Genomic DNA, 144,179 nt, shown 5'->3' with positions numbered 1-144,179 from the left:
ACTCGGGTCTTGTACAAGTTCTTTGAGTATGTTATCTCATTATTATTCCTTTTTTGAGGATGGAGAAAGATTCTGAAAGGTTGAGTTACTTGCCCCAGGTCACACAGCTATAGGTGACAGAGCTGGGAATGGCCCCCCATCTGTCCAACCTTAGGGCCTTTTGCTCTTTCCTCTACACCAGATACATGGCCCAAAGTCTGGCAGTCAGAGTAGGATGTGTCCAAATGAAGCAGGCTGTCTCTCACTCTGATTTGTCCTGAATTCATCCCTGTAGACTCACAGCTTGTCACCACAGAGGGGCAGAGCTGTCACTAAAACTGAAGGAGCTGATTCACTCTGGGAACCCTTTGGGGGACAGCAACATGGTGGTGGTCCCCGTGAGGTGCTGAGTTTGATGCATAAAAGGGAAAGCAGCTTACCCCTCACATCACAAAAGCACAACACCCAGTCTGGAGACCAAGGTAGTCCCCAGGCCTGACTGCAGAGAAGGAAAGAGACAGCTGCAGAGACAGCACCGCTGGGCCTAGCAAAGACCACAGGCCCTCATGGGTGCACTGAAACCGAGCAGGACTCCGTGGGGCTCCTGGGCATGGAAGCCTTTCCGTGTCCCCCATTCCTGGTTCGTAGGGAACAGGCCCCCAGCCTCCATGAGCTTCCCTGAGGTCCAAAGGGCAGATTCCAACAGCTGCTAATCAGGGAAGGGAGGGGATGCAGAGGCAAGGGAAGAGCAGCCAGGAAACAATGGTGCAGCCTTGGGGCAGGGTCCTGGTTCCAATCAAAAGATACACATAATATCTTTGAGCTCCTCTGCAAAACTACAACCCCCAACAAATGGACGATGTCAGCACTCTTCATTCCAGAGAAGGTCACAGTTTGATAACCTTGAAAAGCTCATCAGGAGACCACGGTGAGGGGTGGGAAGGGGGCAGATTAAAGGCGAGTAGGCCCTGCACACATGCTCATTCTCATCAGCAACCCTGCCCTTGAACCACTGCAATAAAGCCCCTCACCAAATCCTCCCGGGTTGGGACACGGTTTCTCAGGGCACGAGCCCACTGTGCCCCCCTTTACCTGGCAAAGCGATAAAGCTATTCTTTTCTATTAATACTTCACCCCCGACTCTGTCTCCGAGATTCAGTTCGGCACCGGCTGGGTTTTCGGCATGACAGTCAGCAACCGCAGCAGAAGACGAAAGACAGAGAAAGTTCCAGAAGTCCCTGGACTGAATGGATTTGCTCACAAGTACACGAAAATTCCTTGCCAAGACCCTACAAGATGCTTGGGGGTTACTTTTAAGGCACAGAAGAGACAACAGCCAGTCCAGTTAGGGCTCCACTGGGTCCCACAGGCACATAGATATTGGGCTAAGATAAAATCCAACCTCAGATTCGACTCCAGAAAGACAACATTTCATGCATTCTCCTCTTATTTATGTAAAATTTGAGAGCCAAGTGATACGTGATTAATGCAATTTTTTTTTGCATTCAAGTCAAGCCCTCCAAAAACGTGTCTCATTAGACCCAGACAATCGGTCCGTATGTAAAGATAGCATCTGATGGTGGGATCTGAATGACCAAGATCAATTTTAATTGCAATATGACCATAAGTGGACCTTCCCAGCTCACTGTCAAGGCGGCCATGAAAATCTTCATCCAGGTAAATCGGACCATTTTCGCACTGAAACCCGTAATAACGATAATTAAAATGCTGCTCCAGATGAAACAATAAAACAGTGAGAGGTTTACGAGTGCTCCCCCTGACATCCAAACTGGAAACTCTGCCTATGCTGACAGATCAGTTAGGGACCAAAAGAGCTGCTCATTTAACAGGATCCATTTTGGAGTCTCAGCACATCAAAAGGGTGCTAAAAAAATAAAAATAAAAATAGTCACCTGGGGGAATATGTGAGGATGGTGAAAGTAAACCCTGTTGACATTTTTTTCAGGTTCAGTTTTTACCTTGACTTAGCAGCCACCATCATTAAGCAAACATTTTTAGGTTCAATTGCAACTTGTATGAAGCCAGCTGCCATCACAAGGCAAACACTGGATGTGGGCACGTGTCAATACAAAAATGATTTGCTCTATTGATTGCCACGTCGATGTAGAACAAACTCTGGGCCAGCTGAGTCTATGAGAATCAGCTTGTTTTATCCTCACCTCACCGCCCCCTCGCCCCACAAATCCCCTGTCCATCAGAGAAAATTCTCAGTTCCTGCGGGTCTCTCTCCTTCTCTCCAAGGGCTGCTGTGGTCCAGAAATACAGGGCCTCACCTCCCTTTGCTTCGGAAAAGGACTCTAACTCCAACGGGCTCAATTATCTTTCTTAAGAGGACAAACCTGAAAAAATCAGTCTCCTGGCTACTGACCAGTGTTTCGTGGACTATTTCAAGGTCCGACACTGTAATCATGTGCTGCCTTTGCTCCTATTCCTCTAAGATTATCCCAGAACTATTCTGCAAAGGAAAATTCCTACACAGAAGCTAGCATCTTGCTTTGCGTTTTCCATCCCAACCACCATATTCAGAGTTTCCTAATCAAGACTTAAGAAACCTCCTAGACACTTAGGTTAGTGCTGAAGACGATGCTTGTGGTGGACAACGGGCAGAGTGGATTCTGTTCGGCACAGACTTTCCTGGTTATGGGTCTGGACCCCAAGGAGAGCTCCTCAGTGCTGTTAGCTGATCTGCAGGCTACAGAGGGACCAGATTCGTCGTGCTGGGCTGTGGAAAGCTGGCTCCCACACAGTTACAGGGAATTTCTGTTAACTCTGTAAGGATCTGTTTCAACTGAAGGTGGCCACAGATTCTTCACCACTCCTTCCAGTCCATTAGGCTAAGTGCTTGAACGCATCATGCTAAGTGAAGTAAGTCAAGACAGAGAAAGACAAATACCATATGATCTCAATTATATATACTCGTAGAATCGTAAAAGATAAATAAAACCTCAAAACAATAATAACAAAAATACATGCACCCCACTGTTCACAGCAGTACTTTTTAAAATACCTAAGACATGGAAGCAACCTAAGTGTCCACTGACAGATAAATGGATAAAGAAGACATGGTATATGTATACAATGGAATGTTCCTCGGGTATAAAAAAAAAAGAATGAAATGATACCATTTGTAGCAACATGGATGGACCTAGAGATTATCGCACTAAGTGATCAGACAGAAACAAATACCATATGATATCACTTACGTGTGGAATCTTAAAAAATGACACAAATGAACTTATTTACAGAAAATAAATAGATTCACAGACATAGAAAACGAACTTACAGTTACCAAAGAGGGAAAGGGAGGGAGGGATAAATTAGGGATTTGGGATTAACAGATTCACACTACTATATACAAAACAGATAAATAACAAGAACCTCTGTACAGCACAGGGACCTGTATTCAATATCTTGTAATAACCTATAATGGAAAAGAATCTGAAAAAGAATATGTGTGTGTGTGTATACATAATGTGTATATATAAAATGTACATATATATGCATGGATAACTGAATCACTTTGTTGTACACTTGAAACTAACACAATATTGTAGATTAACTATACTTCAATTAAAAAAAAAAAAATCCCAAACTCATAGAAACAGAGATCAGATTGGTGGTTGCCAGTGGCAGGAGGTGAGGGTGGGTGAAATGAATGAATCAGGTCAAAAGGTACAAACTTCAAGTTATAAAATAAACAAGTCCTAGGGAGGTAATGTGACTATATAGGTGACTATAGTTAATAATACTGGATTGTATATTTGAAAGTTGTTAAAAGAATAGTTCTTAGGAGTTCTCATCACAAGAAAATAAAAACTAACTATGCGTGATAATGGGTGTTAACTAGACATTGTGGTGTTTCACTATACACACACACAAAAATATACTGAATCATTACATTGTACACCTGAAACTAGTATAATATTCTAGGTCAATTACAGTTCAATTAAAAAGTAATTATTTAAGAAGTAGGGGGAAATAAATAGCAATTTTACAATGTAAAAAAACAAAACAAGGAAGTGGGGTCCCTTTATTCTCACCTTGAAGAAAGAGGACTGACTTCTTTGACTAGTAGAAGTGGGCAAAAGGGATGCCATCAGAGGTAACTTCCGGGCCTAGGCTTTTAGAAGACTGGCAGCGTCTGCCCTGGTCTCCGGGGAGCCAACAGCCAAGCGAGACGCACTAATGCTCTGAGAGCATCCTGCCCCACACGCAGCGGCTCTGAGGATGAGACGCCACGTCGAGGACGGAGGCCAGGCAGCATCAACGCGTCTGTGAGTCTATCCTACGTGTGAGTAAAGAACCGCCTTGGAGGCAGGTCCTCCAGCCACAGCTGTCTCTGCTGGTCATGCCCAGTGGATGAAAACAAACCTCCCAGGTGAGCCTTTCCCAAGTTCCTAGTACCCACAAAACTGTCAGCAAAATACACAGGTCACTGAAAACGATTAAGGTTGGGGAGAGCTGGCGATCAGCAATAGATCACTGGAATAGAACTCATTTACCAACGATGATCATCTTAAACATGGCAAGCTTGTTCCCACATCAGGGCCTTTGCCCTGTTTTTCCCTTCTGCCTGGGATGCCGTTCTCCTAATCGCTTCTGCCTGGGATGTTCGTCTGACCAGGTCTTCCCAGTCTCTCAGGCTGTAGATCAAACATCTCCAGCTTAGAAAGGCCTTCCCTGACCACCCTTTCAGAAGCGTGTGCCCTCGACGCACACATCCAAGTCTCCCTTTATCCCAACACCCAGCTGAAATACCTTTCTTCCTTGGCTCATTTTTTTTACGAGTTAATAATGGGTGTCCCTATCCCCTTAAGCATAGGGAGCTTTGTCTTCTCTGTTCATGGCCATGATTTCAATCACCAAGAACAACACATGGCACATATGAGCACGCAAGAAATATTTGCCACCAAGCTAAACATTCCTTCAAAAAATAATTTAAAAATATATGTTAACAGAATACTTGAGGAAACAAAAAGAATCCCCAAGAGGAAAAAGTTGTATTGTGATAAAAAACTATGTTGTAATAAAGCAAATAAAAACTTTTATCTCTCACTTAACCCAGTTCTTGTGGTTCTTGTGTTTCCAAATTAAGAATCTAAAGGAACGTTTTAAAATTTTCCTTCCTGATCCTCCAGAGTAAGACCCTGGACATTAAAATATCATTTACAACAGACATTACTCCATTAACGAGCAATGCTTCCCTCTTAAAGGCAACCCATTTTTCTCACCTCAAGATTTCAATTTAAAAGGTACACGAAGGTGCTATTTTGTTAAGCAAAAGCCGTGAAATCAAAGGTATTGCCACAGTGCCACCTGGTGGCCAATGCTTATTCTGCACATTTTTCTTCTGACGCAGGGTGGGAAGGAGGAGGAACGTGAACCTTGCACCTCAGGTTACAAAGTGTATAATGTATGCAATCTTATTCGAGATGCAATGGTCTGACATGAGTGATGTTATTCCAGAGTTACGGAGGCTGAGCGAGGGGAAAGGACAAGCATTTATTGATACCTAACACGGGCTGTATTAGGCAAGGCCTTTTTTTGAATCATTTTTCTCGTTTAATACTTGAAACAATCTTGGGATACTGGTACTACCCTCAGTTTTGTAAATACACAGACGTGCACACGCGCATCGTGATGTGAAGTGTCTTGTCAGACACGTAGTCAGTGGAGGTTTGGATCCAGGAAACCAGCCTCTGAGCCTGCTTCCACTGTATTGTACGGCAGGGCTAAACATCTTCACCAAGTTTGAGGAGATGGTAAATTTTAGAGACAAAATTCAAGCCCCAGACTTCTGGCTTCAAAGTTAACTCATTCTATAAACACTTACTGAGCTCCTACTGTATGCCAGAGATTGTGCTGGATACTGGGGACGTCCCAGGGATGAGTATCTATCACTGTGTTCTTTCTACAGCCCCAGAAAGCCAAGCACTGCCTTTTCTTTCAAAATGTGACCAACACACCAAAACCCAGCAGGCTCTAGTCAACTCTGGATAATACGTTCACTCATTCATTCACCCATTCATTCATCCAACAAACAGTCATCGAACAGCTACCGAAAACGTCACGGTGGACAAAAGCAGATGTGGTCCCTGCCATCATGGAGCTTATTGCCTAGTTGGGGAGACAGACATCGATCAAATAATCACAATAAAATATAAAATACCCATCACGGTAGAGATGTGGGTAAGAGAGACGTGGTACATAAGGGCATATAACAGGCAGAGTTGACGGTTCAGGGCATCAGGAAGTGATGAGGAAGCCAATGGGATAAGCAGGAGTCACGGAGGCGAAGAGGAGAGGAAAGAATTCCAGGCAGAGGAACCTCCATGTGCGATGGTCCTGAGGTACCTGATGGATACGTACCATCCTAAACACAACAATCCTTTCCACCTGGTTTCTGCCTTATGTTAGAAAACAGAAGTACATTCTCAGCGCCTCAGATGCACTTAGAATCTCCTAAAAACCTAAGAAAATCCAAACAATCCTAAAATGCTCACTTTGCAACTATGAACTAATTAGAAGAGCCTTGAATTTGTGTACTACTTTCAATTTCCAAAACACCTTTATGCCCAGATTATGTTTACCCTTCTCCATAGGGAAATATACGGTTATTCTTACACACACAGAGGAGAGGGAGGCCCGAAAGGCTGAATGAGCAGAGAGACCATGCAAAACTTCACAATCCCAGTCCAATTATCTTCTCACCACACTTCCTGGTGTTACAATACAGTGGAGATTAATCCCTGATCACAACTAACTTAACCACACTGCAATCCACCAGTAACCATTTGACAACCAGGTCAAAATTAATTCTGATTTTCACATTAATATTTTTAAGCCTTCTGGACAACAATTTTGCTGGACTTAATTCACTGGTCAGCAGTACTTTGGTTAATATTCTGGTCTAAAGAACAGATACCAGTCTCGTGTTTTCTTGGCTAGTTGACCAACACTCAACTGGGGAATTTAATCAACTGATCAATTATTCAAACTAATTTAATTAATTTTTTCCACTAAATTGCTCTATTGTTTAATGGATTTTTAGCAAATTGATCAGCTACATGAGAGTTGGGAAGATACAACAGGATAAATCAATTAACTTTAAATTCAGTACGAGAGTGGGATAGGAGGAAATAAAAGCTGCCATTTGTAGTCCATAGATAAAATTCAAACCGTGGTAAACTGCATTCTCCAAAATAGCTACCAGAAAAAAGAACCCTGTCATTCATTTATTTCTGCATGCACCCAATGCAATCACACCTTCTTTCAATCGTTCAGTTCTCACTAATTTTATATCTACTAAGTGCCAGACCTGTGCCAAGTAGAATGGTATAGAAATGGTTAAGAGGAGGGTACAAGCATATGCCAACTATGAATTTATTGCCTTTCAGCTCGAAATCCATCTTTCACTGCCAGCTCTGTGAAAATACATCCTTTGAAGATGACATGATGCTAAATTTTGTCAGTAGAGGGCGCTGGAGAGACACTGCAAGAAGAAGGGGCTTCTCTTTCGGCTCCCACGCTTTTCCATGTGCTTCTTTTGGTTTCTACCAAGAGCTGTTGCCAGCAGTGTTGGGTTTTCATGGTTTTTTTTTTTTCCTTTTGGGGGGGGGGGGGCGGGACACAGCTGGTGATGCTCATTCCCGTCAAGTTTCAGTGACACCCCCAGGATGAGTGAGTCACAGGCACCCCGGCCTCAGCCCACCTGTACCCAGAGGGGTCTTTCCTGTTTGCTGGTCTGCAGACATCCACCCACCCCTGACCCAGAGAACATCCCCACGCAATGGGCTGCAGGGTTGAAGTTCAACCCAGCCTGAATCCCTCCTTGGAAAGAGGGTCCCCCTTCTCAGGGTGTCTCTTCCTCCATACTGTCCCTTGGCCCTAACGTATTCTTTGGGGTTCTCTTTACTCCTCTCTTGAGAGTCTCTGATATAAGTAATAATTCTTTTACTAGTGGTGATCAAGCAGGGGTCACTTTCAGACCAAGGGACATTGGTGACCGTCTAGACATGTTTTCAGCTGTTACAACTGGGGGAGGAGGAAGGCGTGTTCCTGGCAACCAGTGTGCAGAGGCCAGGGACACTGCTAAACACCCTCAGGGCAAGAATACTCCCCTGATCTCAGAACTACCCGGCCCCAAATGTCAGCGGTTGCTGAAGCTGAGAAACCCTGCTTCATGATCAGCTTTCCTTGCTGAGATGACTGCATGGTTTCTTTCTCCTCCTTGGACTGTGACTGATGCAGAGGTTGAGAAAGAAATGCAGGCAGATAAATGAAATCAGACCCTGGGAAGCTTCCGCGCCAGGCTTTTGTCTTAGCAGCTCTGGCTTGTCTAAAGCACCCTGCTACATTTTTAATTCTTATTATTTGAGCTGTTCTTGCTGATGGAGTCAGAAAAAACACAAGTGCTGGAGGATGAGAAGAGGAATCCTGGGAAACTGTCTTTTCCTTCAGCTTGGCGTGGCATTTCCTTATTGATGAACGGGGGATACACACCCCACACACTGCAACTGCTATTCCCTGCCGAAAACACATGGTGGGAAGAGTGAGTAAGGACACCATGAGACGGCAGCTCATGTGGTCATTAACAAAGAGAATTTTACCATGAAACACTGGGGACTTCCCTCGTGGTCCAGTGGGTAAGACTCCACGATCCCAACACAGGCAGCCTGGGTTCGATCCCTGATCGGGGAACGAGACCCTGCACGCATGCTGCAACTAAGAAGTCCATATGCTGCAACTAAAAGATCCCGCATGCCACAGCAAAGATCCCGTGTGCCACAACTAAGACCCAAGGCGGCCTAAATAAATATATATTTTTTAAAACAAATAAATCAATAATTTTAAAAGCATTAAAAATAAATAAAAAATAAACATGAAATACTAAAATATAAGATGTAATGCAAAGATCACCTCCTATTAGAGCGCAAAGGGCCTTAAAAGACTACCAATCCAATGGTACCCAAATCAGGAGGAAAATCTGAATCATCTGGGGATTTTCTGAAGAATACCGCTTCTGGGCACCCAGCCCATATTGATTAAATCAGAGTCTCTGGAGGCAAGAGAGTCTAACATCTTTATTCTAAACAGAGCCACCGCTGGCCTATATGGTGCCTTTATGAAAAACAGAAAAGGCACTGTTCTTTGCGTCAGGTACATGACTTGGCAGGCAGAGAATCTGGGTTTTAGTCCCCTCCCATCCTCTCAGGCAAGTTCACTTGTGCAGTGCACAACCTGCACAGCTCTACATGGGAGCCCTGATGTGCAAAACGAAGAAACTGAGGCCCACAAGTTTCAACTTCATTCTTTTGCTAATTTATTCTCTGGCCCATTCATTCACTCAACCACTGAGCACTTGATACAGGCCAAACTCTGTGGAAAAGAGATGAAAAAGACATGGCCTCCACCCTCAGGGAATGTGCAGTCCATCTGGAAAATAACCTGAACAAAATGATTTTATTTATGTTATTGCATTTGATTGTTCAACAGCATGGAGAGGTGGGAAGCAGTATTACTCTCTCTGTTGGACAGGCTGAGAAACAGAGAGTGTGAGACATCCAAAATCACACACAAAATCCAGTCCTGAGATGGAATCAGAGCCTAGACCCTCAAATCTCAGGGGAGTTCTTGTCCCTTCATTCAATATCGCCTGCTCTGGGAAGCCACAGTGTTGCCCCAGACCCCAGCCTCCCACGCAGCCTATCCCCCAAAGTCAGGCTGTCAAGAGTCATTTTCTTTCCCTGTCTTACATCCTGGGGTTTTCTCCCTGATTAGGGAGACCTGTCAGATGGGCCTCAGTGAACACGGATGCCCTCTCAGTTCCAATGGCTGGATCTGAGAATGAATGAGGAAATGCAGGGGAAGGTGGCATCATGTGAAGGTAGTAAAACGGATCTCCTCTTCCTGGAAAATGTACCCAGGGTTCACCTCTCCTCTAACAATTAAGTTTTTTCTTCATAGCGTTAATTGCTAGATGACACATGCTAAACTGTGGATTTGCTTCTATCATAGAAATGTCAGGGCTTGGAGGGTTGGGATTTGCCTGTCTTATTCGGCTGCATCTCCCAGAAGGGGACAGTGTCTGGCTCATAGAAAACACTGGGTGAATAAATGCATGAAGGGAGGAAGGAAAGAACACATTTTATAGAGCTCATGAAGCCGGGCCAACCAAACTTTTATCTGCCTTTAGAAGAAGAGCCAAAAGCAATGTGATTTTGTAAATTTCAATGAGAAGCCCTAAACCCCTCTGTCTTTAATAATGCGGAGTCTTCTTTGTCAGGAAACTTGAGTATTTCCTTTCCAAACCCATGCTTTTATAGCTAAGACATTTTTTGCCTCACTGTCAGTAAAGGAATTTTTTTAGAGTGGCACTAGCCAGTTTATGGTCTGTTTCTTTTTATGTGAATGGTTAAAAAAAAAAAAATCCATCTCGTCATTTTGTGCCACTCCAGTGGTCCAGAATAAACCATCCAAATCAAATGTGGAGAGGATGAACACCACGCTAGTGATGTATCACAGAGCCACAAAATACTAGAGCTGGGAGAAACCTTACAGGGTAAGTGTGTCAGTCTCATATTCTTAAGTATGCAAGGAACTGAAGCCCAGACTGGTTAAAGGAGTCACTGGATACCATGTGGCAAGGTGGAGTCAGGGCTGGGGCCAGGTCACCGCTGTCACTGATGGTTCATTTCTTCTGTTAAGGTGATCAGGTCAACTTTACTTCAATAAAAATGCTTAAAAGATAAAGAAAAATTGCTTTAAAAATACATTTTTTAAAAAGATGATTAGAAATAGAATCACAGCATTCAGCATCTGTGACACAAACCCGCACTTTCACGGAGCAATGAGAAAGGAAAAACGTGGCTCTAAATCAGCTGCCCCAGCTTCCGCCTCTAGTCTCACCACCCGGTTCTGAAATGAATGGGCGTGACTTGAAGCTGAGTGTGGTCAGGTAGATTGTGGGGCCTAACAAACGGCAAACTCAAAGCCTCGTGGCTTAAAATAATGACCATGAATACAGCTCCCGGCTCTAAGGGTTGGCAACTTGGGCTGGGCTCCGCTGGGGGATTTTTCTGGCCTCAGTTCACTCCCGAATCAGCCCTCCGTGGCTGGGGCCTCTCGAGGCCTAGGCTGGAGCTGGCCACCCTTCCTCCCAGCACTGTACTCAGAGGTCAGGCCACAGGCAGCCCACCTGCCGGGGCGAAGACACAGACTCCAGCTCCAGCTCCAGGTGCAGCTTAAAGTCACATCGCAAAGGCACGGGAGCAGGGCAGGGATGAAACGCGGACCCCTTCTGCAATCTCCCAAGTCAATCAACACGGTGAGCACACCCTGCCCCATTGCCCTAGAGTCGGGCACACCCTGTTTTACAAGAATCTCCCAGCCAGTCAGGACATCCACTCACGTCTTTATTGGGTATAAGCTCACATCATTATGAAGAGACAGTAAGAGGACACGATAGTTGAAATGGAGAAAGTCACCAACCCCTTCGGGGAAGCTGGGCGCGCAGAGCCACCTTAAATAGGTATGTTACACACAGGACGTTTACTGACACAGTCGTTAAATGTGCGGGTCCTGGCGTCACCAGCCTGGGTTTGAACCTCAGGGTGACCATTTACCAGCTGTGTGACCCCACAGAAATTACCAAACCTCTCTAGACGGCAGTTTCCCTGTGTGCAAAACAGGACGACTGTCACCGTGTGGCTTCACAGGCCTGGAGGGAAGGTCAGGTGGGATGATGCACAGGCCTCGCACACAGGAAGGTGACCATCAGCTCTTCTACGATTATAAGAAAAGAAGGAGAGACAAGCCTCCTCTTCTGCACCCCCTGCATTTGTGTCTCCCAGGTGCAGGCAGAATTTGGTGCCTTGTGGCTGTATCGTCCACAAAGGGAAGAGGCCTCAGGGCAGCAGGAGAGGGCAGGGGCTCAGCCCAGGAGAGACGTCAGATACCCCAGCACGAGGATGGAGGAGAAGACAGCACCGGCCTCTCTCCAGTGCAGCATCCTTGGACGGGACAGGGCCACCCAAGAGATATACAAGTAGAGATGCGGCCTCAACACTGAGCTCTGTGGCATTCAGACCTGCAGAAAAGGTCCCAGGAGAAACCAGCCCCCGAGAGGCCCAGGGACCACGACAGCCAGAAGCAAGGCCACAGGGGCCTTCACATGTCCTCTGGACCACGCGAGTCCCATGGGTTCCTCACATGACCCTGGGGATGGGGAAAGCTGCCTGAAATATAAACCAGGCTGAATGTCTTGCCTTTTATGACAAGTGAGGGAAGAGTCAAGCCAGACTGATTTGGTTTTGAAACACAGAGAAGGAGGATTGTTTCTGGCACCCATTTCTTGTTCTGATATTGGCGCATGCGTCCATTTCACCCGCTCACAGAGCACAAGCTCAGCTAGCAAACGCTCCAGCTAGGGCACGGGCTGAGGACCACAGCAAGGCTCCGAGACATCACTGGGCATCCTCTACAAGGCCCACAGCCAGGCCATACCCGACACAGCACGAGAAAGCCAGGGCCGCACACCCAACAGTCCTGCTTCATGGGGGAGCCCCCTTAGGCCAGCACAGGAACAGGAAAGCCTGGGAGGCAACTGCGAGGTTCCGTGGAAGACCTGGGCTTGGGGGTCAGTGAGTCCAAACCTCAGCTCTGCCCCTTGCACACATCAGCCTCCTCTGGGCTCAGTTTCCCTTCTGGTCAGTTGACACTGGTCCTTCCAGGTAGATTCATAGAGAGGACTCAATAAGAGAATAGGTATCAAGAAGCTGGCACATCTGGGTTTGTGACAAACATCACTTTTGTTAGTAGTTTACAGGGCCTCTAAGTAGAAGTGACGTCCCAGTGCCGGTGTGAGCAGAGCTCTCTCCTCTGCGCTCCCCCTGCCGGGAAGCAGACTCACCCCCATCACAGCCTTCACTCCTCGGCTTTCAGACCCACCTTCCCAACAAACTGCACTCGTATCCTGAGGCCCTGCTACACTACCTGATCAGTAATTGCTTAGAAAAAAAAAAAAAAAGCCAAGGAACGAACGCTCATCTGTCAGTCCAGGATTTCAAGTTCATCGTCCCACAAACAGAAAATGTTTATTTTGGGATCATCCCCTCCCACTTCACAGTGTTGATGTGATGGTCAAAAAAGACGACATCCAGAATAAGTCTGGCACTGACCTTGGGGCCCTGGAATTTCCCAATAAATGGTAGCTACTATTATGAACATTTTTAATGTCATTATCAATATTGTTATGAATTAACATTGTCACTATGAATACTCCTTGCCCCCTCCCTTTCTCACCTCACCCCCACCCCTCTGGTGAACAATATCAACCTCAGGTCCCGGTGTTCAGGACATAAAGACGCACCCTAGGTACACAGAGGTCAAGTGAGATTGACCCTTAGCTTCTGCTACCTTAGTTTTTTTAATCTACAAAATAGAGACAATAACATGTTGGAAGGCTTCGTCCTAAACCATGGGAGTACCCAGAACAGCGCTCCAGACGTGTTCACCCTCAGCATTCAAGGAGCCTTTTTTTTTTTTATGACTTTGACTCATCCATCAGGTACCACTTTCCATGTCCTCATGTCTCACTCGTGGGCAAGCCCTCTCTCTGGACAGTGGCTCTGTGACTCCCTGTCCTACCTCTTCTCGCTTTTCCACGACTAAAACAAGCTGTGCTCGGTCACCCAATAGGACCCTAGCGTCCCCCACAAACTCTCGCAGGCCTGGCAGCATCCGGGGCAGCCATGGGCACAAGTGGAGCAGGAGGAGAAGTGCCGAGATTGTGAGGTGGGATGGGGAGGTGGGGATGGCCGGCAGGGACCAGTTCCAGGAGTCCCAGAGTGAGTGGGGCTGGGAGCCACCTGGGAGAGTGTGCAACCAAAGAAAGGAAAACAGAGGCCCTGCCTTGGAAATAGCCATTCTCTGGAAAAGTCTCAGGCTGATCTGCCTCTTTAATTTTTGCCAGAAGCATCTTTCTGGCCTGGCGCAGTTTTCAAAGCCCTTGAAGGCATGTCTCAGCTTTCTTTTGCTGACTGGTTCCTAAGAGGACTTCACCCAATCTTCTCAAGATCACCAGCGCGATTTTCCTTGACTCCAGCTCTGATTTTCATTTTTCAGGCGTGGGTAGGAGCTGCTGCTTCCTCCCAGGCCTGCACACGTCAGCCCCTTGAGCCCCTCCCCGAAGCAGCTGGCTGTCACCCTGAAGGACCCATCTTCATAAACCCACCAAGGGCCCTCTGCCAAGGGGGAGCAGCTTTTCACAAGAAGGAAATTAAGGCACTACATTCTGCTTCAAGATGAGAAAATTCTCATTAACAAAAAGCATACCCTATGTTTTAATTTTCACTCTTAACTGTGAGTTTGTTCTTGTTAATTGCCAAATAAAACGCAACGCAAAGGGTCGCGGGATGCAGACTCTCCCTGCCTTCTTTCGCAGTCCTGCAACACCTAATTATTCCATTTGGTATTAAAATCACAGCCTCTGCACTCAAGGTTACGAGGCCACAAAAACCCACCAGTCTAAGCTAACATGAGACATCGACATCTCCTAGCTTCCGTTCTTGGAGCTGTATGTTTATTTATGAGGGATGATTACATATTTTAACAAACACGTCACGTGTTCTATGTGCAAGGCATTGCTCACAACACTTATGAGCACTAATTCCTGTAACCCCTGTAATAACCCTATGAGGTCAGTATTATTTTCCAGATGATGAAAGCAAAGCACAGAGAGGTCGAGTTACGGACCCAAGGTCACACAGATGGTCAGTAGTAGAACAGGATTAAAACGCAGGCAGCCTGGCTGGCTACAACGTTTGTGCACGTCGCCACTACACTACACTGCAGATATTATAACCAGAACTTTCCACCACACCTGGGAAAAGTGAATGGCCCCCAGGTCAAATGGTGAAATCCACCGTCCCATGATACCAAGTCTGAGCGACCCCTAGTGGCCACTCTGAGGTAGCACAATCTCAAAGTTGGGCTTAGCCTTGAACCTGGGGTAGACCCCTATTCTCCATCTCGGCTGAGTGACTTCACCCCTCTAAGCCTCAGCTGCTGCTGCTGCTACTGTGAGGATTTAAAAGGGTAAAACTTGCAAAGCATTTAGAGCAGTGCCTGGCACAACTTAAAAAAGAGTTCAATAAACACTGCCCCCCCCCCCCCCCCCCCGTTATCACTATCATAATAACACTGAAAGAAGCAGAGGACTCCGCCAAACCAGAGCCACACTCATGCACTGGGGATCAGATCAGAGCCACGTGTCTAGCAGAATCTCCTAGAGTCGCTTTGGATTCATTTTACCACGTGCCCTTCCTGCCCTGCCAGCTGGGGTACCCGCCTGTTCTAATGACACATCAGGGCTCTTCCCTGAAGGCACCCTGGAAACTCATCAGAGAGGAAAGAGATTTGGAATTCCAGCCTCAGCCCACACGCCCGTCCTCTGGCGGCTTCTTATGAAAACAGACAGGTTTGCAGTCCCCTTCATGCACCAGTGCGCTGATCCGCGTTGGTTTATTTCAAGGCAGAGCTGCGGCCAGCGCTGTGATGGCTGGAGAAAGCAAATGGGAACCAGCAAGGGAGAGCTGGCCACGAAGGCAAATACACAGCCAGCGATCAATAGAATTAATCTGTCCGCAAGCCGGACACCAAACTCAAGTGGGTCAGCTGCCCGTCTGAAGCATTTATCTTAAAGGCTGAGATGCAGTGGGTCTGCTGAGAGAACAAGTTTGCATTTCAAAGATGCCTTGAGGAGAAGTGGTACCCGGACTGCCAACAAGTTCTTTGAAGGTTTGTAATTCCTTGGCATCCAACAAAACAATCACTCCATAAAGGCGGCTTAACTCTGCCAGAGGCTCAGCTTCCTGACACGGGGCACCTTCTCAGGCTGCCCACCAGAAACCCCGCGAGTTTCTCCACCCACATGTGTGAGGCCGATGGATCATCCCAGAAGGAAATCAGATTAGGAAGAAAAGCTGATCAGTGACCCTCCCCTCCTGAGTTCATTTCTCCAGGGCCAACTTACCCATTAGGCACAAGAGTCAACACTTTTAGAGGACCTTGAACATGTTTTAATTTTTTTTAAAGAAAAAATGAATTTCTGGGTGAATAAAATATTGTACTACAGGATGTTAATATGTTTGTCTTTATAACAACATCTTTTTTTTTTCCTTAATAGAGGAAGGGACCAGTGGAGGTGAAAGTGCCTGGGTCCCATGACCTGGGTTTCTCCAAAGGCCAAATGGACATAAAAAATGATGCCTGAAAAGGACAAAGCCTTCACTTTGAAATGTGAAAGTGTCCCAGGAAGCAGCAAGCTGATGGAGAAATGGTCCTCGGCTACTCAGGGTCAGGGCCCCTGCTCCCAATTCTCTGATTTTCTTGAGCTGGGCTGGTGTCACGTGGTGCCCGCGACTCAGGCTTCGGGGCAGGGGGTCTCCAGCTCCAGTCAGCATCATGATTCCCTGGGGAGCTTGCTTATAAAGGTTCCGCCTCCAAGAGGCGCTACTCAGACTGAACCATAAGTAAGTTCACAAACAGACATTTCATAAGGTTCAGTCTAACAATTCAGCAGGTCTGAGGCAGGACCAGGTAATGTTCTTCTCCCAGGTGCCCCAAGTGATCCTGATGCAGGGCATCGCGGAACCTTTTTCTTTGGAGTCTGACACCTCTGAGTTTGGTTTCCACTGTCATCTCTTACCAGGTCGGTCTTGCCTGAGTCACCAGGTGCAGCAACGACTTTCATGCTGAAATGTCCGTGTGCTCCTCTGCAAGGCCAGTGGCCTCCTCCACCTCTCTTACCCTTGGCCTTCACCTTCAGGGCCCCATCTCCCCAGTGGCAAGGGCACAAGCTGGGAGAGGACCACCCAACCTACCTCCCATCTTTGCTGTGTTAAACAGCGGAGATCTCGAGGCTTCCTTGTGGCTGCTGCCTGGCCTAACCCCGCTCGCCTCACACACGATCCGCCTCTGCCCTGCACTCCGGGTAGAGTGTGAGTATGCTGGGAGAAAGGGCTGCGAGGAGGTAAAGAAGGTGCTAGGATTAGTGCCCATAAGAAGACACGCCAGGAGAAAGCTCACGTTCTCTCCTTCCGTGCCGCACGAGGACACACAGCCCTCACCAGGACCCGAATCAGCAGGCGCCCGGATCCAGATTTCCAGCCTCCAGAACGGTGGGAGATAAACGTCTGCTGTTCCAGTCATTCGGTCCAGGGCATTCTGATATGACAGCCGAGCAGACCGAGGCTGGGGGACTACCCTGGCGGACTCGGTGTAACCACAAGAGTCCTCGCAGGTGAGAGAGGAGGCGGGACGGTCAGACTCGAAGCTGGAAGCAGAGGTCAGAGAGAGGCGATGGCTGGCTTTGCCGGGGGACAGGGGTCCGTCAGCCAAGGAACGGGGGCCGCGCCAGACGCTGCAAAAGGCAAGGCTTGGAATCCTCTCCCAGAGTCCCCAGAAAGCACCGCGGCCCAGCCGACACCTTCATTTTAGCCCCGTCAGCTCCATTTTGGACCTCTGACCTCAAGGACTGTAAGATAATATGTTTGGCTTGCTTCAAGCCATAAAGTTTATGGTAATTTGTTGTAAGAGCCGCAGGAAACTACAGCAGGGACCAACCTGAAAGAGATCCCAGTGGCTAAAACGGGGGCCACTGGGACCAGAAAAATCCCTAGCACAGTACTGGATTACAACTCAAAGTGTAAGAGAAATACCCAAGTTACCTGCACCCACACTGACACAAACAACTGACTGATGAGTAAATGGGAAGAAGGGATAAATCTCCGTTCATGCAATAATTCAAACAATGGGAGTAGGTGTTTCATATAACTGAATCACTCTGCTGTACACCAGAAACAAACACAACATTGTTAATCAACAACACTCTAATATAAAATAAAAATTTTAAAAAAAGAAGAGCTTAACCATTCCACTCGCCCAGGTTAAGCACAGGCTCCACCTAGGGGCTTGCATCCAGAATAGGGGTACGGAAAGCCGTGGGGGGGGGGAGGATAGAGACCCAGCAAACCTACACTCCCCACAGGCTCAGCGGTGACTCAGGAGCGGTCACTCTTGCTGCTACCACGGGCCCCCCATCTCATCACGAGAAATATCAGACCCCAGTGGAGGGAAATTGGACAGGAGGTCTGACCACTACTCTCCAGAACCGTCAGAATCATGAAAACAAGGAAAGCCTAGAAACACAGCTCAGAGGACACTGCTGAGTGCTGTGTGGGGTCCTGGATGGGATCCTAGAACAGGAGGGGGCACTGGTGTGGAAACTGACGACACTGGAATAAAGTCTGGAGCGTGATTCACGGGGAAGAGTGAGGAGGGGAGGGGAGAGACACAGAAGGGAAACATGGTATTTCTTACAAACCCGAGTTTGTGGTTACAAAGCCCCACAAACAACACGGATGAGGATGAGGTGAGTATTATCATTTACTTCATAGTGCTGGTTAGAAACACTGACACAGAGACAGCCCCACAGGCAAAGATATGTCAGCGTGCGAGTTACCTTTAGTCTACACCCGAGGAGCAGTTCACAAACCCTGGAAACCCCTTTATCAGGAATTCATGTAGAAGTTGGAGGGGTAGCATCTAATGGACTCTCAGCACGGGGTCCAAACCCCAGAAGCCACCACCTCAAGCATTTCAGATCTATCTAAATCTGCTCTGGAGGGTCACTAATTGGCAGAGGAGATGTTAGAAGTAATTTTTCCCAGATGAAATGAGTGGAGTTCAGGGTGTGTGGGAGGCTGGAAATATGATGGTACACGTGCCCCATCCTAGTCAGCACAGGACAAGCCCCAGCTGCGCTGAACGGGCCGCAAGTCTGGAATCCCAGGGTCCTGTCTCCTTTCCCACCTTGTCTTCTGGCGTTCTCGTCTGTCACCTGAGCTGATTAGAAAGCTTAGCTGCCGTCTCACTGATCCTTTCAGACAAAGGGCTTGTTGAAGCTTCTAAAAGCACCCCAGGTCTGTTTCTCTTTTGTAAATAAGTTCATTTGTGTCATCTTTGTAGATTCCATATATGTGATATCATACAATATTTGTCCTTCTCTGACTTATTGCACGTAGCAGGATCATCTCTAGGTCCATCCATGTTGCTGCAAATGACATTGTTTCATTCTTTTTTATGGCTGAGTAATATTCCATTATATATATGTACCACATCTTCTTTATCCATTCATCTGCCAATGGACATTTAGGTTGTTTTCATGATTTGGCTATTGTAAATAGTACTGCAGTGAACACTGTGGTACATGAATCTTCTCAAATTACAGTTTTCTCTGAATATATGCCCAGGAGTGGGATTGCTGGATCACATGGTAGTTCTGTTTTTAGTTTTGAGGAACCTCCATACTCTTCTCCAGAGTGGTTTTACCAATTTACATTCCCACCAACAGTGCAGGAGGGTTCCCTTTTCTCTACACCCTCTCCAGCATTCATTGTCTGTAGACTTTATGATGATGGCCATTCTGACCACTGTGAGGTGATACCTCATTGTAGTTTTGATTTGCACTTCTCTAATAGTTAGTGATGTTGAGCAGCTTTTCATGTTCTTTTTGGCCATCAACTTATTTGCAGAATAGAAACTGACTCACAGACTTCGAAACAAACTTACAGTTGCCAAAGGGGAAAGGTAGGTGGGGAGGATAAATTAGGAATTTGGGAGTAACATATACAGGCTACTATATATGGAATAGATAATCATCAAGGACCTGCCAGATAGCACAGGGAATTTTACTCAAAGTTCTGTAATAATCTATATGGGAAAAGAATCTTAAAAGACTGGATATATGTACATGTATAACTGAACCACTTTGCTGTACATCTGAAAATAATACATTGTAAATCAACTATACCCCAATATAAAATAAAAATTAAGTTAAAAATATACAAAATAAAATAAAAGCACCACAGGCTGCCAGTTCATGAGCCCACAGGACAGTGTGGGCTGTTCCCATGGCCACTTGCTCAGTAACATGTGCGTGTGTGGCACAGCTCAGAGGCCACAGGCTACACCACCCAGATGCGAAGTGGTGAGGGGACACCCAGGGCCCCAACTCGCCTCCCATAAGTGCACACTCCCTACAGTCGCCAAAAAGAACTGCATGACACACAGCCACATCAACATGTGCCGCAGCGGGAACGGGGCGGGGGGTGGGGGGGAGAAAAGAAGGGAAGAGGAAGAGATGCACGAAAGGGAGTAAAGGTGGAGATGGAGACAGGAGAGAGAAGGCGGGAGGGGACGCCGAGCGGGGGCTGGGCCTGGGGATGGGGAGGGGACCACGGACAGGGGCAGGGTAAGAAGGACGCTGACGCGGCTATAGGGGACCCAGATTCTTGGCCAGCAAGTGAGAATGCGTCCTGTTTGCTGAGCAGCTTTTGCGGCCCCCGTGGTCCCTGCCACTGCCACCAGCTGTCTGTTTCCCACACAGAATTGGCTGCAGGAGGAAAAATTCCAGCCCATGACTAAATAAACACAGGCAGGATTGCTGAGAGGGACCAACATGAACTGAGGTCCAGGGTAGAGAGGGAGATGGAAGCCCCGGCAACGGCACAAGCGGGTCCAGAGTCCCAGGGAGCTGAATAAAGTGAGATGTTAGACCAACCAGGGTCCCTTCCTGCCTCAGCAATTGGGCACCAGGAACCCTAACAGCAGAGAGGAGACCAGCCGCCTCCTTCTGGTTTTTCTAGAAAACAGCAGCTGGATTCTCTCCTCCTCCAGGAAGCCATCTCTGAATGCCTCATGCTTATTAATATTTTCCTCCACCATTTGCCTTCTACGTTGCTAACATATAACACTTTAAGGCACTGAGAACAGCACAGGGATTTGGAGACACAGAACAACAGTAAAATACAAATAATAACAATAATAATTACAGGTGATCCGATATGTAGGAAGCACCACCTCTGTAGCATGCTCCTCAACAAGGCCCGTACACACAGTCTCAGCCCGCTTTCATCACATATGATACAGGGACTCTGAAAACCCCCATCTTAATAGTGGGAAGATAAGGAAACTGAGGCACCAAGGAGCCAAGCATCTTTTGCAAGGTCACAACCAACGGATGAGGAAGCCAGGATTCAAACTCTGAATCAGACCCTAGCACGAGACACAGTAAAAAAAAGAAAGGAGAGGACACGGCTGTGGGTCAGCTAAAGCCAGGAACACATGTGGCCACAGGCATGTGCCTCATGATGAGAATTGTGCCGAGCAGATATTCTCTTCCCAATTTTTCGGAGAATAAAACCGAGGCACCAACAACGTGTTCACTGCTGTGACCGTAACAATCTCTATCGCTGGCCAAGCGCCTGCCATGTGGCCGGTGTGGTTCCAAATGCTCATAGATGTTAATTCACTGTATTTCACTGATTCTAACGCGCCGTCACTGATAAGGTGAATCACTAATTTCAAAGAAAAAATACTGCCAATTATAACAGTAAGACTTGTTATGGGTGGAACAGTGTGCTCTCAAAATTCCTAAATTGAAATCCTAACACCCAGGACCTCAGAAGGTGACCTATATTTGGAAGTAGGGTCATTCCAGATGGAATCCGTTAACATGAGGTCACACTGAAGGCCAGGGGGGCCCCCTGATCCGATATGACTGGTGTCCACAGGAAAAGAACACCATGTGAGGAGACAGACGTGTGCACAGGGAGAACATGATGTGGAAATTGGACTTACGCTGCTACAAGCCAAGGAACGACCAGGAGCTGGAGAACCGCCTGGAACAGATTCTCCCCTCCGGGCTTCGGAGGGAGCGTGGCCCTGCCAACACCTTGATCTAGGACTTCAAGCCTCCAGAAAAGGGAGAGAATACGTTCCTGTGGTTTAAGCCAGTTAATCTGTTGCAGCAACCCTAACAGACATACAACACTGTTGCTTAGAAGATGTGCTTGAATTACGGGAGGTTGAAATGTCAGTTGTTCAAACATAAAATAAGGGAGCTTGGTTTTCACAACAAACCCACAAGTTATCCCCAATTTATGGATGGAGAAATCCAGGTACTAAGTATCTTAAGATTCTTGTTATGCATTGGTGAAGCCAGGACGGAATTCAATGCTAGGTTCTTAGAGTGTCCTTGCTGCCACCCAGAAGCCCCACAGCCACCCACTCACACACCCCTCTCTAGATTTATACTCAAGTCCTCAAATTTCAGACCATTTAAAACGACTGACAAAGTTCCGTCTCCAAGGGGACTGTTCACTGACTATTCCTTTTCTAACCTCTGCAGCTAAAACCAAACCAAACTTGGTGCTCAGGCTAGATCTGTGCCTGCAGCTCAAGCCCTTCATCGAGTCGTGAAGATTCTCCAGCTGCATGTCAGTATACTTCTAACCAGCACAGATCAGATGGGGACAGAGGCCTCCTCGAGGGACCCAGCAGGAATGCTGACGGAGGCCACAGCTCACCCCCTCTGCACAACGAGTGGGACACAAAGTCGCCAGAGGGTTTCTGAAGTCTCCCAGATGACTTGGGGGACATCTGTGTAATGGTCTGGCAACCCTGCTAAATTCCAGGCATGCCTTTTGGCCCCTTCATCACTGTTCCTACGTGCTTTTAGTTCTGAAAAGCATCTTGAGAAAAGGGTATCTGTAACACCCCTCAGAGATACTCCATTCTGGTGAAAAATGAGGAAAATGTAAGGACAAATAATTCCAGGGCTTTTTGTTAAGAGTTCATGATGAAGTGCCACAGCTCCATGCACACACACGGGGCAGAAACTGGCATTCACCCATATGCCCGCAGGCAAGTGGGCTGCCTCTGTGCCCTGCAGGATCCCTGGTGCCTGGCCCAGCACCTCACATGCAGCAAACACACAATAAACCTCACAGAATTAATGAAAGGGGAAAGACTCTGTCTCAGAGGTTTTCCACATCCCCCTGCTGTGTCTAAAATTTTGTTATTATAAATTCATTCCTTTGGACTTAAAAAGTCACCTAGTAAAATGCACAGTTCCCAGGAAAAGACAACTCTTCAGCTGAGGAGTAACCCTCTCAGCCAGCATCAAGTCAAACATCTTACAAGGAGACAGAGGGAAGAAAGAAGAATCAAGGGTGCAAGAAAAGAGAAGCCTAAACAGAGAAGCAGGAGATGGAAACAGCATTTATGGGGCACCTATTATGTGACAGGGCCTCTCCAGGCAGCTTCCCTGCATTTAAGGTGACCAACCATTCCCTGGACTGATTGGGTTTCTAGGATGTAGGACCTTCAGGGCTAAAATCTGGAATGTCCCAGGCTAACAGGGGCAAGCTGGTCATCCCACTTACATCACCTCCTTTAATCCACACAGTGGTTCTACGAGGTAGATGCTAGGAGCCCGAATTTACAGATAAAGAAACTGAGGCTCAGAAAGGTAAGTCTTGACTAAAATCATATGGAAAGACAGTCATTTGGGCAAAATTTAAATCAAGACTCATCTGATTACAGAGACCAAGCTTACCCAGTCAGACCATGCCATGAAATCCAACGGACCCCATAGTTTATTCAAATATCTTTGCAGCCTCCAAATACTTCAAGGGCAACAGAAGCCCAGCTCACCAACCTTGGAGAACCTGCTAGAACAGCATGGAGGCAGGTTCCATGCCTGACATGGTGCAAGTCTGTCGCATGAATGAATAAAGCATCAGTTGGGACACCTGGTCCACCCGCTTCCTCCCCACACTCCAGCTGGCACAGTGACCTGCTCTCTTCGGTCTCAGTTTCCGGGGAGTTGTCTGAAATGGAAGGATCCGGAGCCAGACCTTCAAAGGTGGCAGATTTTGATGGGGCAAGGAGGCAAGGGGAAGGAGGGTTCCAGGAGGATGGGATGGCGTGAACCAGGGCAGGGAGGCGGGACAGGAGGTGTGAGTCAACCAGATGGACTCAGGAAGAGAGTCTACGGCACAGTGATGGGCCCAGATGACAGAAGGCTCTCCATGTCAGGGCGGGTGGAGATACGGGAAGGCGGTAGATTCCTACTTATGTTCACTTTTTCTCATTACTTTCACATTTCTCTTTTTGTATGCTTTTTAATAAAACAGCACCATTACTGAACTAGGACCCATAAATTTCTAAGTACCATCCACATACTGGGGGTTTTAGGCTTATTCACAGCTGAGACACGGTCACAAAAACTGGAAATCAGTGCCTTTGGCAAAGGGGAGCTTAATTTTTTTAAAGTAGGGAAATGAAGCGATTCAAGTCTCTACTATAACTTCCTGCTTCCCTGGGTTTTACACTCCCTGAAAATCCACTGTACTTTCCCTCTAACTATCTGGTTACTTATTTTGCTATACTGTCTTAAGCTGAACGACCCATAGATTTGTCCATTCTGATTACTGGTCAAATACCTACCAGCTGGGGGATAATCTGGAGGCCAGTTCCAACTGGATGAAAATGTTACCCATCTCAAGTGCCAAGGGGACTGACATTTTCTGCATTGATGACTCTTGCGTCTAATACTGTAAAAAGGTATTAAAAAATAAATTGTTACCTAGAACAGGCTGTGTGCCCCTTCTATGTTGGCACCAGGAACATAAAAGAGAAAGACAGTGAGAGTGAGGAGAAAGAAAAGGGGGGGCAGGGGAGGAGGGTCTCGCTGTTTGATGGCAGACACAGGCATCTGAATTGATTTCTGCAATTCCACGTAATGAGGGCCTGATAGGTCGTCAGTTTTCAGTAGATAGTTTCAACTAAATGCGAAAACAAAAGAAGAGTTAAAATAAAGAGAAATATGTCTGGAAACCCCAGAGGAGCAAGTGCCTGGTGTGGCCGGGGCAGAGCAGGGGTGACTGACGCAGTTGGTGGCTGTGAGTAGTGAGGTGTGAAGAATGATTCTGCACGTCAGAGAGGATGATCAGGGGGCTCCAGGCAGAGGGGACATTCAACTGACCGGCACTGAAACCTTAGCCCTGGTCCTCCCGGCAGTGCCCTTCCAGAGGAGAGGGGATGGGATGGACCAGCTCGATTTGACCGCTGAGGGATGTTACAAGAAAGATGCTGCCTGACTCCAGAGAGATGGAGGAACAGAGACAGGAAGGTGGCAGACAGAAGGATGGAGGGGCAGGTTGGGGAAAGCAGAAGGGGGGAGGGAAAAACAAACCTGAGGCTTTGCACCCGGCTTTGACAACTACCTCATCCAACCACTAGGTGTCACCAAATGCAAAATCCGCCAGAAACAAGGCTAAGGAAGCCAGGGAATCTGGATCCTAAAAAAATTCCTGGACCGGGTCCCAGAAGAGTCTTAAAGCTAAGAAATGCTACACCCAGATCACTCGAGGTCAAGAAGGGCTGATTTTCCTAATAACACCAAAGGAGATGCCACAACTCTGGGGTCTGGCATCTGCATCTCAGACACACACTGTCTCAGTGAAGCCTCAGAACACCTCAAGGGGCAGCACCACTGCTGGCCCATTTTACAGGTGAGAACACTGAGGGGCTGAAAGGCTCTTACTGACTCAAATTCACACAGCTAGGAAGTGCCTCAACTAGGACTGAACCCAGGTCTGTCTGACTTTGCATCTGGGCTCTTTCACCTGTACGATGACATCCATTCCACGTGACACGCTGTCACCAGCACAGTGAGTCACCAGGCACGAGGCTCAAAAGGCAGACTCGAGAACTTCTTCAATTCATTATCTCCATTTTTCTCATAAGACCTCTCCTTGATTTTATAACAGCTAATCAGTACAGCTGGCAGGGGAGAATGGGAGCCTGCATGATCCCAGACAGCAGAACTTTATTTTTTTAACTTTTGACATATGTGTATATGTTGCATTTTGTTTGGGACAATGAGGGGGGTCTTGCATCAGTTTTTTAAATCAACCTATTTATCTTTCCCATGCTGTTTGGCGTGGGATAACGTTCATCTGAGCAGATACACTCTCTGATACAGGAAGTGGATGAGAATACAGATAGAAAGAGAGAAACAGCATGGAAGAGGCCTAGGAAGCTCTGCAAGGTTCACACTTTGCCCCTCACATATCTCAGGTCGAGGGACAACACGAGTTTGGAGGGCAGCGGGATCCTGCACGTACGAGAAGAGGAGCTGGAAAATCCCAACAAGGTACTCACGCCCTGTTTTGAACATTTCCTGGGAGCCACAGAAGTGGCCAAGGCACACCCGTGTCCCTTCAGGACTGTCCCCCGGGGTGAAAGACCTCTGAGTAATCACAATACAACACACCCAGTGCTACATCTGAGATACAAAGTGGAGGGGACAACGAGAGCAGGGAGGAGAGAAGAGGCCTGCAGGGAATGACGTTAGAAGCCACGGGATCTGGGTTGAAAAGATGAGCAGCAGCACAGAAGGGGATGGCCATCAACAGGAAGGGCAGGTGCAAAGGCACAGAGGGTCAAGGGCGTGACAAGTTCACACATGGCAGAAGTCTGGGGGGGCTTGGGGGCCTGGGAATGTGTGGAAATTGGGAAGGTGGACCAGGAGGAGACTGGAGGAGGAGGCAGAGGCTAGGTTTGGTGCCACTAGCCACTGAGGACCCGAAAAGTGGCTGGTCCGAATTAAGATGTGCTGCGTGTGTCAGCTCCAGAGCAGATTGAGAAGACTCAGTGGAAACAAAGGAAGCAAGAGACCTCATTAATATTCTTATATTGTTTGCCTGCTGAAATGATACTATCTGGGATGTACTGAGTTAAATAAATGAAACATATTATGGAAATTAATTTTGCCTGCTTGTTTTTACTATTTTAATGTGGCTACTAGAAAATCCGAGATGGCAAATGCAGCCTGCCTTGTACCTCCCCTGGACAGGGACGGGCTCGCTCAAGCCTGAGGGCAGCCAATGCCACCATGAGGGCTCACCCTGTAGCAAGAGGGCGTCACCAGGGTTTTGCAGCAGAGGACCAATTCAATACGCTGAGGCTTTAGAAACACTTTGGGAGGGTGTAGACGGGAGGGGGAAAGCTGTGGTCTGGGAGGGCTCTCTGGGGGCCGTTACAATTTCCTAAATCAGAAATGTTTAGGTCTGAACAAAGCAGAGAAGGGACACTTGGGAGAGCCATTTGGGAGACGAGAAAACCCCTGGCAGGTGAAATTCAGATGATTGTGCTGTGAAAAGACACACGACCCAATTACAGTTCTCCGGAGGGAAATCCCTGCTAGTCACCCAATCACATCGTCAAACCTCCCTGGCTGATGCAGAACACAAAGCTGAGAAGATAGTTTTCAGGGCACAGGAAAATACAGCCAGAATGCTTAAGAGCAGAACTTAATCCACTTTCCTTGTTAAGGATCCAAGAGAAAAATCCGACCCCATTAGGCCCCAGACAGCCACGCCTAACAGTGTGCTCTTTCATACCTCCCTTCAAGGCTGCGGACAGGAAAGGCCATTACCATGGAAACAGGCCCAGCCAGGAAACCAAGTGGGGCAAACACAGACAGTCTCACGGCCTGCTGTGTCCACAGAGCCGACCAGTTGGTAAATATTACACCAGGCACATACCAGAGACGCAAAGCAAACAGTAAGTCATCCCAACACCGTGCTGGAAGAGTTCCGGGAGGAAATGTTGAACTTGGAAACCGTATGGCTTGGTTCCCAGGCTACAGAGGACCATCTTCCAATACAACAGGGCTGATGATGGGGCATCTCGACAATTTGCTATAGTTATAGTGAGTATCTTGTAGCGTGTAGCCTTCCCAGACTAGAGGTACTGGTGGCAAGAGAGATGTCCAGTTGTTCTGCACAGAAGTAGGAAATCAGTGGGCAAGTGACTTCCCCTTTCTGGTAGCCTCAGTTATGCTTACCTTTAAAATGGGTATAATCTACATATCACAGGGTCACTGGGAACATTCAATGGGGTAAAATAGGCTAATAAATGAGAAAAATGTATATACAGTAGGCACTTAATAAATGCTAGCTTCACTTCCCACTCCAGTGTATCCATATAATGTAGGGCATCTACAACTAAAGCTAGTCTCTGTATGGTCTGCACCCTATATTAAGTACGGGATTATCACCTCCCTCATATTAGAAACAATATTTCTGTTAAGGAAGCCTCAAGCTGCCTTAGCTTTCTCAGTACCTACCACTGAAAAAAAGCACAGATTGTTTTTTCCTTTTTATTTTTTTATATCAACTGCAGACTCGGCTACACATCCTGCATTTTTCACTGATGTAACTGATGATCCAGATTCAATTCCTAGACTTGTCAACCATGCCAGTTAATCCCATTTATTAGACTGAGGCCAAAGCTCTAGCCCAAGAAGATCATTTAAAAGCTGTCATCTGTCCTCAAAGAGCTGTCGGGAGCAGTGATTTTCAAAATGCAGTCTCCTAACCCCTTGAATCAGAATTAACAGAGGTGATTGTTTAAAATGCAGTCTCCTAACCCCCCATCCTAGATTTATTTAATCAGGACACCTGGAAGTGGGACCTGCGTTTTCAGCAAACTTCCCAGGTGATATTCGTGCCCAGTAAAGGGTGCAAATCAATTCTCCCTCCATTATTTGGACAATGGGTTCTTGGACCACCTGCATTGGAACCCCCTGGATGCTGGTTAGAAACGGGTTTCTGAGTATAGCCCGGGTCTAAGGAATCTTCCTCTCCAGACTCAGAACACAGCACAGGTAGCAAGAGCTCCAGGTGATTCTTACCCACACTGAAACGGAGCGCCACGGGCCTCATGAACTGTAAAGCTCCTGGAACGTGCCTGCAGGAGAGCCGCCCGGAGAGGGCAAGGCAGCAATGCCTGCGCCCACCTCCAGAAAACCGGAGGCAGCGGGTCTGGGGAGGGACCCGGCAACCTCTACTTCTAACAAGCTCCCAGGTGATGCAGACGTCGACCACCTGCAGATCACACTTGGAGTAACATTGGTGTACAATAGATATTATTCTATATTTTTCCAATGTACCTCTACATAAAGAAACCATACAAATCCTATTGAAACAAAAATGGCCAAACCCTTTTTTTCTTCCCTTTTTTTTTTTTTTGGTTGTTACAGCTTTTAAATCTTTTCTCTAGCAAACTGGTCACCATGGATATTTTGGGGTTGTGTGTTAAACACACGACATAAAATTTTACCGTTTTTATCCCTTTAAAGTATACAATTTGGTGGGTATTTCGTACATTCACAGTGTTGTGGACCAATCACCACTGTCTAGTTCCAGAACTTTTTTCCACAACAAAAGGAAACCCCATAGTTTTAAAGCAATCCCTTGCCACTCCTGGTCTCCCTGAACCCCCGGCAACCACTCATCTTCTCTCTCTCTATGGATTTGCCTGTTCTGGACAATTCATATAAATGGTCATACAATATGTGACCTTGTGCTTCTTTCACTGAGCAGAATATTTTCAAGATCTATCCATGGCGTAGCGCTGTCAGTGTTCCATTCCTTTTCATGGCTGAATGATATTCCACTGTGTGGATGGACCACATTTTGTTTACCCACTCATCAGTTGGTGGATATTTAGGTTGTTCCTACCTTTTGACTGTTGTGACGACTGCTGCTATAAACACTCACGTACAAGTTTTCGTTTATGCATCTGTTATCAATTCTTCTGGGCATACAGTAAGAGTGAAGTTGCTGGGTCGTGATAATTCGGTTTCACTTACTGAGGAACTGCCATGTTGTCTTGCACAGGGTGTGCCTGCCATGTTCCATTCCAATCAGCAAAATCAAAGAGTCCCAATCCCTCCACATCCTCACCAACACTTGTTTTCGGTTTTTGGTGGTGGTGGTGGTGTGGCTACTATGGCCAGCCCCGGGGGTGTGAGCTGTATCTCATTCTGGGTTTGATTTGGTGTTTCCCTAACGGCTGATGACACGAGCATCTTCTCATGTGCTTGCCGACCATTCATACATCTTCTCTGCAGAAACAGTCAAGACCTCTGCCCATGTTTTAATCGGGTTGTCTTGTGGTTGAGGTGTAAGAGTTATTTATATATTCTTGATACTAGATCAGTATCAGATACAAGATTATTAAACATTTCATCCTATTTTGTGAGTTATCTTTTTACCCTCTTGATAGGCCGTACCACTTTGCAGATCCAAGGCGCTGGCAGTACTACAGAAGTTCGTAAGAGACAGCGGCTTAGAAAGCAGCCACTCAAAAGCTCTCAAAGAAATTGAGGCCCAGAGGGCTACAGTCGCTGTTCCAAGGTCATGTGTGAACTCACCAGTATTGGGAGGGACTGAGGGAACATTGAGTCCACTCCCCCAAACCCAATATGCTCGTGCAAACACACACACACACACGATGCCATTTTATGTGTGGAATATTAAGCACACTGAAATACACCCACGCAAAGTTACCCCTTCTCAGAAGTCAAGATGTAACACATCTACAGAGTTTAATGCATTCAAAGTTAGACTTTCAGCGCTGGACAATTTTCCATTAAAATTCCAGGGTCAGAGCTTGCAAAGAGAAAGTAAAATAGGTACCGATTCAACAGGAATCTGAAATGACTTTGATATTGGGTATTTCTTATAATCTAGGACCTACTTCTGTTTTTATACATGTTACCAACCAGTAAAATGGGTTCACAACCATAAAGCAGACATCTCAAATGCAAATAACCACGAGGGCCAGACAGGTAACATAAAATGTTGACCCCAAAGGAGGGCAAGGCGACAGAGCTGAGCTGCTTATTGTACAACCAAATGAAACTCCAGCCTTGTTACACTGACTCGTAAAACAATAAGCAGACGGAACAAAATGGCAGATGAAACACTTCCGTGGGCTGTGGTGGCGCTCACCCAAGCTACCAGTTAATGGTTCCTATGCCCCTTGCCACATTTTGAAATAAACTAAGCATCTCGGTACACCATCCTCTCCAATCCAAAGAACCAAAGATGAACAAAACAAAGGAAAAATAACCAAGTGTTGACTATGTCTGTTATATATCTAGGACTGGTCCATTCACTAAATGCGAAGATGGAGAAAGGATAGAGAATCAGAGAGTACAGCACTAAGGTGCTTAGCACAGTATCATCAATCTCACAGCAGCAACAACTGGCTTAAAATTACTCATTTATCCAGACCCTACTTCTTGAGAGTTTTAGGGATGCGTACAAATAAAGACTATAACAAGCTTAATAAAATAAATACAGGAATAGTAAATCTAGACAAAGGAAAAGGGAAGCAGGGAAATATGAGACATGGTAGCATAGATAACATAGAACCTATGAGTAGCATCAAATCTGGCTGTGAGCTTCCTGGCAGACAGAGGAAAAGGGGAAACACTACATAATTCTTAGTATCAGAACCAGTGATTCTTAACAAAAACTTAAGAAAGAAAAGGTTTTTCCTAATGGCAAATTCCCAAAGAACATTCCCAAATGATTAAAATGTCTCTTAAAGATTTAAACATAAGGTCTGATAAGTTCTAAAAACTGCCATCCTACATTAATGTTTTTCCATAATATTTTATAGAAGCACAGCCTCATGCAAAGACAGAAAGCTACCTGCCAGGAGTAAGAGAAGATGGCATACTGGGAGTCTTCAGCCCCACAGAACAACCCTTAAACATCAAGAATACTCAACACTACACATCTCTGGGAGGGGAAAAATTCTAGTGCCTTAGATAACTTTCCAGTAAAACAGAAGGGATAGTCTCCAAACAAACAAACAAACAAACAAAAAACAAAGACCACCTCTATTTTTTGGAGAGAAAGAACTGTATCTGAGGTATGGAAAAGACAAACCTTGGGAAAAAATCCAGATCTACGTCTCCTAGGAAGAGGATGTCTCCAGAAGCAATAGATTGTTCTGTAGACAACGCCTGGTGAAGTAACAAAGAAAGAGGCTCTCTTCAAGGAGAATGCTGACTCTTTTAGTGAACAAATCCAAGAAACCCTGGAATGACAGGAAAATTGTCAAATGAAAGTATGTGAAGGTGGGAAAGAGGGAGAAACTGGAGGTTTAGAAACAAGGAGAAGTGATCTTGGTCTAGCGGAGTTTTCCACTCCATTCTGAGTCTACAGATACTTTCTAGTTCTTGATTTAGAGTTATCATGTCATAAAACAGATTTAATTTAATAGATTAATGTAATAGAGTAATTACCATGTCCATTACGAGTCTTTCATCAGAAGCAACAGAGACTGATTCTGGTTAACTGAAGCAGAGAAGAAATTTATTGATGGATATGGGCTAACTCATAGGATCAGAAAAAAACTGGGAGGGAAAAAAAGAGTTCTCAAAAAACCAGCAACCAGGACATCTGTGAGCATCTAGGCAGCAAGCAAGAAGCCAGGCCCAGTCTCTTCAGGAGACAGCATTCTTGATTAATCAACCCCAAACACGTACGCCTTTGCCTCACTCAGCAAGAGCAAAACTCCTGGGAGGGAGCGTCTGGGTCACACATCCATCCTCCAACCAGGAGAAGGCAGAGCATCCTGATCAGCGGTTCTCAATGGTGGGGGGGGCGGATTCTGTCCCCCTCTCCCCGCGTACATCTGACACAGTCTGGACACGTTCCAGGGTATCCGTGGCTGTCACAACTAGGGATCTGCTAAATATCCTACAAGGCACAGGGCAGGCCCTACAGCTAAGAACCCTCCTCCCCAAATACCAGTAGTGTCCAGGATGAGAAACCCTCCTCTTGACCGACTGGCTCAACAAGAATGCAAAAGGGACACTTCCTTAATGGAACGTTGAGGGTGTCGAGGCCACGTCCGCTGTCTGCTCTGCCCAGAGTCCTTGAGTCCCTTCGGCCATTTCTCTTTTCCCCTCCCCCAGCTCGGCTGCTTCCACCTCCCCCCACCCTGCAACTTTCTGCAAACAACAGTCCTTGTGCTGTTGGAGCCACTTGTAGGCTCAGAGAGCAGAGAGAGCCTGGGAATTTCCATCTTCCACGGACCACCCTCAGCTGGAGTGGGAGGGGGCGGAAAACCCAGCTCTCTCGCCTCAAGTCAGGTGCAATTTACACTCCAGGGTGCCCATGGGCTCAGGCCGAGGCTTGGACTTTATCTGCTCAGCCTTGCTACTGCCCCACTTTCTTCTGAGGTCTCCTGGGAACACTTTCTTTACAATTCATTTGTACTCAAATCCCACCTTGGGGTTTGCTTTCAGGGAACCTGACCTAAGACAAGATGTGTTACCAAAAGAAAGGGAAGGAAAGACTGCCGGATGGTCAAAAACACCAGTGATCCACCGTGATGACAGGAGCCCTTCTGCCGAGGTTTCCAGCTCTCCCCTCACTACGTGACAGGTTACTGCATGGCCAGGGGTCAAGCGCGTGAGTTTTGCAGTCCAACCTGGGTGCAAACCCCGATTTTCTCAATGTATGGCTTGAGATGAGTCATTTCCTCAGTTTTTCCCTTTTCCTCTGTAAAATGGGCATAATGTTAGTACCTACTCCCAGGGTGGTCTTGAGGATTAAAAGGAAGAATAAGAAGTGTTTATTGTGACGTGGAATCCTTTATGAATACTCATTAAAGGCAGCAGCTATGGTTACTAATAATCAGATCAAGAATCTTTAATTCACAAAGCAATAAAAGCTATTCCTTTACATTAATTACAGCTAAAGGAATTCATCTTTTCATGGGAATCCAGAAAGTGGGGATTTGTAGGAAGGTAAGCAAGGCCCTTAAAATTTATGAAGTAATGAGTGCCTTCATCTTATTGGTTTTATTTACAAAGTACATGGTAACTTTTTCAGTCAATAATAGTTGAGAGAGAGAGAGAGGAAAAAACGAAGGAAGGGAGGGAGGGAGGAAAGGAGGAAGGAAGGAAGGAAGGAAGGAAGGAAAGGTTTCAGAACCTAAATTAGCTAAGAAGCAGTGCCCAGAAACTGACCCAACCTCAGTGGAATTCCGATGGGTGGGTTGCAGGCCATCTGTTCCCTAGAATTACATCTTCATCTTTATGAGCAGAACCAGAAACTTAAGGCTCCAAGGCACTTTCTAATCATGAAGAGCAGGTTGCCGCTTCCTGGTGATTACTGGTACACACAGCAACATCACCGCTGCCACAAGGCACCAGGCATCATCCCTGCAGACGGCAGGACAGACAGCCAGTGCATCCAGGCAGGGAGAGCAGATGATGTAGAGGGAGAATGAGGGTGCTGAATCACAGAAACGAGACGGGAGAAGGCGCAGGAGAAACCCAAGTGTGGGCCCCCGGGGAGCGGAACTGCAAGTTCCTGGTATAAATTAGGGCACCTGAGGGGCAAGGTTGCAATGGCTGCCTTATGAATGGAATACAAGAGATTACCATCTGCAGGTAAGAAAACTAGATATTTGCAAGCAGCAGAGGCGAGCAAAAGAGAGTAAGCAATCTTCACGACCGGCAAAGTCTTTCAAGGGGACTGAAATCAAAGCGTATTGAGAGAGACTGAGAAGGGGGGCAGAAACCCGGTCTCAGTGTGGGAAGGGAAGAGCTCACAAAACTCTTGTGTCTCTGCCTTCTCTGCAGCCTGTCCCGTAATGACACTGAGGGGTCTCAGGGAGATGAACAGGATGCCTTCTGCTAAGGCTACAGCACTACCGGACACAGCAGCCACTCACCACATGCGGCTATTCAATATACATTATTCAAAATTAAGTAAAATCTAAAAGGCAGGTCTTTGGTTCCACTGGCTTCTAATCCAGCTCAGGCACTTGGCTGAGCCCCACCCCCACCGCAGAGTCCCCATCAGAAAATCACGGGGAGCTGATGAGAAGGCCGCAGGACCTCCTCCAGCTGCAGCGCTCTCTGCTCCAGGGTCTGCCTTGGACAAACTCACCAGGAGCCCTGTATTAAGTGATCAACAGATCGCGGAAACCTGCAAATCCAACCAGCACGTGGCTGCGCAGACCCAGAGCTGTGTTTCCCAGATCCGCCTCCGGGAGGAATTTGCTGTCCATGGCTCCTGGCGTTACGGGGTCTGCTTCAGCTGCAGAGGACCGTCCCCCCAAGCTCCAGCCTCCTGGGAGCAACCCACGACTAAGTGAGGCGAAGGATGACGGCCCGGCCCTTTCTGCATCACCGGCGACACCTACTGAGCCCCCACGGAGTCGCAGGGGCTTGGGGGGCCTGCAGAGCCCTTCAGCGTTCCCTCTGCCCATTCCTACTTCCTGCCCATCCTTTCACTGGTGTCAGCACCCAAAAAAGGTCATATTTCCATGTCTGCAGCCAGAAAACCCACCCCGTGTCAAGTGGAAGAGCAGGGGTGGTGAGGGGAAGCCGGGCCAGTCGAAGGAACGGATTCGGTGAGATAATGATATCAATGAACAGCTGTAAAAGCTAGCAGTCACCAGGCACCGACTAGGCACCAGGCGATATTCCATGGGCTTCACGCGTATTCACACATTTAACGCTCATCACCACCCAGTGAGTCAGGTGCCATCGGGACCGACAGACGGACAGGTGGAGAGACAGACAATGGAGAGACAGACAGGGAGGGAGAGACAGACAGACGACTGGAGTTGTCAGCCAGCTGCGCCCACAAGGAAGGAACTACATCATTTGGTTTTCTGCTCTGACACCTGCCCAGGCAATGGCTGAGTTATGCCTTCCTTTTGCAGAGAAGAGAGAGAACTGAAGAGAGACGCAGTGGGCAGAAGGCTGTGGCTGGAGGACAGGATAAATGAGCTTCCTGCTGGTTAGGAGTGTGCCAGGCCCTGGTATATGCACTTCCGACTTGTAGTGACTCATTCAACCCTGACAATGGCCCCTTGATATAGATGCTTTATAGTCCCCATTTCACAGGTGAGAAAAGTGAGGCACAGAAGGGTTAACTGATTCCCCAACGGTCACAGCGTCAGTAAATGTCCCCTTGAGTCTCATCTCTAATTAGTTAACCATCTTCAGTTTCCATGACCATGAATTTCCATATAGCATGGAGTCCGGCAGCGCTGGTCCATGGAGGGATGAAAGGAACATGGCCCTGGGTGTCAGGAGGCCTGGTTTTTGTCCCATTTATGCCCCGAGCAAATTCGTATCTTGGGCAGATTCCTTCCTCCCTCTCAGCCTGTGTGTCCCCATTTATAAAATGAAATGATTGACTTAAATGATGAGCCATTGTGGTAGCAGTAAGAGAAGTAGTACAAGTATCGCTAGTAGTAATATTAAAAGTACATAGTAGTAACAGAGCACTGTAAATCAACTATACTTCAATTTTTTAAAAGTGCACAGCAGTGCAAGTAGTAGGTGTAGTAATAGAAGAAGTAATAGTAAATGCACTAGTACTAGAAGTAATAGAAGCAATAGTATAATTAGTAAAATAAGTAGCAGTAATAGAAGTGGTAGTAGAAGTCATAGCAGTAACAGAAGGAGGAGGAGAAAAAGATAAAGTAGTAGTAGTGATAAAGGAAGTAGTACTAACAGAAGAAATCACAGTCATAGTAGTAGTCATGGTAACAGAGGTTGTAGTAGTAATGGTAGATTAGTATTAAGAAGCGGTGGAAGTAACAGAAGACGTCATGGTAGTAGTAACAGCAATGAAAGAAGTAACAGTAGCAACAGAAGAAGGAACAGTAGTAGTAGAAGCAGTCATTGAGGAAGAGGAGGAGGAGTAAAGTTGCAGACATTGGCAAGCGACCTCCTACGCACCAGGCACTGTGTGTCTCATATACTCACTCCGAACATCTCTCGCTAGGTAGCTACCTATCCTTATGCCCATTTTACAGATTGGAAAACTGAAACATGGAGGTGTCAGCCTGTGCAAGGAGGTGGCAGAGTTTGGACTGTGCCGTCTGATGTGTCTCCAGTCACCCGAGCGCCCCCGCCAGGCCAGGCTGCCTCTCTAAGGCCCCCCACACGGTGCTCTAGAGGGGTGGCTGGATCCTTCCGGCTGTTACGATGCTCATCCCAAGAGTCTTGCTCTGTCTCATGATCTGACCCCCTCGGTCCTCTGACTTAGGGGGGAACTCAGAACCAACTTCCCTCGAGTTGGCCCTTTAGAACTAGTTTCCATGGAATGCCCTCTTCACGTTGTTGGAAGGATCTGCATGAGACTGGTTGTCACCCAACACTCTGTTGACATTTCCTTTTTAAAGAACATAACATACATTCTTGGGCTGGACTCAAACATTCTTACATTTTGTTTTCAAAAAAAACTATTTATAGACAGACATAATCATTGGAAATGCTTGGTGGAAGCCCCGCGTTCTGTCTCCCTCTGTGATGAAGGGCAGAGAACGTCGGCCGTCGATAATCCCAGGAGAAACACTCCCTCTCCAGCCCCAGTTTGAAGGAGGGGCACACAGCTTCATAATAATAATTGAGCATTTGGTGTAATTTAGATGCTGTGGAAAACATTTCACAGGCTTTTTTTTTTTTTCATTTAATTCTCACTATAACTTATGAGACAGGATATTGCCATCAGTCCCCCTTTACAGATGGTGAAACTAAAGTTCTCAAGCATTAAGAACATCTCCCAAGGTCACAAGTAAGTGACAGAGGAGGGCTCTTAAAACACAGGTCTGTTTGAATCCAAAGCAAGACTCCCAGACTGACTGGGAGTAGCTGAAATTAACCAGTTAGGGGAATTTAAGTAACTACAGAAGGGCTGACCCACCAAAAAACAAGTCATGAGAGGCCCCTGCCAGTACCCACCAAGTAAGAGTGGGGATGAGGGAGCCTCTGGGAATACCTTCACAGTTACTCACTCGTTCACTATTTATTCAACAACCATGTACTGATCACCTGGAGGGCCAAGCAAAGCCCTAGGAACTGGGGACCCAGTGGGAACCAAGATGGGCACGGTCTGTGCCCTCCCAGGAGCTCACACTTGAATGGGAGACAGCAAGTCAACAGACAATTACAACTCAACAGGAGAAATGAAACACTTAGGTTAACACAAAGGAACCATAACAATCTGTGAAGGGACCTGATACGCAGACTAGGGGAAGGGAGAGTACAGTCAAGGAAGGCTTCCTGGAGGAGGTGACACTAAACTGCTACTTGAAGGACAAACAGAAGTCTGCCAGGTGAGTGAGGCCAGCTATGGAAACAGTGTCCTAGGCAGAGCGAATGGCACGCTTGGAGGAAACAGGGAGGTGAGAACGGGGAACTGCAGACTAGGATGAATGGATGGTGGCAATGGAGGCCTCAGTCTTGGCAGCTGGGTGATAAGAGCCAGTACGAGCATGTACCCAAGAACTAGGTCTCCTAGTGCGGCTCCAATTCCAAGCTTAGCCAGCTACTCTCTAGTTATCATTGGCTTCCCATGAAGTTGTTTGTTTACAGGGAGAGAATGTCCAGACAGGAGTTACATTTCAAATGCAAATTAATAAAGTAACTCTCCAATTCTTACTTACAGGTCTCAAGCAAATCTGCTTATCACCAGGAAGTCAGTCCCCTAAGCCCAGTCACCTGAGTATCTAAGCTCATATAATGAAAAACCAGATATAGAATATGGTGCCCTCCAGAAGATCTAATTAGACAATTCTCCAAAGAAGACAAACATGGCCAACAGGCACATGAAAAGATGCTCAACATCGGGACTTCCTAGGTGGCGCAGTGGTTAAGGATCCGCCTGCCGATGCAGGGGACACGGGTTTGATCCCTGCTCCAGGAAGACAGATCCCACATGCCACGGAGCAACTAAGCCCATATGCCACAACTACTGAGCCTGTGTGCTAGAGCCCATGAGCCACAACTACTGAAGCCTGTGCTCTGCAACAAGAGAAGCCACTGCAATGAGAAGCCCACACACCACAGTGAAGAGCAGCCCCCACTCGCCACAACTAGACAAAGTCCATGTGCAGCAACAAAGACCCAATGCAGCCAATAAATAAAACCAATTAATAAATAAATTTATAAAAAAAAAGATGCTCAACATCACTAATTACTAGAGAAATGCAAATCAAAACTACAATGAGGTATCACCTCACACTGGTCAGAATGGGCATCATCAGAAAATCTACAAATAATAAATGCTAGAGAGGTGTGGGAAAAAAGGAACCCTCCTACACTGTTGGTGGGAATGTAAAATTGGTGAAGCCACCATGGAGAATGGTATGAAGGTTCCTTAAAAAACTAGAGTTCCCATATGATCCAGCAATCCCACTCCTGAGTATATATCTGGAGAAAACGCTAATTCAAAAAGATACATGCACCCCTATGTTCAGAGCAGCACTATTTACGATAGCCAAGACATGGAAGCAACCTAAGTGTCCATCAACAGAGGAATGGATGAAGAAGATGTGGCACGTGTATGCAATGGAATACTACTCAGCCATAAAAAAGAATGAAATAATGCCATTTGCAGCAACATGGTGGACCTAGAGATTAGCATACTATGTGAAGAAAGCCAGACAGAGAAATACAAATATCATATGATATCACTTATGTATGGAATCTAAAAAAAAAAATGATACAAGTGAAATTATTTATGAAACAGACTCACAGACATAGAAAAAAAACTTATGGTACCAAAGGGGGAAGGGGTGGGGGAAGGATAAATTGGGAGTTTGGGATTAAAATATACACATTACTGTATATAGGATAGATAACCAACAAGGACCTACTGTATAGCGCAGGGAACTATACTCAATATTCTGTAATAGCTTACAAGGGAAACACATCTAAAAAAGAATATATATATTCACTGAGTCATTTTGCTGTAGGCCTGAAACTAACTCAACCTTGTAAGTCAACTATATTTCAATAAAAAATTTTTTTAAAAAAGAGCATGGTGCCCTCACTGTCCATGGGCCCACCCGGTGAGGCTGATAACCTCTCCAGGAGGCACACTGCTGTCGACTCAGGCACCACTGTTTACGAGCATCTGCACCTGTTGGAATCCTTTTGATTGTGAGCAAGAGAAAACCCAATCCAACGTCTTCAACAATAAGGTCACTTACTTTTTTTTTTAGGCTCTTTATGGGAATATAATTGCTTTCCAGTATTGTGCTAGTTTTTGCTGTACAACAAAGTGAATCCGCTGTATTTATACATATATCCCCACATCCCCTCCCTCCCGCGATTCCTTCCCACCCTCCCTGACCCGGCCCTCTAAGAAGGCCACTTATTATTTCACCTGTCAGGAAGTTCAGAGGACCCAGAGTTAATTCAGTAGCTCAGTGATGCCATCCCGTGCCAGATTTTCACCCCCACGTTTTTGCTCTGCCATTGTCTCACTATAGCTCTTCCGTCTCACATGGAAATAATATTCGTCAGAAGAAAAGGGGCTTTTTCTGCCCTACTGTTACTCCCCAACGTGCCCCCTCCCCAGATGACATCCCTTCATACTTCACTGACCAGAAATTGGCTGCATGCCCCCTTATAATTAAGCAAAATTTGGGAAAGAAAGAGAAAGAGGGTGGGGAGGGAGAGAGAGAGAGGGAGGGAGGGAGGGAGGGAGGGACAGAGGGAGGGGGAGGGGGGAAGAGAGTGGGGAAGAGAGAAAGAGAGAAAGACAGATTCGCTTCGACTAGATCCTCCACGGGCAATGGAGAAAGTGTCACCATGTCTGGCACGCAGCTCTATGCAGACGGCAGGAGTGAATCACTAGGGACTCTGCCAGCCAGGAAAGGTGGGGGCCTGCTGACAAACGGGTATGGGTCATTGTCTCCTGCAGTGGCCATGCTCCTGGTATACAGCAGGAGCTCCATAAATGCTTGCTGAAGGAGGAAAAGGAACAAGCAAATCAGGATGGGTAGTGGAGGTGGTGCAGCGGAGCAGCTGCAGACGTCTTCAACACACCCCCTTTGAGTTGAAAGCAACAGGCACCCAATTCAAAAGAGTCTCAGAGCACATCAGTTATATTTATCAGCTCATATAACTGAGAAGTCTGAGACTGTACTGGCTTCAAGACATGGCTGGATCCAGGTATTCAAATAATATTTTTAGGAATCTGCCTCAGTTCATCTCTGGACTCTGCTTTCCACAAGATGGTCAAAGGCACCTGCAGCCCCAAGGGCTCCCAGTTCAACAACCCCAAGAGAAAGGGGACCATCTTCCCCAGTCTTGCAGCCCAAGTCCGTGATCAGACAATGGCCTGGCTCAGACCATACACCGTCCCTGACGCAACCCTGCGGCCAGAGGAGGCTGATTGGTCAGCTCTGGTCACATGTCCATCAGGTCTGGGTCACATGACTGGCTCTCAATGGTCCTTTCCAACGTTCCTCACAGCTTCCACCTAAATTATCTCTAGCAGGTAGGAAACAAGTAAGCAGTCTGTGCATTTCAGTAGTCTCCTCTCCCGGCTGAACAACAAAACTTACTTCCAAGAATCATTCCAAACCAAGAGTGGGGTACGTGGTTAGGAAAAGAAGTTCATGTTTAGTTAATGGAAACTGACAGTCTTCAAATGATCTCAGTGGTGAAAACCTCATGTCGCCTAGGTTTAGAAAGGGAACACTTGGGAGATCATAGATGAGGTTTGTTTTTCATGGCCGGAGAGAAAACAGAGGGGGAAGTGTAACTGGTGCCATTTGGTTAAAATGTGGCAATGTAATCACTGGCAGATTTGTTGGGGGGGGGGGGAGGGTGGGGACAGGCCAGCACAGAACAAACCCAGCAGGCACGTTTGGACAGCCTGAGGCCTAAGGAATAATCCAAGCTGCCCATCCCTTTGGAAAAGGAGTTGGGTTGAACACATAACATGTGAGTAGGTGTTATGCAACTCAGAACCGACAGTCAATGCACCAATTTCAGGACAATTTCCAAAATGGGGCCATCCAGCACGAGCCTATAAGAGGCATCAAACATCAGGGTGATCACATGACAAGCACACAGGGCAGTGTAGGTTCAGTCGGGACGTATTCTTTGGCCCAATTTTCCCGCTGAGGGGCCCTTGCCCTTGCAGACCTCCTCCCCACCAGATGCCCTTCTCTGTGGATCTATGCATGGCTGGCTCGTGCTTGGTCTTCAGATCTCAACTTTAATGTCACTTCGTCACAGAGGCCTGACCACAGGACCGATTTCCTCTGATGCTATGTGACTTCCCAGCATCTCAGCAGCTGCTGTGTACGTGTTGGCACGTTCACAGACTTGTATCCTGGCTTAAGGATGGTCCCGTACGGACAGAGCCCTGTCCAGCCTCGATCGTCATTACATGGTCAGTGCCTCCACCAGCGGCTGGCACTCAAATATTTGTTGAAAAGATGACTCGATTATCTCTGGCCCTGAGGCCCCGACACTTAACCCAGACAGGGGCCGTGGCTGACTCCTTGCTCCTCTGTCCTCTCGGCCTCCACAGCCTCGACTGGGCTGTTCCCTACTGGGTGGGCACGTCCTGTCCACTCTCACGCCCTTGGGCGACCTCATGGATCTTGGCTCCCATGCTTTCCCAGCTATAGATACTCAGGAAAACAGTTCATTTTTCTGGGCCTCAGTTTCCTCATCTGAACAATGGCGGTCAGCATAGCATCCACTAACGGAATTTCTGGGAGGGCTAAATGGGGCCCAGTGCTTAGAGAATGAGAGGTCCAGCCCCAGCACCTCACCCCACTGTTTCGGGATTCTAGCATTAACCACAGCTATCTGTGGATGTGTGTGTACTGACAGGCCGTGAATGCTTCAGGAGGGAAAGACATGCAGTTTCTCTTTGTATTCTCAAGTCTTGCATTTTGCCTCAAACATATTATAGTAGGTGCTCAATAAATGTTTTCTGAATTAAACTGGTGGCATTCCGGGCTTCCTAGCTGGCGCAGTGGTTAAGAATCCGCCTGCCAATGCAGGGGACACGGGTTCGATCCCAGCTCCAGGAAGATCCCACATGCCGCGGAGCAACTAAGCCTGTGAGCCACAGCTACGGAGCCTGCGCTTTAGAGCCCGTGAGCCACAACGATTGAGCCCATGTGCTGAAACTACTGAAGCCCACACGCCTTAGAGCCTGTGCTCTGAAACAACAGAAGCCACGGCAATGAGGAGCCCGCACACTACAATGAAGAGCAGCCCCCACTCACTGCAACTAAAGAAAGCCCGCGCACAGCAAAAAAAAAGACCCAACACAGCCAATAAAATAAATAAATAAATAAATTGGTGGCATTCCAACGTGACCCAGGCATTCAAGTAGCTTCTGGACTCCTTGACCTTCAGCTCTCCAGAGAAGGCAAACCCGTGTGGCTCACATCTGTAGAAAAACTTTAAGAAAAAAGGCTGCCAGCCACGAGAAAGTAAGTTTGCCCCACATTCATTCCCTACACCAAACAGAACGGTTTTCAGTGAAGTGTCTAGTCTGTGCACTCTGCCCTCCTAAGCCATGTTTATTAGGGTAATCACGCAGAACGAGCACGAAATAATACTTGGTTAGTATCTGGGCCTCTCGAGTCTCTCTGAAGTGGTGCATCTTCACATCCACTTCTCAAGCAGAGGTCTCTTTCCCCGCCATAATTGTCCAGAAAATACAAGACCTACTGTCCTAGCCTTTTACTGCCTCAAGTTGCAAACCCTCCTCTTCTCCAGCCTCACGGGTTGTGTCAACTTTAAGATCCTGAATACAGGGCCACAGAGGAGCCAGACATGCTAATAAAATACTATTTGCTTCCCTGGTTTCTGGTGTATCCGACAGAAGCCTTCAATTTCCAGAGTCCCAAGACTCTGAAAGTTCCTGTCCCAGCCCCTAACTCCACCACTCACCCGGGCACCGATCATTCCTGCAGACACCTAAGGTGGCTCCAGCATCTCATTCCAAGTTCTGACTCTGCTTTCTTTTTTTTCCCAACATTATGAATGTGCTTCTTTTTTAAAACATATTTTTCTTGGAAAGGTCTGTCTGTCCTCATTACAGTCTTCCAGATTTCACCAAAGCATAATACACCCCTTAAAAAGTCAACCACCACTGACTAAACAGCTTCAATGCATACACTTAACAGGGAGGCAACAAGATACGCTACATCATTCCAAGTTGGTACCCGGAGGGGAAGTGTTGGGAGGGGAAGGTGGTGACGGATGTGAGATCGCAGACGTGCCATCCGGAAACCATTCTTCATTCCGCAAGTCATCATTTATCTGGAATATCTTTTCCATGGATTTTAGGCATGTTTTCTCATTCAATGCGAAAATGGAAAGAATAGGTCATTGAGACCTTTCATTTTTCTCATTCCTGTCATATAAACATGAAGAAACTGCCCTCTCTAAAAATGCTGCTAAGTTAGGACAGCCCAGGGATATTTCAAGCCTGCATTCTGGCCACTTCTCTCTGTTTTATGTGGCTTCCTGCTCTCACATCCCATGAAAATAGCTCTTTCCATGGCAACACTACATAGAGATATGGTAGGTTTGGGCCTTTTTTTAAACAATACTGTTTATCTTGAAACTGAACTGAATTCTCCCCCTTTTTCTCTCACTCCATGATCACACCAGCCTTGGCAGACTCTCTTGAGGGCATGTGAGGACACATCTTTACCAAGAGATCGCAGTATTTTCTCTACTCCCCTGTACAACATTAATCCTGTGTACCTGCAAGTAGGTTTCAATTCTGAGTGCTAGGGTCAAGACCTTAGCTTGATATTCAAGACCGTTTACAATTGGCCCTGCCTGCTTCTATATTTTCATATCCTAACAGTGCCTGCATTTTACTTTACATGCTAACAATACCAAGCTGTTTCTCTGGGATCCAAATGCACCTGGACTTTCATGGCCAGCTCACCATTGCAATACAGTCAAGTTCAACACATCACCTTCTCCCACACATACACATGCTTACACACACATACACACAAATACATAGACACACAAATCCATTCCCTATAGCATTCAGACCATAAAGTGTAATTTTACTGAAGGTCTGTGGAGAGAAGACTGAAGAAGGGGATTAGACTGTGCATCATTTGGCCAAATGAACCTTCACAATTCCTTCTAAAATATTTTCTCACAATTCCTTTCCCTATGACAACTGTTCACTGTCTCTCTCCCCTCCTGATGCAGAAACTGTTCTCAACTGAAGTTAACTCCTTCTCCTCATCCCTCAAAATAAGAGCTGAGGGGCTTCCTAGGTGGCGCAGTGGTTAAGAATCCACCTGCCAATGCAGGGGACATGGGTTTGATCCCTGCTCCAGGAAGATCCCACATGCCACAGAGCAACTAAGCCTGTGTGCCAAAAAAAAATAATAATAATAAGAGCTTAGAGGCTGAAACCAGATAATTAGGCACACACAGCCTGATGACCGGGCGCTCCTGGGGAGTCCCAGGTGGGGGACAGATGGGTGCAGACGCGGCATTCTCTCACCGTGTAAAGTGTACAAACACACCAGGCAGCTCTGGCTCTGTGAGTGCATGCAGCATTCCCTCTTCCCGGCATGCCTGTCCCACCCTGCCTATCCGATGAACCATTCCAGGCTCCAGCACCCAGGTCAAGAATCACCACTTCTGAGACACCTTGGGAAATTCAGACATGTTTCCTCATCCAAAGGAGAAAGATGGAAGTCCAGAGCTGACCACTCCGACTTAGCACTGTTACACAATCCCTGGGCTTTACACGTGTTGGCACACCCTTTTGCCCTATCATGCCATGAATTTCTTCAAGGAGAAGGATTCCTATCTGAATCTAGCTCAACACAGTGCCTGGTACTTAGTATGTGCTCAGTAAATGTTTCTCAGGTGGAATTTTACTTTTACCACGTAGCTGAGAGTTAGGTGGGCTTGGTGTATATGAAAACAGGAATCCTAGGCAGATCCCTTCTCCTTCCTGAGCCACAGGGTATGCTGTGTGCATTCGACCATCACAATCATCCTACGAAGTAAATGCTACCATCACCCATATTTTACAGATGGTAAAGATGAAATTTAAGTTTCCCTTTCACAGGCTTTCATAGTGTTCAAAATACGTGCTGTCCACCCCTTCCTGTAAGAGGATTATATACTCACGCGTGGCTATGTGACCTGCTTTGTCCTATGAAAACTAAGACATGAGGTGTGTCACCTCCAAAGCTTTAAGAACCAGCACATGGTTTCCCCTCTTTTCCATTGGTCCCATGAGCAGCCTCTGTCCTGTCACTTTGTGTCCCAGAGGATGTGGAACAGAAACGCAGCTGACCACTGTGGCCCAATAGGACAAGCAAGAAATAAACCTCCGGTTTTGTAAGCCACTGAGATTTGGGGGTCATCTGTCACCTCAGCGTAACTTAGCCTAAACTGACTAATGAATTCCACAAACCTGGAAAAAGGTTTCCATGTTCCCATGTCAGTAAGGCAGATTAACATTCACCTAGCCACATAAACTATAAATCTGGAATTTATTTCTGGTACCGCCTCCCCTTCCCCTCCCCCCCCCCAAAAAAAAATGTCAGGTACTATCAACACGCTTCCTAAATCTCCCTGGAATGAAATGTCTTCATTTCCCCCTTCATCTGCAATTCCACCATCTCAGGTCAAGCCACCATCATTCTCTCCCCTTGACTGTTGAAAAGGTGTATCTGAACTCCCCAGCCCCACACTCCCTCCACTCACCTGTCCCTCCCTCCACACTATCCTCCACAGATGCTCTGCTATCAGGACAGCATCAATCACGTCACCACGGTGCTTGGAAACCTCCAGCGCCTCCCCCTTGTTCTCGGGAGATGGAGCAATACCCTTAGCCTGGAGACAAGTCCCTCCATGACCTGGCTCCTGCCCCCTCCCCCGTCTCAGCTTATCCCTCCCCCCCAGCTAATCTCAATGGTCCAGCCACACTGCCCTTCCTTCCTCTCTTAGACAAGCCTGTTCTCTTCACCCTTCAGGCTTTGCATATGCTGTTCCTTCCACCCGGGGTTCTCTCTCCACTTCAGCCATCATTTTGCATCTCGCTACTCAAATGTCACTTCCCTGGGGAAGCCTCCCACGGCCCCCATCGTTTGGGAAATAGCCCTTCATTAAGTGTTTTCACTGGACCGTGTACTTTCCTTTCATAATATTTTTCACGGTTGCAATTTTAGATATATTTATAGGATTGTTTTCTGAAGCTGCCTCCCCAACTACACCATAAGCTTTTTGTTAACGAGAATCATGCCTAATTCACCTTTTAATCTGGACACCCAACAATTTCTGAAACACAGAAGATGCTCAAATAACATCTGATGAGTGAAGGAATGAATAAATACGGGAGATGGAGACCCTTTCCATTTGGACATGCTAGGGCCCCCTTGCAGTGCTTGAAAAATACACAGGTTGCCACCCCTCTTAAGCTGGACAAAGACAACACTTGCCATTCAATTTGTTGGGTCATAACATCCCAGATACCATAGTAGTAATATTTTTGTCCATGTTTCCAATGGTACTTTCTCACGTACTCTCATCCACTTAGCCCTCCGGCCATGTAGATAAGAAGTTAAATTCAGGATTGCTCTGGACATTGGCTCCGGACCTAAAGCAAACAGATGAATGTGAAGAGTGACAAGTAGGGCTGTGTCTCTGCAGTCTTGAAATCTGCTTGGTCATGAGCTAAAATGGACCACTTGTTTCTGGAATGGATACAGATGGTGACCAGAAATGGAGCACTCACTGATATGTTCCCTCAACAGGCAGCCAGAGCTCGGGGCATCCCAGGGGCACGGGCTGAGCAGTTTCATATAAACAGTATCAGAGGCCCGCAGCGGGGCCCTGTGTTTTTCCAGCCACCGATGGTGACACTGGCTGAGCCACTGCTCTTACGGATGGCGGCCAGAGGGAGGAGGGCTGGGCCAGCTGCCAAAAGATGCTCTGTAGTTGGCAAGGCTCTATTTGTGTCACAGAGTTCCAACCTGAGTGCTAGAAAACAGCCTCATTGAAGTTCACACAACAGGCGAGGCCCAGCATGGGCAGCATGGTACGAGCAAAAGAAGCAAGTTTTATGGGGAAATTTGTATAAAAATAGATGATTGAACTTGGTGTACCCCCCAAAAAATAAATAAAAAATAAAAAATAAAAAAAAAGAAGCAAGTTTTGCCCCTGTTCTTAGGTTCAAATCCCAGCATAGCCACTTATCATGATGTAAAACTGGGCAGGTCACTGCATTTCTCTGAGCCTTAGTATCTTCATCTGTTGACTGGGAAACAGGGCAAGGATGATTCTTTCTACCTCTGGGACAACTAAATGCATGTGAAGCACCTAGCAGGTAGTAGGTACTCAATAAACATCCACATCTTCTCTCCAACCCTAATCCTTCTGCCAAGTATGTAGCAAAGTCACATCTTCAGCTTTTATCTAAATAATTAAGAGAGTAATTCTTTAAACTTCATACTCTCATCTTTAATGGAAAGAAGGAAAATTTTTAGTTCCTTTAGAAGTATGAGAATTGGGGATGACTTTATGAAAACCAATGAAACACTACAGAAATGACTGCATATTAAGAAGTATCTCTCCTTCGGTCACAGAAGCAGGAACATCAACGTTTCCCTCTTCCTGAGTGTCTCCGAGGGGCCAGGCACGAACTGAATGATTTGCATCCCTGCTGGAGGCATGACCTTGGGCAAGTTACCCATCTCTGCCTCTAAGGCATGTATTGTATCGACTGAATAAGGATCATAGTGATACCTTCATCATCAGGTTGCTCTGAAGATTAACTGAAATATTCTCTTTCACTGAGATCAGCTTAGAATTGCACGCACGTTAAGCATTCAGTAAATGGCATCTATTTCTTCCATTCGGAAGCACACAGGAGCAAATATGCTGGTCCAAGAGCAGACAGTGTACCTCTCTTACCAGCTTTGTGCTCAGTACCATCACGTAGAGAGCTTGAGGTCAGCTACAGTGGATGTATTTACTCCACGGAAATCAGCAAGCTACAAATAAGGGCTTGTAGTTTGAGAGATCTCGTCATCAACCATTTACCAGCACCCCACTCGAATTATCCTTTCTGTTTTACCAGTGAAGAAAACAATGCTTCCGGAGAAGTTAAGTGACTTACCCAAGGTCACACAGCCAGTAAACAGCAGAGCTGGGGATTAAATCAATTTCATTTGACAGCAAATCTCACCTTTTTTTCAGCATAATAAATATGCTGACATTTAAAGTAAAGGAAGAGGCATCAACTTGTGTTTTTAACATGTTCCTTATACATCCTGAGGATCTTAAAGATAATTACAATATCTGACATTGTTTTTAATGTAGCAAACACCTTTATAGCATTTACTTTTATTCTGCAACAGTGCTTCACAAGTGTGAATTCATTAAAATCAATGAGATTGGTTTTATTATTGTCCCACTCTACAGATAAGATAACTGAGGCAGAGGGAAGCTAAGCAATTTGTTCAGAGTGATGTAGCAGAACAGGGATTCAACCCAGATACTCTAACTCTAGAATCTGTGTCCTTAGCCATGATGGAGATTTGCTTCTATGCTAACAGGAAGCACTGGCTTCAAGCTGCAGCACAAAATCTCCGCCATTCCTTTGCCCTGGGAACTTAACAGCCCTTTCTTTTTTCCTCCTTGAAGCAAAGAGGAAATATTTATAGATGCCCCACAGCTGCACCATGGGGGCAGAAGTCAGTTCGCCCAAGGGCCTAGCATGTGGAACTCATCAGTTAGCAGAGGTCTACTTATTCCGCAAGCCTCCACTTTGGAGCAGGCCCGCGTGCTGCTGAGAGCGGATGGCTGGAGCCTCTGAGCAGGCAGCCAGGAGGTGGTGCATGGAAAAGATCTCCATCACTTACTTAAATTTTTTAATATTTATTTATTTGGCTGCGCCAGGTCTTAACTGTAGCACATGGGATCTTCGTTGCCGCTGGCGGGATCTTTACTTGAGGCATGTGTGTGGGATCTAGTTCCCCGACCAGGGATTGAACCTGGGGCCCCTGCATTGGGAGCGTGCAGTCTTAACCGCTGGACCACCAGGGAAGTCCCTCCCTAACTTTTTATTGTAGAACATTTCAAACAAAGGGCAAAGGTGGGGAGAGGCATAAACTAGAAGTTTGGGATTAACACATACGCACTACTACCTATAAAATAATAAATAAGGACTTACTGTATAGCACAGGGAACTCTGCTCAATACTCTATAATAACCTATAATGGAAAAGAATCTGAAAAAGAATGGATATATGTATATGCATAATTGAACCACTCTGCTGTACACCTGAAACTAACACAACCTTGTAAATCAACTATACTCTAATATAAAATAAACACTAAGTTAAAAGAAAGAAATTTTCAAACATTCACAAAGCTAAAGAAATCGATCATTTTCAATTTGAGGACTGATATCTTTACCGACTGAACAACTAGAGCGTGTTCGACTCACATGTTTCAAAAGTAAATGAGGCAAGCCCAAACATATTCTGACTGCCATCGCTTCTCCCCAGGTTCGCTGCTGTGACCTGGGCCCAAGCTGAAGGTCTCAATGCCTGGAAAACTGCGGTAGAGTCCCAACGGGTCTATAGTCTCACATGCCTGCTGCCCTGAACTCTGTTCTCTTTAAAGTAACCACAGAGAGCTTCACAAAATATAAAATACATTATGTGGGCTCCCCTGGTGACACAGTGGTTAAGAATCTGCCTGCGAATACAGCGTACACGAGTTCAAGCCCTGGTCCGGGAAGATCCCACATGCCACAGAGTAACTAAGCCTGTGCACACAACCACTGAGCCTGTGCACCTGCGCCACACCTGTTGAGCCCACATGCTGCAACCATTGAAGCCCATGCGCCTAGAGCCCTGCTCCACAACAAGAGAAGGCACCACAATGAGAAGCCCATGAACTGCAATGAAGAGTAGCCCCCGCTCTCCGCAACTACAGAAAGCCCACATGCAGCAACAAAGACCCAATGCAGCCAAGAAATAAAAAATAAAATAAATTAATTAAAAAAATAAAACACATTACGTGACATCCCTACTGAAGCCCTCCAGTGGCTGCCCGTAAGAATCAAATCCAAACTTTTGTCATGGCCCTTAAGACCCCACAACGTCAGCCCACAGCCAATATCCTCAACCCCATCTCAGACCAGGTCCAGCCAACGGGCTTTCTTTCAGTTCCTCAAACAGGTCAAGTTCCTTGGAACCACAGGGCCTTTGCACTTGCTCTTTCCCTACCAAATGGTGATATGGCTGGTTCCTTGTCATCATTCAAGGCTCAACTCAAGCACCACTTCCTCAGAGCACCTTGATCACCCCCACTTAAAGCACTCAGCTCTGGCATGCTCTAGCCATATTTTATTTCCTTCACAGCACTTGTCACTTGTTTATGCATTTCTTGTTTAATTGTTTATTGTTTCTCTCCCCTAGCTGGAATGCAAACTGCATGAGAGCAGGGACTTTGTCAAGTTCACAACTGTCTCCCCAGTGCTTGAAACAGTGCCCAGGACCTGACAGGTGTTCAGTCAATATTTGTTGAATGAACTAATGATATATGATGAAAATGAAATATGCAAGGGTGACGGGCTCCCACCCCTATGATTACACAGCATCACGTAAGACTCCTCCACAGCTGACCAGAGTGAGAGAAGCTCCCTCTCTGCTGCTGGCTGCAATGTTGTGAGAAGGAAAATGGAGAGGGCCGTGTGGCAAGGGGTCCTCCAGGAGCTGCGACTGGTCCCCCAATGACAGCTGGAGAGAAAACGGGCACCTCAGTCCTACAACCACAGCAGATGGATACTGCCAACCACCCAAGGGAGCTCAGAGGTGATTCTTTCCACAGTTGAGCCTCTGACAGCCCTAGCTGACACCTAGATTGCTGGCTGACAAGACTGAGTAGGAGATCCAACTAAGCTCTGTCAGGACTCCAAACCCACAGAAACTTTGAGGTAATGAACAGTCGCATTGTTCTAAGTCATTAAATTTGTGGCAAATGGTTTCACAGCAGCAGGAAACTAATACAAGGGAGATTCAAGGCATTCAGTCACTTGAAAAACTAAGGCGCCTTCACTAACGGTGCCTTCTGCACTCAGGCCACATCAGAAGCAACTAGAATTTACAGAATCTGCAATCAAGAAAATAAAAAGCGTGATGTTTTTATCGACTATTTCAGACACAAAGTTTGTAAACCAATGGCCAATACGGCTGTGATGTCCTCTGGGAGTTAGCATTAAATGAAGCAAAATGTCCCTACGGGCTAGTGTTCTGGAGCTGCAGGAAAAAAAGAGAGACTTGTTCCACTCCTCAGCCAGGCCTGGGGGGCAAGAAAATCCCAAGGGATGATGTGTGTTGTGGCCAAGAATGTAGCAGACTGAGACCCTGAGGTCTATGAGAAAACGCAGGAAGAAACCTTTTTCATTTGCACAACATGGGCCCCAATGACAAAGGGGTGCTTCGCTGTAAAGGAGCCACTGGTGGGCCCCAGGGTAGGAGCTGCCTCCTCTCTCATCTCTCTGTCTCTCTGGGAAGCAGCTATAGACATCCTCAGATCGCTGACTTGCTCGGGGAGGAGCTTAAGGGCATGCCGGGACACCCATCGTCTTGGTCCCCGTGCACTCCAGCCCAGGAGGCTGAGCCGGGCTCCCTGGGAGTTAAATGACGGTGCTGGTCAGCGCTGGCACGGGGTTAATTCCGAGCGTGAGGTGGGTCTGAGGTCCAACCACTGCCCAAACTCCTGGGTAGGTCTCAGGACACACGGGTTACGGTCCCATGGGGACCACCTTCCTCCCTCAGGAGTCATCACCGTCAGCGCCTTGTGATGGCTGACACCAGGCACCAAACGTGTTTTTGAAGAGAAAGTACAAATATGCGACGTAGCACAGATGCAAAACACAAACCACCACCACTAGAACTGAGGGACCTTCCTGCGACGTTGTCTTCATATTGACTAGTGACCTGCATCCAGAACATGGAGTGTTCTCCTCCAGGAGGTTGGGATCCAGCTGCCAGGCTGTGACTAGCGTGTGTGCCAAACTCCAGCCTGGGTTCTAGTATCCTCCAGGGACACAGAGAAAGGGAACACGTGTCAAGGTGTCAGGGAGCAGGAGAGAGACTGAGCAGCTCTCTGGGAAGCAAAGGGGGTGCAGAATCAAGAGGGAGGTGAATGGGAATGAAGGGCCAAGGTGCTGAAGCAGGACTGGCATGAAATCAAAGCGGAGAGGAGAGCTCAGCAGTAATGACTATCTCCTGCCTTTGGTCGTAACCATGTCCCTCAGCAAGTGGTCCCCACAGTGTCGTTCCTGCACGAAGAGCATCAGCGTTACCTGGAAACATGTTGAAAGCACAAACTCTCCATGCCAGAAATTCTGGGAGTAGAGCGTAGCAGTCTGTGTTAACAAGCGCTCCAGGTGATCCTGATAAATGCTGAGGCTTGGCAACCACTTCTCTTAGTCATCCAACACCCTCCCATTGTCTTCTGGTTCCAAATCTCTGCCACATCTAGAGGTTAGATGGGCTTTATGTTCTTCTCACCTCCCCTCATGTAATTGTATGAGCCCTGCCAAGCCTTCCCATCACTACTCTCCCTGGAAATAAGCCACCTAATTCATACTCAGCTGTTAATGGTTGCCATAGATTGAATTATCGGCCCCCGTTCTTCACCCCTCCCTGCATTTGGTGCCCTTTGCCATGAAGCCATGCGGTTCTTCCACAAGAGGCACATTATATGACCCCTTCCCTTTTCTTTGGGCTTGGTCATGTGACTTGCTCTGGCCAAAAGGATGTTAGCAGATGTGATACGATTAGGGGCTTGAAAAGTGCTTGTGCAGTTGAGCTTACCCTCTGACATGTCTGCCATCCCCATGAGATGGGCTCCCCCAGGGAAACATGATCCCCTCAGCCTGGTCCCAGAATGAAGCCACGTGGAGCAGAGCCAACCCAGCACAACCTAAGCCAATGCACAGACCATGATCAAAACACTTCTTGTACTAAGATTCTGAGTTATTTGTTATTTGTAATAGCTGACCAGTACATTGGGCATCAGTGGATTTTGGTGCTAGTCTCCTGGCTGATCTATTTTGCCTACGACATGAGCCTCCTGAAATCCCAGTGTCTTATGGCAGAGGAGGACTTCCAGGCCCTTGAAAGAAGAGAGTGGGGAATAAATTTTAAGAGGACCAGTTTTGTCAATGCGAGCTCACCACTTTTCTCAAGCAGACTGTGAACAGGGCTGCCCTGCAAGACACTATTGGGTCAGACGATGAGAAAGACACAGAAGGCAGAGTGGGAAACAAGACTGGAAGGAAAGACAGGAAGGAGTTTGAATGGAAAAACAGCAGGTTAGGGTGAGAAGAAATTGACCAGCAACCAGCATCATTTTATAGCCTCACTATGTCCCACGGCTGAGGGCCCCCAAAGGGAATTTGCATGTCTCTCAGCTCCAGGCAAACCCATCTTCATTTATTCCTGCTTCTGCTCAGGCTTCCCTGTCATCTGGCTCTTGCTCAGCAAGCCTGGGTGCGGCAGTGCCAGGATGAGAAGCAGCGTCCTCTCGGTGGGAGGCAGCCGGGGACTGTTTGTATCGAGAGAATTATTCACTCTGGAAGCCAAGCTCTCCCACTCAGATTCTTACACCGCAATTAATTGTTCCTGAAGTGCTCTCTTGGTTGGAGTCACGGCAGTAAAATTCCACAGGGTTCTCTGCACTCAGAGCTGCCTGGGAACTCAGACAGCGAGGGTGGCAGCACGTGTAACATGCTAGCTGCCACGGGACAACCCTGGCCAGGCGGGGAAAGGTGAGGTTCCTCCTGGTCATCGGCACACGCTTCCCTACTTTGAGAAGGATGCTTGCCATGCACTTAGCAATGGCATTTGTCCTATAAGTCAAATCTTGTCACAAGGGGAAATAATCTAACGAGTATTCCCTGGCTACCCACAGGCAGGGATCTGGTGCTTGTCCACACTGGACTGCCAGTGTCTGAGACAGGTCGTGAGTACTCTCTCTCCTTAACCCCAGTGAATTCAGCTGTTTTGTGCAGTAACAACCTCAGCCCCCCAACCCCCAGCACAGGGATGCAGGCTGGCCCCAGCTTCTCAGGAAGAAAGGGAGGGGAAGGGTAACACCGCTGGCTGAGCACATGCTTTGTGCCAGGCTGCACGGCAAGTGGTCTACCTAGATTGCTTTCAGTCACATCTTCCCTCTGCGAGGTGGTATCCTCACCCCCACTTTACAGACAGGAACGGTAAAGCTCAGGGAGGTAAGGTCTCATAGCTGTTAAGTGGACAGCCAGGGCTGGAATCCACACTGAGCTAGAAGCCAGCATTGGCATTCTTGCTGTAACATGCTATGGGGGCTTGTCCATTGTGTTAATAATCATTTTATTATTAACTTCCTGGGGACAGAAACTGGGTCTGTCCTCTCCCTGGGCCAAGTTTTATACACACTGTCTCATCTAGTCTTCTGAACTCTAGTGTTATCCCCATTTTACAGATGAGAAAAGAATAAAGCTCAGAGAGGTTAAGCAACTTGCCTAAGATCACACAGCTAATAAGTGGTAGAGCCAGGATTTGAACACAAGACTGATTCCAGAGCCTGGATCCCTAATCAGGCAGGCATTCCTTAGGCTGTGGGTGTCTGTGTGTTATGGCCCAATCCTGCCTATTGAGAAGTGGTTACCAGTTAGGAAAAGAACTCTCTAAATGATGTAGATTTCTCAAAGCCATGGACACCCCAGGCCGCTTAGAGACATGTGACCTTGCTAACATCTGCATCTATGGCAACCTTGAAGCTTCCAAAATATTTTGGGAACGAACTCTACCCCCTCACGCCAATGCCCTGACCCAGGCTTTGGAACTCACCTTTGGTAACAGCAAGAATGAAAACACTGACAGCAGTAGGTCTGAATGAGTGGCTATAAAAGCAAAGTACTTCTTGGATGAGAAACAATATTAAAATTATATTCCAAAGGGTCACATTTCCCCAGCCTGAAAATATCCAAAAATGGAGACGAGAGATAAATTGGAAGACACAGAAAGAGCCATGTTCTAGGATAGTTTTCCCCTCATTAACCCCGGTCTCCATGAGCTTGGAGAGAGACACACAGGAGTTTCCACGTGGACACATCAGGGACTCCCTACCTGAGCTCAGACCATAATACATGGAACCATTTTTACTTCTCAAAACATGCCTTCTCGGTTTGGTTTGGTTTGAGCTGCCTGACGTCTCTCCTCTCTTCCGGGAGCTCATTTTCCTGGACGGGAACTACCAACTCGCACCTAGGTTCCTGTGGTTTGGGAGGGGAGAATTTCGCTCTCAGTCCCAAGGACACCTAACGTGACCTCGTCTCACCAGTTGGCATATTCCACGGTCCCGACTACAAGGATTGGTTCAGGACCTGCAGCTCAGTCTGGGCCACTCAGAGGGAGTGCGAGGCTTGCGGGAAAGCTTCCGGAAGAGCATCCCTCCTCCCCTGCAAGTGCCGGTAGCTGCAGGAGGGGATGACACAGCGGGGAGATGTCATGGGGACCCTGCCTGGGAGGGAAGCTGCGAGACTGGGGGAGACTGACTCCTGACTACGTGAACCCCTTTTGCTAAATGAGAGGTAACCTCAAGTTCTCCCTGCGTGGCCAGATCTGTACGTGAGAAACACACAGCTTGGTTCTTTGTCAATAGCTACCCAAAATCCTAGGTCATAGAATCATAACGAGTAGAATCCAGGAGAGAGATGCAAGCAGCCACCCGTTATATCCTGGGGCACTGGCTGGGGATCCAGGACTAATTGCGTATGTCCTGTGTCCCACGCCCTAGGCCAATGCTGGTCTTACTTTGAGGGTAACTATACTTGCTTCTACCCAAGTGGTCTTTCCTCCTGGAATAATCTCTGCTCATCTCCAGTCAGTGCACTCCTATTCATCCTGCAAAACCCTCCATCACCTCCTCCTCTGGGCTCCCATGGCACTGGCCCACTTCTCTGTTGTCACCTCTGTCATACTGCCTTGTTTCGTATCTGCCCACATGGCGATTTTTTTAATTAGCAGTAGAAAAATATTCAATGTGAAAATAAATAAAAATCCTAACAATACACAAGGGAAGGAGATAAAAAGCAAGATAAATTCCCTCTCAACCCAACGTCTCTCCCCGGAGGCAAATATCATCGACACTTAGTGTGAACCCATCCAGATGCTTCTGATGGCACCACGGTGAAATGTCCCAGGACCTGTAACTCTCCAAGGACAGGGATTTGGCTTCGCGCGTCTTGTAACGATACCATGGTGCCACTCAGCCTGGATTCCAACGCTGGCCCACACACTGACTATAACTTGTGAACTGGAACAAGTAAACTCTCTGTGCCTCAGCTTCCTCATCTGTAAAATGGGCTTTGGCCCCTGTCTCATCGGGTTCTTGTGAGCATTAAATGAGTTGATATGTTAAAGCACAAAGAACAGGGTCTGGCGCATGTATGAACGTTTACTGCTATTAGTCTCTCTCCCCACTGCCTAACCCTCAACAAAAAGTTCTGACTGGGTGGAGATGCATTTCTCTCAATCTGCGTGACTTCAAGTGTGCAGGCAGCTGGGTGACCTCCAAGACTCTAGCTCGTCCCTCACGCAGTCTTCTGGAACTTTCTCACCTACACTTCCTCCTCTTAGTAAGGTCCACCTTCATCACCACGACTACGTAGGGAGTTCTTATTATGTGCGTACCTCATCTCATTTCACCCTCCCGACGCTCTTGTCTTTAAGTACTGGCCCTTGTTCATCGCAGCATTACTCACCAGAGCGAAACTGCGGAAGCCACCCAAAACGTGGGAGAACTTGGTCACGGTTCTTACAGCTAGTAAAAGGCATTCAACTCCAGTCTGTCTCACCCTAAGTACACAATCTTCCCCGTATGCCTGGTCCATTGCCGGTGTTTAATAAGTACTGGTTGGATGGACAAGAGAAACGGAAGCAATCATGATGATAAGCCTTAATTTTGCCTCCTGCTGTGTGTAACCGATGGCTTCCTGGACACAGGGAGACGGCAAATGAAATCAAGGAAGGATAAGAAAGATGTTAGTACTATCCTTGTTCACCCCAGGATCCCCAAACCCCAAAGCAAGGAAAATCCTTGGTGCTGCCAATCCAGACACAATTTTCCTAGCCCACACATACCACGCTGTGGACCGGGCAAGATGGAGTGTGGGCTGGCAGGGGACAGTCCGTCCCCAATGCATCAGCTACAGCAGTGCTTAAAGGCAGAAGAATCAAAGAAGCTGGAGTTAGGTACCAAAGCTTTGCTGGAAGAAGAGTTGTCATTGTTCAGATGGGAAACTGAAGCCCAAAGATGTAGAGGCCCATCCAACACCCTCCAGCCCACAGGTGATCTCACAGGGGCCAGAGCCAGACCTTGCATTCCAGGCCCACGAACTTTGCAGTAGGAAGACAGGGTAGCCCTGAGATGGTGGATCTATACCAGGTCAAACAGGTCCTCTGTGGATCGCTACGTGACCTCAAGCAAGTCACTTCACCTCTTGGACACTCAGTTTCTCCATCGATGAAATGCAGATGTTAATTCTTCCATGTGGATTAGTAATGAAATGCCCCCAAGATCAATAGTAAAATACAACCAATGCGATAGAAAAAGCAGGGAAAAGAAACAGACAGTTCACAGAAAAGGAAAGAGGCCAAAAATAGATAAATTGGTATTCAATATCATTAGCGATCAGGAAATGCAAACCGGTTCCACAACAGGAGACCAACATTTTTATGTCTATTAGCCTGGAAAATAAATTTAAACGTGACAATTCCAAACACTGAATTGGATGCAATCTGAAGGCTCTCTTATAAGTTGCTAGTAAGTGTATAAATTGGTGCAACCGCTTTGGAAAACTGAGACACAGAAGAATGCTCAAAGGCCACACTGTTAACAAGAGCAAAAGTCTGGCAACCACCCAAAACCCACGAGCATAACACTGAATGAATCAACTGTGGGCTACTCCCCTGGTGGAATCTTCTACGGCCATCTCTACAGATATGGTCATCTCTACAGATACACCACGAGAAGGGCGCAACACACATCACACCACAAGAAGGGCACAACACACATGATCTCAGCCAGGTACCACATGGAAACACCCAGTTCCTCAAATTATGTACACAAGTCCCTTGAAACAAAGTTAAAAAAACTAAAATGTAACATATACATATGTACATATGAATGTACACAGATGTAATACAACTGTATAAAGAGGAAAGCCTGAGGATGGTGAGAATGGGGTTCAGGACAATGGTCACCTCGGAGGGGATGGCAGGGATGAGATGGAGGAGGGACCCCGATGCTGAGATGTGAGTTAGCGTCTGCGCTTCTTTCAGTCCAGGCCATGAGTGGTCACTGCATTATTAAAATACGTAAATTTTCACGTGTCATGAGTTCACAGGCATTATTAATTTAATCCTGCGAGGCTGAGGACCAATGACAATGCCAACAACGATTCCTTCTGGCAGGGATGCTGCAAGGACCCAGCTCCCGGCCACTGGCGGCGGGGTGGTGCTTGGCACACGCCCACGATGTGCTTGTGGCTGGAAGACAGCGTCAAGTGAGCTCAAGAAAATAAAATTCCTTTCACTCTGACTCCCTCTGCCTCACAGCTCCAGCAGTTTTGTGAATCCATACAATCGTTCCGTTCTCTTGGGCCTGGTGCTTTTAAAGATCACCCAGCTCTTGTCCCGTAGATGACAAGACCCAGTTACTTCCAAAATCTTCAGCTGACATTTTTTTGGATAGTCACCTCTTTAAAATGCTGTGATGCGCCTGCACTACTTTCCCTTCAGAAAGAACTTTCAAAGTTGAGTCTCTGGCCCTGTCCTTTTGACGGATTTCACCGGGCCTGGACTTCAGGTTGAAAGAAAACTGGCTTTCAGCAGGAAAGGGGCAGGGGCGGGGGAAGGGGGAAGTGGGTGGTTGTTGACATCCCTCTCCCAGAGGTGCAGGTAAGAGTTTTTCCTCCCACACAACACAAGGAAGAGAGAAGTCATTTACACTTTATAAATACCGGCAGGCTCGAAAAGCAAGTCGCCGGCCTTAAAAACATGTCTCTGTTTCCTTTGGCTAATTTGCAAATCCAGTCATATTTTCAGATAAGAAGGAAAGCAGAGGGTGGAGGAGATTAATGAGGCCTATCTCAGGCCAGTATCTTTATCGCGAGACTAGCAGAAGAAATGTTCCTGGAGTCTTTCCCTTTCAGGGAAAAGGGTAGCAGCCAAGTCCATAATAGCCCCCAAACCCTGGAGGGTAGTAGAAGTAGGCATTTCTGTCCGTCCCTTCAAGAAAAAAATCAGGACACCAGAGAACAGGGTGGCAGATATGTTGATATTTGTGCCAGACCCTAGTCCCGGGGCTTAGAGGTAGGGAACGGGGTCAAAGCAGAAACTGGTCTACAGTCTGCAGAGTTCTAGAATGGAATGGGCTGCCTGGAGAGGCAGCAAGTACCCGACTGTTTAAAAAAAAAAAATGCATACCTTGTGGTGAGTCCTTCTTAGCAAGGATGCTGAGGAATTTTCTGGTAGAACCAGATCAGAAGCTGGAAGCTGGGGAGGCAGAGAGGATGAAATAAAAACCTAAAACTGAAGGCAGAAGTTTGCAGAACTGGAACACAGGTTTGCAGCTTCTATAATATTCTCAAAGAAGCGAGTGACCCAAGATGGCTGTCCTCTTGCTCTCTGCACATCCCCTGCTGGACCAGTGCCTACGTCACCCACACCCGTCTCACCTGACTGACCTTCCTACGTACTTGCCTGAGGCCCCAGCTAACGACTGGTCTAGCTTTAGCCACCGTGATAGCTTATTAAAAGGGCGGTGAGGGGCGTGCCCCTTGCTGGTCTCCCTGGTAACCAACCAGCCAACCTGACATCAATTCCCCCCATAACCGGTAACCTCCCTATCCCCACCCCCAGAGCGAAGACTGCCGCCACGTCCTGCCCTCTCTCCACCGCGTACGGCGGGGCGCCGCTCCAGGACCTTGCTTCAGACATGTAAGCTCCCCGCCTATTAAACCATGGATGTCCCTGTTGCTGACTCTGGGCTCTTTCTTTGGTCTTGAAGCTGGGCAAGCATAGGGCCTGTATGCCTGTGGGGTGCAGCCCAAGAGACCCTAAGAAAGATAATGAACCGACAGACGAGACAGTCTTTAAGGTTCCTCCCCCAACCAAACCCCAGGTCCTGGAATCCTCTATGTCTCTGAATTCAGGCTGAAGCAAACAGGTATTTTCTGAGACTTAAACATGTACCCTAACTAGAACGGAGGCTCCACGGAGCCAAGGATTTCTGCATTTCCTTCGCGGCTGCACCATCAGCACCTGCACCCATGGCTGACATGTACTAGGTACTTGGGAAACACCTGTTGGCGAATGCAGGCGAATGAACCCCAGTCAAAGCCTCTATTTCTTCCCCCTGGGCGACCCACGGACAACCATATCTCCTCTGGCTCGCTGCGGAGGAGAGGCAGGGCCCCAGCCAATGCTCATCTTGGGACCTCATCTGCACAGATTCAAAGAGTCTCCTCCAAACATCTAGGAAAGACCACATCTGGAACCTAATGTCAGCTCCTGATTATTTAACCTGATGGGGTAACCCTGAAATGCGTCCTCCTCCACCCTCTAGAAAGGAAGGGGCGTGCACTGTGGCCCCGGACACCAGATACATACAAGGCTTCCGCTGCCCTGGACTTTGAACCTTTCCACGTTGCCGATATTGAACCCTAATTGTGTTGCTGTTGGTCTCCAAGGTAAACAAAGTTTTACAGGGGAAATGTTTGGACCTTGAGATTCCTGTTTGCTCCAAGTCTGGACTAATGGCCGGAACTGTGGGCATTTCCCTTCATTTCCTTTTAAAGGGCTGTGGTTAGCCCAGGGGGTGGACAGCCCCAAACCATGCCTACAGGGCAACTTTCAAAAACAGCCTCTGGGATACAATCAAGTCTCCCCACCCCTGTGGAATTTCACCTGGAGGACATGCCAAGGATTTTACCTCAAGGAAGGCCCCAGGATCGCAAGATAAGAGCCAGGAGAGGAGGGGAGAGAACAAACAGCAGCGGCTAATATCAACTGCTCATCTCCACCCTTCACGTGCTCCTTGCAAAATAAAGCCTTTTAATTTTAAAGGTGCATTGGCTCATCGACCCTTTTCAACAACCCTGAGAAAAAGGTTTTATTTTCCCCATCTTATTGACAGGAAAACTCAGGTCTCAACACCTGCTCAAGGTCACACAGCTGAGGTATGACCAAGCTAGGATTTATACTGAGATAAATCGCACTCTTAGCCACCAGCTTGCACTGTCTCTCTTTATGCCCAAATCCTGCTCCTCTCTCTCATCACCATAGATATCTTTCCCCCTTGTATGAGGATGGTGTCTGAGTTACACTGTGACTCCCCAGGCCATGAGAGAAGAGAGAGTGAACATAGGCAGAAAGGAACTAATATATGGGTGGGTTGTAGAGGCTGGAGATGGGGAGTGGAGCTTGGTGGGGAGACCAGGGAGCTTGACCCTGGCCAAGTCTGGGCCAGGGCAGAGTTTGAATTGGGGAAGGAGCGCGGCCAGGACTGTATATTAGAAACAACAAGCTGATGGTGGTGAGCCAGCCCTCATGAGGCCCCAAGCAACACAGACTCCACTGGGCCGAGGAAGTTGTCTGGCCCGCGGCTCTCCCGGAAGGGGTGAGCCTGGCAGACCTCAGCCTCGTAACCCAGTCTGGGAAGCTGGCCCCTATTAGGTTTGGCATGGAGGCATCTATGAGCTCAGCAGGAGAGAATGCCGAGTGTCCCCGGTTTAGAGAAGAAAAGGATCTGCTACCTCCCCATCACAGCTGGGCCCTCGCACAGGAGGGTCTGGCAGTGTGTCCGGCTACCTTTGTTTCTGATACACGCAGCATCGCATCCAAATGGGAGCTAGGCTGACCCTTGGCCCACGGGGCTTAAAAATCTGAAAATGATCCCTACATGGTGCTACTCCAAGTGCGGTCCAGAGACCAGAAGCATCAGCATCACCTGGGAACTCAGCAGAGATGCAGAAATCTCAGGCTGTACCCAGATCCGCTGAATCAGCATCTTTAAAGTGTGAGACGCCCTGCCTTAGACGCTGCTGCAGCCTATGATCAGAATCTCTGCAGCTACACTTTTCGAATCTGCTTGATGTGCAAACTTCCCAGGTGAATCAGACACATGCTGAAGGCTGAAAACCAGAAGAGCAGAGCCTTGAGATGTCATAAGGACATTATTACTGTGGCATTCAAACCACATCTTTCAGATGCGTCTCCCACCCAGGGAGCATCACAGAAATTTCCTTTGAGATGGCAAGAAATGTTTCATCAGTCGATTTGTAGCCCATCTGCTTCTGAAAAAGGACTGGTGACAGCTTATCAACAGAGCAGGTCAGCTACGCAGCGTGACACGGTGGACTGCGGGGCAACTCCCCAAGTCCACAACCCACTCTGCACCTTTCTCCACACATGGGCTATTACAGAGCCTAAGAGCACATCACTGGGTTATCCTTGTGCTTGTTTTTAAAATTATAAGTTTTCCTCAGAGGAAAAGGCACTTCTACACTCAGACTCAGTTGTTGATGTGCCTTTTCAGAGCCTGCTTCTCCCCATGGCAATCTGTCAGCAAGTCTTGCCGTTCGACCTCCAGGGGAAAAAGATCTCGAAAGTTCCACTTCTCTCCACCTCCACTGCTGCATCACAGCTCGTGTGTGCCTGTCAAGAACTTCCCAGCTGGTCTCTCTGCTTCTACTTCTGCCTGCCCCTGCTCTCTACTCCACAAAGCACTCAGAGTGGTCCATGAAAGATGCAAATCCCTTCGTGCCACATCCCAGCCTAAAGTTAAAAACTGCCTGCATCTGTTTCCTTTGGCTGCTGTAACAAATTACCATAAACATGGTGGCTTATAACAAAAATTTCCTGTCCCACAGTTCTGCAGGCCAGAAGTCCAAATCAGTGTCACTGGTTGAAATCAGTGTGTTGGCAGGGCTATGCTCCCTTTGGAGGCTCTAGAGGAGAAACGGTTCCTTGCCTCTTCCAGCTTCTGGAGGCTGCCGGCATCCCTCAGCTTGCGGCTGCATCACTCCAATCTCTGACCCCCTGGTCACACTGCCTGCTCTTCTTCAGTGACAACTCTCCCTCTGCCTCCTTCTGCATAGGGATACATGTGGTGACACTTAGGGCCCACCCAGATAATCAAGGGTCATCTCCCCATCTAAAGGTCCTTAGCTTCATCACATCTGCAAGGCCTGTTTCTGTTTTATCAGATGATGTTTACGGATTCCAGGAACTAGGACGTGGATATCTTTGGGGGATCATTATCCAGCCTGCCACGCTGTGTTTCCATTGCCCTTGTTAAAATCCAAAATCTTTACCGTGGCTCTGAGGTCCTTTGTGATCTGGCTGCTACTCACCTCTCAGACCCCATCTGTTCCACGTTCCCCTTCTCCCAGCCCACCCCTAGCCCAGCTATTAGATTTTCAAGTAAGTATGTCCCTGCCAAAGGGTCTTGGCTCTTGCAGTTCCTTTTGCTTGGAAAGCTACTGCTCTTGGCCTCATTTGATGAGTGAATGGATGTCTTATTCCCAAGAACTCAGGAAAAGGAGAAGCAGGAACAAGAGTAGAAACAAACTTCACTTACCTCCCAATATTGCCTGGTTAAAGATGTTCCCACCTAGTCTTTTTTCAGGTGCCAAATACTCCAAAATACCCACTGCCCTTGGTTACCTGTAGGTTCTCTCTGGAATGGAGTCTCTTTGGACAGCAAAGTCAGGACTGGGACAGGAATAATGCCTGGGGAAGCAGCCCAGTCTCCTTGTTGTTGGACAAAATAAGACCACGCAAGATATAAAAACCTATTCTGACTTCCTTTTTAAGGTGTTTCTTAAGTGGTCAAGGAACACTCGCTGTTGATTTTGGTGGCGATTTTACAAAGGCCACTGCTAATGGTAGCATCCTGCCCTGGAGACAGGAGGCCTGCCCATGGTTACATAAGCTTTAATTTTCTTCTGACTCTGAGAACAGATCTATCATTAAATGGAATTTCTAGTGTGCTATTATGATGAAAATGTAAACAGAAGCTTTTTCTTGCCCCAAAAAGGAGTCTGAGTTTTGCATAATTATACAAATCAACAGGAGTCAGTATACTACAGAAAGTGGGTGGTCTCAAGTGATCAATTCACCTTGTTCTAACTGGCCTGGGTCTCTCTCCATTAGCAGTGTCACTCCGGCATCCTGGGAAACCCGAGTCCCAGGTAAACCAGGACAACTTGCCACCTTAGAGGAAGCTAAAGGCCTATCCCTAATACTTGAGGGACCCGGGGAAAAGGGTACACACAGAGGCCTATACACTGTATGTCTAAATATTCAGAATTTATAAATCAAGCTGACACACTGCTCAGTAAAAATATGGTCTATCTTCCTATCATGAGAAATGTCTTTAAAACTACCTGGAAGGCTAGGTGTGAATTCCAAGCTCCTGGATTTTCCTCTGGCTCCTGTTTCCACCTTCTTTTTCCACTCTGAGCTCTCTCCCACACTCTAAAGGGTCTTGATCACACACATGCAGATTCTCAAACTCCATCCACATCCCATAAGCAGCCTCCTCCCGGTTCCCCATCAGGCCTGTGGGTAAACTGTGCCAAGGTCCATCCTCGGAAGAGAATGGTCCCAGAGAAGAGGTCCTCTCTGCTCTGGAAGTGGGATTAGGGCCCTTCAAGCAAGAAATTCTGGAGTCCAAGGAACCCAAGCCTTGTCTGGAAGGAGTGGGTGACCAGGGGGCCAGGGTGGGGTCCCCAGGACAGGAGCTATTCTTGCCTGTGGGAGTCACCCCTCCCTGGAGGCTCCCTGAAACTGAAACCATGGAATGCTTTCTAACAACCAAACACACCATCAGGTCCTCCTGGGTGGAGGTCAGAGTTGACAAACCCAGGGAAATAAAGTTTGCACAAAACCTTTTAGATGCCCTTAGACGATTCCTAGAAAGAAGGAACTAAGGTCCTCTAGAGAGGAAACAAAACTGTAGTGTGATGAGGGGGGAAAGTCATGAGGCAAAAAGGAAGTACTCAGAGCGAATGGCTCTCTTGCCTGGCGACTGATAAGGAAAGTAGTGGTGACAGAGAGGAGACTGGGAACTTGACAAGCTCTTCCTGCAGCGTCCATGCTAACCCAGGTTTCTGTTTTCCTTCGTGGGATTTGCTTTAATGGGTGATGCAGTCTGTAGTCGAAATATCAGTGTACGAAAAGCCGTGCACCCTGGAGACGACGCCGCTGCTCTTGCAGCCTTGTTCTCTGAGTGCGGCGGGTGCCCGGTCACCACTATTACATCAACAACAGCACAGGGGTGATTTGATATGAGGTGGAGGAAAAGATCGTGAAGGTAGAAAGCACTGATGTGCTGGTTAAAGCACAGTGTCAAAAAAGTTGGGTGCAGATTATGCCATTTCCTCACGGTGAGACCTGAGGTGGGTCCCTTTGCTTATCTGAGCCTTGGCTTTGCTTCTTCAGCAAAAGAGGGATCCAGATAGCGCCTACCATATGTGACTGGTACAAGGACGAAATGAGGTACAGCTTGTAAAGAACTCAACCAGTGGCTGCAACACAGTGTTACCGAAGACCACCTGCTGGTGGTGGTGACAGGTGCGGTGCTGCCCTGGCGAGCGGGACAAGTTGTCCAGAGGAGACAGCACCACTGGAGTTATATGGGACATAGGCAGACTGGCTGGATTCTGAGGCTCACTGTTCGTGAGTGTGGAAATGAAGGAGCCGTATTTTTGGTTGTTTGTTTTGTTGTTGTTTGAAGTACAGTTGATTTATAATGTTGTGTTAGTTTCAAGTGTATAGCAAAGAGATTCACATACTGAATATATATATATACACACACACATATATACACATGTATATATGTATATATATAATGTAGTCTTTTTCAGATTCTTTTGCATTATAGGCTATTACAAGATATTGTATATAGTTCCCTGTGCTATACAGTAGGTCCTTGTCGTTTATCTCTTTTATATACTGTAGTGTGTATCTGCTAATCCCAAACTCCTGATTCATTCCTCTCTAATGATGGAGCCGCCTTTAATGATAATGAGATATCGGGTAAAAGAATCCCTTTGGGGAAGGGATGATGGATGAACTAAGCCTGTGGGAACTGCAGATACCAAACTGAAAGGCCAGGCAGACACGCGGAAACATGACTCACTCACACCTCCATTGAGAATATGCACCCGTGAGCACAGAATCGACTCAAACCACGTGGGGGACACCAAGAGAAGCTGCTGAGTGGCGCACCATGAGATTCTCAGCTGTACAGACTCAAGCTGAGTCATCCCAGCAATTCTGTCACATCTCGAGTGACAAAAGGCTGACTGTTCACTGGCAAGCCCGCATCACCACACCGCTTCAACCATCGCCATCCCTGGCCAAACTTAGGTACTACTCCGTGTGTACATGAATCACTTCTAAATTAAGCATGGAGACGTCCAAATTAGCTCACAGTGATCTAACATCTGGACAGGAGATATTTATTACTGAATTGGAGGAGGGGACATAAGCAGAGAGGAAAAAATAGAAAGAAGGCTATGTTCTCTAAGAAAACTATTTTCTTTAGAAATATAAGACCCATTTTTGCAAAAATGACTGACTCATTTTCTCTTCCTGATCATCGAAAAGGAAAGCAAGTATGTGTAATGGAGTGCTTTACAACCAAATAAAGATATCATGTGGGCAGTAATTTCTTAATTCAGTTTGTATTACTCTAGCTAAGTTTAAAATGCACATTTGAGCGTAAGACTGATTTATTTCTGGGTTGGATTGCCTAAGGTCTTTTTACTGTTACATATAGCTTCCCGCAAAGATTTCTCATGCCTTCTTGGATGCAGCAACACAACTCACCCCAAGATGCTCTCTGACCTGGTCACCCCAAGTTCCTGCTCTTGTTCCCATGGGCTGCCAGCCTCACTGCAGAGCACCTGGCTCTTTGGAAGTAAGCTAGGAAGGTCCAGAGGCTTTCTTTGCCTTGAGTTCTCTCGTGTCTGTGTCACAGGTTTCCCAGTTCCTGGGCACGGGAAGGAAAAAAGCATCCATGGTTATCATCGTGAGCACTGGAAGCAGATGGAACAGGGTTCGATCCTGGCTCTGTCACTTCACTCTGTGCGACTACAGACAAGTTGCTAATCCTCTTTGAGCCTCAGCTTCCTCATCTGTGAAATGGGGATACTTAGAGTCCCTACCTCAGAGTTACTGCGAGGATTAAGTATGACCATCTTTGTAAAAGACTTGGCTCAAGTGCCTGGCCACATACCAAGAGTTTCACAAATATGAGCTCTAATTCTTTCTAATGGAGGACTGTCTGGAGTTATTTATTTAGACACCCTGGAAATTAAGCCACTGGAATCGGCTGTTTTAGGTAATAGAGAACTGTAATATCCAGCCAAACTGATCTTCTTTCCCCTCAGGACCCATGTTTTTCCTATCTCAATGCTGCCCATTCATCATCTTTTGCTGTAATTGCTTGTTTAACATCTGTCTTCCCCAGGAGAGTAGATCCTGTGAATTTTTTTATCACTGCTGCATGCCCCACACCCAGCAGAGCTCTTGGTACAGAAAAAGATGTGCAATGGTTGTTTGCTGAATGACTGCAAGACTGAAAAATCAATGGACCAGTAGAATGAGACCAAATGACCAACAGAACCACAGAACAAATAACCAAATGACCCACGGAATAATTGAATGAATGAACTAACAGATGAATGATTGAAACTCATCATCTACATTCAGCTGGATGATCTGAAAATACTTCCCAGCATGACAAAAGATAAGACTACTAAATACAGCATTTTAACTTGGAAAAGTAGATCCTTTGGGGGGATACAGAATAGTTGGTTTTGAGTATTTCAAGGAGTTCAATTCTGTCTCCCCCACTATCAGTGATGGGCCAGGTGATACTACCCTATTGGAAAACATTACTCACTCCACACTCATGTAGCCCTCACATTGCACATCCCTCCCACCCTCCATCATAACCCAGGATCTGCCTGACAGCTTCTGGCCTCGGCATGTCTATCCATGTCGGATGACATCATGGCCAAACCATGTGTCTTGGGCTGTGAGAACAACTGGAAGAATCAACAGAAAGCCCCAGATCTTTCACTGCCTAATTTCTGAAAACAAAGAATCTTCCCTGAAATCTCCCACTCCTTTCTTCTGGGTGAACTCATGCAGTCTTCCCAGAAAGGCTGGTCAGGGGCAAGGCCTTGCTGGACTCCATCAGGGGGATTTGGTGTCTTCATACCTTGTTCATCAGCCACAGGACACACTCATCTTTCAGAAGCTCTGGAATTCTGCCCACGGACATCGGGACACTGTGCTGCATTCCCAGAGGGCCTCTTAGGACGTACGCAGTTAGCCAGACAAGATGCAGACTATCTGTAAATGATAACCTGCCTCAAACAGACTTAAAATGACCATCAGATGGTATTCTGACTATCCTATCTTCCTGAGAATCTGTGATTGTAATGAAATAACTGAAACACTTATTTAAGGTCATTTTCCTGTTGTGATGGAGGAAAGGACTCCCACATCCAGGCTGAGCAAAATCTTAAGGGTCCCTGGGAAGATTTTCTAAGAGAACCAAGCATGAAGACTACCTACCTGAAATTGAGCCAACAATAACTACATAATAATAAAATAATAATTATACAGCCACCAGGTATCAAACACCTTCTCCATGCCAGGCACTAGACTGCACACTTTCTAACATCAGCACATTTAACCTGCATAGCAGTACTACACGACTGGTATTACTGTTTCCATTTTACAGGTAGGTAAACTGAGGCTCCCAGTAGGTGCCCAAGCAGGGATTTGAACTGAACCTGTCTAATATCAAAGCTGATGCTCCTACCCCTCTAGAGGCTGCACCACAGCCCGCTGAGATAGGAGGGAAGGGTGACCACCAACGAAGTGGAACAGAGGGTAGGATGTAACTTAGGCAGGATAAAGTGGTGCCTAAAACCTGGAGTGGAGAAGGGGGAGAAGATGGTGAACACATGACCACAGTTTTCTAGTAGATCAACCATCATCATGTGAGCAAAAGAAAGCCCTACATATAGATTCAAAAGGCTGGGAACAGATAAGTGACAGTCCGGAAGGCAGAGGTCAGCCCAAAGTAACGAAGCACCTCGTAACAATGAGTGCCGTCCACAACTGCAGGAACCGTCTGGTCAGAGAATGAGCTCTTGGACACGGAAAGCATCCAAGCAGATGGCAGGAAACATCCTGGTGGGTGCCACAGAGGCGGGGATGGGATACCCTGGAGGTCCCGTCCAACTCCCAGTCCCTCCTTTTGCTTTGGGAAGATGCTCACCAACCATCTGATAGTTACCCCTGCCGGCACCCAACCAGCATCTGCCACAGGCACGCAGAACAGTCTTCGCAGAACCAGCCCAAAGCAACAGTTTCATCTCCCGCAGGATAGAGGAAGCAATAATGAGGAACTGGTATTCTGAACCTGTTTGCAATAAACAAGGAAGAAGTGGGTGGACATTAAAAGGGACAGGAATCTTGGGAGAGGAAGGAAATTATGGGTATTCCTGTATTGCTTGCAACGGATTGGGTATATTCTCTTACTAAAGCTGCGTACCACCCTCCTGAAGTAGGGCTCACCGTTTCCATCTTACAGCTGGAACAATCTAAGAGAGAAGCTCATTTGCCCATGCCACATCGCTAACAGTTGGTTCAAACTCAGATTTGCCTGATTTCAAAACCATCCCTCTTTTCTCCAAAGTACATGATGAACCCGGGGACGGGGAGACTGGGCAGAGCCCTGAAAGTACGGTACTTAAGACAGGTAGGATGTGATGGGCAGAAAAGGAATGATAAATCTGCAGTGCAGAATAAGACACAGGGAGTAGGTCAGAATGGGCTGCTCAGACAGACCAATGTAATCACTAAGGAAAGACAAAAAACAGGAAACTGATAAAACCACACATCACCTTCTTCACAATTCAGTCTGATTCTGGCCTTGAGTCCAAGCTAAAGAACTGGTTCCAAATTGCCAATAACGTGGGTTCATAAACGGAATCTCACACATTTCAATCTGAACAAAACCCACATATGTCAACTCTGCCCTCAAAAGTAACATATAAAAGCACCACTATTTTTTTTTTTTTTTTTGCAGAGTACAGAATGATTTCAACATCCCATGAGGAGATGTTACCAGGTAACACAGGTTCACCAAAGCTTTGGAAAATTAAAATGCCAATGTGGCAAACAGAATGGAAAACTTGATGAGAAAGGTGTTAATGACAGCATTAACTGTACTGATTTTTACCTCCTTTCTGTTTTCCTGGGAAACTGGGGTGCTACAAGGCTCCCCAGAACCTCTCGCTTATTAGAGATTTCCTGATGGGACTGATTTCCCCCATTATCTGGTGTGTAAAAGTTATTCAAAAATAGATTTTATTCTAAATAGTTGCTATAATTAGGTTGTTGAGGGTTACCTACAATTAGACCACAGATGTTAAGTGTGTGTTGTGGAGGCAGGTGACTGAAATGCTTTTTATGTCTCTGCTAGGGATGCTGACCCTACACTGTAGGAATTAAACGTGATGAACTTAGCGTGACATGGGTAACAGCCCAGGAAATGGTTGCTGGGGCTTTAGTTGTTGTTTTGTAGCTTTTGTTCCTACTATCTTGGGCGTTTGATACAAGTGGGTCCAATTTCAGGCTCTGCAACCAGCTATGTGACCTTGGGAAAATCACATAACTTCCTCAGGGCTCAGGATGCTCTTCTGTAAAAGGGGGGCAAGACCACCACCTCAGGAAGGTGTTGGGAGGTTGCAGTGAAATCGCTCGGGGACAGAGTCTGGCAGAGTCACCCTGATGGGAGCTCAGAAAGGGCACGTGGACCCAGTCACCCTGAGCACGTCCCTTGAAGGTGGGAATTCCCCCTTGGATCGGCCCCTGTAAACCCTCCAGCCCGCCCCCTCCAAGCCAGTCCACCCCTCCCACAACCCCCCTCCCCGCAAAATCAAAATCATTCTCAGGCTAGGAACACAGAGCTGCAGGTCTGCCCCTGAATCCCATTCCATAGCCTTTCTCCTTAGTGAGTCACACCGAGAACTCGCTCCAGGGGGCCACGCCAAACACGACAAGTAGCAATAATTTGCTACCACTTGGGTGCTAACTCCACGCGGGTCAGCAAATTACAGTGATTCCAGTTCAGGAAGAGGGTCCAGCTCAGCCAATTGTTTCGGGTTCCCCAGCATCTCATGCACAAGCCTCATCCCCAATCCCTCGAGGGCAGAACCATGTGAGCTGGAGCCTGGCGTGGAAACGCTTCACCTCTGGAAGGGCTGTGGGGGCCCAGGCCCAGCTGCTGCACACAACCCTGCATTCACTCCTCACAGCCATTTTCACAAACCAAGGGATCGAGGCACAAGGGAATGAGAGACCTCAAGTTGCTGTCACGCTCCCCCTTGAGACGCAAGAGCAGCTGGCAGACCCGCCCAGGGGAAGGCGGCCAAGTCTCTGCCTTGCTTTTCCCAGCACCTCTACCTGGTTTTGCTATTCTAACGAACTGCTAAGTCTCAGATTGTGTCAACTAACTCACATGCCAAGAGCCAAAAAGACAAGGTGAGAAACCACAGGGCAACCATACCTCCGCGACCTAGGGATTGGGGTCCTCTCTAAAGCCTACTATGCTTCTGGATGGGTCAGGGCCCTGGCTGGCGTTACTTGGAGGGGTAACAGAAGGGAGTTTAATGAAGGGACAATCGACAAAAGGGAAAACAGCACCGTTCCATGAGCCCACTCGGGAGGAGGAAGCACCGCTGGGCCTGCGACCGCAGGAGGCAGGGACCCCGCCTGGCCTGAAGGGGCCGAGGGAGAGAGCTGTCCCCAGGCTGACAGGGGCTGTGACCGCAGGTGGAGGACCACGACCGCCTCCAAAACCCAGGCCAACAGGGAAGAAGCGGGGATATTAAAGACACCCACCTCTAACCTCGCACCGCAGCCTTCTGCACCGGCTGAGCTGTGTGCATGGGAGAGCGCGGGTCAGCCTCCCAGGCCCACGGCTGGAGGGGTCACAGGGAACATCCAGAATGACCTCCAACGGCCGGGAGTCCCGTTGCTCCGCCGTCGTCCAGGCTGAGCCCTTCCTCCGAAGCCAAGCATCTCCCGAGTGATCCCTGTTGGGTTTGGATCCCAACTAGCTCTGAGGCTTGAGCAGCCCACGTAACAGCAGAGCTCCATTTTCTCATCTGCAAATAGGATGAACGACACCTGCCACCTGCCGTGGTCTTACGGCCTAACCACGTGAGATGCTGACGACACAGAGAAAATACCCGGCACCCGCGCACTCCCTTCCAGCCACCGGGACACTTGCGCGCGTGCGCACACAGGCGCACCTGAGCACACATGCGCACGTGCACGATCACAGGCGCACGCGCACACACGCGTACACGCCGAAGATGGGTAGGCCGCAGGCAGCAGTAAACACTACACCTATGGAAATTAAATGTGGGTATGGTTCAGTCCTCCAGCACCGTAACTAGAAAGTTCTCCTTGGTAAGAGTAAATGCTGCTTTAAAAAGGACACGCTCAAGTCGTGTAACTTATTGCCCCAGGAAGCATTAAGAATTGGGGGGAGCAGATGTATTTCTTTTAAAAAGGGGTACCAAACATCTCCCCCAGAAGTAGCAGAGAAGTAAATCTTTTAACCAGATCCAAGAATGAGGAGGATGATAGTATGTTGGTTTTCAATACACTGTGTGATAAATTACCACGAACTTAGCAACTTAGAAAGATACTCATTTATCATCCTGCTGCGCGGTTGCTGGCAGAATTCACTTTCTTTTTCTTACAGATGTGGAACTCATGGCAGCTAACTTCTTTAAGGCCAGCAGGGCAGAGGTAGCGATTTACTCGGTCTCTGACTTCTGGCTCCTCCTGTGAACAGCTCACCTGGTTAGGTCAGGCCCACCCAGGATACTCTACCTATTAGGGACCTTAATTACATCTGCAAAACCCCTTCACTTTGGCCATGAGACTCAACATAACCACGGGAGTGGAATCCCACCACTTTTGCCACGTACTGTTGGTTAGAAGCAAGGTACAAGTATAGCACAGGGAAGTCTACCTAATGCACTCAGGTAACCTAAATGGGAGGAAAGTCCAGAAGGGAGCAGATATATCTGTATGCGTATGGCTGATTCACTTTGTTGTGCAGTGGAGGCTAACGCAACACTGTAAAGCAACCATACTCCAATAAAAATTAATAAAAAATAAATAATAAATAAAATAACAGATGGTGGGAAAAAAAAGGCTGCAAGTTACAAGTACTATCCACACTCACGGGAAGGGGATTACTCAAGGGCCTAGGCCACTGGGTGGCATCTTAGAATTCTGCCCACTACAGACACTTATACATGAAGGTGTGGATATGCTTTGTAAGGCAAGAGGAATAAAGATCCTTATCCTCATTTTTTCAGGGACTCAGAGATTCTTAAACACACTGCCCAAATCACTGAGCTCGCACCCATGATGAAGCTGAAACACACACAGAGATTTTCTGGGTCTAAATCTTGTGCTTTTCCCACTCGCTTGTCAACCCGGCAAAGAAGGAAATGGCTCCATCGCACCATCAGGTGGGATAGGTGTCTGATGTTCACAGCAAACTGATCACTTGCTCCCAGTAAATAATGATAAATCTGAATTGCAAGTGGCCTTGTGGATGATGGCAACCACGCCGCTTTTAATAGAGCTAGAATCAAACGTGGGACTCTGGACTCCTGACCCAGTGCTCCTTCACAATGAACAGATCTTCCTGGGTCTTTCACCATCCCTGTCAAAGACAGGCTCTAAGGCAGGAGAAGAGTTGGGTCCAAGAATCATGTTTTGTTTTCATCCAGATGTTTCGCCGTACAGGCAAAGCCTTTCTTGATCTAGGAGTCCATCCAAAAATCTGGAGAAAATCAGATAGTTATTCTAAAATTAAAGTTACTGTAAGAATGGCAGGAAAGAAACCAAAAAATTCAAGTTGTGAACAACTCACATATATATGGTACAAATGATGGTCCAAGCTGATACAAATTAAAATATGTGATGTGGTTCATGGTATATTTATATGAATTAAACACATTAAAATATATTCTGTGGCTCAGGGATTATTTATACCTACCTACTCTTAAATATTGGGTGTTTTTAATGTATACGATATGTTGAGAAAAATCATAACCAAATAAAAGCCATCACTCAATCTGTGTGTATTAAAACAACCAAGCCATGCTTGCTACATTGTAACAGCAAAAACATCCTCTCTGTGAGCCATGATGATTGGGGATTTTCTAAATTGGCATGAAACTAAAAGATCTGGGTTCCAGGTTTTGCTTGGCCTCTTTCTAGTTTGGTGACTTTGAGGAAATCACTTTTCCCTGCCAGCTCAGTGCCTGAAACACACAGAGGAGACCAGACACTCAGTTACAGGCTCCCAGCCCCTCTGCCTCAGGCTCTGATATGGGGGGTTGTTAGTTACCATGTGAGTTTCCATTAGAACCTCCTGGGTGTCCTTGCTGTGAGTTAACTGGCAAATCAGATACCATCACTCCCCTGCTGAAAGCTCTATAACACCCTGTCCAGTATGGTAGCTACTGGCCACGCATGGCTATTAAGCATGGCTGACCTTAGATGAGATGCCCTGTCAGTATAAAACACACACCAGGTTTCAAAGATGTAGCATGAAAAAAAGAATATAAAACATCTCAATAATGTTTTCTATCATTCACAGGTGGATATGACACCATTTCAGATATATGGGGTTAAATAAAATATAGAGTTTACCTTTTAAAAGAATTTTTTTAATGTGGCTATTAGAAATTTTTAATCACATATGTGGCTCACATTATAGCTCAGTGGGGAAACACTGATCTAGATTTCCTGCTGTCCTCAGAAAAACATTTAAACTCCACATCAGGATCCAAAGTGATCCAGTCCCCACCAGGTCTCCTCACAAATTTCGTCCCTCGTTACTCTCCAACCATAATTACCCTCCGATCCCTCAGACACATCAAGCTCATGCTCACCTTGGGGTCTTTGCACTCATGATCCCATCCTTCTGGAATGTTCTTTTCATGACAACCCTACTTATCACCATGTTGACTCAAACTCTCTCTTTAGGTTTCATCTCACACATCACCTCCTCAGTCAGGCCTTCCTGGACCACCTGATCTCAAGGGACCACACATCCAGTGACTCACTCCTCCATCTATCTCCTCCAAGGCCCTCGTTGCCATTCTTAGTCCCCTCATCTAATGAGTTGTTCGCCTGTTCCATGCCTGTCTCCCCCCACTGGAATAGAAACTGTGTGAGGGCAGAATCTTTCTGGTCTCATTCAATCTATGTCATACCTTCAGCTCAGGGCCTCACCCTTTATAGTTCTCAGCTCAATGCTTGTTAAAAGCATTGAGCCGTGAAAAGAGCATGAAATGCAGAGTCAAAGCTCCCAGTTGGGACAAATCCAATGACAGGGATGACAACACCACCACCTTGCTCCGAGTGCTGACTCTTGTCCTGTAATCAGCCCTTGACAGTCCCTATGGGAGGCAGTGGGATAACTGAAAGGACCCCGTCTGGAGCTAAAAGCCCTGAGTTTGAATTTCAGCTCTGCCCCTTGCTGGAGTATGACCTTGGATGGAGCCCCTGACTGTCCCAAATCTCCATTTTCTCCCAGAGATATGATTAGAATTATTATGGAATAATTAGACTTATACCATGGTACAGGACTTCCCTGGTGGCACAGTGGTTAAGAATCCACCTGTCAATGCAGGGGACACAGGTTCAAGCCCTGGTCCAGGAAGAAGATCCCACATGCCACGGAGCAACTAAGCCCACACACCACAACTACTGAGCCCACGTGCCACAACTACTGAAGCCTGCACACCTAGAGCCCATGCTGTGCAACAAGCCACTGCAGTGAGAAGCCCGCACACCACAATGAAGAGTAGCCCCCGCTCGTCACAACTAGAGAAAGCCCATGTGCAGCAACAAAGACCTAACAGCCAAAAAAATAATAAATAAAATAAAGTTCTCTTTAAAAAAAAAAGAATTATACCATGGTTGTCTTGAAGTTCAAGTAAGATAAGAATTTTGTCAATCAAAGAGCCCCAGTGATTTTTATCAGACCAAGACATTCTTGAAGGGAAAGGATTCTTTTCTTTACCTGGATGTCTCCAGCACCTAAAACAGGGCCTGGCTTAAGGCAGGTGCCCCCAAAACTACTTGATGGATGAATGAAGCTTCTAATAAACCCCAGCACCACCAAGCAATGAACCTTGGGGAAATCATATCTCTCTACTGTTCCAACCTGGAAAAGATGCCCCATTTTCCTCCAAAGAGAAGCAAAAGAACCCCAGAGATGGAGTGAGGCTGAGCTGTAATGGACCCTATTTCCTCCATTTGCCAGAACAGTCCCGATTATGAGTCTACCCAAGTGTCCAGTCAAAACTGTGACTGTAGGTCGCCTGGAACATTTGGCTTGAGAGTAGGATTTAAAGAGTCAGAACCAACATCCTCAGCTGAGGACAGAGCGAGCTCTACAGGAAGCCAGGAGCAGCTTTCTGCCCAAGACAGGTTCTTTTCCAGAAAGGAGAGACGAGACCATCCAAGCAGTAGCTTCTGATTCTCACATTCTGAGAAACAACCACAATACCTGCCTCCTTCATTGAAACTGGAGCCAAGGGTGAAAATAAGAAAGGAAGAGGGTCTTGTTCAGAGCTAAACGGTGTTAAAGTTCATAAAAATCAAATTATTCCACGGAACAATAATTGCTCAAGATGGGGCAAGGAGGGTGGCTGGGAAGAGAGTGGGAAATGACTTCACTGGGCAGGCTTCTGCCTAGCTTGCAAGGGATAAAGCTTGCCATTGTTATCCTCCTGGCTTCTGTTCCCATAGCTCTGAAGTATAAAGGCTTCTGGCAGGACATCCCAGGTCAACACCATTGTTTCTAGGATTTGCTACTGAAAGGGCTATTCACGTGGAAACCTCTCCCAGGCCAGGCTTCCGCTGGCCGGGGTTTATGGACACCCTGGTTTAATCATGCAGCCCACCTAGGAAGTTTGGACAAACCAGACCAGGGGTGGCATGGAGCCATCTCTCCCAGGCCCACCTTGCCAGCTCACTGCTGATTAAAAGCCAGAATTCAACCTCCATTCATCCCACAAATGTATTCTGAGCATCAATCATGTGCTCAGGTGTCGGGGCTACAGGCGTGGGCAAGCGAGACAAACACTGATTATAGTGGAAATCCATGAAAGAAGAAAAAGATCATTCCCTTGTCTTTGAAGAGTCACAAATAGAAAGCCCTTTCCAGGAACGTGAAAAAGGAATCACAACTTGGGATCATGGGTCAAGATTTGGGATCGCTGGAGATGATAAAGAGGCGTTAAGAAGGAAAGTGTCTCCAATAAGAGAAAAAGCCCCAGAATGTGACCTGCAGCTCCCCTGCCCCCTCACATCAGCCCCACACCATGTCCTCTGAAACCACCCTGCATTCTCCTTGCAATTATATTAACCCACCGGAGCCCTGGTTTCCGGCTGAGGGCACTGCCAATGTGGATTATAGGACTAAAACCTGAGGACAAAAAGGGCATTCTCCTGTCTGTGAAAAGGGGCTGTGTTTAATCCTCTGTCCAGGCTGGGAAAATGGCTCTGGGAACCCAGGTCCGTGGAACTGGCTTAAGAGATGTGGATTTATAGGCAGACAGCATTGTACAGTGAAACCTGGCCGATTTTGTCTTTTAGGACTCGTGATGTTAGGTGCTGCAAAAGACTTCCTCCCAAGGATGTGAGAAATCCACCGATGGTATCTTGCTTGTCCAGACCTGCAGGACCCAATTAATCTAAAAAAATATATGAATTTCCTAGCTTATGGCTTGCTGTCCTGTGTCCCTTCTCCCCAGGTGAGTCCTGAAGCTCCTTCTCTCAGGCTAAAGCCTTGCTGAAGGGTTCAGCTTTGGACCAGTGACCCTCTCTGACCCTGCTCCCTCATCTATCAAATGGGAGTGACAACCATCGTTATCCTGGTAATAATATTACCTGAGATAATCAAGAGATTACGATGAGAAAACATGACTACAGGAAGGAAGATGCACATGATGGCATTTATAAAATCAGAACAGTGTTCTCTTCCTCCCTGAAGGGCGAGGATTTACACGAAAGCAAGTCACGAAAGGCAGATTAATACTTTACAAACGTTACGTTTAAAAACCATCACAACTCCCTGGAATCTCACCACGTCTCCGGTGATTGGAAAACTCGCCCAGGTTTGGGAAAAGCTAGCCAGCTGACTCAAAGCTGCTGCATACCACCTGCCCACCCCCTCCCCTCGCACCCGCAACGACAAGGCAGAAAGGATGCGCAGGGGAACGCAGCTCAGCATTTATTTTTGGACCCAGCTCACTAAAAATACCCGAGCCTTCCTGTTTGATCACTCTCCCTTTTGACCTGAATGGATTGCAGGGCCCGGCGGCCCGCCCCACCCTCTGTCCGTTGTCCTTTAAAGGAGAAGGGCGTGGGGACGGATTCCTGCCGCGCAGGGACAGATGTGCGCCGCCCGGGCGGGCAGGGCCCGCGGCCGCACTGACGTCAGGGCGGCGCTCACTCCGCCGCAGCCCCGCTGCCCGGCCACCCGACGGGAGGGGGGGAGCCGCGCGCTGGGATTGGCTGGCCACGTGCGAGCGCCCGCGGCGATTGGCTGGCGAGGTTTTAGAGGGAGTCCTGCCCTCCAATTAAAGGGCCCCGCCGCGCGGGGCTGCGCGCAGAGCTCGCCCCGGGCCCGCGATCCTGGCCATTCAGCCACCGCTGTCCCCGCTGCCCGCCCTCGCGCCTCTGCCTGAGAAGCCAGGCGCTGCCTGTCCGCCCCGGAGGAGGATGGCAAAGGTGGTGAAGGACCTCAACCCAGGAGTTCAGAAGGTGAGCTGAGATCTGTCTCTACTTACCCAGATTCCTCCTGTTCCCGTTTCCCTCTCCTGTGTTGTTTGAGGCGCCTTACCTAGAAGGAAGCCGCAGGAAATTCATTAAATTCCAAGACTTCACGGAAAATAGAAACGTTGGGAATACATGTTTGAGCTAACGGCACGCACCCCAAATGTTACTCTTCAAGGCCGTTGTGTAAAGTTTTTGCAAAGGATCTTAATTGTTTGGTGATGCTAATTAAAACGTAAATAAGGTAACACTTTTTCTTAACTGGTAATTTTCTGGTCTGTAGGGGGGAAAAAAAAACCCTACCTTTCCCCTCCTGTGATTGAGGTGAAGGTTTGGGGCAGCGGGTTTAATATTTACTCACAAGAAATCTCCCTTTTTTGCTGTCATCCTAGCGTTTTGTGTTTTTTAGACACACACACACAAACACACAAAGAAACCAGTTTCTGCAGTTGGTGATGTCGGCAGTGGCAGTAATTCAAGCACACGGGAACTAATTTCTGTCCCCAGGGTCTGCACGTTTCCCTCTCAAGAAGGGCTGGCGGGGAGCCCAGAAGGTCACGGGTGAATTACTGCCGGAGGGGCCTTAGCACCAACGCCCGCCGGTTACTTACCTGCTTACAGTTGGGAGGGGGCATGGGCCAGAGACTTAGAGGACCTGAGAGGTGCAGGGAAGCCTAGAGACAGCCTAGACCAGTGGAGAAACCGAGGCCCGGGGCACAGAGTGTTGGTTCCAGCACGCAGCAGAGCCTGAGGAAAGCCTGAGGCATCGAAACCCCAGCCCTGCCATTTTTTAGCTTCATCTCAATGACCAAGTCACTTTTCTGAGGCTCAATTCCCTTGTTTCTCACGAGGGGTTGATAGGTCGCATCTCCCTCACAGCAGCAGTAACAGCGATGGTACCCTATAGGGTCATCTCCCAAAGAGAACTTGGTCTCGCAGGACAGAGTCCTCTCTAGATATTTGCCATTACTGGAAGGGGGTGGGGGGAGGCTGGAGAGGTAGAATGAAAGGGGGGAAGAAAAAAAAACTACAGCAGAATCAAAATGCAAGCCAGCCACTTAGAGGTACAGGAGTCACGCATCTGATTTACAGCTGCACCACTGCACGGCTGACCTGCCCCAGACTCCCACACACTGAGTCCATCAGAGGCTTCTGACTGTGTACACCAGGGCAGACTTCATCAGGACATCTCTCAGGAATGTACCTGCCCCTTGCATTTGCCAGACTATTTGCAGAATACAGTCATCTGTTCTCCTTTGGAAGTCTCACAGCATGTTAGACATTGGTAAGATCCCTATTCATTTCTACCTAGTGGAGTGTCAGGCACGCACTGCTCTTGCCTACCCATCTTTGTAAAGTCCTTGAGGACAAACCTTTCTTGCTCATCTATGTTCTGACGCAACATGCCCTGCACAGCAGGACTCAATCAACTAAGAGTGAACCAGCTGAGACCACAGCGTTCGCGGACACTTCAGTTTGTGTATTGTTGTTTTCTGACTTGTGGTAGCACTGAGATATTTGTGTGTCTGAACTGCCTCCCCAAATTCGGCCGAGGTAAAAGAGTTCAGAGCTAAAGGGGCGGCGTCTCACTGTCCACTAGAAAGTCAGATGATTCGGGGTGGTTTTACTACAAGCTGGTAGACAGTTCATGTGGGAAGGGAGACAGGATACACGGAACCCCCCTCCTCAGCACAGCCCAGGCCACAACTCGGAGGAAGCCTTGTTTTTATTTTCCTTTGCATTGGAGAGTGTGATTATCCGGATTAGAGGTGGAACACAGTCTCCTCCTTGTCACCCTCCAGTGCCAACTTCCTTGGCCTGCAAAGGGTTTATTTTCCATTTAGATCCAATTACAGGCTTAGCGAAAGAATGCGGTGGGTAGAGATGAAAGGGTGGATATTTTCTCCCCTTTGGGACTGTGACAGTCAGGAGGAGGATCACCACTTGGTTGATTAACCCATGTCGTGGACTCCGAAAGTCGAGGGGAGGGAGGGGAATGGGGGCAAAGCTCTCCTTGCTGAGCTGTACAGCGGTGATTAAACACTGGGTCATATCAACAGCATGTTGCAAAGCTTTTATTGCATAATTTACTTTTTAAATCTGCAACAGTGGGGGTTTTTCTAACATTTGGCTTCAGGAGCCATAATCACACTTAGGCATTTTGAAGCCATTTCATAGACTCTTAGAGCTGCAAGGAACCTATTTACAAAATGAGCAATGGTTTCAAATGGCCCGCAAGCTGACTCCACTGCCCTGCCCCCAAAGGGAGGGGGCTGCAGGGAATCCTTAGCAGCTGGAAAGTCAGGGAGAAAGTCTTCAGGAGACAGAACATAAAATCCCAAAACTGGAGTAGGCTCTGTGATCATCTCCCCAATTCCAGGCAGACAGAGGGACCGGTCACAAGTCACATCCACAGTTCGTGGCAGGGCATAGAAACAGTTCCCTACCTCTTCCCATCTGTGCTGAGTCGAATGCTCCCACTGGCTGCTCTTGAGTCACAATTTATTTTTTGACTGGTAAAGAGGCTTCCTAGCATGCAGAGTTCCCTGAGAATCAGGAACTAGACAACATTCCCTGGTAACAAAAAGCCTAGAAGGCCAAATGCCATTTCTCTTGGTGGAATCAACCACTATTGTGGATGTGTTCTTCCCTTGTTTACTAAGTTGTTAGTATTCTTGTAACCAGACCTGGGTTCAAATTCCAGCTCTACCACTTACTAGCTGTGTACTCTTGGGCAAGCTGATTAACGTCTGAGTCTGTGTCCTCATCTGAAAATGGGAGAGACAGTAAAAGCATCTCCCTCCCAAGGGGTCTGTGATCATTAAATGAGCTGATGTACACACACACACACACACACACACAAAAGGGCTGAGCACATAAGCTCAAACAGACTTCAACATTGTTATTGTTGGTGGTGGTTGTATATTTCAGTGGATGTGTGACTGCTGAAAAGGAGTCTTTACATGAATGAAGGACACACTTTTCTTCTTCAGATGACTGGCCCATCTGAAGAACAACTAATTTTCATTCGGCTGAACAAAAGCTAGCTGCTCAGTCTTAGTAACCTAGAACCATGACTGATGACCTTGTCTTCATTCTAGCCCAACAGACACAAAATCTGCTTACATAACAGAGATCACCAGTCACTAAGCATTTCACTCTGGAGTCCTGGAATGGTAGGCCTGGAAGGAGACATGGAGCTCTTTTCACTTAATAGATAAGGAAACTGAGACCCAGAGGGGCCAAGCCCCTTCCGTGAGATTGCTAAGAAGGTGGGCCGGGGTCCACTATGCTCTGCAGGAATACAGGCCCCTTGGCTGCCAAAGAGCCATTTGCAGGAATTTAGAAAGGACTAGAACAAAGAGATCTGAGAGCATGTTCACTGCTGACTGTGTGTCTGCCAGTGGACCGGCTCCAGAGGGTTCTGTTTCTCACCCCTCAGCACAATGCCAGAGGAGCATGAAAGGATGGTTCGTCCAAGTGCATTGCCAGGTTCAGCCGGGCATCTCCCTCCACCCTCTTCCACATCCCTCTTGGCTTTCCTGTCCTCCAGCTCCACCCTCTGCTGCGTACTCAGCCCTTCCTGCTTTCACCTCCAGTTCCTGCCTCATGCAAAACTGCTGGCACACCGCCTGAGCGAGCCGATCCAACATCAACACGGCTCCTCGAGAATTGTCCTTGGCTCCCTCCACCTTAGAAATATATTAAGCTGTCACTTAAAGACTTTAATAGCTAAGCCACTGGAGACATGCCCGTAGGTGTATAAGCAACTTGGCCCAGAGAGAGCCATTTAAAAAAGAAAGAAAGAAAGAAAGAAATTATCCAAGTCCTTCTTAAAGATCTCCCAAAACAGATGCTGAAGCTATTACTTGTCAATTGTAGATGCTGCTCATACTGTGCAGACACGTCTGAATATGTGGGGTTGGGGTTGACGACTGACTTTCACCAATGCATCTGCCCCCTGAGGTGGTGGGAGGTGGGGAAAGGTATCTTGCAGGTCATCTCTAGGCTTTATTCTAAGCCATGTCCGCTCCAAGACCTTCTCCTGGCCCAGGGCTTACCAACAGTTCTACAGGCAGAACAGTGGAAAAATGATTTTGGTATCCCCCTCTGAAGATCCCATAGTTTGATCTTCTCTCCATGTTAACTGACCAAAGGTGACAAGGGAGAAAAGGAATGGGCTGGATTCAGCAAAGGCTGGGGACCGGGAAGGAGGGACAGGTGCACAGACTCACGTGTATATCTTCCTTTCCCACCCCTGCTCCCGTCACTTCTGGTGAGGATAAGGTCAGCAGCAGAGACGTCAGCGAATAGCTCCTGTTGTAACCCACCCACTAGGGTCAGCTGGGCTCCACAAGAGGTATTCCCTTTGACTCCGGGAAGGAGAATCTTTCTCTCCAACTTGCACATTCAAAAGAGTGTGTGTATGATGAAGTGGAAATCTGTCCTAATAAGCTCAGAGCTCGGGAATTCTTACCTCCCCAGCATTCATCCAATGCCATTTAAACATGTATCATATACCCCCCAAAAAATAATAAATAAATAAATAAAATGAGAAAAAAAAATATGTATCATAAGAAAAGTTTTCTAGCGAGGGGTTGAGTCATTACAGGAACTGCAAGCACTTACTGGTGATGTTGGATAGGTCACTTTTCCTAAGAAGTGGCTGACCTTGAAAGAGAACTGGACTTCGTTCCCCCTGCAGCCCACTGACCTTTCTTGGACACCAGACTGTCTCCCAAATAACAAATGATTATGGGTAAACAGGACTAAAACTCCATTCCACCAAAAGCAGAATTGGGGAACAGCTTTATGGGACCTCCAAAAGGAAGGGACAGCTGCCATTCTCTAAGTGCCTTCCTTTGGAAATATCCCCCTCTTCCCTTGCATTTGCTAATAGGAAGAGGATCTGGCTGGCAGCTGCCATGGCCTCACCAGGTGCAGGGCCACCAGCGACTTCTAACAGGAGACCCTCAAGATTGAACCATTTCCTTAACTTCACATGCAACATTCAGGCTATCCTGAACCCGTTCTCAGAGCTGAGCACGTATCCATGGCACAGATCTGCAGGTGCTCCAGAAATGCTTTCTAGGAAGCTTTTCTAAAAGAGTGAAACAAGAAGTCCCCTATATGGACCAAGACTCTTTTAGTGTCCGATACTTGTATTTGGTATCTAAGCCTAAATATTTGATGTGGAAATTCAATTGGGTTTTCACAAAAACAGAGGCAATAATACAATTACAAAGTTTTGTAAAAACTCCCAAATCAACCCTTTGCTCACTGTCCACTCTTTTATATGAGAAGTGTTTGCATGTTTTCTCGGAAAGGATGTGCTGGTCTTACTTTCATCATCCATTTGGACTCTTTTCCCCTAAGGAGCTGCCGGAAAACTCATCTGTTCTCTGTTAGGATGGACAAGTTTGGGGAAAGGCACAAGAAAGGAAGGAAAGATATCTTTTGAGTATACTCAAGATGTTTGATGTTTTCTCATATCCTATCTCATTTAGCCTTTAGGACTACTGTGCAAAAATATTAATGTCCTCTTTTTTTTTTTTTTTTTTTTTTTTTTATAGTTGTGGCACATGGGCTTAGTTGCTCCATGGCATGTGGAATCTTCCCAGGGCAGGGCTCGAACCCGTGTCCCCTGCATTGGCAGGCGGATTCTTTACCACTGCGCCACCTAGGAAGTCCTGTCCTCTTTTTTTTAATGTCCTCTTTATATATGAGTAAATTAAGACTAAGAGTTTAAACGACTTGCCTAGGATCATATGATGACAAGTTAAGAACTCACCCAGTCTTCTCCAAAACTGAAGCTCTCTCCACTACGGGAAAAAACCAGAAGGCTTTCATCAGAAGCAGAAGTCTGGTGGAGAAGGTCTAGGATTACTACACAGGTTTCACATGAGATCAAGGTCTTCCTACACACTGATAGTGTGATTCAGGAGTGGCCCAGCATTTGCCAAAGGTTACCAGGCATCAGTACCTCTGATGTTTCTTGGCCATGACCAGGTGTATACTGTCATCCATGCCAAGTCAAAGCCATTTCCCAGATAGAGAAGAAGGACTTCCTGGATTTCTCCCTTGCTGTATTTCTAGAACTGTCTAGAGAGAAGGCTGGTAGAGAGACAATCTAAAGAATCATACAATATCATCCAGAAATTACTGAAGAAGCAATGATACTTAACAACAACAAAAAAAAATCCTAGAGATCCAAGTTCCAGAGCTTCCAGGAAATTCTATCCTGGGGACAAGCTTGGCCTCTGGAATGTATATCTTTACATGCCTGGTCAGCCTGACTCATGGTCTACCAATAACATGGGAATCAGGACCAAGCAAAACACAGCCCGAGCCCCCACCAGGACATGCTTTAAAAGGAAATAAGACTGCTGAAGGAGAAGAAACCAAAGGTTGTATTTGGCAAGTCTATCTTGAAGGATAAAGTTAGCACCAGCATCCAGCCCATGGCGGCTGTTTCAAATCCAGATGATAGATTGGTTTTTTTTTCCTCCTCCTGTTTTAAAACATGGGGTTCTTTGTAAAAATTAATCTTTGGAGAAAATGTGAAGGAATCATTATTTAAAAGAGCTGAAAAGAATCTAGTGGTCTGCTTGGTCAGTTCCTTCATTTAACAGATGGGACATGGGGGGAAGATGTCACATCCAAAATTTCATGTGACATAGCACAGATGCACTGACTCACAGCACCTTTTAAGAATGAAGGAGAAAAGGGTATCTTTTCTATTCCATCACTTCCATGCCCAGGGCACCCTTCCATTTCATGTCACCCTCATACCTTCAAAGCTCAGAAGGTCAGGTGAACAATTTGGTTGTGAGCATAGCTTTGGCCGCACGGTTTAGAGGCCACTTTTGAGAAGTGGTTAAACATGCACCCTTTGCAAGCATGGGGATCTAGATGTGACTCACAGTTCTGCCATTTTCTAGGTCTGCAACTACGTTGCTTATCCTCTTTGGACCTCTAGTTCCTTATTTGAGAAAGAGAGTTAATAACAGTTGTATATTTAAGCAATAGTCTAATGAGATAAAGCACATAAAGTGCCTGGATGCATAGTACATTCTCAAAATAATATTTCCTCCTGCTCTTACTGGTATGCCCTCTTCTCAGCCCAGAGCAGAAACCCCATAGGTAGTTACGTGCTAGAACGTGGAAGACCAAGTTCAGCTTACTGACGTCACAGGTGGCTTCTAAGATATCAGATTGCAGGACCTTCTCTTTGTAGCTAAACTTAGATCTAGCCATAAATAGACTCAGGTCACATCATCTGCAAAAATCACGACAATGGCAACAATTTGTCTTGGGTGTCCAGTTGCCACACTTCTAAAAAGCTGCCCTCCCCTGCGTTGAGACCATTTGTTGGCCCTAGCTGGGTGATCTGACCCAGGCACTTACTCTCGCCAAGGCCTCGGATGCCTTGCTTATAAGACAGGGTAATAGTCACCCATTTCTTCATTTAGCAGATATTTATTTAGTACATATTACATGCCAGGCAACATGCTGAGCACTCAGTACAAGGCAATGAATAAGAAAATTTTAGACCCTGCCATGTACACTTGAGTCCAGTAGAACGCGTTTTACATGAAGTTAAGAGAAGGGCCAAATAATGTCGGTGTTCTGTCATTCTGTGTGTTCCTTGACCTCCCACACCACACACACATATACGTGCATGCACGCACACACACACACACACACACACACACACACACACACCCCTTCCTTTTCCTTTGCTCTCTGCCCTCAGATTTCAACACTGCACACATCTGAGCCACCCCCAACCCCAGTTATCTCTACCGTGTAATAGTGAAATACGTATGACAATTCTGCTCCCAGCTATTGCATTTTAAACAGGGCATTGAATGAAGAGACGTCTGAGGCAAGGGGGCTACTGGCAGCCCTCAGGTACCACCGGTAAGCAGTGATCCCTTCAGCTCCCTTGCAGACACGTGTGGTAGACCAGCTGTCTGTGCTCAGCCCATTGTCCTCAGATGCAGTTCAACAGCCCAGGCTCTGTCCTTCGTGGTGTTGGTGTCAGGGGCACCAAAGGGCAGCAGCATGGGGTGAGAGCTCTTGGCTGACTAATGCCCCCATAAGAAACCTGCCTTAAGAAGGTAGCATCTATTTGGGCAGTATGACTAAGAGGCATTTCCACTTACTGATCCACGAGGCTGACCACCAAGGTGACTGACCCGGCTAATCCTCTGGCTGGAAGAGGTAGCGGGGAAAGTGGAGCCCAGCCCCACCCTCATCCTGGAGGAGAGCCACCCACCTGATGAGGCACACCTGTGCTCCCCACCCCAGCTTTGGCCTTGTGGTCACCAGTGTCCTTGTTAAGGGGTCTGGCTCTGATGCGGCAAGGAGTCAGCATTTGAGGCTTTTTTCAGAGGAAGTCTGGGAGGGAGATTTTGTTTTTCATCTTGTTAGTAGATAGAGGAGAAGTTTCTAGCCAGGGATCTGTGAACAGGAGAGGTTTTTAACCGGGGATCTGTGAATAGAATTGAGGGTCTCGAGGAACATAAATGAAGAAAAACATTGCATCCTTGTATACCTAACTTCTAACTAAAATATAACCTCTCCTTCCATTGTAAATGAAGGCAAAAGCCCTGGCAGTTTAGCATCCCCTGTGCTTTTTTTTTTTTTTTTTTTTTTCAAATCAAATAAAGCTATTGTACATGACATTTAAAGTTAGAAAAAGATAACTGGATACAGGCCCTGTGCCCTTCATATCAATGGAAATCTGATAGTCTCATATCCTCTTACAGCCAAGAGAGATGCCAGGCATACCACTCAGATTCATCCCCTTTCTGAAATAACAGTAATTAAATCCACAGCTGGATCTTGTTAACTAATTTAACAAAGGCACATACGTTACTAAATTACAGATTTGTTTTTATATATTGATATTATTTCAGTAATATTCATCTCCTTTGTAATACTACATATTTTAATTTGTGCATTTAAAACATGGTTCTGAGAAGGGACACTTTCATGTCAGACAGTCAGAAGGGCTCGAATACGTTAAGACCTCTGTCAAAATAAAGCTATACACACATACACAAATATACACATATATGCATATATAAATACACATGCACACGCACAACCATAGTGGACTAAGGTCTGAGATTCTTGGAGCAGACAAACTGGGTTCAAACCCCAGCTCTGCCACATGTTTCCTATTCGGATAAATCACATTACCTTTGAGCCTCAGTTTTTTTCATCTATAAAATGGGCCTTAAAGTTGTCCTCACAACAAGTATTTGACAAGTAATGAATGTGTGTTACACGTGAGTTATCATCACTATTGAAAGAGCCAGTGAGAGTGAAATGGCAAAGAGAATAAAAACGTTATTTTGATGAAACTTATTACCCACCTCTGATTTGACCGACTTTAAGAATTTATTCTGTGAAAACACATATTCCATGTAATTATTATAAGCCAGGGACTGAGCTGGGAAGCAGAGAAGTAAAAAGGAAAGGAATCCCAGAGACCGATGGTTTGAGAGACAGAACAGCCAGGCTGGCCATCAAAGAATCAAAGCAGTGCCAGAGGCCTTGATCAGATGTACAGTCGAGGGAGTGAGGGAGATCAGAAGAGGAAGTACTTAACCTCACCTGGGGAGGTCAGGGAAAGCTTACCAAGGAGGCGACGTCTGAGCTGAGTGTTGAAAGACAAGGATGAATGAGTATTAGGATCGGGTTGCAGGCCAGTTTTATGCATTCCAAGCCTGACATGCACATTCTGCATTTTATCTGACTTCTAATTTGGGGAATATCATCCACCTTGAACTACAGAGAAATGCATTCCTATGTATCCATCCATCCATCCATCCATCCATCCATCCATCCATCCATCCATCCATCCATCAGGCATGTCGAATAAATTCCTCATCTGAGAACCTGTTCCTCTTGCCTCTCAACCAAAACCCTTGGGGGTGCTAGGAGAGCAGAGCCTGGCGACTGGCATGCTTGACACTCCCAAACTCATCAAAGCAGTTCCAGCAAGCTCACCCCCAGTCAGCTTGAATTTTTGCAGGAAGGTATAGATTTGTGTTGTGTTCAAAGGGAAAAAAAAGTTGACAGAATATGCAACATATATGGAAAAAAGGAACATCCAGAGACACAGACACACCCACACACCCTCTGCAAAACTCAGCACGCTGTCCTTGTGAGCAGAATGTGAAAACACAATTCTGAGGACCGTAGGATGGTGTGTCCACCCCAAGTTTTATTCACCCTCCAATTCCCAAGTCATTTAAATGGTAATTAGAGGAAAAGCAACCCCACAGAGGATTCCTTGATGAACTGTGAAGATGAAAATCAGCCCTCTGAAATATGGGAACTTGAATAACAAGATCCAGAATCTTGCATCAAAGCAGTTCCTTTTGCACTGTTCTTCAGATTTCTGACTTGATCTGAGACTGTGGGTCCCTTCTTGCCATGTTTTTCAGCAGGTGATGCATCAAAGTGAAAACCACATGGTCTGGATATCAAAATGCCACTGGGATGATTGTTGTTAGCAGATTTTTGTCAGTTGCATATGGTAGGTTAAATGTTGCCAGGGGGCGGGGGGAATCCCAGATGATTCCCAGACAATTATCTGGAAAATAAAATCCTGGGTACCATCCCTGTGTTTGCAAGGATCTGACAAAGAGGTGAGGTTTGATGGAAAAGCTGTGTTTCCTCAAGTCTGTCCTCCTACACAGTCAATAGGCCCAAACAGCCCGTGGGGAAAACACACCATACACTAAGATTCACACTAATTAGAACAGCTGTTGCCACCCACCCGGTACCTTTTCCTTGGACTCAGCCCAGGGCTAATACCATCACAAGGGAAATCATCATATTCTTATTTGAATAATGATTATACGGTATATTTCAGCAATTAGAATTAAACTTTAAGAGGTGGAACAGGCCTTACAGGTTCCCTGGGTCAACTTCCTTATTTAACAGACAAGGAAAGAGATCCAGCAGGTTAGGTGATGTGCTCACGGTCACAGAGCTAGTTAACAGAAGAGCTAGGATTCGAATTCAGGGTGTCTTCGCATTTCCAGTTTAGAAAGATTTAAAAACTATTTTGTCCAAGTACTCCATCCAAAACCTTAAACAGGCGATGAACTGGGTGGCCAGATGCTATAAGAACCACTCACAAGCACTGAGACCTCTTCAAGAGATCTGGTTTTTTTGAACTCCTTTAATTATTAGACAGCTCTGTCTTATATTCAGCTAAAATCCCTGACCCGCTCTCTCTCTCTCTCTTTATCTCTCTCTCTCTCTGCAACTTCCCCCCGCCCCTCCTTGATTCTGTTTCCTTAGTTCCTTAGTTCAAGGATGCAATGGCCACTTTTTTTGAATGTTCTGGTTCTGGTTCACCAACCAAGTCCTACATATAGGTCAGGATTGAAGGCAGAGCATCTATTTATTGGGTTACTAGCTACCTGCTGGGAGACCCAGTGTCTGCTTTTCGCTGAGTGACATGGCCAACAGTCAGCCCCCCGTTTTTGTTTTGGCATCAGTTTTAGGACGTGTATCACCTCCTCCATGTGGCTAGGATGTCTCCCCCTCCTTCCATCTTCACCCACTTGTGTGCCACAAAACTATCCTGTTTCTGGGAAGACAGTTTTTTTTTTTTTTTTTTTTTTAAGTGGAAAGACGTGTCAAGTGAGAGGAAATAGGAAATTTTAAAGCATTAAGGGAGGAACTCCAAACCCATATAATAAACACTCATGAAAAATCAGCACTTCCACGTGTGAAGCATCTGATTAATAAAAAGGATTCAGGGGGCGGGGAGGGATAGGAAATCAGAGGCAGCTATGAAGGAAAAGAAAAAAACCTAGGTGAATAGGGTAATATCTTTCTGAAAAGCTTTTAAAGATGATTTGCAAAGTTATAGCTTATTATTATATGGAATGCTAGAACAGTAAGAAAATAATCTAACTTTTATAGCCTTATGACTCTTTCATCTGGAGGGAATGCTCAACAAAGAAATATAAAATTTGGTCATCAAAATTAACACGATTTCATTAAAAGACACCACTAAGAAAGTGAGAGACAACCCACAGAGAGAAAATATTTATAGTATATGAATATATATATATATGTCTGACAAAGGATTATAATCCAAAACATATAAATAACTTCTATATAATGTTTAAAAAGTAACCTAATTTTTAAAAGGTGAAGACTTGAACAGGCATGTCACAAAAGATGTCTAAAATGGCTAAAAAGTGTAGGGAAGGTGCTCAACCGCATTACTCATGAGAGAAATACAAATTAAAGGCACAATGAGATAGCATTATACATCCTACAAAATGAAAAAATTATATACTGACAATAGCAAGCGTTGATAAGATGTGGAGCAACTGGAACTCACGTGCATTGCCAGGGGGAATGTAAAATGACACAACCACTTTGGAAAACTGTTTGGTAGCTTCCAATAAGGTTGAATGTACGCCTACCCTGTGACCCAGTAGGGTCTATATCCACGAGAAAGGAGCACAGATATCTACCAAAAAACTTGGGTAAGAATAGTTTGAGAAGTTTTATTCTATTATAATAGCCAAGCTCTGGAAATAATTCAAACCTTCATCAACAGGAGAATGGATAAACAAGTTATTTTACATTTATATGACAGAAAAAAAACTACTTCATATTTTAAAATCTACTAATATATGGGTAATCTTAAATAAGCTGGACAGAAGAAATCACACACAAAAGATGACATATGGTATAATTCCATTTATGTGAGATTCAAAAACAGGCAAAACCAATCAACAGTGATGGAAGTCAGAACACTGGCTACCTTTATAAGAAGAGGTTGTTACTGACTAGAAGGGGGCATGAGGGAACTTTCTGGAGCACAGGAAGTATTCTATATCTTTATCTGGATGGTGGTCACAGGGGATATATATGTAAAGTAATCAAGTGAACACTTGAGATTTGTGAATTTTTACTGCATGTAAATTTTACCTTGAAGCACTGTTGGACAATAATCAAGACAATATTTGATAAATAGTGGGAAAGGGTTGCATATTCAAGCAGAAAGATGTGTAGACAAAGAGGTTGGGGGCTGAGTTCTTGCTGCAACCCCATGGAGGTACCACTTTAGCAGACAGCTCTGTCCCAGGGACCTGCCACTAAGACACTTTAGGATCTTTCCATTGACTTTAGTCGGGCATTAAAGTTTCTCTGTGATGGGGCCCTGTTCATCCTTATCCATCACTACAACATTTCCCTGAAAATGCTTGTTCTTCCTCACTTGCATACTAAAAGGCCTTCCTCTCCATGGGCCAAAGTTCCATCCATTCCTCAGTGCCCTCCTCCATGAAGTCTGCAATGCAGACGCAGTTCTCTCTCCTCCGAACTCCTAGCATGGATTTACTCTCCTACTGAATAAACATTTAGGTTCCTAAATGGCCCTGGGACACATACTATCGCAGCCCTGCCTGCTTAACTCCTGTCCTGTAACACCTTTTTTGTCCCTACATCCTCCATTCGTAAGCTCCTTGAGGGCAGGGACCATGCCTTCATTCCCCTTTGTGTCACCCTGGAAAGGCTGGCATAGAGTAAGGGCTCAGTAATATTAATAGACAGAAAGGGAAACGGGATGGAATCAGGATACGAGAGAGAAGGAAAGGTATCAAAAAAGAGTAGGAGCAAGTTGGTTCTCCTTCCTGACAGAGGCAAGGAATCCTGAGGGGATAGAAAGGGAGAGAGAGGGGATGGGGGTGGAGGACTCAGACAGATGTGGAATAGAGTGGGTGAGACCACTGACCTCTTGCACAGCCCCATACACATTGCTTAACCTAAAACCTTCTGATTTGTGGACCACTATCACAACTGGCAAATGGGAACAGGGCCAGAGGAGTGGGAAAAAGACTCCTTGGGAGTATTTAGGAAGGATCTTAGGATGAAAAGGAAATAAGAGTGAGGGGGATGGGGAAGGCACCATTCCAAAGCAGATTCTGAACTTCTGAAGTCTGGCCCCAAGTTCTATTATCCTCCTTCAAACTTATCTATAAAAGGATGGACTTTAAGATGGCCGATGGGCCAAGCCTTCATTTGTTTCAGACAACAAACTCAAACCTTCATCTGAACCCTGAGGCCCCTGTTTCTGGCTGGAAGTATCTTCAGAACAAACTCCAGTGATTTCCCTGGTCTGGGGAGGTAGTTGGCTGGGATCTGTAAACAACAGCAGCCACATCTCAGGAGTGCTGGCCCTCCTGAGAGACAGGATCCAGCGGGACGACTGAAAATTGGCTGAAATTGAGTCCAAACCACTCAGAGCTCAGACCGATATCTACTTTAAGTTTCTAGTCCTTGATGAATATTTATACCAAAATAGGGCCAGTGGAAAAGTTCCATCTGTGTGGATTTCAAGAGTTTTGCCTTCCCTCAGCCACGTTGACCAAACCCAGGAAAGTGGCGGAATCACTGCCAAGGACGTGCTCTTTGAAGTGCAAGAAAGTCTGAGGAGGCCCTGGACCCATCATATTTCTTCTTATCCTGAAAGCTCAGGGTCGGCACTCCCTTCTTTTAAAATGCTTCATATCAGCACCTCTTGGTGCTTGCCAGTTTTAGCCCGGCCTTTGAAACCACGCTGACCGTGAACACTTTTTTGAAAGAGTGGATAAGCCTATTCGAAGCCCTGCTGGGTGAAATTGCTTTGTTGCTTGCTGTTTTTCCCATCTTTTGAAAATCTGAATGGTCCAGTTAATCACTTTAATTCTCCTCTACTTTGCTAGTAGGAAAGTGGCCCCAAATTGTCTCCTCAGTTGTATTAGCCATTCCATACTCCTCGGAACCAAAACACCAGAAACTTGAAGCAGTCCTGTTCTTCGTATGAGGGGCAAAAACAGAAGCCTTGCCCTTGCACTTGGCATATTAACTGCCCTTATCAAGCACAGGCTATTGTGCTACATAGTTTTTTCCTGATCTTTACACAAATCCCATATTACAGATGACTAAACCAAGGTTCAGAGGGACAAAGTAAATTGCCATGGTGACTTAGCTAATGTGATGTACATGAATTAAATGCTCAGTTCCCCCTCTTCCCTTGAAACCATTTCTCATCTATACTGAACATGTTCACAAGGTTACAGAACGATGGGCCATGAACTTGTTGGTCACAAGATGAATTGAGTTGGTACCCAGGTACGCATTAACAATGTTGAACCACGTTAGTCAGAACTTGTCCCCCTTTTCAGTTCTTTCATCCTTTGGATTATATCCAGGAGAAAGTCTCCACCTGGGGCTAAAAGGGCTTTAACACCTGGATCTCTTGCCCAACGTCACTGTGAACAGATGGAGAGTGGTCCTCAGTTTCACAGCTTTAAAACGGCAAGAGTATTAGCTAGAATTTAATATTGCTGTTTCATATTTATTATATTTTTTATGGTTACCTCCCACTTTTTCAAAACAAACAAATTTTTATTGAAGTATAGTTGATTTATAATGTTGTATTAGTTTTGGGTGTACAGCAAAGTGATTCAGTCACACACACACACACACACACACGTGTATATATATATTCTTTTTCAGATTCTTTTCCATTATAGGTTATTACAAGATATTGAATATAGTTTCCTGTGCTATACATTAGGTCCTTGTTGTTTATCTCTTTTATACACAGTAGTGTATATCTGTTAATCCCAAACTCCTAATTTATCCCACCCCGCCCTTCCCATTTGGTAACTGTAAATTTGTTTTCTATGTCTGTGGCTTATTTCCTATTTTTATACATTTTAGGGTAAAGGTTTTTTTTCAAGAAATATGTTTTTTAAGTGGTGTGTTTGAAGAAAAATTATTAGTAAACAATCACACAGATGGTATACTGAGGACAGGATTCAGGAAGAAGGAACATAGGGGTTCATAAACATCTGATACTTGATAATCCCTGATCTCTACAGCACTTTCCCATTTTCAATATCTCATATAAATTACCACATTAGATTCTCACAACAACCCCATGAAGCTGGTAGGAATTAGGATCTGTTTTCAAGATGGTCCATTTTAAAACACTGAGGTTCAGAGAGCAGAAACAGCTCAGCATGGCCATACAGGCAGTGAAAAAGGCAGCCAGGGCTCAGGTTCAACTCCAACACGCACAGTGCCCTGCCAGCACTCTGCCAGCACATCATGTCAAAGGCAGGAGCAGATGAAAGGATGTTCCAAAGCAACGAGCCAAGGGCAGAAATGCCACAGAAAGTCTGCAGAACTTGATGACTCTCCCGATTGGCCTGAGTTTTCACAAGTTCCCAGTGCTTGTACGTATTCTATTTCATGGACAAGCCTGCGTTTGCTCCATTCTGAGTTTCTCTAGAGAGTCTGACTCTCTCTACTGAGTCACCTTCCACAAGGTTCAGAAACTGGTTCTCCCATCAGGGCAACATCTGCTACCTTCTGAGGCCCACCACAGAGGGGATGACACAAACTAGCAGTGGGCCCCTCAGAGAGGAAAAGGCAGCTTCCGCCCAGTAAGAAGAGCATTTCTTCCAGCAGTTGACTAGGGTTCAGACCGCAGGTCCGGCTGACTGTATGAGCAGGGATTCCATAAATGTGGGAGAACCAGTGGGTCTGGGTGGCAAAGGAGGGGAGCTGGCAATTTCATCAGTCTATCCACAGAGAGTTTGCAGGAGCTGAACACACTCCTGGAGCTGATGCCAAGAGCCAGAGGGAAGAGCTGAAGCCCTCTGAGCAGACTGATGCATAAGAGCGAAGCATCCTGAGAACCAAGGGGAGACCAGAGCCAGATCTAGAACCTTGGATGGAGGAGGGAAGCGAATGCGGGGAGCAAGAAAGGCTGCCCACGTGGGTGGGGTGACCAGAGGAGGCTAGAATTCTGGAAACCAAAGGAAACCAGGATCGATCTCTCTTCTTCCGACTTGTCCCACAGACATCAGCATCAGATGGAAGATGTCTGTTATGTGTTAGCCTTTAATGCACCAAGGAGCACTGCTCGAAGGCAAAACTGAAAGCATTATCAAGGATGCTACAGAAACCCATGTTTATCGAGGAGCTACAATGTGCAAAGCACTGCCTTAGGCACTGGCGACCGAGCAATGAACTAGACACACAGGGAACGTACCCCCGTAGAACTTACAGCCCAGCAGGGAAGAATGACATTAAACAGTCATATCCATGATTAAATAACTACAGTCACAGTAGGTACTACAAAGAAGTACAAGATGCAGGCTTTTCTAAGACCCTGTGATAGGGGCACCTGAAGGACAAATAGGAGTTTGTTAGGTGAAGGCAGAGAGATGAGGGAGATGGTTCAAGCAGAGGGCACTGCATATGGGCCGGCTTAGAGGTAGAGAGGAATTTGGCATCTTTTCTAGGGCATATGGTTAAATGAATAATTCTAAATTACTCCAGAGATAATTTTCTGGAAAGGAACTTGGCTTCAGTATCTCTGATTTTACATTTTCATTGTGTTACACGAGCTTCAAAGGTGGGACCTTGAAAGTGAATGATGGTCTGCTAATTTCTATTTCATAAAAATGAAAAACTTGGCCTAAATCCTCTTTAAGGTGTTTCCCTTTCTAAGAATCTGAGATTTTTCTTGTGTTGGGTTTTCTTAAATGCTGAATTCAACTCTATAGAATATGGACAACTAGTGCTTTATGTAGGGGAAAACCAAGGAAAGGATGAAATATTTGAAAGTGTATTTAATGTTAGTTTTAAAAACATATGATAGCAATAAAGAGAGAAGAGGGAAGTCGTTTATAAGAAGGATACTTGTTTTAAACCAAGAAAATGTCTTGTGAAAGATCCGCCCTAAAACACAAGTGCTTTTTTCCATCAAGGCACCAGTGTTGGCTGAAGGAAACGTGTGTCTCAATGCTTCCCTTGTCCTGTATGTTAACCGTGAGATTCCCAGCAGGAATCATTTATGGGAGCAAAGCCTTCAGACTTTTAATAACAGTGCTGTACATTTACACCACACGTTTCCTTTTAAGATAGTGAGATTCAGATAGGCAAGATAAAAAATTCTCCAATTTGGTTTGCTACGTCCCCACCCCCGCCCATTTCCAAAATTAACTCCAATAAAAGTGTGTTATCCTTGGAAAGCTCAGTGACGCTGCAAGTTCAGAATTCAGATGCACACACACACCCCAAATTACATCCTTATAGGAAGCTGTTCTCAAGACATCAGGCCTCTAAAATCAGCAGAGTCTTTGTAACCCTGGAGAGATATAATGAGTAAATGTTGCCAGCCTCAAGCTTACAATTTTGTACTTGAGAAGGAGTCTATTAAGGATGCAAACCTAAGCACCATGCAGCCAATGAGATTTTCACTTCCAAGTGTAACCTGGGGAGCTCCTTGGTAAACCTCTAGATATGATTCCCAGAAGGACTGGATAACTTCTGGCTCCGAGTGAGGCCGGTGGCTTGACTTACATCTCCCCAAACGCCGGCAGGGCCTATCCAAGAAAGAAAAAAGACAACTCCAAGGGAAAAAAGATTGTGTCGGAGCCTCTGGAAACAGTTAAGTTAGGCAGGAAATGCCAGGTCAGCTCCTGCCCTGTGGGAATCTCTTTCACAGCTGATGAAACAGTGCCCATGCTCTGGGAACCTGAGTGTCTCAAAAGGTCCATAAAAAGTCTAGAGGTGGTTGGGGGTGGAGGGCAGGGAGGCACACTGGGTAATTAAGCAGCCAGGAGCTGCTCAGATAATGGGCAGGCTTTTCTAGAAAAGGGCAATTCTCAGAAACAGGTGAGAAGGGTTCTTCCCCGGGCGAGTTAGATCTGTCTGTGCTTTGCAATGCTGCTATTCACGGTACAGTGTCCGCAGCTGGTTCAAAGGGAGCTCGAGTCAAAGGGAAATGAGAGTTCAGTCCCAAAACTCCTATCACTTGCGTCCAGCAGGGTCCCTTATACAGAAGATTTGTGGACCTGCTTTGGGTACAACCACACATAAACATCAGCTGTCAGCAAGAGGCTGGCAGCCCAAGAGGCTGCTTTGCTTTCCTCCTGGGTCATCATCATTTTCCTCCTGCCCACGGAACGTTAAAGAAAGGAGGCAGAGTCCTGGGCGGAGGCTGACAACGGCCTGCATTTTCCACAGCCATCACGTAGATCCAGCCCCCCGCCATCAGCGGCTCGGTTTAGGATGTGGGACTTTTTGTCCTGCTAGTGCTCCTCTTTTCCAAAGTGACCCCAGCCCCATCACCTGTGAAAGGTAAAAGATACTCTGCGAATATTTCGAGGCTGCCACCTTGCAAGGGCTCTGGCAGTGCCAGCGGGGAGAGGAGCCTGGCCACGCCAGTTGGTTAGAATTGCTACAGTATTCTGTCCAAATGGCCCTTGTGTCAGGTCTTTCCATGAGCTGCCAGCCCTTGAAAAATGTACTGACTTGAGTCTTGTCGCCTCTTGGCTTATTTTTTGATGAAAGTGCTAAAAATACAAAAGAGTCAATGTATCGAAGAGGCAGACAGAAAGAAGGAAAAGAAAAAAGGGGTCGATAATCCCCTATGGTAGCTGCCTGCGCGCTCGGTGTCCGCTCTGTGCTCCCAAGCGATGATGTGGTACAAGGCAGACATTACTAACAGACTCAGTGGAGCAGGCCAGATAACATACGCAACGGTGGTGGCTATAATTCCTTTTCAGTCGGGGGCAACTTCCAGGATGCAGCTGGCCGGGCATGGGGTCAGCTGTAGGGGTGGGTTTAGCACCAGCCACCCCAAAGGCAGGGGGTCTGGGCATGCATACTTTTCTGGAACCAGCCTCAAATCAGTGAGGCTTGTCTGACAGCAGTGGGAGGAGGGGAGGTAAAAGCAAGGTCTTCAAACAGAGAAGGCTTTCATTGTATATTTCCCTGTCCACATATGGATTTGCTTTTCTACTCGGTGTTCATAGCCAGATTAACCCTTTTCATTCACACGATGCGAACTTTGGGAATCTCTAATCATTTCTTCCATGGGAGGGGAACAGAACCAAATAAGTGATTACAGCTATTCAAAATGTTCTGTAAAGGGTCCTATATGGTGGTTAGGAACTTAAGTGGGGAGGGGAGGGGAGAGGAGACCCAGTCTAGGAAAATCAAGGACCTCCCTGAGGAGGTGATAGGAGGAACTGGGTGGTCGTTTCTAGAACTTTCCTGGAACGTGCTCATCAAGGAGCCTGAACAGATGATTGGGACCCACTTCAGGGACAGCTGATGTGGGAGACACAGGAGCAACAGGCCCCTTCACCCCACAAAGGGCCTGGGCCCACCGTGCTTCCTGCTCAGCTTTCACGTGCTCTAGAACATCTGTGAGTTCAGTGCTCCTTCCTGGCCACCCTGATTTTAACTTCATTTTACCTGTTAAACATGATGTATTGAGAGAAAAGGGACAGCTCCTGGACATATATCGAGAGAAAACTCTAATTCAAAATGATAATACACCCCAATGTTTATAGCAGCACAATTTACAACAGGCAAGACAAGGAAGCAACCTAAGTGTCCGTTGACAGAGGAATGGATAAAGAAGATGTGGTACATATACACAATGGAATATTACTTGGCCATAAAAAGAATGAAATATTGTCATTTGCAGCAACACAGAGGCAATTAGAGATTATCATACTAAATGAAGTCAGAAAGAGAAAGACAAGCCACATGATATCACTTATATGTGAAATCTAAAAAAAATGATGCAAATGAACTTATACTCAAAACAGAAACAGACCCACAGACATAGAAAACAAACTTATGATTACCAAAGGGGGGTGACATAAATTAGGAGTTTGGGATTAGCAGATACAGACAACTGATATATAAAATAGATAAACAATAAGGTCCTACTGTATAGCACAGGGAACTATATTCAATTAAAAAAAAAAAAAGACAGTAAAGGAGAAGATGGTATATTTTGCCCCAAACCCAAATTCTCCTAGAACTCAACCTATACAAACTATCTTGATGGACAGAACCAAAACAAACTCCAAACGAAACACCGTTTCTTACAGGGAGTGAAAAGTACTCTTGCTGGGCATTTGTTAACATCTTTCTTTGGGACACCAGACCCTCCTAGCATCCTGAGCTAAATCCATCAGACTAACTCTCCCCACCACACACAGTCCATGGGATAAATTTCAACACACACACGTAACAGGAAAAATAACTGAATCTTTACCCTAAGATACTAGCGACTCCACCACTTCTGCAATCGGCTTGTCACCTACCCAGTGTTTTCCTTTTCTGTCACTTTAAATAGGATTGGTCTTTAAAACCAGAAAGAAAAAAGAAACAGTTTTCCAGGCACAGAATTCTAAGCACTAAGATCAGTAGGGCTCATCTCAATTTGTTTAGTCTGTGCATTTTTATCCTCATTACACAATTTAGGAAAAGGGGGTCTAAATTGAAGAGATTTCTTCACATCCGTGCTTGTCCAGACAGAGGAAGAGAAATTCCCAAGGAGCAAACATGGGGGAGACACAGTAGATTTGGACACACACACACTCTGCCCCCAGATAGGACCTCTAATGTGGACAAGGACGTTGCTGCTGCCTTTATCACTGTGGTTTTAGGAGGCACTTTATCCGAAGTTGTCTCCATGGCTGACTTACACGTCATCGTGGAGCGCGTGGGTCGGACGGCGCAGGATGGAAATTTGGAAAAGGGGAGAGACTGCCAGCATTCGGTTCTGCACACCCTTGTCTGTTGCTACCATGTTCTGAGCCAGCCCTCTTAAGGCAGAGGGGATAACAGACAGAACCTGCCAGGGTCTGGGCTACACACCCCACTCTTTCCTACTTGGGGAAACAGGGTTCTCTTGGCCAAGACGTGAAGCCACAGCCAGGCTGGGCTCCTGCGTCTGGCATGATCCCTCAGTCCCCCCGCTTTGGCCCCGGATGAGTAGGGGGAGGACCACCCCTAACCTCAGGCCTGGCAGAGGGTCTCAGGACCCATGAGAGCCCCCGAGGGGCATCTGGCGGCCAGTGAAATTTAAAGGAAGTGGAAGGGTGTGGTTTCCCCTCTGTCTGGCTGTTAAGAAAGTTACTGCACTTGGCATGAAAGCCTGTGAGGAAGGCCGGTGCCACGGCAGATGGGGCTGAAATGAAAGGGCAATAACAAAAGTCCGGCGGCCTGTAAAAACTCACCTTGGAGCAGGTGGTGGTCTGTGAGTGGAGAACGAGAAGGAGAGAAGTTAAGCCAAGGAGCTGAGAGCCTTCAAGTCCAAGTTGGAACAGCCGAGGGCCCAGGGGTGAGGTCCAGTTGTTCCCAAACTTCTCTGCCCATTAAAATCCCCTAGGGAGATTCCAAAAATGCCCACAGCCTGTGGCCCATCCCCAGAGATTGGGGCTAAATCGCTCTGGGATTCAGCCATGGCTTTGGAAGTGTGAAAAGCTCCCCAGGAGATTCTAATAGGCACACAAGTTTGGGAACCAGTGATGTAGCCCCTGGCTACTCAAAGTGTGGTCCCCGGACCAGCAGCATTGGCTTCCTCTGGGAGGCTGGAGTACTGCGGAATATCTGGCTCACCCCAGACTTGCTGGTTAACTTGAGAAGTGCCCCCCCCACCCCCCGCCACACACACAGACCAGGCTGAATCCTACGCAAGACAATCTTTTTTTTTTTAATTTTTTAATTTTTTGGCTGCGTTGGGTCTTCATTGCTGCTCATGGCTTTTCTCTAGTTGTGGCGAGAGGGGGCTACTCTTCGTTGTGGTGCGCGGGCTTCTCATTGCGGTGGCTTCTCTTGTTGCAGGGCACGGGCTCTAGGTGCACGGGCCTCAGTAGTTGTGGCACATGGGCTCAGTAGTTGTGGTGCATGGGCTTAGTTGCTCCGTGGCATGTGGGGTCTTCCCAGCCCAGAGATCAAACCCACGTCCCCTGCATTGGCAGGCGGATTCCTAACCACCGCACCACCAGGGAAGTCCTCAAGTACAACCTTGCGGTACATGCCTTTTCTCCTTTCTGGCCTTTGTAATTGTATATTTATGTGAGTTATTACAGAATTCAGCATAAGGGCCCCAAAATATCTAGGAAAGACTTCTTGACATTGCCTACAGTGCACGGGTTAAATTAAAATGTAAACTTCGGTCAGAGCATGAACGCCAGCTCCCTGGCCTGGTCCGGGTCCTGAGCATTCGTGACCTGCCGTCATTTCAGGCTTCCAGGGCAGGGAAGACAAACTAGGTGAGGCCGGTGCCCGGCCTTCTCTCCCACAGGCACTGCCCGTGGTTCTGATTCACTTTCTCCTCCGGCTGCCACCTCTCCCACTGAAGCCTGTCTGTTGCCTTGAACGTCTGCACTTATGTAGCAGAGCAGGGTTAACGGGTAGAAATTCTGGGAGCAAGGTGACCATGATGCTGGCCCACTGCCCCCACCCCTAACCCTCCCAGGACCGCCCATCCCTACACAAACGGTGCCCACCCCTTTGGACCCAAGTGGCCCACGGCCCCAAGTCAAGGCTGGGCGCGTGGGAGGCTGCCTGGGGTCTGGAGGTGCCCGGTGTGGTCAGAAGCCACAGGGTCTGGATTCCAAAGCCCTGACTGTGAATCACATCCTGAGCGTCATGTCCTGTCAGTTCTCTGAGCTCGTTTCTCTCATCAGCCAAATGCAAGGTATTGACATCCTAGGGTCGTTGTGAAAACCAAGTGAGATAAAGGGTGTGCATACACTTTGTAAGCTGTAAAGTGCTGTACCTGTGGTGGGAAGTGCCACAGAGCTTTAGATGAGCGCGTAGCAAAGAAGTAAGACCTGCCTGGTTTCACTTCCTGGCTCTACTGCTTATTGGCTACTGGATCTCAAAGACGAGGCGTAACCTCTCTGGGCCTGTTTCCTCGCCTCAAAACGAGGCTACTAAAAGTGCTTCTCTTGTGGCTTCATCAAGAAGCTTAAATTAAACATGAAAATACTTGGTGTACGCCCCGCATGTAAGATGTACGCAATCAACGTTAGCTACTCTCATAACCCTTAGGAGAGATAAAACAGTTTTGCTTCAAGTTATAATGCAAATAAGGACAGACTAAGGAGACTGCCCTTTCCCAGAGGGGCTGCAGTCCAGACCGTTCTGAAGAGGCAAGGTGCTTCTCCGCTCTCAGACTCACGGTCCTGCATCACCTGCTGACTGGGAATAATGACTGTACCTCCCAGGACTGTCATCGTTGTTAAGGAACAGCATGCTTTTGTAAGGGAATTCGCCTCGTAGACTGTCGAGCTGTTTTTATGTTGGCATTTTTGAGCGTAGTTGGATAATTTCAGGATCATTTTTCTGTATAGGATCTCAGTTTTCTTCTGGACCTTCTCATAACTTCACTCCTCCCTCACCCACCTCCATCCTCTCTCCACCTTCTCTCCTGGGACCCTGGGGGAAAGGGGATGTTTTTAGGTAACAAAGCACATTGACCAGTAACACAGGTGTGCGTATAGAGCTTACCTGTAAAAGACAAGCCAGACTACTTGGCTTGGAAGAGAATTTAGTGGCAATTCAGAACACGCCAGCAAACCCATGGATAATCACGAGGGCATGGGAGGGTGTTAAGGTATAGTTTTCAAAAAGGTAAAATCATGATTCTTGTGCAGCTATAAAATGAAACTTAGCAAAGCTTATATTCAACTGATTATGCAGTGAAGGAACCAGCAAGAGGTTTAGACCAGTTCAAAAAGCACTTGAGGAGCTAGGAGTTTATAGGCCATTCAACGTTAGGACAAGATTGATAGGTTAGGTACATAACTACTTAATGTCCAGACAAGATTGATAGGTATTTAACTAGCAAATGCCCCACAGGGCACTAAATCATAACTTTTGGGGTTATCTTCTTCAAAAAGATAAAAACTATTTGTATTGGTATCTGTACTGGACAAATATCTACAAGTGAACACGGAACTTCACTGCGTCAAAGAATAGCACGGAGTAAATTTCTCTAGATAACCCTTGCGGGGATGGGGTGGGCGTGGGAGACAGTGGCATATTGCCACCATATGACATTGAAGGGTGTGCCACCTGCCTTGCTGCCTTCCATCCAAGTTTTGGATTTTTTTTTTAACAATGGTAAATATTTACCTCACTTCACAAACAACCTTTTCATCTGACATGATGCTTACAACAGGCCCACTGGGGCAAACAGGGCAGAGAAAACTCATTTCCAGGGGAGCATACAGAGTTGCACGAGGAGGGAGAGAGGCTGGGCTTGGAGGAGAATCCCGTTTTCTAATTCTGTCTCATGTTTGCCCTTCTCTGTTCCCCTTCATCTCAGCCGCCCATCGCTCTCTGCGGCAATTTTCCCCTTTCAGGCTTCCCTTGGGGTTCACGGAAGGTAAGTGCTCGAGGAGGGAGGAGACCCTGCTGCCCCCCCAACCCTTTATAGCGAAGGGGCTCCTGCTCTCATCCAAGTCCCTTTAAGTCCCCGACACCATTCAGTTCCACAGCATGAGATGAACCACGTCCCGCTGTCCTGAGCCAAAGAAAATTGTCCAAACACTTTATCCTCCCCTTCAGTAAAAGGACAGAATGGATGCTGCATTCCAAGAACCCATTTTTTTAAGTGGTGGCTCCTTTCAAGTGCTTGTCTTCTCGGCTACTGTGAGCCACTTTGCCATCTTTCATCTGAGACGGCATCCACATCAGAGAAACCTGCTGTTTACAAACCGGGATAATCTCGTTTGAAACACTTGTTCTGGTTGATGTTTCCCCCTCGCCAATAAACAGGATCCTCCTTTTCTGTGTCAGGGAGAGCTGGGTCTGTCTGACTCCTGGGTGAATAGCACGTAGTAGACCAATGGCTGTTTACTGTGTTAAACAGTCAGCCAGGAAACTGGCAGCAAGTGTGGCCTGAAGGCCCAAATTGGTTTCTTCCTTGTGAGGCCATTTATTTTTCTTACCCATAGATTTCTGTTGCCAGGGAAACTGTCCCACCAGCAGGATGGAGACTCAGGCCAACCCTGCTTCCTGCACCCCATCAAAGAGGCAACATTTATAATCATGAAACAAAGTAGGGAGTAAGAAAGAATATGGGGTATGCAGTTAGAAAAGTAGTTCCTCTGAAGTTCTCTAGAACTCTGAAGCTGGGAAAAAAATTTTTTGAGACCATCTGATTCAGAGTATGTATATACGAGATGTACTGAGAACAGCAAACACTTAGCACATAATAAGTGCATGCTAAGCCCTTTCCATGAAGCAGCCCATTGAAGCCTCTCGGTGACTCCACGAGGCAGGGTGGTTCTTATTGTCCCCACAAGACAGATGAAGACATAGACTCCACAAGGCAGTCGCTGGCCCAGGTCCAGCAGAAGAAAGGGACAAAGCTGGGACAAACACCCAGACCTCTGACCCCGAAGCCTAGACCTCTTGACTTGAAACAGCTGTTTTCTGTCCATCTCTCTTCTTGCCTCTGTCCTAAGCAAGCTCTTCAAAGGCACTGGACGCCACTGTCCATCCAGCATCTACCACTTTTATTTGATCATATAATCCGTCCCGCCTCCAGCCATGAGCCACTTTGTAACATCCTGCAGAACATGGATTCCGTGCAACAGGATGTGGGCCACCCCAACCCAGGCCAGTTTGCTCATTTTCCAGAGGACCAGCTTGGGTGGGGCAGGGAAAAGAGTCGCCTCTAGCTGCACAGCTAATAAAGGCCAGAGTTGGCACCATAGGGTCAGCGCCCCGCCCCACGGGCCAGAGCTCGGCCGCACTGGGCTGACTTACATCTACACCAAACCCTGAGCCAGCAGTTCAGCTCTCGCGGCCAAGCATCAGGGCTAATCCCCTCGTCGGATGGCTGGTAACTCAGCCAGTCATCACGACAGGGCTCAAGCGGCGGGGTGATTTGCCACTTAGGAAATGCTCCCATGTAGCTCTTCTGTTTCAGGCTTTGCTGCCTTGGGGTCGATCTGAAACCACCCAGCGAGGAAGCCTGATTCATGAATTGTATACCTCCCCCCCAAAACTTTCAATCACTTAAATACGAAGTGTAAAGGGATCGTTGTATTTCAACTAGTAGAATCCAGTGTGTTAGGAAAGAGAGGCAAGGTTTTCTATGCAAACAGCTTTAGGGAGCAAAGTTCCGCCCATGAACTTTGGGGAGCAAAGTTTCGCCCACAGAAGTTCCCCAGTTCAGACGACAAAATGGTGGTGAGCTATGTCTTGGTTTTCCATTTTGACATGAATCTAGCACAGGATATGCACAAATATGAACCTGCATCCCTCCAAATACGTGCCACACGGCTCTTATTCCCAAAGCTTGTGATGGTGTATTACACAGCCCAGAGTTAGTGTGTGAGAACGTGGTGTCAACAACAGTCGCCAAGTGGGAGGTGTGGAGCTGCGTGTGATCACAGGAAGACTTGGGTGCGAGAAGAGAAATGTTGTGAAGAATAACTGTTTCTTTCCACGTCCTTCTTTGAATTCTGACACTAGCAGTGAGGATGGCCTCATGTCTTTTTCCCACTTAAAAGCAGAAATAGCAGAGGTACCATGCCCCAAAGAGCGTGCTCAGATCATGACACTTTTGCCATCCAGCACTTTTGTACCTTTCTGCCCTTGCAACACCTCCTTCTCCTCCTTTTCTGCCTGCTCACTTTGCACACCCCCAATCCCGAGTCACCTCCTCTGAGGAGCCTCCCTGGATTTCCCATTCGGGTTAACACCTTCCTCTGTGCTCCTAAAGTCTGTGTGCAAAATAGCAGCTATGATTTGCAGTGCCTAAGGTGGTTGCGCACCTTATATGCCTTATCTGTACCCATTTGACAGATAAGAAAACTGAGGCCCAGTTTGCCCAAGGCCATGCAGCTGTTAAGTCATGAAGCTGAGTTTGGAATCCAGGTCTCTCAGGCTCCAAAGTCCATGTCGTTCTACTACACAACAGGCAGCTATCCTTGCCTCAGACTTACCCCTTCCCAGGAAAGGGGATAAGTAGTGTTTCTCTATCTCCCCCTAGACTGTGTGTTCCTCTAGGGCACCACAAGTCTCACGATGTATCCCTGTGCCTGACACACAGCGGATGCTAAATAAGCGGTTAAATGAATCAACCGTTTGTTGAATAAGAAGCTTATCCCTTTATCTTACAAGTTGATGGAACACTACTTTTGATAAAATCCTAGTACCTGTGGTACCCATCCCAAGTCAGCCCCCCACCCCCAGCAGCGAGTCAGGTCAGTTTCTCAGCCGGCAGATCCATAACCCCCCGCTTCTTCAAGTTTCACGTCATATGAATCTCCTAGGAATTTTGTTCAAGTGCAGATTCTGATTCGAAAGGGCTGAGACCCTCACGGGTGGGGCATCTCCTGCAAGCTTCTGGTGATGCTGCTGGTTCGAAGACCCCCATTTGAGAGCCAGTTGGGTCTAAATACATCAGCCAGCAGCAGCCGATGCACTCTGGCTACCTTTGGCTGGTAACAAACCATAAAACCTGTCTCGTGCGTTGCTCTCCTTCCAAAAGACAACCAGATTTCAAATGCTCCTCATTTTCCATGATTTAGCAAAATATGAAAGTTATGCTTTGAGCTATAAACATTTGGCAGCATGAACCTTTGTTTGTGCCTGTAGCTTCGGTTTAATCACACCCTATCAATAAATCACAAATAAATGAGAGCGTGGAGACACTGGCTGGAAGATTCCATTCCAGTGACAAGTGGATCAGGGGAGTGGGCGAGGGTGGGAGAAGAAGCAGATGAGCCCCCAGTGCATTTTTACTGGGAAGGACCCCACCCTTCCACACGTGCCTACCCCGTGGCCACTTTCCCGGCTGGTCTCCTCTGTTCCCGGTAAACAGTAAAGCCATGGCTTATTCATCTCAAGACCTTTGAACCCCACACAATCGCTTTGCTGGCATGCCAAGTCTTTAGAGGTCAAGCATTCCCGGTCCAAGACGCTTGGAAGGAAAACACCCTCTTTTCTGTCTCCTTTTCCAGATGTCCCTGGGCCAGCAGCAGTCAGCAAGAGGTGTGCCTTGTCTGAGATGCAAGGGGACGTGTTCGGGCTTTGAGCCACATTCATGGAGGTAACGGAGTTTGTCAGGAGAGGTTCTGACTGCCTTCATTTCTTGGCTGTCCTTTCTGGGAACCCGGGTCGTCCTCTGCTGGGACTGCTTAGGATGCATGCGTTGTTGGCGGACTGGCTCTGGGGTGAATGCATCCTTGCTTGGCTTAATTCAGAAATGACAGAAAAGCCCTTGAGAAGCCAAGATGAAGAAGGCGTTCAGGGCTTTATAAACCATTTGCAGGTGGAGGCTGCCAGGCTCAGCCGGGTGAGGATGCTCTGGGAAGTGGTGGGCGGTTGTTAGCTAGTGCCTGGTCCATGCTGGGTAGACCTGTCTGTCCTGGGGTTTGGTGCATGGGCTTCATCTCCCACCTCCTGAGCCACCATTCCCCCAGGGTTCTGATCTAAGAGTACCCCTGGGACAGAAATAAAAGTCACTGAGTCCACAGTACTTAAAAACCAGGACCTAGTATTCACATCCACGCAGGAGGGCTGTGTGATCCAGGTGGACTTGGATTCACAACGCTGTTCTTTTTTTTCTTTTCATTGAGGACTCTGCAAACAAGAGGTAGGGCTGCCGCTCTGCACAAGCCCCAGGCACTATTCACATCAGCATCTGTGCGGATGGCATGCCCTGGAGGTGTGCGGGGCACAGTCTGGGGCACAGCCCTGGGAGAGAGAGGCTAAGCTCTGTATGTACCACACAAGAGCTAAAAAGGAGCTTTTGTCTCCGCTGCCACAGGGTTGCCTTGGGCACTCAGTGGAGGAACAAAATTGGGGAGATGTTTGTCTCAGAGAAGTTGACTTTCACTGTGAGATGGCAGGTTACAAAAATATTTATTGAGCTGAGCTAAATCGTTTCTATTTAAATGTTGAAATAACCCTAAGCAGGAGGTATGAGCACGTCCATTTTACAGACCAGGAAACTGAGGGTGGGTAATGGCAGAACAGCTACTAGAGGGCAGAATTTGGACTCAGATCTGCGTGAAGCCCCATCCCCTGCTGTCAGCGATTCTGCATGCAGTACTGTGGTCCAAGCACAAGATTGTTCCCTGGCAGTCCCCACTTTGGAGGAGCTCATATGGTCTTCTGGATGCCAGGGACCGTCAAGGTCATCCAATCCAGACTCCCGTCCCCTGCGCAAATTCATCCCACAGCTAGGACCTCCTCCCAGGACGAAAAGCTCCTCACACATCTATTTTGGCCACTTGAGGTCTTGCTGGCCTTGAAGAGAGTCCGCCTATCATGTCACCCCGTTGGTCCTGAATCTGCCATCAGGGTGTCAGAGGATGAGGTTGGCTCGTCAGCTCTCAGAAGACAAGCAAGGGTGCCTCCTTTTAGAGTTCTTGGGGCCAAGGGATCACGTTCCCTAAATGCACACACAGAGTCAGCACAATACTCTTTCCCTTCTCTCAAGGACCACAGTTGCACACTGCCTGTTGCCTGGCATCTGAAAATGGGTGTTTGATATATTTTGTCTAGTTTCCTAGTTGTTTACGGCAGGAGGGCAATTCTGGACACTGTTCTTGCCAGCTGGGAGCAGAAGCCTCTCAGCATTGTTTTCATCCCACTTCCTCCTCATCCTGCAAGCTCTTTGAACATCAAGTGAACTTGTCCTTGAGAAATACAGACTGCAGCTTGTAGGTCCTGCCCATCCAGTGTTGCCTTGAAACAACCTTAATAGGGACCTAAATTTGAGCCTTCATGGAGCAGTGAGGTCCCAGAACCTTAGCGGGGAAACGATGTCAAATGGTTTTTATGGTTTAGTTCTCACGTTCTCAGTGGTTTGAAAGACATTTAAAGGATCAAAGTGGCGGCCAGTCTGGTTTCATGGGAAAGTTTCCTAACTAAGAATCACAGGACAGGATTCATGTGTTGATTCTGTTTGAATAAGACACTTCCCTTCTCTAAGCCTCAGATTTCCCATCTGAAAAATGGGAACGTTGGCGCTCATGGGCCCCGGGATCCCCTTCCAGCTTCATGATTCCATAGTTTCAGGCAAATTGTCTGGAATCCAATTACAGATTCACGTGGTTAGTACAATTAGAATTGTCTTCATACTCGTAGCACAGAATAAGTAGAATGACTCAGAGAGGAGGGCACGGAGCGAAGATGAGCAGACTTTCGGAACAGACACATCATGAAAACGTAAGGGGAGCTCCCCCAGCTGCCTTCAGCATTCGGCTTTCCAAATGGCCATGCCTTCCTCAAAAAAAAAAGGCCATGTCAGACTTCCCGCCCGCCTGGGCCAACCTCACAGGACACTGAGCTGACATTCAAGGCAGAGGGAAGTGGGCCTCCAGAAGGCCAAGCTTTTGAGAGAGAGCCCAGTGCAAGGCCTCTTCCTGACATGCAGAGATTTCTCTTTAATCATTCTAAAAGCTTTATTTTTTAAATGCACAACAACTTCAGTGAGTAGAGGGGAAAAATCTGATCTGAGGTCAGTAGGAGATATAATATGAAGAATGGCAGGGAGACCACTGGCTCTGCAAATTACACCATTTTACATCCTTCGGGGGTCTCTCTGGATAGCTTCTCCCAATCCCCTCGTGGCAACACCCCTTTGATGAGGTCCTGTCTCCACAGCAGCCTCAGCAGCTGCCCTGGGAATTGTGGTGTTAATTCTGCCTCCTCTCACCAGGGTCAGGAGCTTCACAGGTGACTCCACAGTAATATTATAGCTGGGCTTCCTGTGCTCTTTGAGGGACAAGCTACAGACAGTCAACCTGAGCCCCTTAAGTTCCTGAAAGGGGCTGGCTCGTGCCTCTCGCATTTTAGGGTGCATGAGAGTCCCCTCTGGAACAAGATCACTCATGCCCGTGCCCGGATCCCACTTCAGACCCATGAATCTAACTGGCTGGGGCCAGGCAGGGCATCCCCAAGTGACCGCAGCTCCCCCAGTGATTTCGGTGGGCAGCAAAGCTTGAAAACTCATCAGCTAGATCAGGGGGTCGGTAAACTTTCTGTAAAGGCCAGAGAGTAATCATTTCCTGCTTCACAAGCCACGTGGCCCCTGTCACAATTATTCACCTTGGCCCTTGTAGCAGGAAAGCATCCACAGACAATACGTAAATGAATGAATGTGACTGTGTTCTAATAAATCTTATTTAGGGACACAAATTCACATTTGTGGTCATTTTCATGTATCCCCAAAGAGTAACCTTCTTTTGAATTTTTTTCAACCATGTGAAAACTATTCTTAGGTCACAGGCCATATAGAAAAGAAGTGATGGGCTGGATTTGGCTAATGGGTGGTAGTTTGCCAACCCCTGATATAGACCAGCCCTCTCATTTTACAGATAAGAAACTTGACAGGGGCCTCTGGTGGGCTAGTGTTCAGGCTGGGATTAGATCCCGAGGTTGTTGTACCTTTTCCACAGTCCCGGGTTGCCTATGACAGACTGCAGAAATGGCCATCATGACACCATTAAGGATCTTTCTAGAGGCACCAGGGTCCTCTGCAGTCTGGGTGCTTGGAAGAAGCGAGGTAGGACCAAGGGAGTGCCTTCCTCATCTACAACATCCCAGAAACATGTCTGGTGACATGAAAAGCAGGAATTAAGGAGAAGTGATGTGGGCACAGTCTCAGAGAACATCTCACATTTGTCAGCGTTTACCATGTCAAAGCGTTCTGCATTCCCGGCGCCTCTCGTAGTGTCCTGAGCGTCTACGTGAACCAAAAAAGCAGAGGGCAGCCTCCTTCCCCACGTCCACATATGGAAGGTTTGGGGATGTCAGAGGACCCGGTGGGACACCGGGCTTTCCTTCACTTCCTCTTCTTCTTCCTCCTCCTCTCTCCACTTCCTGCTCTGCTGCTGCGCCCTGCCCCCAAAGAAACCAAAAGTGACCTCACCTGTCTTCTTAAAGAAGCAGTTTCCTCCATGCCTGGCTCATAGAGAACATTAGTGGTCATGAGTAAAATGCCCCAATTCCCTAAAACAAGCAACCCCTTCTCCTGAGAACGAAAAGAAAAGCTTTCTTGCATTTGTCCTGCACCATCTTTAGGGTGCTGTTCTTTAGGGTGCTGTTCACCTTTAGAGATAATTTCTCTGGAATTATCATTGAGATCGATGATTTTAACGTCTCAAATGGCAGCCCACTGAATGTGAACTTGGATTGGAAGCTTCTCAAATAACGCTGGAAATGCTGCCTTCTCTTCCCCTTAATGTCACACTGCACGCTCATATGTTAAAAACAAGAAGCAGCCTTGCACTGAAGAAATGTATTTCACCTTCTATAGCCCGCTGTCCTCCAAACTCATCACCTTTGAGCCCTTTCCCACGTGCCGCATCCTGACCTCCAGGGAGAACTGGTCCAGGCAGCAGAAGCTTCACCCCAGGGCGTGTGCAACTCTCACATGGCCCAAACTGATTATACCTTCTGTTGCAGTTTCCACCTAGCTTTTGCTCCCTCTCCCACCCCAACTGCAGTCTCCTTGAAGGTTGTGGGGGGGCCTCCATCTCTTCATGTTAGACTAGGGTTTCTCAGCCTCAGCACTACTGATATTGGGGGCTGGATAAGTCTGTGTTGTGGAGGATAAGTCTGTGTTACTGTAGGATGTGTAGCAGCATCGCTGGTATCTACCTTATAGACGCCAGAGCACCCCACTGGGGCGACCAAAAGTGTCCCCATAGTCAGCCATAAAAAGGAACAAAATAATGCCATTCGCAGCAACATGGATGGACCTAGAGACTGTCATACTGAGTGAAGTCAGTCAGACATAGAAAAACAAATATGATATCACTTATATGTGGAATCTAAAAAAAGAAAAAGGGTACAAATGATCTTTTTTACAAGGTAGAGTCATAAATGTAGAAAACTTATGAAGAAAACTTATGGTTACTAGGGGATGGGGGGGAAGGATAAACTGGAAGACTTGGATTGACATATACACACTACTAATTATAAAATAGATAACTAACAAGGACCTGCTGTATAGAACAGGGAACTCTACTCAATACTCTGTAATGGCCTATATGGGAAAAGAATCTTAAAAAAAAAAAGAATGGTTATATGCATATGTATAACTGATTCACTTTGCTGTACAGCAGAAACTAACACAACATTGTAAATCAACTATAATCCAATAAAAATTTAAAAAAAAAAAAAAAAAGCATCTCCAGACATTGCCAAATGCCCCATGGGGACAGTTTTGACCTTGGTTGGGAACCACTGCTGTAGTTCATCAAGGTATGCCTCCGGTAACCCCATAATTAAAATTTGTGCTCAATGATTAAATGAATCAATCTCCTGCGTTTAAAAGAGATAAGGAGGATTCCCCCTGGGGAAGGCCTGGCTGTGAAGCGCTCCTCAACTGCTACGACATCTCTCTGGCATAAGCCTGCCCCATCCTGTGGTAGGTCTTGACGTAGCTCACTTGACCTAACGAGCGCTAAATCGCTAAATCGTGTGTGTTTGAACATCTGAGACACAGCATGCCTATGGGGACAAGGCCAGGGAGGGAGGAGAGCTGTTTTCCTCTCACACCGGGAACCCTCTGGATATCTAAACCTTAACAGCAGGACACAAAGCTTCCAAGTGCTTTTGTTTTTAATTGTCAGAGGGAAGCCTCAGGCTTTCAAGTCGCTGTGAAGATTCCCCGGGATGCGTTTTCGTTTCCCAGCCCCAGGACAAAGCCTTGGCAGTGGACACCAATCTCTCCAGCCCGAGGGTTTCCTAAGCTCATTCCCTCCCCCCGCTCCCCCCAGGTCCTGTCCACCAGCCTCTTGAAGAAAATTTCCAGCTGTATTTTAACGTCAGGATGAGTGCTAAAGAGTTCACAAGTTGCTGAAGCTCTGAGGGTCATGAATCTTGGGAGACAATGTCAATAATTCTTGAGAGCAGGGATCAGCAGACTTTTTAAAATAAAGGGCCAGACAGTAAATATTTTAGGCTCTGTGGGCCACGTGATCTCTGTTGCAATTACTCATCTGCCATTACTGCCCAAACACAGCCACAGACAATGTGTAAATGAATGGGCATGGCTGTGTTCCAATAAAACTTTATTTACAGAAACAAGTTGTGGGCCAGGTTCAGCCCACAGGCTGTGAAGACTCCTGCAGTAGAACACCTCATGGTGAACCAGCCTTTGCCACCCCAACGACCAAGAGAAAAAATGGGCTGCTCTTTTTACCAACAAAACTCATACCCACATTCCCCACAGACAGACTGACAGAAGAGTCAAGTTTCTGATCCCAAAGGCTTTTTAGTCTCAGGTTACCGTTTGTCTGCTGCTAACCTTTTCAAGTTGCTAAAGTTAAACTTTGAGCTTGCCTTCCAAAGCGCAGGTGCTGCCAGGAGGAGACTCTGCCTCTCTTTTCTAGAGGTTGATCTCACTTGTCCCCATCCCACCCCGCAGGAAAATATGCAAGTCATGCAAATGCAGCCAAGAGGACCACTGCCTGAGCTCCGACCTGGAAGACGATCGGAAAATTGGCCGCTTGCTGATGGACTCCAAGTATTCCAGCCTCACGGCCCGGGTGAAAGGCGGGGACGGCATCCGGATTTACAAGAGGAACCGGATGATCATGACCAACCCCATTGCCACGGGCAAAGATCCCACCTTTGACACCATCACCTATGAGTGGGCTCCCCCTGGAGTCACCCAGAAACTGGTAAGAGAGCTGCCTGCAACCAAGTGGTTGTTTCCCTACCCTTGTAAATAGGAGCTGTGCCATGGGTTCCCGGATGTCAAAGACAAGGTAAGGAGAGGGCAAGAGTGCAAAACCAGTAGGAATAGCGATGGTTTCGAACCTGCTCCTGCCTCACTTTGTGATCTTGAAGTGGCTGGGCCTCAGTTTTCCTCATCCGTGAAATGGGTAGAGGTGTTCATGTGACTTCTAAGGGCCCTGCCAGCTCTGGTACAGGGTTGTTCATGGTTCCCTTTGGCCTCCCTGCTTCTGAATCGCGGATGGTTTATCCTTCAGAACTCTCAGAGTGCTCACCTTCATCTATAAGTTGCTCATTTTCCCTCAAAGTGGACTGGGATGTGCCCTTTGCAAGCCTAGGGGAGAGCACACAAACAGTCCTCTCTTCTCCCTAACTCCTGGGCTTAGAAGGGAGAAGTAAACTGGCTTTACACAACCCTGGGGAAGAGGCACCCAGAAAAGGACAAGGCCCAGAGAGAGCAGGTGACTTGCACAAGGTCACCCCCTGGCTGCCCACTAAAAGGACCCCTGAAAAGTCCCCATGCACAGGCCTCACCCCAGACCATTAAATCAGAAGCTGCAGATTACAGGGTCAGAATGATCAGACATGGGTATGTAAATGAAGCTCTAGGTAAAACCCCATGCAGGCCCCCTGGAAAACCCAGAGCAGCGGACCAGTATCCCTCAAATTTCCAAAGCACATAAACCATCTGGAGAGCTCGCAGAAACACATCCACTAGGCTCAGGGCCGTCCCGAGGGTCTGCAGTCCTGCCAAGCTCCCAGGTCAGGCCAATGCTGCTGGCTCTTGGACCACACCTGGAGTAGCAAGGGTCTAGTGATTTCTACAGGTTAGTGAGATTAAGAAGCCCTACACTGCTGGAGATACAAGCCTGACAGTGAACTCCATCTTCCCTGGGAGAAAAGAAGAGGCATTCGAATCCTGTGTGGCCCTATCCCAGCAGGCTTCTCCCACAGCTCCTGCCACGCCCCCTCACTCAGTACCTTGCATGGCAATGACCTTCCACCTTCCTGCCCTGGACCACTCTAGGGCGGGCCTAGGCTCTCCAGGCTCTTGCCCTCCTTGGGGACTCTGCACATGCTGTTCCCTCTCCTTGAAACACCCTTTCCCAGCTCTCTGCATGGCTGGGTCCTTCTGCCATTCAGGTCTCTGAGAGGCTGACCCTTGCTACCCAATCTGCAGAAGATGTCACCCATCCCCCGACTACATTTTTTCTCGCTCCCAGTTCTCCATGGTTTCTTTAGAAGCTTTTATGTCAAGCTGTCATTGTCTCATGTGGGCCTGTACTTCATCATCTCTCTCCCCCACACCGGAGTGGAGCGAGGCCCGCGAGCGCTCGCGCACGCCTGTCCCGGGCACCGGCTCACCCCGCGCCTCCCACCGCACAGGGCCTGCAGCAGCTGGATGGGTATTTGTGCCACGTGACTTCCGGGCCGGGGACACTCCACATGTGGTCTGTGAGCTGGCACTGCTCCACAACCAGAAGCACAGAAATTGAGAATAAATATTGGGAAGCGTTTGTGGTACCTGACATCCAAGTGTGTGATGGCTGAGCAGAGTGCCTGCGTGGCCAGCCTCACATGGAAATCTCATGTGGCCCATGCTGCATTCTCACCACGTGCAGTGAGCCCACAAATCATCCTGCACTCGGTGGAAACACCACCAGACAAACCTCCATCCTTTACCGTAGAAGGTTCGAGCAGCACAGTGCTAAGCTGGAGCTTAAGAGGGAAAAAAATCCCTTCTAGATAAAGTGAAGAGAGGCAAAGATATTTTTTTTTAAAGCTTTGCTTTTTGAGAAGCGTATTTTAAAAGAACACTCCAGCACGCATGAGCTCAGCTGCCCTGTGCAGTGGGGGTTATTTTACACGTGAGGAAACAGAATGGTTAAGCGGCCTTCGCCAGCTCCAGGGGCTAGGCAGGGGCAGGCCAGGGGCCACGGAGGGCAGCACGGAACAGCGGCAGTGCCGGCTGGTGCTGAGCACAGGCTCTGCCTCCAGCGCCCGGGCCTCGGGGAACCATCAGTGGGTCTCCAAGATGTCAGCAGAAACTAAAGCAAGCAGCTCATAAAAGAGCTGGCTGCGGGCGTCAGGAACTGGCTGGTGAAAACCCCAAACGCTCCGGCCCCAGACTAATCAGAGGAAGGCATCGTCGGGCCGTGATTAATGCCGGCTCATAAAACCACACGGGATAAAGGCCCCTCTGTCTGCCCTGCGTCTGGCCCGCCCGAACAAGTCGCATTTCTGAGATTGGATGACTCCCTTCCCACTCACCCTTCCAACGTTTTTTAAATTACCAAGTGATCGGGACTGATTGCATTTTGGAAATGGGACTGAATCTTGCTCTCTGTCACCCTTCCCAACCAGAATGAAAACCAGAGATGTGCACAGGCCTTTAAAGACTAAAGTCACAGTTAACTAAGTGTTCGTGTGTACCGAGTGCTTGCTACGAGCCAGGCACTCCGCTAAGAGCTATACGTGCAGGACCGCATCTCACTGTCCAACACAGGGCTGCGTGATTTTTACCCCCATCTACAGAAGGAGAAACTAAGGCCAGAGAGCTGAATGGGTCTCGGAAAACTAGCCGGGATTTGTAGGGGAGGCAAGACGGAGAAGATGAAGGAAACCAGCATCCAGGGAGCGTTAGGATATGACAGATAGCAACACCCCACCACCCGCTACCTGCTGGGTCATTGCTGCCCCCATTTTACAGGGGGGGCAAAGAGAGGCTGGTGAGGAGCCTGCGCAGGCCTGGCACGCACTCACACCCCATCCTCTACTCCCGGCCCGTGGCAGACATGCTGTCAGTCAGAGCACTATCTCCCCCTGAGCCTTCATTGGGCCTCAGAATCCTTCTGAACACAGCACTCCAGGCTGCCGTGATTGACCAGGACTAATGTGTAACGTGAAGCCCATTTACTGTCCTTGTCTGACAGCTGGAGAAGAATCAGAAAGCAGAATCAGGACTGGGTTTTCTGATTCCAGAAGCCATGTGTGTCCTACTGCCCAATCCTGGGAAGAGTACCTTTTTCCTCCACTTTTCTCTCTGCTCTTTTGATTTCTCTCCTGAAAAAGCCTGGTTCCAGGAACCTCTTCACCCAGTATGGCTCTTCCAGACAGTATAGCACCAAATGATTCAGAAAGGTCCTCACGAAAAACTTAAAACCTAAACCAGCCTTTCCACCTGATCCTAGAAAAGGCCTCTTGGTAAAGGTTTTGGGAACATGACCCGAGTCAACTTCCCGGAGAAATACCTGGGGGATTCTGTTACAGGCTCTAAGCAGCACCGGCAGCTGCTTCTGACCCAGCCTCTCTCTCCATCACCCCCTTCCCGAGTCCATGCCAACGGATAGTGATTGTCTGAGGGCGGCCTTGAGGTGGGGTCTGAGACCCCCATCAGGGTTGATTAGTAATGTCTGCCATCGGTGTGTGACCAGGGAGTGGTGGCAGGGATCGCAGGCCAGCCAGGCAAGGCCAGCCATCACAAAACACATGCCTGTGGTAGCCGGATGCTGGGGCCTTGCCAATGCAAAGGCAGAGAGCCGGTACCCAGCTGAGGCTTTGAGGACACTGTGAGTGTAGTCTCAACCTCAACCACAGGGTTGATTTATAAAGTCGAGCAGGGAGGGGTGCAGGTCCTAGAAGGCCTGAGCCACACACAGATCCAGGGACTGGGGCATCCTGGCACCAGACAATGCTTCCACAGCCCCCTCGCCCTGAAATGATGACAAAGGGAAACTCCCCCCGACATTGGGGACACTTTTTTTCTCTTTGCAAACCATCCAACCTGTAGACAGTCAGTATAAAATGAGTTGAGTCCCAAGCTGCTGAGTTCAAAGCTGTCTCTGCCACATACTAGCTGTGTGACCTTTGGGAGGTTACTTAACGTCTCTGTGCCTCAGTTTCCCAAGGGATAATATTCATACCTTCCTCCTAGGGGTGTTGTGAGAATTAAGCAGGTTAACATAGGTCAGACACTTAGAAGAGGGCCTGGAAGGCAGGGAGCAGCACGTAGGTGTTAGCTGACCGTGCCACTCAACCTGGGGGAGACGGCAGCCTTCGTAGAAGAGGTTGCTCTTCCCGAGCTGAGCCCACTGTGCGGCCGTGGCTGCTTCAGCGCTGGAAGTGAGTTCGATATTGCCCAGGTCTGGATGCCCATTCTGCCAGCATGAGCAAAGCTCTTGTATCCACTTCCCCAAAATCCTTCCTGAGATTCTAGGAGCAGGGCAGGGCCCAGGCAGAAGCACAGGAAGGGCTGGTGGGGGTATTTGCCCCGCCCTGCCCCGCCCCTGCTGCCTCCTCCCCCACCTCCCAGGGCCCGGTGTCCCGCCCCACCTGGTGGCTGTTAGGCTGCTGCTTCCCGAGCTCTGTTGGTGCCATCCCTTCCCCCACCCACTGCCCTCAGACGTCCTGCGTCAGACTCACCCAGGAGGACCTGTACAAGCACTCACTTCCAGGCCCCTCCAGGCTCCAAACTCAGAGCAGGCCCAGGAAGCTTTCCCACAAGGTCGCCAGGTGAGTCCTGTGCACCCCAAAGGTTGAGACGAGGTTCTTCAGATCTCCCCGCCTGGCCTGTTTGTGCTGGAGGCCACCTGCAGTTTCACAGCGATCGAGAGAAAAGCCACGGTCATCCTGGTCTTCCCAAGACAGAGCAGGAATTGGCCCTGCCGGACGTGTCACCCACTGGGGGCTCCCCGGGGCTTCTGGTTCTTCCAAGCGCTGGGTGAAGGGCCTGGCCGACCAGCCTCCTCTGGCCCCTCTTCGGGCTGCGGACCCGGCTGAGTGACACTGCTCTCCTCTTACTCGTGATGAGGCTCAGTGAGGCCCCCACAGACCACCCATGGTGGTCCAGACGCTAACGATCGGGCCCTCTACCCTGAACTTTGCAGATGAGGAAACTGAGGCCCAGAGGGGTGGGTGCTTTCTCAGTTTTACACAGAGAGCAGCAGCAGGGCTGGAGCTGAAAACCAAATTTCCAGGCACCCCGAGACTCTGCACACTACCCAAGCCATCTCCTGTGTCTAGAAAGTGCCCTGAGAGTATGAGGGACCGTGCAGAGAAGCAGGGATGAAGAGGGTGCACGTAAGCCCACCGGGCCGGGAGATCTCAGCCGGGTCCCTGAGGCTCTACGGCCGAGCCACCAACAGGGGGCACCCACAGACCCCCTGTCCCATCAATCTCAGGCCCACACCTGCCTCTCCCTGTTCTAAAAAAAAAGGCTCTAATCCAGAATTCATTTCTTATGAAACTCGGCAAACCAGGCTCTGGACTAGCACACGCCGCCCCAGGTCTTTATCCCCTGCTCCCTAAAATCCGGCCAGAGCTGGACTGTCCATCATGAATCTCATTTTCCATGCTGATTAAGACAGCTCCAACGTGAGTCTAGCCCCAAGGACGAGATACGGGGCAGGCAGGTTCTAAGACGGTAAATACGGCAGCAGCCATGGGGACGTGGGAATCAGGCCACCCGGCGGGGGCCTCGGGTCAGGGTCAGGGTCGGGCACAGAGGTGGAGAACAGTAGTCGAGGATAAACAATTTGCCTCTCACACTTTCTCATGCTGTGTGGCCTCGACCTCTATCTCCCCCTAATCTCCGCATTCTTGGGATCTACCCAAGGGTAAGATTTCTGCTCATTTAAAATAAGCAAGCAAGCAAACCAACAAAAGGCCAGTTGGACAGTTATCCGTGGACACATTAATATTCAGATGGTCTCCCATCTATGCCAGCCCCGCCGGCGTGGAAATGTTATTGACCTGAGACCTTGTTGAATCTGCTATTAGACGGTGCCTTTGTATATTTTTAAGTTAATAAACCATGAAATACCTTCTGCCTATAGTGATTTAATTATACTTTGCTAACAAAAGCAATTTTAAACTAGATTGACTTTTTTTTTTAATGAGAAGCATTGCCATGAGGTAAATGAGGTAAAAAAATCTTCAGTTTTGAAGGAAACAAAATCCATGTCGCAAAGGCAAATCTGAAATGAACGTCTACTGAAATTACCTGACTCTCATCAAGAATGTGAATCTGTGGCTATGACTCGGGGGAGAGTGGAAGCTTATTTAGGCCTCTCTTGGGTGTTCCCAAAATTCACCCCTTTCTTCCTTGAGAATAACCCTTGGCTTCTGCAGACACCTGAAGCAGCCCTGGTCTCGCGAGGGCTCAGAGCTCTGCCTGGTGCTTGGGAATCACGGTGGTGGGTCTCCCCCTCCCCAGGGCCTGCAGTACATGGAGCTCATCCCCAAGGAGAAGCAGCCAGTGACGGGCACCGAGGGCGCCTACTACCGCCGGCGCCAGCTCATGCACCAGCTCCCCATCTACGACCAGGACCCCTCTCGCTGCCGCGGACTTTTGGAGAACGAGCTGAAAGTGATGGAAGAGTTTGTGAAGCAGTATAAGAGCGAGGCCCTGGGCGTGGGTGAAGTGGCCCTCCCCGGGCAGGGCGGCCTGCCCAAGGAGGAGGGGAAGCAGCAGGAGAAGCCTGAGGGCGCAGAGACCGCCGCCCCGACCACCAACGGCAGCATCGGCGACCCATCCAAGGAATACGTAAGTCTCTCCCACCCATCTATCAGGTCTGGCTGAAAACTGCCCAGGCCAGGGCTGCAGGGTCAGCGCCGCAGCTCCAGGCTCTGTTCCCTCACTCAGGCATGCATTCATGGTCACGGTCCAGTGGAGGTCACGGACTACCAAACCATCATCTAACCATGCTTGGGGGTGAGGGTAGGCTTGGAGGAGGAGGTGAAGCCCACGCTGGCCTTGGGAGAATAACTAGGAGTCCCCCAAGCCTCCGGGCTCTTTGGGCAAGACCTGTGTTGCCTTAAAGAGGTAAGCATGTGCAGAAAAAGGTGACAATTCCAAAGAGCACAGCACAGTCAGAGGACCGAATGAAGCCCTCATTGGCTGAAAGCGTGGTGTGTGTGGGCTCAGGGGAGCCTGAGTCTGGCAAGGTCAGCAGGGGTGTGCTTCCTGAAGTACCCTCTGTCCATCCATCACTCGGTCATTGATTAGCCTGCACTCTCTGCTGAGCCCCCCCAGGAAATCAAACAAGCAGAGGACACTGTCCCCGTATTGGGTTGCCCTGGACTTAGGACTTGACTCCGAGGGCCGTGGGGAGTGGTGGCAGGCTGGAGATTGGGGCCACAGGGGGCTGTTTGCTAAGTTTCATGGGCCCCCAGCCCCAAACCCCATCAGCCAAGAGGCCTCATGTCTCTACGTGACATTTGGAGATCAAAGTCCCAACCCATAGGGTCCCCAAGCAGATCACCTGCCTTGCTGGGAACAGGCTAGCAGTCACCCATGTGAGCCAGACAGCCCAGGGGACGCCAGCCCAAACGATGCTGCCACTGCATCCAGAAGAGGGCCGGCTCTCTCTTCTCTGTAGTGACTCCCACTTGTTATCCAAAACCTGCATCCTGCATCTCCACCTCCGCCCTGCGGGCACGTTCATTTGGCACTGCCATCCAACGAACTCTAAGACAAAAGAATGAAATTGGCACGAATTGGTGATGGTGTTGAAAAGACCTGTCTCTCAGGAAGAACTCATATCTCAGGAGCTTTTAAAAACAATTAGATCCAGTTACCGTGTTTCCTAAACTAGTCTCCTCCCCAGCCCCGCCCTCTGCCCACCCTCCAGCAGCCATCTGTCTTTAACGCGTAATCACTACATAATTCCAAGTTGGAAGGCAGCTTCTTTGAGTCTGTGACACTTCCCCGTTGCCATTCCCAGGAGAGGAGTGCTGATCTAAGCACGTATTTTATCCTGGACTCAGCCCATGTGTTTGGACAGCATGGAAGTAGGGCAGAGGCAGCCTGAGATCCCAGGGCCCTGGCAACAGTCAGCTCGAGGAAATGGCGCCGACACTTTGGAAGCGTTTAAACGGCAAGACCAGGCAATAAATAGGGCATCTGAAGGAAGCTGATGTTGGTGGGTTGGGCTGGCCGGGCAAGACAGGCTCCTCCTTTCTTCCCCTAACCCAAATCTTAACAAGATAAGTAATTACGTCATTAGTAGACTCAGTCTATCACCTGCTCTGGATGCCGAGGTCCTGTTTCATCCACCTCTGTGTCCTCAGCACATGCCACTGATATCAGATAGAGAGTAGGTGCTTGACAGATACGTGATCCATGGATAAGTGAACAAGGGAATGGACCAATGAAGGTTCAAACTAAACTGATCCTCAAAAGATGGGGACCCCTTAGGTGGCCGTTTTGCCCTAGAGGACGGTGAAATTTCAGTTTCACGTGCCTTAAGCCCCTGCTCTGTGCCACATGCTATGCTCACCACTTCCAGGTCTGGGATTAATTTGAACCGTTACCTGGCAGGTGGATTTCACCAGCCTGGAGATTCAGAGGAGATAGGTGGCTTATCTGAAGCCCCATCGTTTCTAAGGGGCAGAAGCTGGATCTGATACTATTTCTACCGCGTGATGCTGAGTTATAAAACCCTGCTTGTTATCTGTCATTAACTCCTGTTTATCTCCTTGGAGGCGGGAGCAAATCCTATTAAGATAGCTAAGTAGCCTGCCAGATGGTAGACGGCATGTCCCTGGCAGCCCCGCCGTTAGGCCTGGCCGTGGGCTTGCTGCCTGAACGGCTCTGCCCAACCCCAGGGGGCAGCATATCAAGGGGACGTGGGTGCTGGGCTCCCCTTGTTCTCGTAAAAGGGCAGATAGGACCGTCACCAGAGCCAAGCATCAGGCACAAAGCCTGACTTTTGCTCTGCTGAGCAGGGCAGTGAACTTTGCTAGAAGCAGTCAGGGCATTCAACTTGAGAACCCAGGCACAGGGAGGGAGCATAGGGCTGGCACCTCAGATTGAACAGCGATTTAGGAAAGAAAAGGCGGCAAAAAGAAGGACATGTGAAGTGTGCTACCCTGGAGCTACTTATCACACTGTATCACCCTAATGGTGACGTTGTTACGGCTATTAGTGGCTATCATTTAGCGGGCTTTCTCTGGACCAAGGACAGCGCTAAGCAGGCGGGTATCTGATGTAAAGCTCCCAACCACCCAAGAGAGGCTATGGGATTTGAACCAGCTCCGTAAGCCCCCAAGCCCATCTTTCCTGTTTCCCAAAGCTTATTCCTGGAAAGCTCGTGGATATGAAGCTGTAAACGGGCCATGCTGGCCGTGTAAAGGGGCCATCGGAGTAAACAAAACAAAACGAGTTTCCTTAGGGCTGGACTTCTCAGAGCCTTTAAGAGGCTACGGCAGTGGTTCTGAAACTAAAGTTGCCTGGGAGCCTGGCTAAAATCCAGAGGCCTGGGTCCCACCCCAGATGTGTTGGTGCAGGTGGGGCCTGAGCATCTGAATTTTGAACGAGTCTCTAGGCTGATGCCAGTGCTGGTCTGGGGGCCATCCTTTGAGAGCCACTGCCAAAGAGGGTTAAAAATGACCTGACATTTAAGCTCAGCGCAAATGACATTGCCAATCTGGTATATAGATAGGGTGGGTCCAGGAGAGGCTAACATGGTGTTTTCTAACTTTATGTAGCCTCCCAGCTTCGGGAGTCCAGCTTTGAGAACACTGCACGGCACTCCTGAATTCCTTAATTTTTCCACGGGGAGTTGTGGAACACGGGCATAGAACATAGGCCACTGCTCTATACCTGCCCCAACCGCCCCATCCTGGGGTGCACTGCCCTCTACACTCGGCAGCCGGAGGCCACAAGCCCCGCTTTCTCCGAGCCGCCGGCAGCCTACACCCCACGGCCGTTCTCCCAGGAGCCCTCACAGCTCCGTCCTACGGCGGGGCGGCCTGTTACAGTGATGTCCTTCCTCGGAGATCTTGGGAGGAGCTCAGATCTGGGCAATGGCCCCTCCACCAGACTGTCCAGACCAGAGGAGCGTTATTGCCAAAAGCCTTTTGCAAGTCTCCTGTGTGGAATCCCCACCCACAGGCTGAATGCTGGGTGGAGGCGGACAGCGGTGGGCCGGCTGGGTGGCCGGAGCAGCGCGCTCTGAGCTCACGCATCCTCACGGCCAGGGCTCTTCAGGAACTCGGATCCGAGCACAGTTCTCAGATCTGCCCCCCAGCCCCCAGCCCCAGGCCTTCACACGGGCCCCATGACAGGACGGGCGGCCCGAAATCCGTCATGGCACATCTGGGCATGAACCCCAGAGCTGCGGCCGCCCAGGCCTACCTCAGGGCCGGTCCCTGAAAGTGTCATCCTGACTGCGGTTAGGAGAGGCGGCAGCACGGGAAATGCCCTAAGAGTCATCCCTCTTCATAAGGAAACACCATGGCAGAAAAATCCCAGGTACTAACTTGGCCGCTATCACTCCCAAAGCAGGCCCTTGAAATCAGTGAGGCCAGGTGGAAAGCCCAACATTTAGCCTCCCTCTCTTTCCCTGATTATTCGCGCCCTGTGTGTGCATGGAGCTGGGAGCGTGGTGGGGCATCATTACTACACAGCAGGCTTATTCATCTCTTTGAATCCTCCAAACAACCCGTGAGGGAGATTGGGGTTGTTATACCCATTTTACAGATGGGGAGCCTGAGACACAGAGAAGCTTACTTGTGAGATTCCAGCCCAGGTCCTTCTGCATCACCAGCCCTGTGGGGTCCTGGCAGGGTGAGGACAAGGCAAGGGTGCGTGCATTCATGTTTGCTGGGGTGAGTGGCAGTGTGTGGAATAACTCACAACCCAGCCCGGTGAAGAACTGGGGGGGAGCCAGGCACAAGGGAAGGACTCGCCCGCCCCACCCTAACCCTGCCTACCATGGGTTCTCGCGGGTCTTGGGGCTTCGAAGCATCCTGTGGCCAGGGAGCTGCCACCCCAGCAGCCCGGACCACGCCACAGCAGCACAGCAGGGCCTCACATCCGCTCTCCCAGCCCCACGCCCGACCTCTCCGACCTGGATGGCTCCTACAGATGCCAGACCTCAGTGCTCGGACTGTGAACAGCTCTACCAAACCATTTCCCTGCGTTTACAAAGCTTACTGGATGTTTTCTCAGAAAGTAACTCTACAGATTTCCTGGGCATGGTCATCCTGCCCAGGAATTTCCGCCCTTCCCTACGCCCCAAACTTGTAACTGAAGAAAGAGGAAAGCCAGCCAGGACGCAGCATTTAATGTCATCTCCACCCTTTCGTAGTTTTCCTTCCTGCCGGAAGACCCCAGCTCTCGCCTCACGGCCAAGCCGTGGCCCCAGAGAAAGTGATTAAAAGGAGAACAGATGGAAAGAAGTGAAGACATTGCTGGAAGTCGTAAAGTGTGTTAATTTGGTCCCAGATTACAGTGTAGCCCCCCTGCCCCCTTTCCCCACAAGAACGCGCAGAGGAGGGACAGGAGGCCTGGGTCCCCTCCCTCCCATGAGGTCGGCCTCGCAGATGGAAACCTACAGCCGCTGGCAGCTCAGCCCAAGTCCAGCCCCAACAAGGGACATACTTGTAGGCAGGGGACTTCCACAGCTCGGTCCAAGCAGATGTTTGGCTCTGGGCTTGGCAGGCTGGCTTTCCTGCCAGCCCCTCTCTGCGAATTTGAAACCACCGCCCCAGCCCCCCAGGCCCGAGAGCCCCGCCGGAGCTGGAGGGCAGAGGGTGAAAGGCCCATGAAGCAGCCCCCCCAGACCGCCACGGCCACCAGGCTCCTCAACCTCTATCTGCCTCCTTCTTTACCGCAGAGATATTTTAATGACATAAAGGAGATTTTATTTTCCACAGAAAATTATTTTTACCCCACTTTTTCACACTATAAATACTTTGCCATGTTCCATGTTGCCACATCAGGCTTCGTGAGTATCTGTTTTTCCCCCCCAAAGTGGGCTGTGTAATATTTCACTAAAACAGGGGTTGGCAAACGTTTCCGATAAAGGGCAGATTGTGAATAGTTCAGGCTTTTCGAGCTATGAGGTCTCGTTCGTAAGCGCTCTCCTTTGTCCTTATGGCACGAATGTGGCCAAAGACAACTATCTCAACCGGTGACCAAGGCTGTGTCCCAATAAAACTCCATTTGCAAAGACGGGGGCGGGCTGGATTTGGCCCCAAGGATGTACTGCGTTGGCCAAAAAGTTCCTTCAGGTTTTCCCACACGACGGTATAGAAAAACCCAAACAGACGTTTTGGCCAGCCTCATAGTCTGCTGACCCTAGAACTAGAACCACCATAAGAAATGTTTTTTGCTTTTTATGAATTACCCAGGCTTTATCCAATTTTATTTTGCTATCGGAGGTTACTCGGTGGCAGTGACAGACGATGCTGAGGGTGGTGTCACCTGCCATTCACTGGCGACCTAGGTTGTGCCAGAGGCTTCACACAGTTGTTTTACTCAATCCTACGAATGACCCGGCAAAGGTCCATGATCCCCTTCCCTAGCCGTCTAGCTGGTGAGCCGTGAAGCCACAACTGGACCTCAGGCCTGCCTCACCCCAAACCCCGCACAGACTCCAAAGAACGGAAGCTCCCACTTCCAGAGCCCCCCGTGCAGCCCAGACATCTTGTGAGGCCATTGCAGCAGAGGCGACCACATGTAAGCCTTGTCCCTACTCAGCAGCGTCGCTTTGTAGGAACACGCTTGTCAGAGCCGGATTTGAGAACTCCCCAGGCTGACGTTCTGTCTTCCAAGTGCAGCATTTAGGAGGCCTTCCTGGCCCCAGCCTCCCCCTTCACCAGACAACCAGTGAGGAGACTCGGTTACAAACACCGGACGTTCTACCTCGCTTGGCAGACCATCCCCTCCTCAAGGACCTGCCCCATGAAGATGCAGGAGGCAAAGCACGGAGTGGCGCACAGCAGTGACCACACGTGCCAAGCATTACTCACGATCAGGGCCGCCTCACATCACAAATGAGGGGACTGAGGCTCAGGGAGGTGACTGACTCATCCGAGATCCCCCCAAGACGAAGCTATGGCAGGATCTTGTGCAAAGCCCGGGACCCTAACCACAGTGCCTGCACCCGCCCACACGTTCTGCACCATAGGGAACCTCGGGAAGATGCCCGTGTAGGGGAACAGGACACAAGAGGCTGAAGATGCCAGCTGTGACACCGGGCCAGAAAAAAAGAGAAAAGCGAAAACAAAAACAAAAACACACCCGGATACGTGAGGCTGCAAAGCAAAGATGGTGAATAATCGCCATAAGAGGAAATGGAGAGATGCTGTTTATAAATAAATTGTTGAGTATTTGTGTTGGAAAGAGCCCAGCGCCTGAATTCAAGGCCCTGTGTCAATATTTACTATATTGTAATGGTGAGCTTTTCACGAGTCAATCTGGGTTTAGACTGGGGAGGCCTTTGGATAAGAGCCTTCCAGAAGAGAACTGCATGACTGGGACGGAACTGCTGGCCACCCTGCAAGAGAGATTATGGCTGGTGTACAGGGTTTTCAATTATCTGCGGATCCGTCCCTGAAAGCCAGCGCGGCTTGTCCCTGGAGACAGTCCTTTGGCCGTGGAACCCGGGGCCACTGACCTGAATCTGCTGTTTCCTGAAACACTTTGTTGTCTTGGTTACTTCCATTTCAGAAGCCTGAAAATCTGCATGCCCACGTGTGCTGCTCCTGATAACCTTTGGCCGCACATCAAACCACCCTGAGATGCAGTGGCTTAGAACACCGAGGTCGGTTTTGCTCACAAATCAGCAATCTGGGCAGGGCTCAGCGGGATAGCTTGTCTCTGTCCTTGACGTCTGGCCTTGATGTTCAGAAGACAGATACAGCTGGGGCTGGACCAGCAGGGGCCCCGGCCTCTCCTTCTATCTCTGTGTTTCCTCCGCAAGCTTGCTCTAAGATGGGGGCCCCAGGACTCACAAGAAAGAGTCTGCGGAAGCTATGTTGCATTTTATGGCCTACCTCGGGGATCTACAGCATTCCTTCCCCCACATTCTGTTCTACAGAAGCGAGTTACTAAGGCGGGAACGTATGCAAAGGAAGGGAATACGGGTGTTGGTTAGAGGAGGGTTCAAGAGGTTGCCGGCGTCATTTCCACACATCACGGCGGAGGGAACCCCAGCCCTGCAGGGTCTGAGCTTTGGAGGCAGCTGAATCTAGAATGCTCCTCAGCTTTCGCAAAGCAAGTGTTTACAAAGACCCAAAGTACAGAATATACAAGCTCTTTCATTTAGACCCTTGTGATGAAGAACCTCTCACCATTTGAACAGGGCAGGACAAAACTTCAGCGGCACCAGGAGAAACGTCACATGTGTTCTACCTATGACGGGTCTGTGCTACAGCTCCTCTCCCCAGAGGGGACAACAGTCTGCAAACTAGGTTACATGGCAGAGGCTGGACAGAGTCCCTTGAGGAAGCTCTGATTTTAGAGAGCTGGGAGTCTGAATGAGACTCCACTGACACGCTAACGATCGATGTTCTTCTCTATGCCTTTTATCCTAGTCCCAAAGGACTTCTGCTTGACCACACTGTCTCCTACAGAGAGGAAGTTGCCTGGGAATGCCTACATTGGGCTTTCTTCAAAATAGTCTAGAATTTAAGCATCCCAGGAATTCAAACTGGCTTTTGCTGTAACGGAACCTAATTGGTGATGTCATTTTTGCTGAGTTTTTATATAAGGTCATGTTTAAACATTCTATGACAGTGGGTCTCGAACTGTGGTCCCCTGGGAGTCTGCAAATTCCTAGCCTCTTCCCAGACCTACTAATCAGATACTCCGGGGTAAGGGGGGTGCAGCAATCTGTTTGAACAGCCCTCTAAGGATGCTGGGGCAGACTTGAGGCTGAGAATGCTGTCTTAGAGGGGGTGGGGGATGGGAGAGGGAGAGGAGCAGGCCCGCCTAGCTGGGCACTGATTGTAGCCAAGTCTGGGGTAGTGACAGAGGATGAAACTCATATGACTTGATTCTCTGGCCTTGCACAGAGGGAGAGAACAGAGATGGAAAAACACAGAGCTCATGCGTGGGAGGAATGACCTCCTGCCAATCTACATGCTCATGGTGCTACTGAAAGGAACCCAGGCCTCCAAAGCAGAAGCAGATCCTGTCTTTGACATCTTCGTCACCTTAGGAAACGGATCTAGCTCATCAGCCCTCTATGAGGGTGGCTGGGTAGGGATAACAGGAGATTTTAGCTAATTATTACTGAACCCTTATGAAGTTCATTAATTCTATTATCTCATTTAATCCATGCAACTGACCTGTGATGTCAGTATTATTAGTACTATTCCATTTGACGGGAGAAAAAAGTAAGGCACAGAGAGGCGGGGTAACTTGCCCAAGGTCACACAGCCAGCCCCCCTCTCAACCACCCACTGCAATTTAGAAACTGTAACCCTCCATTCCAAGGATGGTAGGAGGATAAGTCTGTGCAGAGAAAGGCAGGCTCACAGGACCCAGGCAGGCTGGGCAGTCAGACTCTTGGTTGCCAGGCTGCCCCTGATGGCTGGGGGGCCACCAGGCTCACAGAGCCAGGACACTGTCAGATCTCTCGTCCTGTGAGGCCACATGGAAGGGGGCATGCAAAAATAGCTCAGAGGCAAGAAGAAATAGGTTCCTGACGCGTGCTGACAGGACATTACCTGGACAGCATGTTTTCATAAAATGTCACTGACACCGTTTGCTTAAAAATGGACTGGCTGCTGATGGTAACAGGGTGAACAGCCAGGGATGCTGGGGGGTAAGGAGGGAAGAAACACCCCCCAGAAAGGCTCCCAGAATGATCTCCCCACACTGCAAACCAGACCCCGGCGCTCCTGGCCTCCAGAACCAGCGGTGGCTCCCCATCACCTCCAGAGTGACGCCTAGCCCATGGTTCAGAGTCATCCGTCATCACCCCCAGACTGGCTTTCTGACCTCACATTCCTCTGTGTCCTTCTGTGGATCACAGACGCCTGCCGGTACCCCACAGACACATCCAGGTGCATTCATACCCCTCCCCTTCCCCACTTCTGTGGTAGGCACATCTGGAAATCTGGAGTCAGGAGCCCCACTGATGTATCCTGGTGATACCCGACCAGGTGTGGTGGATGGACAGTAAGCCCCCTCTGTGTCAGAGGAAAGGGCCTGGAAATTTCACTCTGTGAAATGTGGAAAGACAGACAGAAAACTCACTTGGTTCTCAAACAGCCCTTGCCAGACAGCTTGCACTTCTGGACATGTGACAATCAATGACTGTGGATCCATCACCTATTTTAGGGTTTTGTTTGTTTTTAACTTTTCGCTGCGCCCGTGCAGCTTGCAGTATCTTAGTTCCCCGAACAGGGATCGAACCCATGGCCCCTGGTGTGGAAGTGCAGAGTCTTAACCACTGGACCGCCAGGGATGCCCCCATCACCTATTTTTGGTTCAGACCCTCTGATGCATTCCAGGCGAGCTGGGGCTCAGTCACATGCAGAGGGACAGGGTTTCACTTTGGTGAAGGACTCACACCCGTCATTCTTGTGGGCTTGTGGGTGTAACTGAAACCACAAACCCAGCACGTTCTAAGGAACATCACTGTCAGGCAGCCAGGAGCAAATAACCAAACAGGCTCCTCACCTGGACGTGTGCTCAACCACGAGTGTGCTTAGGGACCACTGTCAGCACCTGGACGTATTTTGTCATTTGGTTTTCTTTCCCAGTTTTCACCATTTAAAGTTTTATTTCCTCTTCATCTACAAGAATATATTAAGTATGCAGTTAACGTATATAAGGAATAGTAAGTGTTGAGGCTCTGAATACATGCCTGCTCATCTTTACGTAGCAAAAGAATAAGCATGTCTGTTTGGGCTGACGTATAATTAGTGCTTCGTAAGACAGAGTGTTCATCTCAAGCCGGGGTCAGCAAACATTTTCTGTAGAGGGCCAGGTGCTGTGGACCAAGAGCCAAAATCAATGATAACACATAGGTACTTTATACAGTAAGAGAGCAAATAAATGTCCACAATTTCTTTTGAGCCAACCCAATATAATTAAGACAGGGTTTTTTGTAATACAGGTTGTATTGGTCAGCGCGGGCTGCCATAACAGAATATCACAGGCCAGGTGGCTTAAACAACAGAAATGTATTTTTTCACTGCTCTGGAGGCTGAAAGTCCAACATCTGGGGGCTGACAGGGTTGGGTTCTGGTGAGACCCCACTCTCTAGCTTGTAGAGGGCCGCCTTCTCACTGTGTCCTCACATGGCTTCCCTCTGTGTACACCCAGTGAGAGAAAGAGACAGCCATCCGTCTCTGGGCTCTCTTCTTATAAGGACGCCAGTCCTATCTGATTAGGGCCTCATCCTAATGAGCTCGTGTGACCTGAATGAACTCCTTAAAGACCCCATCTCTAAGTACAGTCACATTGGGGGTTAGGGCTCCAACATATTAATTGGGGGAGGGACACCATTCAGTCCATAACACGGGTCTATTAATGAAAAATGAAATTCCTTTTGGGGATAAAACATTTCACTAAATTGGAGTTCAAATGTAAAATCCATTCGAATCTGATGGGTCCTACAAGAACACACAGAGGCCGGGTTTGGCTATACTTTCACCGACACTGATGAAAGGCCACAACGTGGAGTAGAAAGAACCTTGGCTTTGCGGTCAGGCTTGGCCTGTGTTCAAATGTCAGCTTTGCCTCCTGTCAGCTGTTGCTACTCAATAGTCACTGAATCTGTGAGCCTGGGTTTTGCCAAGTCTAGGGGAAAATATAGGTCTCCCTAAAAGGGAGACAGTCTAGAAGGAAAAGTAACTCTCTTGGGTTTCCGTAAGGGTGTCAGTCAGGAGCCAAAACACCTGAGCTGGACATGCACCTGCCCCGGGGAAATGGCAGCAGGTGAGAGCTCCAAGATGACTGGAAAGATTTTATGGAGTGAAGATGTCATCTGGATAGGATGCGATGTGAACGCCCATTTAGCTCTGTGGTCTTCCTCCCAGGGCAGTCATGATAATAACATCAGGCAAATCCCAACTGAGGGGTATTCTACCAAATATCTGACCAGTACTCCTCCGAGCTTATTAGAAACCAGGAAAGTCTGAGAACCTGTCATAGCCCAGAGGAGCCTAAGGAGACAGGATCATTAACTGTAATGTGGGCTCCTGGATGGGATCACAGAAGAGGAAAAGGACAGTAGGTAGGATCTGAGTGCATCTGCAGAAGGTCTGGACTTTAGTTAATAATAACATATCAATATTGGTTAAGTGATTGTGACAAGGACACCATATTAATGTAAGATGCCAAGAAGAGAGGAAAGCAGGTATTGGGTATATGAGTGTACTACCTGCACAATTTTTCTATAAATCGAAAACTGTCCTAAAATTTTAAGTTTATTAAAAATTAATCCTACAGGGACTTCCCTGGTGGTCCAGTCATAAAGAATCCGCTTTCCATTGCAGGAGACGTGGGTTTGATCCCGGGTCAGGGAACTAAGATTCCACATGCCGTGGGGCAACTAAGCCCATGCACCGCAACAACTGAGCTCACATGCCTCAGCTAGAGAGAGGTGTGCATGCCACAACTAAAACCCAACGCAGCTCCCCTAAAATTAAATAATTAATTAATTAATCCTACATAGGTAAAAGATCCATTCAAAGTACAAGGTGAACCAGTCGGTTTTATTGTAGCTAGGATGAAAGGCTGGTTGATAGGGTTTCAGACTCCACATTAACTAACCTTTGAGAAACAACTACTTGTCATATTTTGATGTAATGGCGAAGGAAAATAGTCCACAGTTATCAGGAAAGCTATTTAAAAATGCTTACCTTCCTTTTTCAATTTCTAATCAGTGTTAAGGTCAGATTTTCTTCATATGTTTCAAAGAAAATTACATAATGCAAAAGCTAAAGCAGTTATAAGAATCAAGAAATCCTCTGCTAAGCCAGTCATTAGAGATTTGCAAAAATGTAAACAGTGCCACACTCTGACTCAATTTTTCTGTTTTGGAAAAACTAGTTATTTTTAATTACAAATATTTATGTTAACATGCTGTTGGTTTACTATTTTTTTATTTTTTTGTATTTTTTTTTCTTATTAGTAATGTGTATATGGCAATCCCAGTCTCCCAATTCATCCCAACCCCTCCTGCTTTCCCCACTTGGGGTTTACTATTTTTTAATGAATTAATAGTTACTTAACTTTTTTCTCAGTTCTAATTTCTTATATGGTAAATACCAATAGCTATTACCCACATGAACAAAAACTCTTTCGGGTTCTAAATAATTCTTAAGCGTCTAAAGGGCTCTGGGAACAAAAAGAGTGAGAATCACTATGCTAGACAAATACTTTCTTTAGTCCTCACCTAGTAGGCACTTTTATTATCCCACTGTGCAGATGAGAAAACTGAGAAACAGAGAGGTACAGTAACTTGCTCAAGGTCACCCAGGAAGTAAAGAAACTGGAGCTGCAACTTGAACCCAGTCAGGATGCGCTCCTGACTACTTTGTGTCCTGGGGGGTCTCTCCCACCCTTCCAGGTCTGTGAGCTCTGCAAGGGTGTGGCCCCTGCCGACAGCCCCGTGGTCTACTCGGACAGGGCGGGCTATAGCAAGCAGTGGCATCCTGCCTGCTTCGTGTGCACCAAGTGCTCCGAGCCGCTGGTGGACCTCATCTACTTCTGGAAGGACGGGGCGCCCTGGTGTGGCCGTCATTACTGTGAGAGCATGAGGCCCCGGTGCTCCGGCTGCGACGAGGTGAGGACCCGCGGCGGTGGACAGTGGGGTGGGCACCTCCGTGACGGCAGGAAAGGACCCAGAGGCCCAGGGGTGTATGGCTTCACAATGATGTGATCCACATATAGGAAAACTGAGGCTCAGATCCCCCTTCACGCTCTCAGCCTCTGTTCTCCCATCTGCAAAATGGGGCAGAAATTAGCTCCCACCCCTGGGCTTGTTGAGATGGGTCGGACACATAGGGCCTGTCAAGTCTTATCCTTGGCACAGTGCCCTGCACTTAGTGCTCAAAAGAACATTATGGGGTGTGGCCAGGAGGCAGATGGCCCACATTCACACCTGGCTCTGCATCTGTGAGGCATGCAGGTCCCTAACTCCGGTGCCTCGGTTTTATCACTTATAAAATGGGAGGGTGACAGTGCCCGTCCCATGGAGCTGCTGTGAGGACAAATGAGATCATACCTGAAAATGCTTGGCACGGGGCCCAACCGAGTAACTAAGAAATGGGAGCTGCTGTGAGTCTTAGGGTAATGTAACACAAGATGATACAATAAACCCTGCGGCATAACACAATCCAGCAGCTAGAGATGCTATGCAAGGGGTTCAGCTCTCCAGTGTGGGTTGAGACTAGAGGAACCCTAAGGTATGTGAATAGTGACAATAACAGTTATGACCATAATAACTTGCCTGCCTGCCTTTGGTGACGGGAAACTCACTGCTTTAATCTTTGGCACACACAAGAGTTAGACACGTCTTCCTCACTTGAGCCAATATCTGCCCCTCCCGTCTCCCACGTGCTGGTCTCCGTGTGAAGTCAAGACCCTGTAATCCTCCTACCTCATAACTATGTGAGCAAGGACCTCATAGAAGGAACAGGGCTGTCAGAGGCCTGGCCCCACCCACCTCATTTTTGTGAGGACAGCAGTACGCTTGCGGTAACAACACCTCATCCTAATGTGCGACAGACTTTGTGTGTGAGGTACCGTTTACATCTCACAACAGCCTTTCAGGGAGAGAGAATCCGTATCTCCACTTGACATCTGAGAATAGTGCAGCTCACAGAGGTCAATGGTAATCACACAGCACTGACTTTGTCTCCGTTACCAGCCATCTCTAGCAATACATGCAGCACTCATAAAACCCCGTGGGACGGGTAGTATTTATCTCCCCATTCTACAGATGTGAAAGCTGAGGCACAGGGAGGTTGAGTAATTTGCCCAAAGTCATGCAGCTGGTAAGTATGTAAGTGAAAACTCATACCTGCTTCCTGTTTGACCCCCAAATCAGAAGGCACATTTAACCAGTATACTGTTCTGATCTCTGGTTCCTCACCAGACCTTACACACCTTCCAAACTGTTACTTTATTCCAAGCCCAAGTGACTCTGGGTGTTCTTGCTCTTGAAGACTGGTCATTGGTCGCTCAGCTATCGTTAGGCCATCTTCACTGGGGGATGTAATTCCATTTCAGAGCACAACTGGGCTGTGGATTTGGCCCACAGAGCATCACAGATACTAAGATAGTAAAACCTGCCAATAGCAGAGGATTTTTTTTTTTCCATCAGAGAAGCTAAGATGCAGCCATGACCTTCACCAAGTACCGTACTTACTGCCTGAGATTTATGTCAGATTTCTCCACTGAGGCATTTAAAGGTCAAAACAAGAACGGGGGAGGAGGGACCACCATCTTACGGCTGGTGCCCCATACCCTGTCTCGCAGGGACAGAACCTGAGCTGTGCGTTTCTTCTGCTCCCCTCCCCAGATAATATTCTCAGAGGACTACCAGCGCGTGGAAGACCTGGCCTGGCACCGAAAGCACTTTGTCTGTGAGGGCTGCGAGCAGCAGCTGGGCGGCCGGGCGTACATCATCACCAAGGGTCAGCTTCTGTGCCCGACGTGCAGCAAGTCCAAACGCTCCTGAAGGGCTGTCCACCCATGGCCGGGATCCACGGGATCCCACCACGAAGGAGAGCCAGGTGTGCCGCGGTCACCCTAACAGTCTGGCGAGACAGCCAACAAGCAACAAGAACCGTGATCTTTTTCCAGTGGGAATATATATACACACACATATATTCTAGGTTGGGTGGTGATGGATCCTTGAGGGTCAATAGTTTCAAAGCTGGAGATGTTCTGAGACGTCTTAGGATGCAGTTATTTTGTTTTTGTTGTTGTTGTTTCCCAGCTACCATCGAAAGACATAGTTGACATCCTGCTAGGGCTCTCTAGGAGGAGTTTCCCAGAATGCAACTCTGAGTGATCAAATCACATAGCTGTAGGATGTGCGTGCTTTCTCGTGAACGTGGGGGCTCCGCCAGGAGCAGCCTGGGATCCCAACAATCATTTGTTTCCTCCTTTTCAAATGGAATTTGAATTTTAAATAAAAAAATGTTGGCATGATAAGTACATCAATAAAAGTTTAATGAAGTCCGCATATACCCTGATCTCATTATTTACACCTGACAGTCATTTCACAGCATCTATTTTGCCCCAACACCCTGAATGCTGGTGCTGGCAGAAGGCACTGGAAATGCTGGTGTGCCTCTTCATCACCTGTGTCTCATGAGACTCCTTTGGGGTCTGTAGGTCCTGAGGACAGAAGCCCCATCCCCCAGTTCCAGGTACCCCCAGAGCACCGATGGGACCAAGAGTGTTGTATTTCATGGGACACCTACAAGCAGCCTCCTGGGAACTGGGGAGCAGCAACTCAGGTGTTCTCAGAGCCCAGGCAGGTGATGAGTCTGGGAGTAAGACCAGGTAGAGTGTTCGGAGCAGCCAAAGAGGGCCACAGAAGCTCAACCAACGGGTGCCACATGGGACATGGTGACCAGAGCAGGTCGACCTGAAGAAATACGGATTTTATGAGAAATCTCTCCCTTTTGTAAATGTTGCCAATCAAACACTGAATGAGCCAAACAGAATAGCTCAGTGGGTGAGGCTGTCTCTCTGTTACAGCCTCTCTATCCATTTACAGCCTCCAAATTCATTTTCTGCCCACAATTTTGGAGGAAAGACATTTCTTTTTCTACTGGGGATATAAGGGTGAAAAAAACCCTGAGGCTTAGGAGCTCACAGTCCAGTCACATGGCCTCTCTGGCCTCTCTTTCCCTTTTCCTTTTTTTCCTGTGGCCACGCTGCACGGCATGTGGGATCTAAGTTCCCTGACCAGGTATTGAGCCTGCGCCTTCTGCACTGGAAGCTCGGAGTCTTAACCACTGGCCTGCCAGGGAAATCCTGGCCTTTCTTAAACTGCCAATCTATTGCCCAATTTCTTTAATTTCACCTCCAAATTCTGCTCACATCCTCTTATCTACAATACCTCTATTCATGTGCTTTGCAAGCTGGATGGATGCTATGGTCATATCCTTCCCAGGTGGCTGTCTGCTTCCAGCTCCTCTCTCCAGTCACCCTGTTTCTCTGCCCTGTCCATCTTCTCAAAGAGAAGCTTTCGGACCCATCCCTCCTGGCTCCCCAGCGCCTCTCAAGTGAAGAAGCAAGTCATCACCCTGACGTGTGAATCCTTCCAACACTTGGCTTAACTGCCTTTCTGGTCTTAAAACCCTTTCTTTCTCTAGATTTCGATTTGCCTATTTTTCTTAAACACTCGGAAACTCCTTTTGATCAAGGCCCCCTTCCCCCCACCCGCCCCATTCTGTGCTGGTTCCTTGAAGATCAACTTCTTCTACTGAAATTCTGTCTGTCCTAGAAGGTGCTTCTGAAGCATAACCTGCTTCTCAGCCCTTCCTGAAGCACCAAGAGAATATTCCCTCACTCATTCCCTCATTCATTCATTCATCCCACAAATACTCACTGAGCACTTCAGAGCTCCAATTCCCACGCCGAGTACAGTGGGTACAGTGCTCATAGAAAGAAAAATGCCCCTGGACTTTATAGTTTGTGTAGGAGATGGCCCTCGGGTAAATAGTCCCACAAGGCGATGTAAAATTACTGCTTCTATGGATGCTATAAAGGTGGGGGGTGGGGAAACATGTCTATAAAGCAAAGGAAAGAGATTGGACCTAATTAGGGGCGTCAAAAAGGTACTGCTGGGAAAGTGTCACTTGAACTGAGATCCAAAGGGCGGCAGACTCCGTAGACAAAGAGCAAAAGGAAGACGGTTAAAGATGGATGCATGGACGGCATGTGTAAAGGCCCTGTGGCTGAAGCAGCACCAGTTTATTCCATAGCTACTTATTGCTGTTGGAGATACAGTGGTGACTATGAATGGGACTGAAAGAAGATGGGTGTGGCAGGTCTAGAGAGGGAGGATGGATACTGAGGCACAAGAGAGTCACCAGCTTTGTGGACAACAGAAGAGACTGGTCTCTGTCCTAAAAGCAATGGGGAGCCTTCAAAGAGTTTTCAGCAGGGGTTGGTGATAGCGGGAAAGAAAGATTATGGAATACAAGATCTCCTCTTTGTTGAAACCCCAGAGGGATGCCTGATTGATTTTGTCCTGGTGCCTCTGTCCACACCATCGTGGACAGGAGTGATGCCCCACAGACCCCAGTGGACGCCACCCAGAGTGTGTGCCTGCCTTTCTGGTATCTACCAATGACACCAACCTTGCACACGGGACACCTAAATCTTCTCTGACACCCCGTCTTCCCCTCTGATGGTCACTCCGTGCAGTCCTCTCTCCCATCGCCTCTTCCTTCCATCCCTAAGGTTGTATTTCACCTTGAACACTTTCTGCCCAGACTGACAATGGTCTCCTGGTGAGTGTCCCTGCCACGAACTCTGTCCACACACTGCTCAGCTGGACCCTTCAGAAACACAGCCTCACCGTGCACTCTCGTCTACAGAACAGGGGCTCCCTGTTCACACATGGGAGAAAGTCAAAGCTTCTTAGCTTTGCAGTGAAGTTTCTTAATTTTCCCGGCCCCCACCCACCTTGCTTGCCGCTCCCTTTTCGGAAGCCAGATGCACAGCACACAGGTCCCTCTACGCGCTCCAAGCTTCCCCCACCTCGGCCCGCTCCTCCAGCTGTTCCCTTTGCCCAGAGTCCCCCACACGGCGCCCTGTTACTGCCTCTTGCGTGGGGCTGCCATAGCTGGGTGGGATTCTGCACCAGCATTGGAAGGACACATGTTCTAAAATGTAACAGCGTGAACTTGTGCGCGGTTTATCCCCATGTCAGCAGGAAGCACAGCTGCCATCCTCATCACTCCCAACCTCCGGCCTCCCCCTCCCTACAAGGGTGTTGTAGGTGCCCTCGCCCTTCATCTGTGCTCTCAAAATACCCCAGGCTTACGCAATCATTGCTCCGATTCTATTGTGCTATAAATATGAGTTCGAGAAAGGCTCCCCTATGCACTTCTTGAGAAAATACCCTCGTCATCTGGTCTCCAATCCTTAGAATAATGCCCGGCCACAAAATCAAAGAACAAACAGCTGAAGGTCCTTGGATGATTCACTGCTGCTAACGGCACTGGGTTCTGAAAGGGCCTAAATCCCACATGAAAACTGCAGACCGAGGTAGTCACTGTTGGCTGCCTACGAGCTGCCATCCTCCGGCCCATTTCCTCCTTCTTTGTGGGGAGAGTCCACTTCCCACAATACAAACGCACTTTCCCAGCCTCTTCTGCAGCTGGAGGAACAGCATGTGACTCAAGTGTGACCAGCGAGGCCTCGCCGCTGGGGAGCTGCTTAGCAATGTTCTCTCCCTTAATGAAAAGAGATGCTCTGGAGGAAACAGCCCTGCTTCCTTTTTCTTTTGATATAATTTCAAACTTAGAAAAAAAGCCACAAGAAGAGAACAAAGAACGTGTCTTCGTGAACCATTCGAGGGCACTGCTGACACAATGCCCCCTCGTTTCTATTTTAGTGCGTAATTCCTACCAACGAGGACATTCTCCTACCCAACCGCGAACCAGCCATCAAAATTAGGGGTTAGCATTCTATCATCTAATCCTCAGATCCCCATCATGTTTTACCAGTCGTCCCAATAATGTCTTTTATGACAAAAAGATGCAGCCCAGGATACTGTATTCAGTTTAGTGAACTTGTCTCTTCAGTTTTCTTCAGCTGGGAAGCGCTCCTAGTTCCTTCCTTGACGGTTACGAGCACAGCATCTTAAAAGGTTAAATGCCACTTAATGAACAGAATGTCCATCACATGGGGTTTGTTTGATATCCTCTCATAATCAGGTTCCGGTTATGCTTTTTTGTACAGAGGCCATGGAAGTGATGCTGTTTTCTTTTCACTGCATCCTATCAGATATTACGAGATTTTTATTTGTTCCATTGGTGTTTTTACTAATTTTCAACACTTGATTATACTAGATTTTTCCATTTGTAAAGTTGCTCCTTTTCCCTTTGTATTTAATGGGCATTTTGTGGAAAGGTACTTTGAGACCATGCTACTATCCTGTTCCTCATCAAAATTCCACCTACTGGTTGTCAGTATCCATTGAGGGTTCTTGACTGAATTAATTATTACTATAACAGTTGCCGAGTGTTGACTTTTTCGAATCCAATCATTCCTTCCATGTTTATTAGTTAGCATCCTACCATAAGGAAAAGCTCTGTTTTCTCCCTAGTTATGTATTTATTCATTCTTTATATCAGTTTGGAGTTATGGATTTCTATTTTATTAAACTGTTTATAATCTATTATCATTATTTATTTTGATGCTCAGACTGTCCCAAATTTGGCCAACAAAAGCTTTTACAAGCTGGCTGTTACACTCTTTTGACAGGCCCCATCGTTCTTTGAACATAATTTTATATTCTGGCACCACAAGGAGCTCTCAGCTTATCTTACACTTTCCCCGCCCCAGTCGTGGGTTCAGCCATTTCTCAAGGAGTCTCGTCTTCTTAAGCTGGGTGCTGCCAGACTGGAACATCTCAGAACCTTGAACAGACAAGCGAATCAAGCCAATAAGCTGAGAGTGATGGAGCTGAGACTTAAACACAGCCTAGATCCTCGTTTATATCATCAAGCCAGTGAACTTACTTCTGGCTTTCTTGTTACATGAGACAATTCCCTTCTTCTTGATGCTGGGCTATACATTTCTTAATTGTGAAATACATTTCTTCATCATATAGTGAGGTCTTTATTCATTGTAGGCAGGAACAATGGGACTAATACCCAAGATGTTTCACATTTTAGCTTGAGTGAATTAAACATTTCTGAAGCCATTACACCTCCTGGTTCATTTAGACATTTAATCAAGTCTGTGCAGGAGGACACAGGTGACCGTGACAGGAGTGCTTGACTCACTGGGTTATCAGGCTTTGGCTCCAAAGTTTGGCTTCAAATATAAGACAGTTCCATGGAAGCTGAGAGGGGGTCACGGCGTGTGTGCAGACCACTCACACACCCCGGCCTTTGCCAAGCCGAGACTGGAGATGACGCTGACGGAGGACAAAGTGTGTTTGCTCCTTCTTCTCAATCACTATTTGCATTCAGTCATATTCTACTAGTCTGAAGCAAAATGATCTCTTGGTCTGATTCCCTCGGTTCAATGAAAATAGAACCTGCAGGCATCAGCATATAGTGTTTCTTTGGTCTGAGTTTGGGACAGCTTTGGTTCTTGAACAACAGAAGGGATTTGGACTTGCCAGACAGAAGAAATATTATCCAGGCTTCTCTTGTTGCAAGGGAGGGAAGTCCAATGCAACCAGTTTAAACAACAGCAAAAACACCACCAAAAAACAAAACACTGGAGGAAATCCATATTCTAGAATCTACTCTCTAGCTGAGAATCTGCTTCCTTTCTCCATCTCTTACCTCTGTTATCCTCCACGTCGGCTTCAGCCTCAGGCAGACGAGCCCAGATGGCAGCAGACGCAGCCCGCAGAAGCAGCGAAGGCTACATTTGCCCTTGGAGCCAGTGAGCTCAATGAAAGGGGAGTGTCTCTTTCTGGGGCTTTCTGGGAATGACTGTGATTGGACCAACGTGGGTCAGGTGTCTATCCCTTGACCAATGACTGTGCCCAGACAGCCGGCGGTACCCTGATGGGCAGTGCCTTGATCACTTGCCAACCAGCCAACCCCTGAGAGGAGGAGAAGGGATTCGAAAAGACAGCCATCTCCGAAATCATGTAGATCAGGCCCCTTGTGGAAAAGGGAGGCCCTGTTAGAAACGGAGGCGGCAAAGGAAATCCTGGGCAAAGAGAGGGAAGGTGGGTAAAACTACAGGAGCAAAGCACAGAGAAGGAGCAGTTCAAGAAGCTGGCAGAGAAGCAAGCCAAGGAATCTAAGGACAAGACTGTCCTAGGGTCGGGGAATGCAGGCTCCTGGGAGGAGCACAGCAAAGACCAAGGGTAGAAGCCAAGGGACAGCACTCCTCTTGAAGTCATTATCATGCTACTAAAACTCTCATGTGTATTGATTTTTTTTTTTAATTACTGGCAAGAAAAAGACAAATGTTTTTAAAGGTTTGAATAAAAAGGTATTCCCTAAAGGAAATGTCCAAAGGATTTTATTGAGGCCTTTTTTTTTTTTTGAAATTCCATGAAAGATGATGGAGACTTACTAAACTGTTTTTATGGGAAAAGTTTAATAAATGTGAAGGATGTACTTCCATGAGTTCAAATATGGAAAGTTTTAAAATAGAAGAGTGACACAAGCAGCTAATGATCCCAATATGCTAGATGATGCAGGCTGCTGGCATGGGTTCTGGGTTTTAATCAAATATATAAATTATGAATATCGTTCCAAAGAATCGCTAAGCCTCTGCCCTACAAGGGAATGGTCTGTGCATCGTTTGACAGGAGAGCTCTGTGAAGTTCATCTTCAGCTGATAAAGGGAGAGGGAGCAGGAGCTGACAGGCAGGCGGGCATCCTTGGCCAATGCAAAGGGACCATCTGTGCCAAAGCCAGACAGAAGAATATGCTCCAGCCAGAGCTCCAGGCCAAGGAGGAAGGTATTTGTTCAATATGTTGCCTGTGTGGTCCCCTCTGCAGGGGAGGTGTCTGTAACATTTTGGGCCAGAGCCTGTAAATACAGCTTTCAGCACTTGTTCCCACCCAAAAAGCCACCCTTTAACCACCTCTGCTTCAAGACTCAGCAGGAACACTCCCTCCTCCAGGAAGCCCTCGCTGATTCCTCCAGATGTTCAACCGTGTGACTGATGTGGCCCTTGACGGGACTGTACATGTCAGACTCTGCATTTGTCTTCCAAACAATAGGCAACTCACTCATGCATTAGTTGATTCTTTGATTCATTCATTCACCATGCTTTTACCCCAGGGCCTACTATGCCCCAGACACTGTGCTAGGCCTTGGGAATACAACAGTGGACAAAGGAGACATGGTTTCTGCATTAACGGAGTCAAAATTTATCAGAAGAGAGGAACCAATAACAGACCATTACCTTCTCAGACACGCCTGCAGCCCAGCTGAATCCCAGCTTGAGCTCCTCCCCCAAGGTCTTCCCAGCCTCCTCGCAAACAGGCCAGTAGGAGGCCTGGTCTTTCTCACTCGCTCACCAAATAGATCCTACACGTCTGGCAGCGCAGCACAGCCTCTGATAGCATGGGCTTGGGAGCTAGGTGACTCCATTGTGTCGC

General features: G+C 47.7%; 1 protein-coding gene across 2 annotated transcripts; it reads left to right on the top strand.

Annotated features, from left to right (window-relative positions):
- The first annotated feature begins 79,406 nt into the window (after nt 1–79,406).
- LMCD1 (LIM and cysteine rich domains 1) lies at nt 79,407–137,095 on the top strand. Of its 2 annotated transcripts, XM_057705705.1 has the most exons (7): nt 79,418–79,553; nt 84,942–85,017; nt 108,418–108,504; nt 114,841–115,096; nt 121,366–121,695; nt 134,471–134,686; nt 136,427–137,095. In XM_057705705.1, coding segments are annotated over exons 2-7 (1,050 nt in total). In that variant the 5' UTR covers nt 79,418–79,553; nt 84,942–85,015; the 3' UTR covers nt 136,586–137,095. The 2 variants fall into 2 exon arrangements, with proteins under 2 accessions (XP_057561687.1, XP_057561688.1); XM_057705704.1 differs by lacking the exon at nt 84,942–85,017 and having other exon boundaries at nt 79,407–79,553; nt 108,416–108,504.
- The last annotated feature ends 7,084 nt before the right edge of the window (nt 137,096–144,179 follow it).

The sequence above is a fragment of the Hippopotamus amphibius genome, chromosome 13 (assembly GCF_030028045.1).
Source record: "Hippopotamus amphibius kiboko isolate mHipAmp2 chromosome 13, mHipAmp2.hap2, whole genome shotgun sequence".
Lineage (NCBI taxonomy): Eukaryota > Metazoa > Chordata > Mammalia > Artiodactyla > Hippopotamidae > Hippopotamus > Hippopotamus amphibius.
Note: the sequence above shows the minus strand (reverse complement) of the source record. Positions and strands in the feature narration are given on the sequence as shown.

Bases quoted from the DNA above. Each gene is read 5' to 3' on its own strand.
- LMCD1 (XM_057705704.1), top strand. From the start codon at position 79,512: ATGGCAAAGGTGGTGAAGGACCTCAACCCAGGAGTTCAGAAG. The intron at 79,554-108,415 runs GTGAGCTGAGAT...CTCCTTTTCCAG, and splicing joins TCAACCCAGGAGTTCAGAAG to ATGTCCCTGGGCCAGCAGCA. The intron at 121,696-134,470 runs GTAAGTCTCTCC...CCACCCTTCCAG, and splicing joins GCGACCCATCCAAGGAATAC to GTCTGTGAGCTCTGCAAGGG.